General features: G+C 39.1%; 1 protein-coding gene and 1 long non-coding RNA gene across 13 annotated transcripts; one reads left to right on the top strand and one right to left on the bottom strand.

The window, feature by feature from the left end:
* Positions 1–3,150: 3,150 nt before the first annotated feature.
* On the bottom strand, positions 3,151–116,672 carry Arhgap12 (Rho GTPase activating protein 12). 11 transcript variants are annotated; one of them, NM_001107357.2, is given in 19 exon segments: positions 3,151–5,451; positions 6,351–6,453; positions 6,883–7,017; positions 7,119–7,196; positions 8,735–8,833; positions 10,875–10,991; positions 12,239–12,341; positions 14,856–14,954; positions 17,011–17,112; positions 22,446–22,527; positions 26,354–26,415; positions 31,070–31,144; positions 35,393–35,518; positions 37,750–37,830; positions 39,083–39,223; positions 42,933–43,193; positions 95,876–96,630; positions 98,878–98,914; positions 116,489–116,672. In NM_001107357.2, coding segments are annotated over 17 exon segments (2,517 nt in total). In that variant the 5' UTR covers positions 96,554–96,630; positions 98,878–98,914; positions 116,489–116,672; the 3' UTR covers positions 3,151–5,276.
* A 237-nt stretch (positions 116,673–116,909) lies between these two features.
* LOC148000202 (uncharacterized) lies at positions 116,910–120,404 on the top strand. Of its 2 annotated transcripts, XR_015641708.1 has the most exons (4): positions 116,910–116,959; positions 117,712–117,847; positions 118,396–118,467; positions 120,052–120,404. It is a non-coding gene; the product is annotated as an uncharacterized LOC148000202 (long non-coding RNA). The 2 variants fall into 2 exon arrangements; XR_015641707.1 differs by lacking the exon at positions 118,396–118,467.
* The last annotated feature ends 4,265 nt before the right edge of the window (positions 120,405–124,669 follow it).

Here is a 124,669-nt window from a genome sequence, read left to right as displayed (position 1 = left end):
TCAATGGGCAATAGTTTCTGTAAGGTGACATTGTGAACATGAAACAGTAGTGGCTGCACACCATGACTGTTCAGCCATGCTGAGTGACACGCTTAAACTAGCAAATTTTAACTGTTTTTGTTTGATCACAAAGAATTTTTACATGTGGTTAGCACCTACAGTATTTGGGAAACTATTATACAGACAAGTGAAAGTTCACCACATACTTAATAGCAAGGGCACACATTAGTCTGTTCAGAAATATCAATGAATATAAACAGAGCCCTAGAGTTCAGTTTGTAAGAGAAGAGGGGTAGGGGAAATGGAGGGAGAGGGAGAGGGAGAATGGTAGGGGGAATGGAGAGAGGAGAGGGAGAGGGAGAAGGGTAGGGGGAATGGAGGGAGGAGAGGGAGAGGGAGAAGGGTAGGGGGAATGGAGGGAGGAGAGGGAGAGGGAGAAGGGTAGGGGGAATGGAGGGAGGAGAGGGAGAGGGGTAGAGAGAGGGGTTGGGAGAAGGAAAGGGAGAGGTTGGTTTATGTTCAATGCATCCAGAATAAAGAAAGAACAGAAGCCAGGCCATTTACATAGTATTAATGAGCACAATGTATAAAAAATAGAATTTAAATGTCATGTAAAATTATCTTAGCCTGATAAGACCACAAAATGTAACAAGTTACTCACACTTAAACACATACACACATACATTGCTGGTCATACTATTGCTGCTGGTGACAAACCGTGCAGCGGGTTCAAAAATATTAAATGGAAACATCCAGAAAACAATTTATAAGTTTGTTTCCTGTTCTGAGTAGGAAGATGAACTCTCCATCTCACCTGAGACCCAAGTCATCCTTTCATCTGGAGAAACCACACTGTGCACACTACTTGAATCACCTGGTACTTATCTGGGCTATCAGATGAACTGCTGTGTACAAACCAGTGTTTGGTTTCAAGTTAACTTCGTTTACTTAATGCTGGTCCAAGAGTGCAAGTTCAGAGATGCATTTGTTTTTGGTTCATAAGAACAAAACATCAAAGGACAGATCAGTGTAGGTTGTGTGTGGCAATGTTGCAGGGAACACTGGAAAAATCACTGCTTCCATCCATCAGTACCTACGGGGATTAGGTCTACGACTGTTCCCTACCAGATACTAAAATCCACAGAAGCGTGAGTCCCTTAATGCTGCAGCATTTACTGTATTGCAGAATTGAGCCTATGCACATTCTCATATAACTTAAGTCATCTGTTAAAACAAACAGACAAAACCCCTGTGATTATGAAGGCTCCTACTAGCCTTTGATCTATCAGTTAAATGTGAACTTTCAAAATTCCCCAATGGGATAAGAGGCCTTGGATGTTAGGCAGAACCATTACTCTGCCTAGAGAGGCCCTGTTACTCAACCTCAGCATCATGTGTTATTCTGAAGCATTTATGGAGTTCAGCAATAGTGTAAGGTTCAGGATGAGTTTCAATGCCACTTGCCTTGAAACAGAAATATCAGAACTATTTGAAAGAGCTGGCTACGAACATCAATAATTATACATCTTTACCAAAGCATGCTTATCTATATTTGGTTGTGAGCCTAGCCTTTAATGGCTGAGCCATCTCTCCAGCCCGAGCATGCTTATCTAAACAGAATGTCAAGAAGTAAAAATAAGGGAAGAGTTTAGGAGAGAAAAGAAATTACTCAGCTACGTACATATTGGTGTGTCCAATCATTATCTTGTTCTGCAAGCGCTGTGTATGAACACTATGAAAGAGTTCTGCTCACATGGTCCCACGGGAGCAGGGCAGCAAAAAAGGAAATCAAAGGAATCAAGTGCCAGGCCATATAAGGAAATGTGTGAAAGCACAATCATGCTGGATATATTCACTGTTACCCTTGGTCTATAGAAGAAGTGCAAGGACGAGACTCCCTTGACCTGGCATCCTGCACCTCCCCTTTCACCAATACTCAGTTTGGCTCTACTCAGCATAAGTTTACAGCTCACAAATCTCCAAAGACACCACACACCACTGTTATTAGTCTGCTGGTTTTCAGTACACATTTGCTTTTCTGTCTTTCATTCCCCACTAAAAGTCACATTTAAGGACTCTATTATACTAGAAGATTTTCAAAAAGTTGTGCCCCATTGCCAACACTGTTTTGACACAGACCAAACAGCAGGCATATCAAATACCTTTTCTAGTCATAAACTGGAGATACATTTTCTGAATGTATTCAGATCAGAGCTGAGGGTTGGAGTTTAGACACAAGGTAAACTGCACAAAATTCTATTTCCTAAGCACTTTAGGTCTTTTGTCCATTGGACCATGTATCTTACTAGAGCAGCAAGAGCATGCTGTCCTCTATGTATTCCACAAACTTCTGCATATTCTTATACAGATGTCTGCAGAATTAATGTTTTTTTTTGTTTTGTTTTGTTTTGTTTCTTTTTCTTTTTTTCGGAGCTGGGGACCGAACCCAGGGCCTTGTGCTTGCTAGGCAAGTGCTCTACCACTGAGCTAAATCCCCAACCCCCAGAATTAATGTTAATAGGAAACTCCATGTTTACTTTAATTAGAAGCTTTTCTCATAAGCTGAAAAAAAAATCACTCCTGGCACAAGAATTAATTTTTTTGCTGCTGCAGATTAACTAAGTATCCAATATTATATTGACATTACAATAGTCATAGATCTCCTGGCATTGGCCACAACTGGTTTGGTGAGTTTTCACTTCTCTGGGCAATAGCTATGCATAATTTATGGTTCTAGTGAGTTTTCACTTCTCTGGGCAATAGCTATGTATAACTTATGTGTGGGTGTATTTGTATAATCATAGCATATACTCCACTAAGTTTGAAGTTTGGCTGAATTCATGATTTTATTTGTTATCTTCACAAAAGAAAAATATTAGATTTTCCTCTATCTAAAACATAACACTTTTCAGAGCTATTTCATAGCCTTCAGAGTAAAAGATAAAATACCTCAGTGAAACAAAATTTAAGGAAATATTTTTCTAACTAGAATTTTAACAGTGGTTTGAATACACTTTTCTATTGTCTCTTTTATGGTATTTTGAAGAACCTTCTATTAGTAAATGAAACTGTACTAATAATATTTATTTTAGTTTTTAATATACTTTCTGCTAAAAAAAAATCAACTTGTCAAGGAAGGAAAATATTACTGGTTTTGTTATTACAAAAACAATCCATAAATTTTAATTCACAAAGGATGAAAACACAAGACACTTATCTCATTGTACATACACTATTACAATACAATTATTAGTGGTAGACCAATACAACATTAAAGACTTTGCATACACACATGTACTTTGAAACAAGAAACACAGGACAATTTAAAACTTTTGACATGTTCATGATCACCAAGAGCAAGAACACCACAGATCACAAATTTGAGTCTAATTGATTTCCTGGTACACAGTCAAGATACAAGAGCTCTAGTACACTATGTTATTAATGGCATCTTCAAGTCTATACATTCTGGTTTAGAATTTCTCCCCACCCAAAGCAATCTGCATGAGCTGTCAAGCAGCTTGGTTTGTTACCTACTTAAGATTACAACAACACACACAATATCTTAGCCACAAGACTTAGGAGAAAGGTTTTGGACAGAACACACACACACACACACTACACAGATTATCCCCCCACCCCCGAAGGTAATCTGGAAAATCATCAATGATCCTAGGAAAAAGGATCATGGTCAGAAATCATTTCCTTTCAAACACTGATGATGAGGAAGTGTGTGGTGTTAGGGAAATGTTGGTACAGAAAAAAAAAAAAAAAAAAAAAAAAGAAAACATATGAAATGAGAAAAGTCAATCTACCACAAGAAATATGGATTTGGTTGATTTTCTAAAATGAGGTATAAAAGTATGCCAGTAAATAAAAACAAAACAATAACAAAATTAAGAACCAAAATGCACATTTCCAATGGGAAAAAAACTAAGCATATTGTAGTTTCCTTTATTAGATTAGACATTTCATATACAGCAGTTAATCTAGAAAAATACATTTAAAAATCTTCAACAGACCATGCCTCCCTCTAACAAAACCTTCCAAACCCTGTTTTATTATACAAATCAATCTTCATTAGTAATTTAAAAAGAAAATACTCAAATTTTGCAGTGTCATTTTCTATCCAACATCCAATGTACAGGTTTCCGCTATTTTAGCTGGGGTTAGAATTCTATAATCATTTTTCTAATGTCTTCTGTACATATTAAATAACCTAAGGAGCTGCTCCCGTAGTGTTTCACTATTTAGCAAGTCTATTCAGTATTTCTCAGTACCATTCTCATAGCAGTGGTCTGCCTATAATTGTAATTAAAACCTAAAAGTGCACAATTTAACTTTCCCAAATAATGGCCTCTGTCTGGAGGAAGCCAAATATTCATGGAAACAGTTAACAATGTCATGATTAGAAACATTGAGTTAGATGTACTCTGAGCCTATACAACACAGTTATATACATAAGGTAAATTATATTAGGTCCTTAGCCCATACTTACATCAAACAATGTCTGTTTCCACAGGATCATACCAAAAACTCAACATGGCACTAAATATAATAAAGATTGTTAGCTATAATTCAGTACAGCAAGACAGGTACCAAATACCCTGATTTGACTTAGACTAACCAGAACTCCAGTATATCACAGTGTTTTAAGTCCTGTCAGTGTGCTGCTCCAACAGACCACTAAGGTATCTAGAAAAATGCCATGAGACAGTAAAATTAGACAGCAAACCTTCACCCAGGGATTCTACCTGGGTTATGAGCTTCGGCACTTAAGACTGCCACTCATGCAAACACCCTGAAAAAAGCAGTACACAGGCTTGAAATGGATCAACTTCATTTGTCTTAAATGCCCAAGAGCATTTTTAAAATAACTGACAGTGAGTATCATTGTACCAAGTAAAGAGCTTATGGACCATGAGAAGGAATCTACATTATCCAGTTTGAAGATGGCAAGGACAATACCGCAGGGGACCTAAATGGTTGTCCTTACCAAATTATCCAGTGTATATGACTGGTCAGAATTCTGAGTTTTGATGTTTACTGATATTTGGAGGATGAAATGCAAGCATCCAGGATAAAATGAATCCAAATTTACAGCCAACAAAGCAGCAAATGAGGTCCCAGCTGGTGCCTTCACTCTCTTCTTCCTCTCTGACCCTCAAAAAAGTGCAAAATCAGAGTCACTGCTTGGTCCAAAATGAAACACACCATGTGTAAGACTTGAAATCTTGGAATCCAGCATCTATTCCATAGGCTGTCTTTCATAAGAGTCAACGTCCAAAGACAGTGCTTAATTCCAGGAGAATCAGCTCTACAATCTGGTTTTGGTACACAGTATGAACCGCTATATTACCAGTCTCTCTTTCTGGCTTTAGAAGGGTGGGGCCAAAAACAATCGCTATGCTTTGATAGGTCATTCGGTTTTTTTCTCCATTTTCTATAACCCTAAGGGAAGAAAACAAACTTATTTTAAAAACAGAGGAAAACTTTGAGTTGTATTACAAAGCTAACGGTCTGCGTTTAGAAAGACAATGCTTGATGTGCTGCATGACACAGGAAGGCTTTAGTCATGTAGATTTCCATCTTGCTGTTTTGGCAAACTTTAAATGTGTATATTTTACCTTAAATGATTTTAAGAACTTAAGTAACAATAATCTATCCTTTATATGGGGAGGGTATTTCATCAGGGACTAGAAATTAAAACTTTCAATTTAATATTACTAAAAATTTTTCTCTAACTGGTACTTTATTATTTTATTTACTTTTACATTTGACTTATTGTGTGTGTGTGTGTGTGTGTACGTGTACGTGTACGCACACTTGCCACAAAGCACATATGAGAAAGTTGGAGGACAACCTGTGAGAGTCAGTTATCTCTTCCATCATGTGGGTCCTTGGGATTGAATGGGAGACCGCACATTCACCAGCACATGCCTTTACATGCGAGCCACGAGCCAGCCCTACTTTACCATTTCAATGTTCTTTGTAGAGACTGAACAAAATCATTTATTAAAGTAGCCACGCAGTAGTAATCTTCAGCCATGAAGTTGTTTTAAAATAACGTAATGTGCCTCACTGAAGCTATCCCAGCGTCTATTGATTAACTTCAAGCTTGTCAGAACACCTTCTGTGCGATGGGCATCACACAAACACTTTACATAAAATATAGACTTTAACAAAGTCTTCACACCAAAGCATTTTACTAAAAGAAATGGACACTATCAGTCAGGTTTCTTTTCATAATTTACAAAGACAACAAAGGACACATTTGGGAACAGAATGATGCCTGCTGACCCTGTCCTCCGCTGTTCTATCCCATGCTTCCCAGCTGTGCAGTCCCTTACCTTTTGAGGTGTCTAAACAGAATCTGCATTGTGTCTTGATTTGGCTTTGGCAGTTGTCTGATTAGGTCCTTAACCGCAGTGACACGCTGTCTTGGTTCTTGTTCTAAAGAAAAGTAATAAGCAGATAGTTTGTAACAAACTCTTACAGAACGAAAAGCAATGACATAGTTTGGAAGCTGGTGTTTGGTAATGCACAGTGACATCTGGTGGTTGCATTTAAAATCTCTAGAGCTATACAGTCTATTGAAAAAACCTGTTTGAAAAAGACTGAATAATGCAATAGCTTAATTTGTAAAAATGATTTTAAATTTAAGAAAAAACTGAGAGGTTGGAGAGATGGCTCAGCAGTTAAGAGCACTGACTGCTCTTCCAGAGGTCCCAAGTTCAATTCCCAGCAACCACAACCACCTGTAATGGAATCCAATGTCCTCTTTTGGTGTGTCTAAAGACAGCCACAGTGTACTTACTCACATACATAAAATAAATATATCTTTAAAAAAAGGAAAAACACTGAGCAGAGCAGCATACTTACTAATTGCATTAACAAAATCATTGAAATGATTAAATGTAAAAAGAGGTTCTGGTAATTCTCGAAAAAACATTTTGAGTGCTCCTGTGATGACATGAATGTCTTCCCATTTACTGTCGTTCAAGTCCAACTTCTCATCTGAAAAACAGCAGGAATAAGACATTGTAAAAATTGCTGTGAACCAGTTCTTTAAGTCATGCCAATGCTTCTGGGTATAAAGGTAGGGAGTGCATTCTTACCATGATTGACTGCAAACCTCAGCTTCTGGATCACCGCCAGGTTGCCACTCACTCTGTAGATCCCATCAACATCTAAACCTAAGAGGAAGTAAAAATTCATGTTGGAAAGAAACTCATTTGTGACTTCTGAAGATGCATAAATGTCTCCATTTTGAAATCTCACCACAGTGCCCAGGCTGGCCTTAAACCCTGGGCTCAAGCAATCCTCTGCTTCAGCTGTCCAAGCAGCTGGAGCTGCAGAGACACTGCACCAGCTTCAGAATTCATGTTCTTAACAGCTCCAAAATCATATGGGCAAATACTCGGTTCCTCTAAACATCATTTTAGACACTTGGCAGGCAGATGAAATAACGATTTACTCTGAATTCTGTTCAATACTATTCTACATTTTATCAGGTACACACTGTAGCTAAGCTCATGAAAAAAAATCTCACAAAACTCAGAAAAAATTAGTAACACCTGGAGATAGTTAAAAAAAAAAGTGAAGACCAACGCATCCATCTTTTTGCACATTATTTAATAATGTAAATGCACATAATGAAGAACCTAGCACTCTCACAAGTGTCTGTCACACCAACTGCTTATGGTAGACTTATCTAGTGGTTCTATAAAGAGCATACCACATGATAATAACTTCTTTCAGATATGGGCCAGAATCATTTGAAACTCATAGTTAAACCTAAAAGTTAAATGCCCACTAAATCACAAAGCTGTACATATGGAAGAAAAGACATTTCTAATGTGCTAGTAATCATTTAGCCTTACATAAGGCAGTAAACAGTGCAGGGCCTCCACTGTCACACCGGGCAAAACATCTGAAACTGGTAACACTAGTTGCTAACTGTGCCAGACGCTTCTGACACACACGATGGTGTGACTATACTGTCGGTCATAAGTAGGTAATATAATTACATGTTAAATTTAAATAAAAATGCCATATAGTTGTGTTCTTCTCGGGGACTGTGTATTTAGATACTTTACAGTCGAGCTCTCCTTTCTGTTGTAACACACAAGCATTTCCTGTTGTGTGAACATCCTTGGAGCACTCACACTGGCTAATCAGTCCTGGAGTTTGCCTTCAGTCACCACTGTTTCCATTTAAGTACTGGCAACTCCAAATGACTTGGCAGATATCATGGTGACATATCAAACACTAACTGTCACCTGAAGGCCTTAATTCAAAACATGTTCAAGTATGTAACGTAATACTTTTGCAAACAAAATGCTCATATATTCTCTCTCTCTCTCTCTCTCTCTCTCTCTCTCTCTCTCTCTCTCACTGTAGGATCTTTTAGTTGCCTTACTAAAAAAAAAAGGTCAAGAAATCCCTTAAAGGCTTTTATTACACTTATTTACTTTCTGGTGTGTGTGTGTGTGTGTGTGTGTGTATGTGTGTGTGTGTGTGTGTGTGTGTCATAGTGCCTATGTGAAGGTCAAAGGACACCTTGTAGAAAATAGTTCTTGTTCTCTCTCTCTCTCTCTCAGGTCCTCAGGCCTGTGGCTAGCACCTTTATCAGCTGAGCCACCACTGTGCTGGCCCAGATCTAGGAATTTCAATGCTGAACCAATGAGCAGTTTTGATTAATGTGAAGAACAAAACTTGGAGGTGATCTTACCATGCTCTTCGACGTGCTCAATGCATAACTTCACAAACTTTGGCACTGTCCCATTCTCTCTCTGACACAGATTAGCAAGATTAGATCCAAATACCTGATCTGAAAGAGATTTTGTTTTTAATGAATCATCTTGCTAAAGGTCAGTTCAGGAAATTGCTGAGTCCTTCAGAGTGCAAGAGAAAATATGCTGGGATCCTAACATCATTCACATGTGCCTCCTTCAGCCTCACCCCAGTCTTCCTGAATAAACTCCAAGAACGAAATTCACTCTTGTGGGAAAGCTCTGCACACTTTATTCCTCCTGTAGAGAGCTTCTCCCTAAATATGGCTTCCTTTTCTGGTCTCAGGCAAAAATCCCCTCAGAAAAACTTCACTATCCATAACTAAGATAACTGATTGCCAGTCACTTTCTGTCACTTTTTTTGAAGGCTCTGAACAGCAAACCAACCTACATCCTTTATCCAGAAGTACTTATCTATAGCCCCTAAGATTGCTACTTTGTAGTGGGCTGGCCTGATGCTGCTTGTATTTCTAATGCTAACACTGGTTCATAGACCCAACACATAGACCAAAGTAACTTTGTGACCTTGCCCCCAAGTTATTTCTGATTGGTGAATAAAGATGCCCACAGCCAATAGCTGGGCAGAGGAGACATAGGTGGAGTTTTAGGATTCTTGAGCTTGGGGGTTCAGAGGAGAACCAAGAGGGAGAAAGAGGAAGGGGAGAAGAAAGGGAAGGGGGAGGGAGAAGCCACCATGGGTTAGATGAGTCATGAAAACATGGCAGATCAAACACAGTAAGTAAAAACTGGGGCTACCCATAGGGAAGTAGAATCTAACAGCACGGATGGAAGATACCTGCCCAGCTCTTGTGCTGTTTAAGGTTTGCTGTACATATAAAGGCTGTGTGTGTCTTTATCTGGGAACTGATGGTCAAAGGTGGGGTAGAAACCCCAGATTGGGATTAAACCAATTCTACATTATTTTGTTTGGGGAAGTGACTGTTTTTATTTTATGTCTGTGCATGGGTATATGCATGTGAGTACATGTGCCCATGGAGGCTAAAGGCATTAGATCCTCTGGAGCTGGAGTTACAAAGGAAGTTGTAAACCACCGGGAAAGGGTGCTGGGAACCCAGCAGTTGTCCTTTGCAGGGACAGTACACATTCACACATTCTTATCTGCTGGCTCATTTCTGCAGCCTATTTTTCAGTTTGTGTTTGCTTGTTTGTTTTTTTGAGACAAGGTCTCAATTAAATACATGCTGGGCTATATATACATGGAAGGAGACCTTGAACACCTGATCTTTCTGCCTTCACCTCCCAAGCACTGGGAATATAGAAGGGTACTACCAAACCCAGGTACAGTTGCTAATGTGAATCAGCTGATTCTTATATATTCTTACATATGCCCTTAATGGTACTCATCTTTGTTTTTCAACTGAAAAGATACTTTGCAAGCATGTTTAGTGATGGTCTGCTATAAACTTAAAACCAAACTCATATATCACATTGTGCATCACCACTATTTCTGAATAAATGCTACTGGTTTGAGTTACAAATTTAAAAATTTAATCTCCCAAGATAAACACAACTATAAGTAACTGTTGGTATACACAGACATATGTGCTTTTAAGGAACACCTTTCTCTTTACTGGTACACTACAGTGATCATAAATTAAGAAATATACAAAATAATCAGTGGAAAACATTTTTTATTAATTGTAAACTTATCTTAAGTTAGAGCTAAAAGCAAACAATCAGGAACAGAGCCATTCACTCATGCTCCCTTCATGCTCTTAGAGCTGTCTGTCTCATTTCTAACGTCTGATCCTTATGGTGCAGAACCAAAACTCTACTGTCATGACCGATAAGATCACCGCTGCCCACCTGCATCTCATTTGTCCTCTGACACAGGCTTCAAAAATGCGAGTTTAAGATTAATACCTGGCTCCATGTTTTAGCTACCCTTTACTGTGCATTTTTTAAAAATCAGTGCTAATTATTCAAATGCTTTTCAACCCTGTAGCTGAAAACTTAACAGATAAAAAAGGGAAATGTTGGATATGTTCAGTTTTAACTTCAAACACCTTATTTCTGAGTCAGCCAACATCCATCACTATGAGCACCACTTCTCCATACCTTTGATATAACCTTTCTCACGAACAGCTTGCAAAGTGGGGCGCCGGGTAAGAAACTTCTTTAAGTTTTTCTTAGTTTTCTTCTGCTCTGAAGAATCCATGCTGGATCCTTTCATTGCTTAAGACAAACAGATATTTTGTATTTCAGGAAAGTTCTCTGAGAGTTTTCCACAGATGACACAAAACATATCAATCCCGTGGTCAAATTATAGCAGAGATGGCTATTCTAATTTTAAGTGAGATTTTCATTGTTGTAACTAAAAGTGAACTATACCTTACTTTCTTTAGTATGAGTCAAGACATTAACAAGTGATTTTACTTTCCCATGTGTGTCAGAGGGTAAAAATGACACACGAATTTCACAACTCAACCCAAAATTCCTATCCCAGAGAACTGCTGAAGGGTCTGCAAAGTCCACATACTTGTGTTTGAGGTTCTCGTGATTATCTGTACTGATGTCAAAAGGGAGAATACAGAACCTGCTCTATAATATTTCAATTTACAGTAATATGAAATTCTCAAGTACATTTGTTAAAAATAATTATATTTGAAGAACACTAAGAGTATGAAATATATAGATCAAGAATTAAAAGTTAAATCCAGGTGTGATGACATATGCCTGTAATTTCCTATGTCATCATATGAGAATCAGAGGCAGGAGAATCTAGAGCTCGCAGCTGGCCTGGGCTTCAGAGAGAGCTTGAAGACAGTCTGGACTACACAGAACCAATGAATCTCAAAAATCACAAAACTTAGTATTAACACTGGTGGTGGTGGTGGTGGTGGTGGTGGTGGTGGTGGTGGTGGTGGTGGTGGTGGTGGTGGTAGGTATAAAAGTTGAAGTGAGTTTCTAATCACTTAATTAGAAGGCCAGAAACACCTGAGCTCAGCATGTGGATTAGTTAAACCAGAAAAGGTGTGGAGTCACAGTTAACAGCCAATAATATACTTCACAAGATTCTGCATTTCTTAAAACTGGTAGCTTAGCTCTGCCCCTTTCCGTGTGCTCTGGAGATCCAAGTGCATGGCTGTGTGTGTGAGCACATGAGAGTGAGCTGCCTGGTGCCTGGAGTAGGGGTGGAGCTGTCTAGTGATTAGCCCTTGACTTCAGACTTCCAAAGTCTAAGATTTTATACAAAACTACATACTTTTAACTCAAAAGAGCCTCGCTTCCTAGAGGCCTCAAGAGATGTGTACTATATTTTCTCTTAAAGTATCTGCCTTAAAATTATTACATCACATAATGCATGCTATGGTTAAAAGTAACAAAGAGCTAAAAGATAGTACTTAATTAACCTGTCACTTTCTAATACCGAAGACTGCATTTTATATGGACATTTATCAGCAAAGGAGCAAACGACTCACAGCGAAGTTTTTTAAGCTCCTTCTGGTCCTTTTCTTTATCCTGCTTTTCTACCCCAGGTGAATCTGGAGCCTCCTCTTCAGCTGCTTCATCAGCCTCTGCTACCTGTCAGTGTCAGAAAACATAGATTACTTCTCAAGTTGCTGTAGATGAACAGCCTATTTTTCAGACTGACTGACTCTTACCAGTGATTTTAGGAGAACAGTGTACAGTGTAATGATTTTGGTATTTGATCAATCTTTAATAGAATTCACAGAACATTAGGTATACCTGACTCACTTGACACTGCACGTGGTTGGCACAAACAACACTTAGGAAGTCGGTGATAAAAGACTATGGACTTCCTGACAAAAGGGTCAGACTTACACTCCTGGACAGGACAGCCATGATGCCTGTGACAACAGTTTAAGAGCACACTAGTACATACAGTGTGGAAACAACAGCGGGAGACAGACTTAACGCTCACAGATGTTAGGTGCTGAAGTACCTTCTACTTCTACTGAAGGAGACCTCTTCTACGGCCCCACCAAGAAAACCTGTACAGGATGTCAAACAGTGGACCAAATTTCCAAAGCTAAGGACTCTGACTCCCTTTTAACTGAGGTCTGCTGCACTGAGTTTATTTCTGTTTATGGTATAAGGGGCCTCCATTTCTTCTTGCACCAGTACTATTTACCACAAGGCACGTCCTTCCCCTCTGTTCCTCAGTGCTATTCTCACATGAAGTGTCCATGGGTAGGGAGGTCTGTCTCTAGGCACTTTCCTCTGTCCCACAGATCTACCCCACATAGACAGAAGCTCTACTGCTTAACAGAGATTTATAAAGTCCTAATATATGATAAAGCAGGTCCTTTACTTCCTTCTTCAACAAAGTCTTGGGTACTTTTAGCTCCTTTTATCTCTAAAGGAATTTTAAAATAAGGCTCTCAAATTCTACAAGAAAACTACTTGGAATTTTAATGAAACTCAAAAATCTCCCATCTCAAAATCATTTAGAAAACACATCTTTACATCACTGAGTCTAAGACTCAGTATCTCTCAGTAGCATTTTGTGATCATTTAAGATCAGCTCTATCCAAGGCTGGGCTTGCACCTGCAGCAGTCTTCCTGCCTTACTCCCAGTACTGGGATCTCAGGAAGAAGCTGCATCTGGGTCTTCAGTGCTTGACAGTAGGTACTTTCACAGCTCATAGTAATTAATATGCCCCTCTTTCTTAGCTGGCCTCATTCTCTGCATCTAGAGACCTCACATACAAAACAAAACCCTTGCAGCACTACCCTGCCGTACCTTCCCTAAGCTGGCCCTTCCTAACGTCTTTGGAGTATGTTACACTCCCTCATCACCACAGTACAACACATCTTACTGTGCGATAACCCATATTGTTTATCTTGCTTTTGACTGTAACTTCTGCAAAGCAGTTGTGGTGTAGTAATGTTGGTGCCCAGTGCACAGACTCACACAGTTATAAATGTATGTACTGTGATGACAGCTGAAAACCTACAGGGGCTAGGAAAGAAGCATCTGAACAGACAGACACAGGCTCAAGATGGATCTTAATGAAGAGCATAGGAGGGTTCTAAGAATGAACTACTGGCTACCAAAACCAATCACATTTTAGCAATGAGCTCAGCGGAAGACTGCCCAGCATGTACAATGCCCCAGGCTAATCCAAACTACCAAAAGCAAGCAAAACACACACACAGACAGACAAAAAGGTCATCATGCTACATTAGGAAACTGGTTTAGAAGGTTATTCTTATTTGGGTATGAAAATAAAGTCAGTCATGGTTTCAGAGATAAAGATATAAAAGTAAAAAAAATACATTATACTATATATAGTTTATGATCTATTTGCTAGAAAAGCTCACATCTCACTTAATAAGAGTTATCTTTCATCTCCGTCAGCTAGAAGGCCCTCAGTACAAGTGAGAAGTTAAGAATGCTAGAACACACAGCTCTTGGTGACCGGAGGAGTGAACAATGAACACCTTCAGAAGAGAAGCAGCAGAAGAAAAGTAGACATGGTGTCACTAGAAACACACTGATGAGGCTACAGATGCAATACACTTCAAAACTTGACCTCTGGCCTCTGCCCATCACAGTATCCCTTTCAATGCATTTGGACACTGAGTAAATACTATGTGCACTAAGCACTGTAGGTCCTTCTTCACGAACCACTGCCTAACAGAAACCCTGATGCAAACCACTGACATTTCATAGGTGAGAATGTTTGGTCACATCACTGGCACAAACTAAAGTGACCTTTGCCTTTCCCACCTGGGTTAGCACATACATGTATGCATGCAGTCTTTCCATCTGTAAACTGAAATTTGCATATACAATCCACGATTAGAAAATCAGGAAAACAGCTCTGCAGTTAAACAAGAGATAGAGACAGGTAGCTCTGTCTCACAAGGTGCTCTGGCTGTTCTGGAACTCACTATGTAAACCAAGGTAACCTAATATTCACAGGGGTCCACCTGCCTCTGCCTCTGCCTCTGCCTCTCTGCCTCTCTGCGCCTCTGCCTCTGCCTCTGCCTCCCAAGTGTTAGGATTGGGGCATGCATCACTACACTTGGTTCTGCAATAAAAATTTTTTGCTTAAGTCAAATACATACCTGGTTATTGATAGTACTACTAAGAACTTTAAACCAATCATTAATAACAGCATCGTTATCAGACTGTATTAGCAGTTCTGTTCCTTGGCGGGTTTTCAGCTTTAGAGAAAAGAAGCATGAAAAAAGAACACAGTCAGTGCTTTTAACAGAACAAGTGAAAACATGAACTTCTAAGCCCACAGTCTGCAGTGCGCTCAGTCTTACACATAGCAGTAGAGGTAGCAAGGCAGCTAGGGGATGCATTTCATCAGTGTCAGCACCAGTCTGGTTATTTTATAGAGCATGAGCCTCCTTTTTTTGTAGTAAATTCTAATAAAAATCTAGTAACTCTGGTCCTAAAGTAGTATACTTTATCATTTAAAAATAAATTCAAGTATAAAAGCAATGCAGACAATGAAAGCTGAAACAAAAGTCTGTAGGATTGCATACAGCTTAAACATTTTTTATAGCCTGAGAATTTTCTTAATCTGGCTACATATATTACTGTAAGTGCTAGGTTTGCAGTATTTCCTACTTACCAGACAATGATGACTAAGTATGAAGACAAGGCATAAACGATAATAATGTCACATCCCTTTAAAATGTTTATACATCTATTAACTTAATTCATTTATTTATTGCGTGTGTACCATGCCTTGAGTATGGAGGTCAGAGGACAACTAGTCAGTTCTCTCCTCCTCCATGCTGATCCCAGGAACTGAACCCAAGTACTCAGGCTTGGCAGCAAGTGCCTTTAACTGCAAGCTAACCCACCAACTTTCACACCCCTTCTGAGCAGAAATATTGCTAACTGTCTAATCATGAACTGAAGTAAGGATATCCATTATTTTACACGAAACCCAAAACCAATTTAATCTCTTTGGACTATATTGTTTTTTTACACTTCAATAAAAGAACTGTAAATTGTAACAATATCTCTTTCTTGGCTGATAACTGGGTTGGCTTTTCTAGAGGAACACTTGGCATTTTTCTCCCAATCAATTAATTCATCATAATTTTCCAAGTACTATTTAGTAAGGCTATTCCTCAAAATAAAAATAAATAAATGTAAGATATGATGAAATAGTAACCTGGAAAGTATCAGGTAAAAGAAGTCTAAGAAGACAGCTCTCCTTTGAGATTTCTCCTTTCATGCATATTTCTAGACAGCCAACCGCCAACACTAAATGTATGCTGTGTTAGACAAGGGAGGGCTTCCTGATCACAGATAAGAGTTTAAGATCAGGACAAAGCTAACCACTGTAAGTAGCGTCACTGTGGGAGCATTTGTCTTAGTCTTAGAGATAAACTGTACTTGGGAAGCAGAGCTCAAAGAGGATTGGAACATAAGGAGGGAAAATAAAGAGAAAGAATCATGTAGATTCTGCTTGGAAGACACTGGCAAAGCCAAAGTGCCCAGCCTACAAATGTGAAAGGCCCAGGACATGAGGCTATAAAGAATGGGGAAATAGAGGACAGATTACAAACATATCTCAACAATTCCTCTAGCTTTCTGACTTCACTGCTTTCTGACCCAGGTGAACTACTACTCAGGTCCCTGAATGCCAGCCAGCGAGGCCTCTGAGCTGTGTTATAACAGTACATGGCAGGTGGTCGACTTCCAAGTCCAGGCCTTTAGAATCTCTATCATCTCTCACCCTGCTAGACTCCTGACTTGCCATGTGGAGAAGCCTGTGTTAACTTTCTTGAACAAGAGAGATCTTAGGGAGAAGGAAACCTATCCGCGAGCCAGTATAGGACATGTGGGGAAAGTGAGTCAGTCCAACTACCCACTCCATCTGCACCTCATGACTGGTCCCCAGGTGAGAGAGAACACCCAGTCTCTCATTCTACACTAACTGGAACAAGCGAGGGAAGCTCTTTTGCAAAGCTACCAAGCTCTAGAGTAGTCTATTATATGTCAATAACAAACTGATTACAAACTGCTGTGGAAGCTTTGGAATGACAAAGAGGAGCGATGTCGTTGCTGTAAAATGGTTCTGGGCCACAGCGACATTAAGAAGGCATGAGATACCCTCCCTCCTCTTCTCCCCACACACTCGCACACCCTTACAACATGATGGTACAAGCGACTTAGTCACAAACTTTGCTGAAATTTGTCACAATAAAAACCTAAAACATGTACACACTAAAGCCAACAATGTGAGTTATTTACTTCAAATACGTTCTTCTTGCTTGATTTGTCCTTTGATGCCATTTCAATCGCTGCCCCCTTCAGGTCCACTGTGAATTCTGGTTTGGACTGATTACTCCCAAACTTCATTTTAGAGAAAAGAGAAAAGACATTATGTGATATACATGCATAGGTATGTCTAAAAGAAGACCAACTATGTATAATACAGAGATTGTCTTAAATCCTTCTCTTTTCAGATTAAAGAATTATAAAGTATATCTAAATCCGATGAGCCTTTAAACTAACAGGCCCTCAGTTCCTCAATAAGGAAGGCTATGATCAGGCTAATTCTATTTGCAAACAAGTGGACATGGATACACTGCCGCTTCACAGTATATTATATTTCTTATAACTTATCGTACACCGTATGTGGTTATATAAAAAATTATGTTTCGAATGTGATGCCCAACTATCACCTGTACACAAATCACAAGCAGATGTCACATACATTTTCTAAGGAACATCCTCTAATCCTATTTTGATTAGACTTATTTGCTTGTCAACTAGGTCTGTTGCCAATAACTATACCAATGACTGATAGAAACAGAAATCCTAAGGCCCATCATTTCACTTAGCCTTTGCTAGAAAATGGAAGTCAGATACTAAAGCCTTTAGCATCATAATAAAAGCCATGAAAAGAACAGGAAAGCAGGTGTCATGAGTACTTAAAAAAAGTTCTTAGCTATTTATTATGTTTTGTAAAACTATATAAGAAAGATTGGCAGAGGGCTTGGGGATTTAGCTCAGTGGTAGAGCGCTTGCCTAGAAAGCGCAAGGCCGAGTTTGGTCCCCAGCTCCCGAAAAAAAAAGAAAGAAAGGAAAAAAAAAAAGAAAGAAAGAAAAAAAAAGATTGGCAGAAAGAAAATGTACATTAAACACATATTTATTCTGTTGGTAAGCCTCTGATAATTTAAATTTTCTACTCAGCCTGCTTGGTAAGAATAAAAAAGGTTATTCCTATGGCACACAATGATTTGGTACATTAAATTTTCTAAGAACTATAATTTACATGTAATAAAGATTACAAATATTTCCTGAATTTTATATAAAAAACTTCATTTGCTGAAATGTCATGTCAATGTATACTTGCCCTTGGAATCAGGCCTGACAATATTGTGGTAGATAAGTTCCTACTGTAAGAGCAGAACTCTACTTAGCAGCTTTGTACCTAAGAAATGGCCAGACTCCAACTACTTCATTTTTCTTCAACTTTTCAGTGAGTAGTAAAGATTTACACAATGCACTTGTTATAACAAGAAATAGGGGCCGAATGGAATTTACTCCCGAAACATTTCTACCTTTGTTTTTTGTTTTTGTTTTTTTCTTTTTTTTTTTTTTTTGGAGCTGGGGAACAAACCCAGGGCCTTGCACTTGCTAGGCAAGCGCTCTACCACTGAGCTAAATCCCCAACCCCCATTTCTACCTTTGTAACCAAAACAATTAACCATAAAGCTATAACAGACATAGTAAAATTCTTGGCAGAACTGAAACATTCCAGATGTTTTATAATTTGAAATACACTTAGTAAAACAAAATCAGTTATTGAATTAGCTACTAGTAAGTTTTGTAGATGGTCAAGGTGATCTAAGAGAACGTATAACTAACCAGTTAAAGATAAACAGTGATATGAAAAATAATAAAAATGGAATCAGTAAGTTTGGCAACATTTTTCTCATTCTTTTTTCTTTAAAGATTTATTTATTTATTTATTTATTTATTATAAGCACACTGTCGCAGTCTTCAGACACACCAGAAGAAGGCATTGGACCCCATTGGTACAGATGGTTGTGAGCCACCATGTGGTTGCTGGAAATTGAACTCAGGACCTCTGGAAGGGCAGTCAGTGCTCTTAATCCCTGAGCTATCTCTCCAGCCCATTTTTTCTCATTCTTTTTGAAATCATAGTTTTCAAAAAACTATGATTTTACTGAAATCACCTCCCTGTCAGAATATTCAGAGCACCCACAACAAAACAAACAACAAAAACCTCAACCAGTAGTAAGAGGATGCAAAGAGACACAAACAGTAACAGGTGAAACAGTGCCAGACTTTATGTATGATAATGGACTGATATTTTTTTTCCCCTAAAGAGAAAGCAGAGAAAGGAAGAACTCATAGATGGAGCTCCGTTGGCAAAAGGACACGAGGAGGCAAGGAAAGAAAATGATTTCATAACAACACACAACAGTGGAATGTCAGTGAGAAAAAGCACAGTGAAACCAGGTAGCATAAGAACATACCTCGATAAGCAGACACCATACTCGCATAGTTAAACTCCCAAACGTGTCTGCCAAAGACACAATTCCTACAGTATTTTGTAATCACAAATATTCATGTTTATTCTTTAGGTGAATGGTTTACAAGACATCATAAATACGCACATCTTAACCTATATTCACAACAAAACAACTGAAGGCCAACAGAAAGGACTCACATCTGGTTCTCAGCTACCTTGTCCAGTCCCTCCGCTCAGAAACCCTAACCTCCTCCTGAGGAGTACTGGGCATTGTCTTATGACCCCTTCAGGTGAGTTCCTGCATGTGGTTTTATGTAGCTTACCTTCCACTTTCTCTGGAGTACCAGGACAGAAGTGATCTTTATCCTCTATGGGACATCTGACAATGTCCAGTTAAGTGAGAGGTGAGGGTACCAGTCATCTGCAAACACCTCAGTTCATAGACACCACTCATATCAGAAAAGCCTATCCTAAAAACAGTTCTATTTTTAGAACTTTTAGAATTTTTAAAGTATAAAAGAACGCTTCAAGGACTAGTAGGATGGCTCAGTGAATAAAGGTGTTTGCTTGAGCAGGCCTGATGACCAGAGTTCATAGCCAGAACTGACATGGTAGAAGGACACCTTCTGAAAGCTGTCCTCTGCCCGCTATGTGCACCTGCATTCAGTTTCCCTCCCCAACCTCGCTTTCTTCTTCAACCACACAGATAAAAATTTTTAAAAGAATGCTTCAGAACTACTGATGTTTGTGTATTATTTGTGTGTAGCTTTCTCAATTACAGGTGGAATATATGTGTTCTATTTACTCAATTGTAACTATTCTTTGAAAAAGGTAAAGAACATGATGATTAGAGAAGAAGAAGAAACAGAGAGAGTAGGTGAGCATGAGCCTGGATGAGTATAAGGTTAGAGAGTCTGCTATTTCTGCGAGTGATCTCTTGGGATTTTAGTGTGGATATAACTTCTAAAGAACTAAACTCTTAAAATGTGAACACTGTAGCTTAATGCCAGTCAAACTAAAGTGCTAACAGCAATCAGGAAATAGAGACAGACACTGACAGGACCCAATGTCAGCCTGTACCTTCTGAGAGTTAACTGAGAATCTGTCCTCTCATCTCAGGTAGAACTCCACTGCAGAAAGGGGATACACTTTACCAACGTTTTCTCTAGTTGCTGAGCGGAGAAGCAAAACTAGATTCTTTCAAATCATGTCCAGTAATCCTAAGAGATGCCTTACATATCCTGCCAAAACCTTGGTATTTATGAAGTAGTTGTAAAATACATTATATAGACTCATCTACTTCTTATTTAAATACAACTATTGGTTACTGAACCATTTAACTGTTTTTATTCTCTTAGTATGTGAATGGTTTTTACCTGACCATAACATTAATAAAACTTCACTTAAGATAAAAATTAAAACAATAAATCTCCCAAATGAACTGTCATTAATAATCCTTCCAATTCAAAATTGGCTAGCCCAGTGAGTTTTGAACTGTATTTCACTAAGGCCTCCCCCATGTCTGCATTTCTTAGAGCCTACACAGGGCTGAAGAGATGGCCAAGTAGGAGTGCAGCATGAGCTGGTTACCTGAGTTCAAGTTCACAAAGCTATCCTTTAGTGTTACATTCAAGCCATGGCACCCATATGCACTCGCTCGAGTTCTCGTGCGAGTTCGTTCTCTCTCTCTCTCTCTCTCTCTCTCTCTCTCTCTCTCTCTCTCTCTCTCTCTCTCTCTGAAAAAGACAAACTAATCACAAACATAGCTGTCACTGACCTCACTCAGCACGCTGCCTACTCTCTTATCTACCACAGCCTTCAATAGTTAAGGTTCATTAGTTAACAAATCAGTGAACACCTTGCAGCTTATTTCAGGCATTGGTTTATTATTTATTAATCTTAACTGCTTCTCCATTTCATTTCTTTCATGCATTCATTTTCTTCAATCCGCTTTTAATAAAAGTTGAGCCACAAGTACGAAGAAAAAAATAATTACACAATTCTTCAGAAAGACATTAACACAATACTGCCACATTATTCCAGGGAAAAGGAGGAAGACATAATGATCAATCTACTCTAAGAAAGACAGGTCATACTGACATTTTCCTCTTATGATATCAATGTATACTCTAAGTAATTTCCATATACTGGCTGAGCAGAGAACTAACCCAAGGGTTAGTGAGGCACAAAAAGAACTATTCTAGACTGCGCACACTGCTACGGATTTTTAGGCGCCATTCCACAGACACAGAGCTTGGGCATGTGTAGGTCAGCAGGCTCAGCACTGCTCTACACAACTGCAGCACAAATGTAGGAAACAAAAGGCTGTTGGGAGTTTGATAATGGTTCCCTCTGTCCTCAAACATGGTTCCTAAGCTAATTTGAAAAAAACAGTAATTGTAAGAAAATGCTGGTTAGAAAGGATATAAAACAGACCAGATACATTTAGAATAATTTAGTTTTAATTTTTTTTGAATATTGACATTTCAACTGCAATTACTAAACGTTCTAGAAATACCCAAAGAAGGATCTCAGGAGCCACTCTCGACATTCTAAACCCAGATCTGTCACTTACTACTTGTCAACTCTTAAGTTTGAATGTTTGATGTCTCAATGTCTCACCTATAACAGGACAGAAGGACAAGAGAAATAGCTGTCTTGGAATAGAAAGATAACATGTGCACAATCCTTTGCATTTAGGACATGCCAGCATTCAAAACATTAGCAACTGTGACATCCTGGTGTCATTGTAACAACTGCAACTGTAACACCCATGTAACAATAGTAAACACCAAAAATAAACAGCTTCAGCAGTTCACAAAACAAAGCCCCATTTCTTATTCGCCTAGAAATTTGCCTGACATTACAGACGTGGACATCTGACTCCCCTCCTAGTTACAAAGGATCAAACAGACAAAGGTGGGCTCAGCCACATGACTACCTATTTTCTAAGTATCTGAAATAATAATTTAAAACACAGAAAAGCTTTCACATCCTATAAGTTAATATTCTGCAATGCTCAAGTTGCGAGCAGTCGGTTCAAAGGATAAAGCCAACTGCTGATTTTAACACAGTCTCTTTAGAAAAATGGCATGTGCACGTCTTTACTTCAAGCACTGTGGACATTCAGTTGTTACAGCACTCACATGACTTAAGTACATTTCCACAGAGCAATACTTACCCAGCTTGTACTACTTCCTTGAGTTTTCGTAAAAAGTAAAGATGAACCCTGCAACACTGCCCAAGAGGACAACCAGTTTTTTCTGCAAACACACAGATGAAAAGCAACACTATCAATCAAAAGAAATCAAGACCTACTAAGTGCTATCACTGTTATCCACAATTTAATGGTTAGTACTTGAACTATTTATACTTAATATATGATTCTAATGGCATCCATAGTCATTTTAGTGCCTCGATCTGACACATAACCATCACACAAAACAAATGAGGTTAGTCAGAAATGTAAATAATCAAAATAGTTGTAACCAAAATATCCAGGTGTTTTCACATAGAACTAATCTAACACACTGTAATTAAGAACATTAATTTATTTTAGCCACACAAACAAAACATATGTGTATGTTCCATAGATACTAGATAGGTTAAATACTAAATATGTTAAAAGTATATATTAAACGACTGATTGCTCTCTAAGATTTTAAGAATTACTGAATTACAAAAGCTACACATACACGTAAAAACCCTGAATAGAAATGAAGGATAGGCTAGTGAAGTGGCTCAGCAAATAAGGGCACCAGCTGCTGAGCTCAGTAATCTGAGTTCAATCCCCTGGACCTATGAAGAGAAACTCACGCAATTCTCCAACACCAATATTCACATTGTCAAAACCTGTAAAGCCCCTCCCCCAATCCACATCTCAGAGACAATAAGTATTAAGTGTCCAGTGTATATGGGTCTTTTAAAAGTGTTATATAGTACTCTTATGTGTGCTTGTGCATGTGAGGTCAGAGGGTACCTCTAGAGTCAGTTCTCTGCTTCTATCTTTACAAAGGTCCTAGGGGCCAACTGAGGCTGCCAGGTGTGGGCAGCAAGCACTTTCACCTGCTGAGGCTTCTTGCCAGCCCTGTATTTGGGTCTTTTAAACACTGACCACTAGAAGCTGGACAGGTGGTTCAGTGGTTAAAAGCGACGTTTGTTCTTGCAGGGGACCTAGGTTCAATCTCCAGCAACCACATAGTATCCAATTGTAACCCCAGTTCCAGAGGACCCAGAGTCTTCCTCTGACATTCTTGAACCCAGCATGCACATGGTGCACATACATACACAAAGACAAAACACTCATACACATAAAATTAAAAATATTTAAAGCAACTGTCTACTGACTCACTGTTCTGTCTCCAGATACACAGGTAGGTTCACAATAAACGTGTACTACTACTGATGCTCCTACTAATAACGTTAAAGGTGACTGACTGATGGTATAGTCTGGCCAGAATCTTCCCTTCTTTGTTATCTTAAATTATCCATTAAAGATTTGTTGTTTAAATGTTTCTCCCACTGGAGTAAACCTTACATTATTTGACAATTCATTTTGTAACTATTTCAAAGTCTAGACAATTTCTTTTAGTAGCAGCAAATATAGCAAACATAGATTAATATTTGCAAATAATAAAATTATATTATAAGGGGATTCAGTTGCTGGAAGGGTAAAAGGCATGTTAACTCCACATGCTATAATGCTGTAGAGATTCAGTACTGCTTTCCATCCAGTCCCACACGGCCAGTTTGTGGGAACGTTGCAGGGACTTGGGTTTGCTTATATTGTCAGAATGTAGGATTCAATACCTGTGAGTAAGATCTACTCTTCCATTCATTTCCTGTAGTTTATGCACAACTGGTTTTGCCTGTTTCTTTGTTTGTTTTTCCCAATGAAGTGTAATTTAGTCTAAGTCTTACATGTCCCAGGGCTGAGCTTCAATGTGTAGCCGAGAATGGCCTTGAACTTCTTTCTGTCCCATGTCTACCTACAGTGTTGGAGATCATACCCAGGGCTTTGTGGATGTGAATGGGCACTGTAGCAAGTGAGCTACTATCCTTAGCCCACCAATGACAGTACTAATGACTAGTGCTTCCCCAGGAACCAATTCACAATGCTCTTATTTTACACACTTATATATACATGTGTATATTTAAGTATAGCACATGTTTATGTGTGGGTATACAAGTATGCATGGGCTAGAAGAGAACATGAAGTGTTCTCCCCTATCACTCTCCACATTTTCCTTTAGGGCAAGGTTTCTGCCTAAATCTAAAGTTCTTGCTTGGGGCTGGGCTGGCAGCCAGAAAATCCTAGTGTTTCTCTTGTCTCTGCCCCAACTGGACTGCAGTTACAGGCTGGTGGGGAGACCATGCCTGGCTTGTTACAGGAGTGCTGGGATCTAAACTCAGGTCCTCATGGCTGTGCAAGAGGCACTCAGACCCACTGATTCATCTTTGGCTCCCTGCTTTGCCCTTTCAGAGTATCCACGTTTGTAATACTTCAAGTGCATTTCTTCTTTGCTAGGTTCCTACTCCTGCTTTATTTTTTAAACTTTAACATCCCTGCTCACAGCTCTAAATCACTGTTTTTAAACACAGTGCTCTGCTTCAGTCTGAGCACTCACTGTTTTAGTAGACCTAAATCGTCTATCTGCATGTTAGAAGTAGTGAGGATTCTAATACTGTTTATTAAAATGTACTTTCTATTTCATTTTGTGTGGACCTCTTTTATGCTGTTTTGAAATGACTTTCATTTGTTTGTGAAACAAACAAATTTATACCTCTAATTTATACCTCTCTACAAAGAAAGATGCTTTTCTTCCTTTCCAACTTTAGATGTAAAGGGAAGAATTATTTTCCTTTCTTAAAAAAAAAACTGTTATGTGTATGTGTGAATATGGTACTTGGATGCAAGTGTGCAGGTGTCCATGGCAACATACACACAGACAGAAGCCAGAGCAGACACTGACTTCTTGCACCACTCCCTGCCTTACTGCCTTGAGAGAGGTTGTCTCACTAAACAGGAACTCATTTTGGCTGTGCTGGCTAGCTGACCAGTGAGCCCTTGGTATCTGCCTATTTCTTTCCCCCTAATGCTGGGGGATCCAGCCATGTCCAGCTCCACCTAGCTTTTTTACATAGGTGGTGGGGATTTGAACTCAGGCCTCCACATTTGCAAAGCAAGCATTCCTAACCACTGTATCAATGTTACACTTGCAGAATTAACTAAGCGAACACTCAGTGTGATACTGTAACAGCAAACACTGTAAGCACCCTAAATGGTACTAACAGCAGGCCTCATCACATTCTTGCAGATAAATAATGATTAACTTGCTGGTGATTAACTATTCTGCAACAGCACATGCTGTGATAGCTGTGATATAATGAACTGGAACCATCTCCAAGATAAATATAAAGTAGACCATGGTTAATAATGTCATCTACAGTTGGGCATGATGGCGCATGCCTTTAATCCCAGCACTTGGGAGGCAGGCAGATCTCTGTGAATTTGAGGCAGACCTGGTTTACTAATCGAGTCCAAGACACCTACGGGATTTGTTATATAGAGAAACCGTGTCGGGGGTGGGAGAGTGTCATCTACACATCTACAAACATCTACATGTAAATCCTCTGTAGAGGAAAGTACTTATATTCATAGGACCTGACATGGGAACACACAGCTGTTGAAGGCTTTTTCAATGGTACTCAATATATCTTTGCTTTTTATTATGTACCACAACTAACTGCTTATTCAAAGAAAAAAATATAAAAAGAAAGAAAATGTTTCTTTGGAATTTATTATTTCTGAATATCATTTTTTTTTTTTTTTGGTTCTTTTTTTCGGAGCTGGGGACCGAACCGGGGCCTTGCGCTTCCTATGTAAGTGCTCTACCACTGAGCTAAATCCCCAGCCCTCTGAATATCATTTTTTAAATATGTTAACAAAGGAAATATTTCAATGGCAAGTTTACTAGAAAATACATGATTGAAAATTATCCTAAACCATGTTATTAATTCTACTGGAATAGAAGTTTTCATTTACTCAACCAGATAAACATGTAAGAATATTAAAGATTTCATACTTACCGAACCTTTTTCCCATTTTCAGTAATTTTTGTTACATTTAACAATCCATATTTCTCCTGACCCTATGGAACAAAGTGATACTTTTAATGTTAACATTCATTCAAATAATGATGTCCAAATTATACTAACCAATGGAATCAAATGACCTTGCAGTTCAAAAACATAAGAGATTAGTTAGTATATAGCACACTCATTATCACAGCACTATAGTTATCTTGACATTGTCAGTAATTTAAAATTAAGGACTTTGGGGTTTTTTGGTTTTTGATTTTTGTTTTGTTTTGTTTTGCCTTTTTGAGAAAGAGTTCCTGCAGCCCAGGCTGGCCTGGAACTTGCTATAAACCCAAGCCTATCCTTGAACTCCTACCCCTCTTTCCTCCACCACTCACAAGTAGTAGGGGATCATAGTCATGCCCAACAACACCTGGCAAAATATCTTTTTCTCCTGAAGTCACAGCAGCCATTTTGATTCTTTGTTAGCAATTAGAGTTTTACAAGTAATCACCAGAAAAATGGTTTATATCTGCTTTGCAAATATGGAGGCCTGAGTTCAAATCCTCACCACCCATGTAAAAAAGCCAATCTCCAGCATTAGGGAAGGAAACAGGCAGATCCAAGGGATCACTGGTCAGCCTGTTCAAAGAATGTAATGTGATGTTATGATGATAAATAGTACATTTGAAAAATACTAATCTTGTCAGAACATAATAATGACTAGGCAGACAAATGACATGGCTGATAAATTATTCAAAAGTACCTAGTACACTACATAGACTTTAAAGTGATATAAAGAAATGTCAGTATGTGCTTCATTAAACAGATCACCACGTGGTGAACTGGGTCTTGAAAATACTAACTAGACTTATTAGACATGACATTACAAATGTAAAAGTGACAAAACTTTATCATTCATCATCATGCAGGCAAAAGCTAGTTGATGTTTTCTCAAAAGTCCTGCAAATAAACATGAAGTAATACTATCTCACTACATTAGTTTCCTATACAAATGAGATTCATCAAATGAGCTGGTGGCTATTATAATCATCAACACTACAAATAATATGTACATGATACAGCAGCTCAACTGAAACACAAATACAAACTCAAAGAAAATAGATTCAAAATGTATTTCTTTTTTAAAAATATCTGCTTTACTTTTACTCATGTTTGTGCATGAGTATGAGTATGTTTATGTAGGCATGTGCACACAAGTGTGGGGACCTGCAGAGGTCAGCAGGGTGGGTCAGATCCATTGGTACTGAAATCACAGGCAGTGTCAGCTGTGTGATAAGGCGTGTTGGAAATCAAACTTGGGTTCTCTGAGAGCAGCAAGCATTCCTAGCCACTGAGCAATCTCTCCAGCTCCAAAATTTATTTCTATTTGATTGGTTCCTCAACAAATTCTAAGTACTTTAATAGGAAAATATAAATTTTTTAATATGGCATATAAACATAATATCAATAATGTTTAGAAGATGTTTGAAATTTTGCTGCATCTCTAGCTGAAAATTTTTATTGTTTATTGTTTATTGTTAGCATACTTGAAAGTAACTTAGTCACATTTTACTATAATCGTTTTACAAAACAGGTGTTTGGTCTCTCAGATACGCAACTTGAAACTTTTCATAAGACTCTATTGCCTTTCAACAAAAATGTCAAATGGCACAATTTTAAGTATGTACAAGATACTATACAAATACAATTTAAGTATGTATAAGTTACTACATAAAAGCCTTCTGTCCTTTCATCAGATATAGGTAAAAATTTTCCAAAGTATGAGAATAACAACATTTACTTCTCAGGATGGGCCATTTAATGTGAATGGACAGAACTGAGACTCTGGGATGTTTAAGCTACAGCTGGAGTAGCATAGAAGCAGTGGCAGCAAGAAGGAGGTTCAGGTATCAAACAAAGAGTAGAAATGAATTTAGAAGCAGTAGTGACAGTGTTGAGTTCGAGAATGAGAAAGAACTTAAATCAGATTTTTACCAGAGTCAACAGATAAATAGAACAATAAAAAACGAAAACAAAAACCATGTGAAAGGCTGCATTTGTTAAGACACTGTTCAAAAGGAGCTAGTACTTTCCCCAAATTCTCACAGGGAGTAAGACGAGAGCGCTGGTGCTCTAAGGACTGAGCACTCTCATTTGAATATAAGAGAACAAAACTTGCTATACCCAAATGTACAGAAAGTACCACAAACCAATCATTACAGAATATGTTAAGTGCTATGAGAAATGGACTCCTATCTTAACCTGAACAGGAGAACTGAATTCAACCTAGAAGACAAAGAACAGAATCAGAGCACCTTCCTAGAGGAGCTGACCTCTAACCTACAGAGTAGCCAGATGGACACAGAAGGAGAAAGGCAGAGAGACCATCTCAGGGCCCACCAATCCTGTGGCAAGGTAGACATGTGGCAAGAAGAAAGAACTAAGAGACAGCAGCATGGCTGGCAACCAGCTGCACCCCTCTACTGATATGCCAAGGAATGCCAAAGGTCTGAATTTGACCAAGGACAGTGAAAAAGGGGCTAAATTTCAGAGAGACACAGGTCATGAGGGGACAGGAATGACATGCATACAGGGGAAAGGGAGGATACTGAGCAAAGTGCAGAGTTTAAGCAACTAGGTAGACAGCAGAATCTGTTTCAATGTTGTATTTTTAGAAAACCTTCTAAATCTGTACCTTCATTGCCAATAAATATATATATATATACCAAAATTTTAATTCACATCAGAGAGAGGGGGAAATAGCTCTGTAGTAACCCGACAGGATGGAAGAGAAACAAGTAGGACTTTTAGAAGCAAGGCACGCAGAGGAGGGACCTGTAAAGTAGATGTCAGGAAGAGAGAGGTCAAGGGGATAGCAGTCTCAGTGGGAGGCAAGAGAGCAGAAAAGGTGTGTGGGGAGGAAAGAACACCCTGTTTATGTGGAAACAGTAGTCCTGGCAGCATCAACACAGCTGTTCTGTGTTAACAGAGCATGGAAACAAGGCACACTGGGGAGGCAGTTCCCGGGGTGGCCATCAGAGGGCACCCTGCATCCAGGACAATTTAATGGATGTCAAGTGGACAGGGAGAACACTGACCAACAGTGCTTTTAAGCTCTATGCAGATTTGCAAATTCTTGCTTCTACAATTTCTTAGAAATTCCTTTTTATTAAAACATAATCTATGAAGATATTTCTGTGAAATGTATTATACCTCCTATATTTAAAAATACATCCTATCATTACCTCTTAGCTTATTGAGTGCTAATTAAAAATAAAAAGTATATACAATGTGATGGGAACCATAAAACAAGGAATGAAAACAATTAAAAAGAAATATGCACGCATTGCCACATATATGTGGAAAAAGGGAAACAAGAGTCAGAATGATCAGAAAGAAGCGAAGCCTGTGCCTACACAGAATCTCAAGTCTGACTAGTCAACAAAAGTTTGACCTAACTTCACCAGACAGTAATGGTGAAAGTTAGTCTTTTTAAAGTGTTAAAGCTACATTCACTAACTGAACAAGTATTTGCCCAGCAGCTACTGTGTGGCTGTGCAGTAGGAATGAGCATTACTGTTTCTGCTAGCACTGTTTCCTTGCTGGAGAAGACAGTGACAAGAGCGGGGGTCTGTGTATCAATAGCTGCTCTTAATTTTATGAAATAGACAGAACTCATGCTACAAGGAGGATCACAAGGAACCTCATCTAACCTAGAGGACTGGCCTAAATTCTCTAAGGAAGCAAACTCTGACATTAATCCTGGTGGACATGCACAGGCTTCCAGGCAAAGGTGTGGCAGAATCTCAGTGGCAGAGGGAAGTTGAGAGACGACCGTCGTGTTGTGCAGTTGTGCAGTAGGCAGAAGAGGACACACAAAGCGTGAGCTAGGGATACGGTCAGGAGCCAAAGCATGGATGTATGCAGTCTTGCTTAAAAGTGTTCTCCTTAAAATTGTTAACTGTCACCCAAGAAGAGACAGCAGTACAAACCAGCAGCAGATCAGTGGTGACAGGAAGATCAGGAGTGTGTGAACATGAGGATGAGGTCAAAAAGTAAAGACCTGGGTTTTAGTGTGAAGAGAAAAGCTGCTGGGAGGTTTCCAGTCAGACTAATCATCTCCAGTCCTCCCTGGCCCAGACTGACAAGCTCTTCCAAATCACAGACGCGCAAGAGCAGCCATACTGCTGGGAAGGAAGGGCATACGTACGTCTCACCTTCAAACTGCTGGCCTGGGAAGAAAGTGAGGTGTGACTTGTAATATTCTCTGGCAAAGGTCTGTTCTTTGTTTTTTGAGACAGGGTTTCTCTGTGTAGTCCCGGCTGTCCTGGAACTCACTGTGCAGACCATGCTGGCCTTGGAATGCACAGAGATTCCTCTGCCTCTGCCTCCCGAGTGCCAGGACTCAAGGCATGTGCCACCAGACCTAGCTTAGAATCTATTACTTTTAAAAACTAAGTATAAATTTGTCACTTAGAAATATGGCATATATTTAAATATAGCATATATGTAAATATAAATTACTAGCATATTTTGTACAAGTGGGGCTTTAAAATGAGTAAAATTTGATTCTTAAAACTTTTAATTATAATTTTTCTAAAAGGCCAATAAAATTTATAGAGGCACAAGAAACACTTCAACATTGTATTTAAAGAAAATTAATTTACTGAAAGTGGTAGAAAAGGCTATGCTATGTTTTCTGTATGTTTCTAACATACTAACTGGATCTTGATGCTTTGTTGAAGGAGGAGGAGATTCATTTTCAGGTAAGCAGAGTTTGGTGGAGGTTGGAGAATCCTACAAGAAATAAGTAATGAAAAATGTTACTCTATTTTAAACATGTCTTTCTCCCTGACCACAGTGGGAGAACTTAACGAGGCAAACAAAGGAAACTGTTTCCTTGTTATTTTCTATCTCAGATGCTCTGAAGTAGGATCGCACTGATCTGAAAACTACAGATATTATTAAAAGTTTACAACCTATGGCATGTTTGTATAGCAACTATGTTGACTAAAACAGCATTTTATCACTTTTAATTAACCCTATTTAAAATTACGTATACATCAGTTACCATATGATGTGCTATTAGTATGATACACAAGATTATAAAGTTCTATGCAGAAACATTCACAAGAACTAACTGATAATTGACAAAATGGAATTTTACTCTAAAGCAATATGAGAAAATAAATTTAATTGTTTATTGGCATTAAAGGAATTTATGGTTATTCTTCAATAATTAGATATAAAGATAAAAAGATATGCCAAAGAAATCTAGCATTTAAAGATTAGTGATGCGGGGTGGGGTATTTACATGTTTAAGTTTACAAGAATATAAAAACAAGCACAGGTTCTATAAACAGCTAGTTTGGTCAAAACTAAAAGATATTATTTCTTATGAAGGGTAAGAGTGAAAAGTATTTTTTTGGTACTAATACCAACTTTCCTTAAATTTTCTCCATTCTCTTAGATGCTTGAACTAATCTGAGTTAAAGAGGATGAGAAGTCATCCCAATCCCCTTACTAATTCCCAGTCCAAACAAACAGTGCTTTGAACACTCACCTCCACATCTATGCTTATAAAACTACAAGATTCTGACAACAAGCCTGAGAACATTTTAAGTAACAATGTAAAACCCTAATCTCAACATTCATTCACTTGGGAAAAAAATCTTCAGTTTGCACCCTGTAATCTGTACACACAAACTCCACAACAATCAAGATTTACAAAGAAACCTTTGAAAGGACAATCTTACAACAAAACAACCAAAGCTAACACCACTAATGGACAAAGTATTAAAATCCTATCTACAAATCCTAGAAAAACAAGCTCAGCTTATCCAGATTTGAGTTTAACCTTATTTCAGTACTTTTTCTCAGTTCAGTCACATGACTTCTATGTGTATTAAAACAGCCTGAAAAGCAAAAGATGAATGATCCAAGACTACAAAGTGAGTGAATAAAAGTGGCATGGATTCTACATTCCTAAAACCCACAAATAACAGTGATAATGAATACATAATCATTATTACAGTAAAGAAACAATCACACATTGATGTATCTATGTAAGAATATGTGCATACACATCATTCACATCCATAAATAGTTTTAGTAAAAGCCATACATAAATAGGAACAAGGAAACCCACTCAGATGCAATAAAGCCATACCCACAACTACCTTCTTCAAGATAATCTTACCTGCCTGCTGAACTAGGACTCAAGTCATTTTAACAAAACTTGCCACATAATACTGGATTTTATTCCATTAAAGTTATAGGTGCCTATTATGTATAGTGTCCTAGTGTAGTCTCTTTTTCCATAGCCTCAAAGACTGCCCTATTTTAAGAAGGCATATTTAGGTGATAAAAGAAATGGAAATATTTACTTGATGAAGCAATTAGCTGTGAATCTATTTCAAAGGGCAACCTGAAGAGACAGATTTCTACTAAAAATAAGTAAACATCTGTTCTCAGGACAGTCATATTGCTGCTGCCTAAGGGCAATTAGATGAGAAAGAATATGAAGTAATTCTCTGTAAAGGTACCTTCAAGGATCAGATTAAAGTTGAAATCTCACAGAAATGTGTGTGCATGTGTGCACATGCACCCTTGAAAATGACAGAAAGCTTGAAAAAGGAACTCTAAGTATACCTCACCGAAATGCTCATTTTTGCTATAGTTCAACAGGTAGTTCAACAGTAGGTTTTGCCTTGCCATATTATATATGGCAGTTAACAGTTTTCTATATACCTAGATTTATAATTAATTCCTGGAATTGATTGTATTTTCCATGAACACTTCTAGGAATCTCATTTGGCTAGGCTAATCTCAATATTAATAGATTTTCAAACACATCTTCAAAAACATTGATTCCAAAATGTCACTCATTTAATTTGTCTTTTAGATGGCTACATGTAGAGGTAAAATATTCTTGAAAATAAAAACTAGAACTGGTCTATTTTCATTGTTCTGTAAATTCTTATTATAAATATAGAAAGTGTGCACCCTACACTCTTCAAAAATCTACCTTGTTTTATATAGAGACTAATTTACATTCAATTGCACTAACAAAACATCTTATTTTGAACTGAATGAAATCAGTAATTTACAAAAGAATTTAAGACTGAAAGTAACCGAACACTGGGGGGAAACTAACAACAGAGCTCATTTTAGCCAGGCATAGTGGTGTTATACCTATAATCCCAGCACTCTGGAGGCTAAGGCAGGAGGGTCATTGTGGTAGTCTGAATGAGAATTGCCCTTGTGACTCATGTATTCCAATGATTGGTCCCCAGTTGGTGAAAGTGTTTGGGAAAGATTAGGAGGTGTGGCCTCACTGGAGGAGGTGTGTTATTATAGGTAGGTCTTCCTACTGCACACACTTTGTGCTTGTGGATCAATTGTAAGCTCTCAGCTATTGCTCTAGTGCTTACTGCTTATGTTCCTACTGTGATGATCATGGAGTCTAGCTCTCTTAATCCCGAGCCCTCCAAAATAAATGTTTTCTTTTATAATGTTGCCTTTATCATGGTGTCTCTTCAGTGCTAGAGCAGTAGCTGACAGCTTACGACTGATCCACAAGCACAAGGTGTATGTGTAGTAGGGATACCTACTTGTAATAGCACACCTACCTAATTTTTCCCAAACATTTTCAGTTGCCAACTTCCAAGTCAGACTAGGCTACAGATAAAGATCCTGCTTAAAAAAAAAAAAAAGAGAGAGCGAGAGATAGAAACATGGAAGACTTGTTAATTATGCTACAAAAGTGATCAGAGACCTTTTTAAAGGTAATGTGCTTAATTTTTGAATGTCATCATCCCCTTCCCCTTCTCCTTCTAATGGATATGACTGATGTTCTTACAAATGTACCACAAATGCCCACCATGCCCTCAAAGAAAACCTTATTCTAACAGTGTAACTGAGGAAGTTTAAGAAGATCCTTTCTGAAACCCGAATCAAAATCCATATCCTATTAGAAACATAGAATGTCACTTCTCAGACTGAAGAAAGAAATATTATGGGAAAGAATAGAGCAAGTAGGATCACTTCCTGGGACAGAAAAAATGAAACCTTTACTATATAAACTTTCCTGAAGATCAAAGACAGCAAAAGTGGCTTAAAATAGTGTGTGTGTATATATTATATACTACACACTCCTACAAACACACATGTGCATGCTAGCTCAAATATGTCAAGTATACACATCAGATATCAGTATGTCACAAAAAAGTTGGTCTATTGTACAGAATTTGAGAAAACACAAATCCAAAAACCAATGCACAGTAACTGATGCTAAATACAAACTCATGCCATTTAGTTAAGGCAATATTTTCACACTGTTTTGTAGACAAAAACCATTAACTTGCATGCAAGAATTAAGTAACTAGTGTGTGTTCTGCCCTCAACAGGATATCTGCATCACCCTCTAAGGTTCAGGGGCCATCAAGGGACAGAGAGGAGAAAGAACTAAGGAAGGAATGCTATGAAGCTCTTCTGGATATGCTGTGGCTCACTCAGAGCAGCAGAGCCTGCCTGCACAGCACCTCATCAAGACTAAGCATCTCAGCATTCCAGCACACAGGAAGGACCTTAGGTCTCATCCTTCCCTGAGGGACTACGGGCAGTTAATGAATAGGAGTGGGTAGGCATCAGTGGTGTAGCCACTGGTAAGTTACTCTTGCCCAAGTAAATAACCTTCCACCCAAGCTCATTCAGGAACCCCTAATTTAATGTGGGCTATAAAAGCAAACAGATAAAAGTAGGGAGATTCTGTTGAGAAGGGCTCAGTGGGAACAGTATAAGATAGGCTAATGAGAGGGTGATATAATCAAAGTACATTATATGTACATAATAGTGGAAAAATTAAAACAAAATAACATTATTTTGCACTTGATCAAAAGAAGTTAATATTTTTGCTAATAATTGTGTTTAACAACAGTAAAATTTTACATAAATATTAGTACAAATGGCTATAACTCACTGTGAACAATATAATTCCCAAAACACTTGACAAAATTCCTAACACATTTTTCTCCAAGCTCTTACCTTGTCGTTGGAGTCCAACACAATGGTGCTATGTCTCCATTTAGTTAACACTATTGGTTCTTGCAGCCGCCTGTCCAAGCTCCTACTTTTAATTATTTCTCTCTGCTGCTGAGATGAAGCATTATACTAAACAAACAAAAGAATACACTTCATAAGTAAAAGATACAAATGTGAATCTACAATAGCTCCTAATGACACATGATCACTAGGCAATGTTCAAGGGATACCACACCACGAGTGGTCTCATCTCAGTTTTCTTACTGAGCAGCCTTGTGACAGGACTGAGACCTTGACTTTAGGGTTGGACATATCCAGTTAGTGTTGTCTTTTGTAAACTATTTGTTCCTCATAAATTGTTCTTCACTGCAAAAAGGACAGAGCAGAACTGTCACCTCACTAAGTTGTTCTAAGAGTAAATGTAGTAGAAACACTCCAGTTCTTCATAAATACTACTACAATTATCATACAGTTTAAATAAGGTTTACACATACAGTTTTTACATTTAATAGTTTAAAGGTTTGCCTTTGTCCACTTAAGGCTAGACATACTGCTGTCTTTCTAAAGTGTACAAGCTCAGAACATTACTTCTGAACATAACAACTGTATAGAAAACAGAACAATCACTGTCAAAAGAAAACTGCATGTGAAGTTAATATGTTATCAGTGCAGTATTAAACATAGGTGTCTGGAATTTTAAGTAGATCATACAGAAAGATGGAAAACTATAAAGCTTTGAGAGTTGTGCTACCTTATGTAGGGAATGTAAATGCTTTGTTGTAAAAAAAATAATAATCAACTTTTAAACAGATGTGGGCTTTTTTTTCCTGAAAAGAAAAAAATCCTGTATTAATGCCCCTCAGCTCTAAAATCAGTCCAAACCTTAGCTTTCAATGACTTTGATAAAAATTCCACTAGTTATATATTAGAGTGTGCTTTTCACGCACAGTATGTTGTTTTTTTGACTCTCCCAAGTGAATGCATACAAAGTAGCTAACGAAGCTGAAACTAGAAGTGGCAGTCAGCACATACAGGTATTTGTTTTTAATTCAGTGTTTTCTAACAATAATCTTCAGATTATTATTTCTACACTAAACAATGATAATGCTTAAAGACCACCAAAGTCCTGTGCCAGACATTTAATTATAAAAAGACCTAACTGTTTACACAGGGCTTCTCGGAAAAACAATCATCTCTAGCAAACACTTGTGGCTGTGTGAGCTTATATATGAAATTTCATGGAACCTAGCCTAGCTTTTGAGCTTGTAATTACTATAATTTAGAAAACCTTTCTAGGTGGTAAGAAAAATAATGTAAAATTAATTCAAGTAATAATCATAATTTTAAATGTACTCACAATTTACTAGGCACAGAATATTCATAGGGGCAAAACAAGCACAACGAACTGTGAGACACCAATAACAAAGTGTACATAATAGAGAAAAAGACAAGAGAAACAACACAACTTAAACACCCTTAGTTTAAAAAGACAACCACATTTTAACATGTTTTTAATCCCTATAAAAACTTTTTAAAAATCTGAACTCAAATCTAATTGTGCATTATTTTAAGCATATACATAGAAATAAATTATAAGAACCTAGCACAGATTTTTCTAAAGTAACACAGTATTAAATACACATAGATGCCTTCCAAATACAACTTCCAGATCCATCTCTCCTCCCTCTCATGCTATATTATATGATGAACTGCATGTTTACCAACCACATGCATCTCATATTTTGATAAAATCTTAGCATCAATATATTGTTAACTAACTGTACTGTGCCCTATGTTTATCTATACCTAGCAGTGTCAAATGTGTGTGTGTGTGTGTGTGTGTGCTCACGCACATCTGACTCATTTAAATATACCTTCACTGATGATAATCTTGAATAAAATCACTATTCTTTCTCCTAAAAAGAACTAAAGCCCATTCCATGTAAGACTCTCAGATAACTTGACAGGCTGACACTACTGGCATTAAGTAGAACTCATATCTGGGGATAATAAGAGACCAGTTTCAGGCTATCAAAAGATTCCTGATTGAGGACAATCTAGATGAGAAAGTGGTAAATGTACATCTCTGACAATGTTAGGGAACTACAGGGCTGCAAATGAACTTAAAAAAAAAAAAGTCTTCTGCTTTTTAAAGAATAAAACAAAGCTAAGAGTAAATCTATAGTAAGTTTAAAGCTACCTGAAGGGAACTTCAGACTAGTCTGAGCTACAAATGAGACTTTGTCTCTAAAACAACAAACAAAGACAAGAATGAAAATAAAAAATAAAAAAAAATAAATTCAGTCTTATGCAACTGTCTTCAGACACTATGTACATTAGGTCAACATTAAGCTTCTTACCTTTGGCAATTCCCATTCTGACCGAGATCCGTCTGCACTATAGTAATACTGTCTACCTTGATCATCAACATGCTTGAGCCACTACAAAAACAGAACAGGTTTTTATTTAATTTAAATAAAGGCTAGTTTAAATGGCTATGGTTAAGATTATTAGACATTATTCTTAAAAATTTCATCCTACCAGCAAGAAAGTAACAAGTAAACAAATGAACTCAAGAGCTTAGCTTGGTAATATAATACTCAATATTAGCATGCACTTCCCTCTTTCCCCAAATGTCAGATAATTCAAATATCATTTGACAACACAGTAAGAAACATAAGACATAAAGATACGTGGAGACATATGTATGCTAGTATAGCAGAGGGTCTAAAACATCCTAAGAACAGGTTTTAAGACATTAAAAACATTTTTCAAGTTTTAGGTATAAAAATCTCACAATTTAAGCCTACTTTTATAAAATCCTCATTATTTCTCTCAGTCAGTGCACTGTACACAATGCATTTTAAGTAAAAAGAGAACTGCACACAATATAGAACAGAGAATAAATAAATAATCTTTATTTTTACAGAAGTGAAAACCACTAGTTTTATACATTCTGGGGCTAAATAACTGAAGCAGGAAGAGGACTATTTGCCTAACCCCTAGCCTTAAGTAGCAAACCAATCGGCAACCATTTAAAATGGCTTTTCGGGTAGTGCATAAAATTTTGATATTCATTCATAAACTAATTAATTACAAAATACTAGATTCATGGTCTTTATTTTACACAAACTCAGTCGCAATGGAGATCGAAATATAAGCTGTGTGAGAGTGTGTAATAACAGCAGGTTGGAAAAATCATTGAAAAAACCCCCAAATTTCCTCAAGAGAAATACCAACAAATATTTTTATTGAAGAACCTTAAGCAAATGACAACAGGTCTGTCCTCAAAGATTCAACTGAATGGGTTATCAGTCCACGAAACCACCATTGCTGTAGCCCATTTAAACAGTGAAGCAAGGATCAGGATATAGCTTGGTAGCAAAGTGCTTACATATCATATGTGAACCTCATGTTCTATCCCCAGCCAATAACACACCAACAAAACCATGAATCAGTAGTATTCCTATGTACTCCGTTGTAAAATTGCTATGAGGAATACTTCTCGTGAGATTTTTTGGAGAAAGAGCCTAACTTCAAAGTCACCATCTCACTCTGCCTCTCAAGTGCTAGATTATACATATGTACCTCTGTACCAGCTTATGAATTTATTACTATTCAACCTCAGGACACAATTATCTCATGGGGATTCTGTCAAAGTATACTAGACGAGAAAAAGAAAAAGAAAAGTACCTTTTCCTTAGTATAGTCACTGGTATATAAGGTATGCCCACGTTCATCCAGCTCTTCTGACCAACCCCTGGGAGGAGAACCACACTGACTATCTGACTGGCTGAAACAACTGCTGTGGTAGTTTTCTTCTGATGAAAGAGGCTATAAACAGTCAGAAACACAAGGATTTTCGTCTTTGAATATAAATATGCATTGAGTGAGAATCTAAAAAGACTGAATTTACTTAGCTATACATACTAGGATATCTTGAATATATTAATAATATTCAAATATTTACTTTTCAAAATAAATTGTCTTTAGTACATTTTAAGTTGTGATATACAATTAACATTAGTTATTTTATGAGTTATATTAATACAATCCTGGACAAGGTCCTGACAGGAAATAAAAATAATTACAGTTTAGTACAGAACAGCCTCAAAGACTTGTGTGTAGAAGGCTTGGTTCTCAGCTCTTGGTGCTAACCATGCAGATGAGATTGATCCATACCTGAGTTAAGAACGAGTAAGAGAGGACTGGCTTGAGCAAATGCATTTAAAGGGCATAACCTGTCCCTGGCTCCTTGTTGTCTCTGTCCCCTATCTCTCACCTCTTTTTCCTAGCAGCTGTGTTGAGGTGAGCAGCTTTCTTGCACTATGTCCTCCTACTATGATGTTCTCCCCCACAAACAGCCAGAGACAACAGACCCAATTGTCCACAAACTGAAAATATGAGCACAAATGAACCTTTCCTCCTTTACTTTGGTTTTCTACAGTGGATGTCACAATAGAAAGGAGATTAACAAAGGAATCTTTACCATTCACATCCTAGTGAGATTACAGATATAAATTATCTGAGCGACTAGCAAGAAAAGAGAGCGTATTCTTTATAGGATAAAATGACAGCTGAGTTTTCAGCATTAACAATGGAAGCCAGAAAACATGAGAATAAGTTAGCAAACCAAACCAAACAAAAAGAACCAAGTCAAAAGTCAACTTGGAACTACATTAAATCCTTAAGTAACTCAACACTGTGTGTGCTGAGCATGTATGGGCGCATGTATGTGCACGCACACATGCACATTTCCAGACCAAAAAAAAAAAAAAAATAAAAGATTCTTGGGCTGGAGAGATGGCTCAGTGGTTAAGAGCACCAACTGCTCTTCCAAAGGTCCTGAGTTCAAATCCCAGCAACCACATGGTGGTAATGAGATCTGATGCCCTCTTCTGGTGTGTTTGAAGACAGCCACAGTATACTCATATATAATAAATAAATGAAATATTTAAAAAAAAAAGATTCTATCGCTAAGAAAAGCTCACAAGGGAATTTAAAAGCATGTACTGAAAGCAGAAGAAATTTGAGGGAGAAAGATTAAAATTAAGGATTGAAGTTGAGTTGTAATACATAATAGAGGAGCTAAAAACAGAAACAAAATATACAATAAGTGCCAGAGGAGACTTGTTAAGGTTAAACTGTGATAAAGCAGACATGGTGAGAATCAGGGCAGCGGTGGGTAGCAAGATTGCTAGACTCAGGCCAGATAACCCTTTGCTGTGAACAGTTGTCATAAGCTGTGTTAGCAACACCTTTGGCCTCTAACACAGTACTCCCTCACTGTGATAGTTAGTCTGTAAACAGTGCTAAGATTCTGGAAAGCATATTTGTCCTGCAAAGCACTGTTACCATGTAAGAGCCATTGTCCTTAGGAAACCATTAGATAAGCTTCTAAAACAGTCTCTCAATTTGTGGGTCCTGGAACCTTTGAGGGTCAAACAACCCTTTCATGGGGGTCACATATCAGATCTCCTACATATCAGATATTTGCATTATGATCCATAACAGTAGCAAAATTATGGTTAAGAAGCAGCAACAATAGTAATTTTATGGTTGCAGGTCACCATAACATGAAGAACTGTATTAAGGAGCTGCAGCATTCGGTCAGTTGAGAACCACTGCTCTAAGGTAAGACAGAGAGACATGGCCACTTACTTCCTTTCAAATTTTACAAAATTAACTACAGTGAATTATGTCTAAAAAGATACACACCCACAAGAACTGGAAGAACAGAGTTAGCAGATAACAAACATCTCAATTAACCATGCAGAAGAAAGCTTAGTCTAAACTGGCAGGGAGGAAATGGGCTACTGGATAGCAGGATCTGGAGCTGGCTCAGAAACAACAGCACTAGAACTAAGACACGATGGTCGGGGTACGAAAGATGAGAGGACTAATGGTACCAAAATCCCTTTCTTCATGCCCATGCTCTAGGCATATTCCAAAGCAGAACTGGGGTGGTGTTAATCCCCTCAAGAGGGCAATCAGTAAGAACCTCAGTTGCAAAGCAAATCACAGTTAAGAAGGATCCAAAGACTAAGGCACCTGAGAACTGAATGCTGACACCAATGCATTAAAGGGCCCCATGCTGTAGGGAGAGGGGCTGTACAGTCAGTGTGGAAAGGCCCACAGGGTCTAACAGGGAAGACAAGCAACTAACACAGAGGCCCAATTCAAGTGAAGTTCAAAACAACTTAAAGCTGTGAAAGGAAATTATTTCTAACCTAGAATTTTACACTCAAGCATTTGCTTAAATACAAATGGTTTTCAGATTCACGAAGTCTCTCAGTTTTACCTCCCATCTACATCCTTTCTTCAGAATTGATAAAAGATGTGTCTAGAGACTTTGGAAATATCTATTCTCACACAGGATGTGCAGAAACATACATTGAGACCCTGACAGACAAATTACTTTCATTTACAGAATTAAAAAGATAAGAAATACAAATTTCCTGTGTATATCTAATTTTTTCTACTATTTTGTAATTTAATCTTTCCTTAGTAATTATAAAGATTTTTACTATTGATAGACAAAACTTTTTTTCCCAAATCTTTCTAGAGCTTTCCTAGCTTTTTTTTTTTTAGCAGTTTTACTTTTGGTATTTCTATTTTTGTTCTCAATTGTGAACATTATAAGTCACCATGAAAGAGAGCTGTGAATAACCAATTGAAAAGTAGGACAAGAAGGGGAATATTAGCTATAAAGCTCTTCGATTCTGCTAAATGCAGGATAGGTGACCTAGCTGCTTCCTGTGAGAGTTGGTAGCCCTCATGGAAACCCAGCACAAAGTGGCAGGACTTCACTGAATCCCACCAATCCAATCCACCTTTTACCTACATAGCAAAACTACAAACAAAACAAAACAAAACAAAACAACAACACAGTGCTCCCCTAAAATGTCAGGTCTCTATAACAGCCTGCAGGAGATACTGATGAGAGAGGAAAGCAGCAGTAAGAACAGTGTATAGCACAGTTCTGAGGGAATTATCCTCACACGTGACTAACCCAACTACAGCCAAGGAATAATCATGACTTCCCTTAAACAGAATTAAAGGGTGTCTTGTATCCTTACTGGCAGGAAAACATGAAGAGTTTGATGGTCACAGAACACTGACTGTTTTGATCACTTAAGTAACTTTTTCTATGTATCAGTCTAGGTTGTAGTCATGGACCTCCTTTTCTTTTTACTGATTTATATAATAAGCATCCTTTTGGGGGTGGGGGAACCACTGTGATGGGACAGCCTCAAGCTTGCTGTGAAGCCAGGACTGGCAATGACACTGCTGTGAGTTTCACCTCTGCTGTGCTGGCTCCTTCTGATGCAGTAAAGAAAAGGTTCTGCAGTGGGCAGGAGCCAATGAGTGTTCTCTAAAGACAGTATCTGTACGCTAGTTAAAGGTTTGAAGAAAGCCTGGGGAAATCTTAGAGGTTCAAATGCTCTACCACATTGATACCAAGAAACCAAGCTCTTTGTTTCATTTCTGAATAATGAAGAAAAACTGGGAGCCTTACTGGTTGGCTCTGATGTACTCATACCTCTTGCTCTCCTGGGCTCTGAAAATCTCGGCTTGTGCTCACATCCCGAGCCCACCGAGGTGGTTTCCAGGTTCGCTCCTGGGTTGTGCGGTTATAGTAGTAACAACGGCCTGAACTGTCTTTGTGAGTCTCCCACTCCCCATTAACTTGAATTGCTGGGCTCCCAGGGAGAGGAGGAAGAGCAGACTGCGATATTTTCAGTTCCTGTAGGTTAGCATAAACTGGAGAATCTGGCCTTCCTTGATTAGGGGGTGTGGTTGCCTGTGAAATAAAATTAAAATTTCATGTTTAAATGGCATAACATTTACAAATTGAAATTACATTAAAGAAATTTATAAATAACCATACTAATGTATTTTAAAACCTGGGGAAAATACCAAGAGCTGACGGTACAAAGCTAAGCTCTGTGGTACAGCCCTTGCCCAGAATGTTCAAGGTCTGATTGTTAGCACTACAAAATAAATGAGCAGATAAGTATTTCAAAACAACACATAAAAATGACCAAGAAATTTTAAAGGAAAAATAAAAATACATAAGACCATGGGAATAAATAGTATGGTTTAATATTCACAGCCAGATTGAAAATAAGTACCTTCAAACAGAATCTAAAATGAGCTTGACAAATCTCCCTGACTCCTAAAACAATATTCAATTAACTGACAGCTATAGGTTCTATTTAAGATCTGACACAAGAAGGTTGTACAACACTGGATAAGACCACTTCAACTATCCAAATGTGAAGTATTTAACCCATAAATGAAAGGACTAGACCAAGCTACTAAGGTTCCCTATGGCTCTAAAATCTAAGATTTTTGTCAATTTAAAAAAAAAAGATTTATTTATGAGTATATATGTGTCTATGTGAAAGTATGCTACATGAGGCTAGAAGGAAGTGTTGGACTCCTTGGAGCTGGCTGTGGGCTGTCCAATGTAGGTGGTAGAAAATGAACGTAAGTCCTCTGGATGACCATGTTTTTAAATACTGAGCCATATCTCCAAATAATTTAAATAATATATTTCTATGTTTCTATAGCTCTACCCTCAGTCAGATACATGATAATCTAGTCACTCTCAATTCAACAAATAATAATTTAAAAAAATGTAACTGGAAAAGGAAACACCTATTCATAGTAGGGAATCAGTTAACTAATTAAAAATAAACATTAAAACCCAATGAGAATACTTGGAATACATCCCTCCAAGGACTGGCTCAGTGGTATACTGTGTACTTAGAATCCCAAATCATACATTTACTCCTCAGCATGACATAAGCCCTGCTCCTCATTTCAAAACTTGATTACATATAATTCCCTACAAATACACAGTCTCAGCATGTAGTATGGTTAGCACTTGTCAGACAACAATGTACTGAATGAAGAAAGAATGCAAATGCAATGGCCAAACAGACACAGAACTAAGGAACTGAAATTGGTTAGAGGTGACAGAGAGCAATCATTTCTAGTTTGGGGACAGGATGGTCAGCTACGCCCCTATCTCAGAATGAAACATCTCCAAATGAACTGAGCATCATGTATAAACACAACAAAAATTCTGTCTTCTAGGATTTCGTAAAGAAAAGTGAAACTAATTGATCATCTGAATGAATAATAGACAATGTTGAGGTTACATGGGAAACAGATACTCACTGAAGCAAAGCATTCTGAGCAAGAGTGAGGAGAGCTCCAGGATGAAAAAAATAAACAAAAGAGAGTTAGTTGAGAGGCAGAAACACATGTGAAGAAAATAGCTCAGCAGGAAGCCAGGCCTAGTGACACCTACCTTGATCCCAGCACTCAGGAGGAAGAGGCATGGGCATCTCTGTGAGTGTGAGGCCAGTCTGTTCTACATAATGAGTTCCAGGACAGTCAGAGCTGCAGAGTGAGACCCTGCCTTAAAAAGGTAGAAATTAAAGAACCAACATGGCTCCTGTGAACTCACAAAGTCTGTGAAGAAGTAGAAAGAGGAAAGCCTTAGGTTTTAAATCCTCCAGAATACCTAATTAGTAAAGGAACAAGGACGACCTATGTGCTATGTTTAAAGCATTCATGTTACTAGTGGTATAACTCAAAAGTGCTTGTCTAACATGCACAAGTCTATGAGTTCAACTCTCAGCATGGTCCCCTTGGAGAGAAAGAAAACTACCACAGATGACATCCAATATAGTATTTAGAAATTAACAAGTCTTTAAGACAGAAAGAACATTTTGAACTACTATAACATTTAGAGGGATACAACTATGGGATGTACTTCACATATACAAAGCCCTGGATTTGATTCCCAGCACAGCACAAAATCAAGTATGGTGGTATATGCCTACAATCCCAGCATCTGGGAGGTAGAGGCAGGAGGATCAAGAGTTCAAGGTTATCTTCAGCTACATAGCAAGTTCAAATTCAGCCTGGACCACCCTATCAAAGGGAAGGGAGGCGGGAGAGAAACAATGCATCCAGCTCCACCCTGCTCTGGAGATCAGCTTGGTAGAGGGATGCCAATAGCACAGAAGAGGAGAAATGCAATAAATATGGTGGGAGTGCACAAGCTGGGCAAGCTAAAGCCCAGACATAACAAGGTCAAATAACCATGCAGATGTTACGTTTGTATGAAATAATTTGTTTCACAATTTTAAACTACAGATTAGTATCACAATAGAGAACCGCACATCTAGAGGAGGGAAAGGAGAAGCTCTTTGGATTCTATTGGTTGGTACTCTATAATGTTCAACTGGAAATGATCAAACTAGACTGAAAGCAGAGGAAAACCAGGGCAAAAATTATAAATGTAAAGATATTGGATCAGTAAGTTAAGAGAACATATATGAGAACCTCAGAAAACTGAAAAGACAGGAAAAGTGAGCACAGAATATTTGAGAGGTAGCACATGGTCTAAGGATAGTGGTCTCTGTTACCATCTGTGTATGTATAAACAAGACACCGGATAAAAGGATCCAGTAAGGAAGGGTAGAGTCAAGGTCTTCTACAGGCAAAGAGGAGGCTTTCCAAGGTGGAGCTCAACAGTGTCAAATCCACAGACCTTAACATAAAGAATGGGAAGTCACCTGACTCAGCATTCAACTTCTTGAAAAGATTCAGCTGCCAGCCTTGAGTATTTGGCCTGCCACTATCAGAGTGAGTGTACCTATGTATGAGTATGTAAGTTCATATCCCCAACCCCATAACAAACACATGTATAACCTCGTCACTGTGGATTAGACACAAGTGGATCTGGGGCTCACTGCCAGAAAGCGTAGTCTAATCAGCAAGCTTTCAGGCTCACTGAGAACCTGTCTCAAAATAAGGCAAAGAAGTGGTTGAAAACTATATCCCAGTGCCAACCTCTGGCCTTCACATGGACCCACACGGGCAAGTGCACATGCATATAACAAACAGGGATTAAAGTTGTATGCCACCTCATCTGACTAAAATTATTTTATATGTGTAAGTGTTTTGCCTGTGTGTCTATGCCACATGTCTTGAAGGCCAGAAGAAGGAGTCAGATCCCCCAGAACTGGAGCTGCCATACAAAGCTGGAAATTGAACTTGGGTTCTCTGGAAAAGCAGCAAGTACTCTAAATCGTTAAGCCATTTCTTTGGCTTTTTAAATTTTGTAAAAATTCCTTTAAAAATACTTCCATAAATATTTTAAAAAGCTTTTACAAAAAATAAATCTAGTTATAGAAAAAATCATTTCCTAACTTTATTGCACTGTTACTTAGCAAAGTCAAACTGAATTCCTAAGAACAAAGGCATGGTTAGTACTGTCTAATAGTATAGAAGCTTGAAAAGGCCATGTGTGATTGATTTAAAACAGCGTGCATGCACGCGTGCGCGCGCACACACACACACACACACACACACACACACACACACACACACACACACGAAAAAGAGAAAATAAAAATTGCACAGTCAATCCCATCTAAAACCTGGAAAGCATGAAGAAAAGCCAAGCATTACGAGTTTTCCCTGAGTAAGACTAGGTAGAACCTCTTCACATTTCAGCTCCTAGCTTTATTATCATGAGATTACCCAGAGTTCACTACTTAGGGGCCAGTCTAGGAATGACAGTACCAGCACCATCACGATTAACACAGTAACAAGAGTTTCCTGAGGGCAGTTGATGAGTTATCTGTCTCAGTCACCTAGGGTTGTTAAAATTCTTGGGCAGGATCACAGAATTATAAGCAGCGGTGGGAACAGTCAAGAATCTACATGTAAAATGTCCTGGCTAAATTCTCATATACATTGTTGTACAGAAGACTGATGAAAATCAGTGAAGTTAGTCCCCTTAGTCTTAAGGCAAATACTCATGCATAATTCTGCAATCTACATTCCAGCTGATTCTTCCTACGTAGGAATTTAAGCAAGAATTAACAGAGTACTTAGAACATATGAATCAAGGTAAAACTTGTTTTCTAACATTTGTAAGAAAAACCTTGTTTGTATATTGTCATCAACAAACAAAGGTGAATTTTTCATGCAAGGAAAAAAATCAACCTTTAAAAGGAGAACAAAAATCCAAAGTTAATTGTATAAGCTATATCTGTCATTAATTTAACAACTGAATTGGGACTAGTACTGCTGCACATGACCCAATTTTATATTTTAAAAAAGACTTGGCCTGTTCTACTTTATCCTCAAAGGATCTCCAGGAAGGAACTCTGGAAGCACATCTAAAGGAAGCTTTAAACTTAAACTGTGTCTGAAGTTTTATTTCAATACAAAAAGCACTGTACTTGTCTTCTTACCTTTGACGTTATCTTAAGAAATATACTACAATAAACTTCAGAGAACGGAAGAATGCAAGTTAGCTTAGAAGAAACACCTCCTTTATTAAACAACACATGTTATACAGCTTGATTCTTAAATCCCTACTTCACCAGAAATTCAGAAGTATACTATAAACCCCTATAGCCAATAATCATATTAATTTGGGGAGGGTGTTAATGACTAGGATCCCAAACTGAATTTAAATTGTTTTAACTCAATTTATGCAACCAAAAACATGAGGGTGGGGGGAAAGAGAGAGAATTGGAGCAAGCAAGAGCTCAAACATGGGGTAGGGTGTTGGAGGAGGGGGGGGGGGAATCCCAGCATAAAGGCAAGAGAAATTACTCCAAACTCCAGGCCAGCCTAGTCCTCATATAGAGTTTCATAATAGCTAGGATTACATAGTGAGACCCTATCTAAAAACAAAACAAAAAATTATGTATGTATATAATGTCTTTATAATTTAGTTGTTTAAACAAGTTCCTTTTCTATAATTGTTTATTATAACACTGGCCCGATTAATAGACAATAAAGAACAAAACAAGAAAATCTACTAAGCAGTCAATAGTAAAAATGTAGCTAAAATCTATCAACACTAACTCCAAAGCAAAGTTTTTCACTGAAGGCAACTATTAGAAAAATAGTATAGTAGATGTTTAACAATTCTGAAATAGACTTATAAATCCAAATACTATCTTAAAGCACAGCCTGAGGCTCCAAGCTATGCAAACCATACTATTATTCTTGATGTTTTGCTTTTTAACATTTAAGCACCAATAGCAAACAGGTCCCAAGGAGAAATTCTGAAGCCCAACTAATGCTCATTTCTAGAAATCCTGCAATACACTAATGAAGTCATTTACGTACTATTAACTCACAGAAACAGGTGCAAATTAATAACACTGTCCACATGCCACAAGAGAAACCAAAGTCGCAGGAAGCTGCTGTTGCAAGTCCTAGATGGTAGTGACCAAGATGCCATTGCCATGTTAGCTTTCAGTTAGGAAACTTATCCAGATAGATTAACTAAAAGGACTGAAAGAAAATACCCCTTTCAGATCAAGTGCTCTCACAAGCATCCTTTCCTCCAGCTTTGCTGCTCTGCAGCTTACTGTAAGGGTGCTTGATACACCATTCTCAGCCCACACTTCCTTTCTGCTTTTCCCTCCAGAACTTGATTATCTCTAAGGCAGTGTTTGCCTGGCTTATCCCTTCATCATCTAAGCCTAGCATCACACAGATAAACACTCAGCAAGTTCCTAGGCAAAAGATACTTTTACACAACTAAACTAGAAAGCTACAATGGAAATCAGAGTCTAATCAATTCCACCTTCCTATCTTTATAGTCTGCATAGGAAATCTTACCTGATGCCATTGCTTCAGCAAAACATCTTTCCAACATCTCTCTCTTCCTGAGCTATAGTTTCACTCTAAAGGGATATTGTGGGCTGAGACTCCACAAACTCACCCTCTCCCACTCCACTTGTCAGTTTAAATACAGAATTCTCTCTATCCAAGTCATTCTGTGACTCTTTAACAGTTTTACTGTTTTTCCATTACATTACTTCAATTCTTTCCACCTCTACCCAAAGTAACTACCTAGTCCAGGCCCCACCTCTTGATGAAACAACTACAACTACCTACAGTGAGGTCCACTGACCCATTTCTTTGTTTTGTCCAATCTTCTTAGTACCACTAGCTAATCTCTACAAATACGCTTATTACTCGTGTGCTTAACCTAAGTCCGAATCCCAGCACAGAAGTTGAGGCTCTTAAGCTCTCCCATCCCTTGCTGCCTCCACTCACTGCTATGCTGTTCTCTGCTCTATACCCCTTGCTACAGAATCCTATTAGCAAGCCCATGTTGCTTTTCTCCCACATCTTGAAATCTTTACCTCTGTCATGTCTCATTCCCAGCAAACCACACATAAAACTAGGAAACCAGAGATGTAGCTCAATGCAGAGTGCATGTCCCTCACTCCTTTCTGTTCACCTAACTGCATACGGCTGGAATGTATCCTGTCACTCAGGGCTTTTTGTATTAGTTCCAGGGGCTTTGGTTTCTATAACAGCATAAAATCCCTGGGGTTGGATACAACCAAATAGAGTTGGCTCGACTCTCTGAACTACTCTCTGACTCAAGAAGCAAAATTCACACAGATTTCTTGTGCATCTGAAACAGTACAAATAGAAATATACCAAGAGCCAGGTATGTAATCTTAAATTTTTTAGTAGCCACATTAAATAAGTAAAATAAGGTAGCTACTAATAATATGCTTAACTAACCTAAAATATCCAAAATATTATCATTTCTTTATATATTCAACCCAAAATATATTTAGTTTCTTTTAAACTTATGTTTTTAGAACCTAGTATATATTTATAGGACATTTCAAATTAGATCCAAGATTCATTATCACTTATATTTGTATTTCATAAAACTTACATCTGAAAATACAACATACTCAAATTAGTCAAAATTCTTAACTTTACAACAAATGAACTTAATATTAAGTAAAATTTAAAATTTAAGCTGGAGACCAGGAGATGGCTCACTGGGTAAACACTAGGCAGACCTGACTACCAGAGTTCAGATCCATGCTGAATAAGTTTGTCCACTGACCTGAGCATGTGTGCTGTAATGTATACACCCTCACACAACCTTACATACATAAGTAAGTAACAGACTTCTGTGAATCTTATTTTCTTCTTTACTGTTTTTAAAAATCCATAGAGTATTTCAAAAGGCGGAAAAACAAAGGAGATGGCTATAAGAAGCAAATATGTACTAATGAAATTTCATCACTGATATACTAAAAAAAAAAAAAAAAACCAGGCATGCTTGTCTTTGTTGGTCTGCAAAACACACGCAATTCTCCAACAGGACATTATGCAGCTGTAGCAAGACTTAGCTGCTATTTTATGCTGATGAAGTAGCAGACAATGATCTGGTCCCCTGCCATTCACAATTACAAATCTGCCTCCCAAGGGACTTGAATGGTAACTCTACCATCAGCATTCAGAGAATGCACAGAGATACTTTGTTCTAAAATTTCTGGAGATTAAAAGCTAATAATGGGGGCTAGAGGATGGTTCCGTGGTTTAGAGCACTCACTGCTCTTTCTAGAGGATCTGAGACTGGGCCCCAGAACCCACACCAGGTGGCTCACAACCACCTGTAACTCTGGCTCCAGGGGATCTAACACCCTCCTCTGTCCTCTCTAGGCACCTGTACACATGTTGCATTAACACACACACACACACACACACACACACACACACACACACACATATATACAAACACAAACATGAAACAAAAATAATATAAGTAAAAATTTTCAAAAGATTAACATTATTGTAAATTGGAAAACAAGGCCTCTTGTAACTAACTTGTTGAAACATACTAAATGTATAAGTCTAAGTTTAGAAGTTGGGGGTTCTGATAGACCCAGAATTATAAATTCCTAAATTAATCTAGTTTTATGTGTTTAAATGCCAGACATGCCATAATTCCACTCTTTTCTATGCACCCAGTATCTCTTGTTTTATGAGCATCTTCTGAAACAAAAACTGTTCCTTCTGAAACAAAAACTGTTCAATCGTAGAGCTTAAGAGGACAATTTTATAAAGTGTCACTTCAAGCTCAAATAAATGGCTTTCTAGAATAACACATGTACCAAATCATTAATGTTTGCTTAAGAACTCTATACCACAGCTACTGAGATAATCAATAGATTACACATGAATTAATAGTCTTAAGATTTCCTAAGGTTATATTGAAAACCTTCAATAATGGAGCCAGAAATTTGGTGTGTCATTCTAACCTGTACACACACACACACACACAAACACACACAGCAATGTAAGGGGTTCTCTCCTTTCCCCAGCTGTAGGAACACAGTGCATTAACAAGTATGCTCCACTCTGTAGTGAGTCAAGTCTGGCCAGAACTGCAACTTGTTTCCCAAGACCTTTAGTAACTTTTTAGGGTTGTTTGCAAGCTTCCTTTTTCATCAAAAACTGGCTCTCAAATCAGGTTTTTTGAGAAAGATTCCAAAAATACAAAAGACATTCATCTCATAAGTCAAATTAAAGATTTTCCCGTTCCAAGACAGGCACCATAAATGGCAAAACCTGTGCCACCGAGACTTAAATTCAGCTAAAATGTAGTTACTTCTTGTCCAGCACTGCCTTTGGGGCTGCTACTGCTTCTTGAAATGGAGAATACTGAAAAGGCATAAAACCACCTGGTTCTTTATAAAGGGTCTTCCTTTTCAAGGAAGAAAGTATCTGCTTCTCAGGTTTCTAGGTTCCTCAGTTTCACTCAATGACTGCACTAGGATGAAAATGATATGCACAGCAGAATACTGTATTTCTGAGAAAATTCTGAAACAAAAAATGTTCAATAATAGAGCTTAAGAAAAAGAATTTATAAACTGTCACTTCAAGCTCAGATAAATGGCTTTCTAGAACACCACATGTAGCAACTCATTAATAAATTTGCTTTAGGAATTCTATACTGTTCCATGTATGAGTGTCAAGTACTGGTAGACACCAACATCTACTGTTGTCAACATCTCGTTGTTGTAAAATATCAGCCCACGCCTGTTGGGATAGAGCACACCAAACCAACACAGTTCCACATAGAGAGATTTAATGGGAGTACAAGACAAAGGGAAGGGGTGAAAAAAAGAAAAGAAAGAGCGAAGAGAAGAAAGAGAGTCAGGGGGCGTGGGGGCGGCCCCAGAAGCTGTCTGCCTTTTATTTCTTTTATTTGGAATATGTGTTGCAAAATGAGCCAAAAGGTCACTTTGACTTTAATTATATCGACAAAAATTATAACAAGATCGCATTCCTTCCCATTTGACTTTTTAAAAAATTGCTAGTAATTTATCACACCTTACTAAAAAGACTTCTCATTGTCCTTTCCCAACACTCTAGCCCTATGTGAACACATCTTGAGTATTCATACTAGCCATCACATGAGCATCCAACAAGGTCCCTCAAAGTAAGCATTCAAACTAAAATCTTTTATTTGTTTGTCTATGTGTGTGCCCGTGTGCATCCTGGGGCCTGCAGAGGCCAAAAGAGGGCACTGGATCCCTCTGCAGTGGAGTTATGAGAGGTTATGAGCTGCACCCTAAGTCCTAAGTCAACAGTGCAGGTGGGTCCTGGAAATCGCACTGCAGTTTTTGCAAAAGGAGCACTCATTCTTAATCACTGAGTCACTTCCCAGCCCCATCAGCACTCAAAATAAATGAAGGAAAATCTGGCATGCTTAAAGAAGATATCTAAACAAAAACAATTAACAAAATTTAAAGACACAATTACATGACTGAAAAAAAATGATACACTAGCTGCCTAGAACATTCCCTTCTTTAAATTGTGAAATATAGATACAGAGGGCAAAATTAAGTTGGACAATACACAGAACTAAAGGGAAGTAATGCAGAAAGCAAGTGTAACTCCAGTTGAGATCTTAAATGACAAAAAAAAAAAAAAAAAAAAAAACCACAATTGATCAGATAGTCTTTTCACAGAACAGTTGACTTTCAGTTTGCCTTTCAGAATTCCACCGTGAAACCCCAAAGCTCCTTCCATAACACAATCAGGACACAGCAGCAGGTCTCCAAGGTGCCATCTACCTATGTGACAATTTGGTAGTTCTGTACTTGGGGATATTTTATTTTATGCTTTCTAAGGTGTGAAAGTTAGTTTACCCACTAAATAATCATACAGAACTTCCCTCTGTAGAATGTCCTCACAGCTCACTGTGCACCACTGAGCTGTTGTCTACTTTACTAAGGCATCATCTATTCACAACACAGTTTCTCTTAAAAAATAGCTACTCTTGGATCTGGAGGAGCCAGGTTCATTTCCCAGGTCCTATAGGCAGGCACATGTTACACACACATGCAGGTAAAACACTCATACATATAAAATACATTTCAAGAAAATATAATGTTATTTCCAAGCTTAATGTCCACAATTGTAAGCCTACTAGGAAGTAGGAACAGGAGGCTTACCATAAGGAAGAGGCCAGCTGGAGCTATAAAGTGCTAACCCTGTCTTATAAAAAATAAAAATACACAGCTTAATAAAAACCAAAAAATACACAGCTGGTGTTCAACAGATACTTATATAATGATTTTATGAATGAATTATTCAAATAATTTGAAATCAGCTTATGCTTTATTTTCCTCTTCCTTTCCAAATATAAAAATCATTAAAATATCTTAACGAATGTATAAAAAAAAAAAAACCTAACACTTCTCTTAAAGCCTTTGGTTCACATCATGTATTCAAACCTTTTGCTTCCTGCAAAACATGGTAGAACATACAGATAATCCCAGCTCTCAATAGACTGCATATTCCAAAAACAGAATACCTGTTTCACAAATGGATCCAAACTTTTCTGAAATCCAGGGAAGAAGGTGCAAATTCTATTTTCAACACTGCTTGTCATGTACATTATTAGAAAAATCCTTAAGACAATAGTCTCACAGTTCTTATCATCAAACGCCAAATCCTCAGTGTCCCCCACGAATACCATCAATCAGATACAAAACCATAATTACATTTCATATGCTCACTTTCAATGGGGAAAGAAAAAAGAAGGAGAAAGTTTATGGCAGATAAAAGAGGGAGCACAGCCAGAGGCAGGGACATCTGGGAGAGTCCAGAGTGAATATGACCCTGATAGTTTAGCTATTTTTTCTTCATTTTTAACTAAAAAAAAAAAAAAGTTAAAAAAATACCACAGAATATCTTAGTGTTGCCTCTATGGCTGAATCCCATTACAAAAAGTATATCTACATATAAAACAATATAGAAAACATTTATACAGCATATTTTGTCAACTGCACACTTTTTTAAGAGCTGCTATTGTTTAGTGCTAGTTATGTTTTGTCAAATGAATATCATTAGAGCCAGCTGGGAAGAACAGCCTCAACTGAGAAGTTGTCTCCAGCACCTTAGCCCAGCCCACTGTATGTGGTGCTACCCCTGGGCAGTGGTCTAGGGTGTATAAGAAAACAGGATGAGCAAGCCATAGGGAGCAAGCTCGTAAGCAGTACTTCCTGTCTATGGCCTTTCCTTTCCTTCAGTCCCTGCCCTGACTTCCTCCAGTGATGGACTGTTACCAGAAAGTGTACGATGAAGCAAACCGTGATTTTGGTCCTGGTGTTTATCACAGCAACAGGAAAGTTACTAGGAAACTGTACAGATACCAGTATTTACCCCCATTATACAGATGGGGAAAGTAGTTGAAAAGAGTTCAGCTACTTATTCAGGGGCAGACCACTGAAAAGTGACCTATCAGACTTGAAACTCAGGCCACCTGACTTCAGAATCTGTGTACTCCAACTTCCATATGCTATCCTGCTTGTAATGCTTCACTGAAGGATGAACAGTTTATTAAAGCTATAAACCTAATAAGAAAATCAACATTCAGTGCTTAGAAAAGGTTAATGGTTATAAGGTATAAAAACACAATTAAAAATTCTTCAGAAAATCATACAGGCTAGACTATAAAAAAGTTAAATATGTCAGCTAGGAAATCAAATAATCCTCCTGTCTAAATGTACATCGGGGGTAAAAAATAAGCAGTCTAGGTCTTTTGATACTACTAGTGGCATTTTTTTTTATGTTCACTCACTCCATTTATTCATTTACTCTCTCATTTGAAAAACATCCATCACAATCCTGCTTGAATTTAAGAATGAAGTAACAGCCTCAAGGTCTGTCCTTGAGAAACTTTGCAAGCAACCAAGAGCTCTTCCCAAACTTCACATGGCAAGTTTCCAAATGAGAGTTCATCATTCACATAAAATAAAAAGCCTAACAAAAGGTTCATCATTAAACACAATGTGACAAGTAATAGCACATTAAAAACTAACAAGCACGACCTGTGTAGAAGTATATGCCTGTAATCCCAGCCACTCAGGAAGCCGAGGCAATAGGATTATCACAAATTCCAGGCCAGCCTGGACAACTTTTAGCCAAGCTCCACTACAGAATAAAGTAAAAAGTAGAGCCAGGGGGGCAGGCTCTGGTAGTTTACTTGCCTGACATGGGTGAGGTCCTGGATTAATCTCTGGTACTATAAAAAGGAATGAACGAATGAATGAATTCTATCTTAGAAACTACACGTTTTAAAACTGCTTAGTAGTTAGGAAGCCTTTTTTAAAGATCTCAAAGAGCAATTCATAAAGCCTTTAATTTTCTGTTCAATGAATTTTTCCTTTAGCCAGATCAAAACCAAATAAACAGTTAATGTTATCAAACATGTACTCTGAGACTAATCTGCTTCCTTATCCTGTCAACTATCTCAAAATCCAGGTGTGTATTCCTCATGAGGAAGTTGCAGAAGCGTTCCAAAGTCCAGACTGTTAGTCACTACCTGCACTGCCCAGCAAAGAGAACTATCACAAGTGATTCATCACACTGTGCTGAGAACACTTGTCACCAGTGTGAAGGATGCAAAAACTCACAGACTTCTCTCTCCCTATAGTTAGAGAAATACTTCAGAGCCTTTAGAATACATTATTTCACATTAGCTCAGCTTGTCTTTTAGTAAAAGATTTGAGATTTTATTTCTTCTTTGTCAAATATGTCTGACATGGTATAGGTAATAAATATTTCAAATAATTAAGCAATAATCTCTGTGTGAGCACGAAAACCAAACAGGCCAGTTGATATCTCAAATATTCTCTCCTCTGCCCAGAAGCACATTCTCGCTTCACATATTTATCAAAACACACTTTTATCTTTGTCTGGAAAATATAGCTAACATGACTGTGTCGGTTCCAAAAGTTCTCATTTAACATGTTTCTAGTCTCTAGCTACCTTTGGCAAGCAAAATGAAAGACAATTATCACTACACAAGTGTGTTCTGCTGGCACCTTAACATGGAGCCATCCAACAAAGTGCCTGTATGAGGCACAAGTTAGTTCTTATTAAAAAGACAAATAATTTTCAAGATTAGTTTTCATGGTTCCTTAGTATCACAGAGAATACTTTTAAAAAAAATCACCGAGAAAATAAAATTAACTGCTAAGACAGACTCAACACTTTCTTTTAAAAAATGAGTTTCCAACACACTTCTGACACCATGCAAATCTGACCATCTCGCACAGTTGGGGACAGGAAGTCCTCCCACCATAAGAAGCTCCATGAGAGTTCTCCAGACTGGGAGGTGGCCGAGCTGAAGAGAATGGCCACATTGTGCAGACTGCCGCCTGGGAAGAAGACTAGACTAACCTCTGTAGGTACAGCTACACCCAAATGTCAGGCAGAGCCCACCTAACCTAATGCCAGCACTCAACCCATCAAGCAAAATGGTACTTCATAGTGTAACTTTTTCTCCAAAGTAACATTAAATATATGAACACATTACAAACAAACATACTAATATATATCTATAGGTAAGTGAGAGGAAGAGAGAGGGAGTGGAGAGAAAGGGAGGGAGATGAAAGAGAGGGAGATGAGAGGGGGGGAGACAGGAGGGAGAGGGAGAGGAGGCAGGCTTCAGTGGTTAAAAGTACTGGTGATTGCTAGTACCCACATGGTGGGTGTCTATTAACTCTAGTCCCAAGGAATCTGATGCCCTTTTCTAGCTTCTAAGGGCAATGTATTCAAACAGTATACAGGCATACATGCAGGCAAAAACACCCACATACACAAAATAATAAAGATGGTGGTGGTGGTGGTGGTGGTGGTGGTGGTGGTGGTGGTGGTGGTGGTGGTGGTGGTGGTGGTGATATTGTTTAAAACTAGCTTCCATGCACATTACTTTTGCCAATATAGGACAAAGTAGGCTAAAATTCATGAAAACTGTGTTCTTTAGGGGCAGAAACTCTAGCCAAGACAGAATTTTATCTACCATGCTCTAACCCTCCAGTTAATTTTGCTATAGAAAATAACACCAGGATGATTAACACTTTGGAAGTGTGTTCTGCTAGGAAACAGCCTAACATTGCCATCAGTAAGTGCTGAATAAAACAGATACCTAGGTAAGCCTGATGGGGCACACCTGAAATCCTAGCACTTGGAATCAGAAGACAGAGGATCAGAAGTCCACAGCTAGTCTGGGCTACATGAGACCCTGTCTCAAAAAAACAAACAAGACTTGAAAAGAAAACAGATATTGGATATCCTTGTTTTGTTAAAAGGAAATCAATTATACAAAAAGCTCTGTCTCCATCAAATTAACAGACCTGTTATGCTTGCCCATCTACAACAAGAACTACCACAAAAACTGCCCAGTGCTTGAAACCACAGAAAACAGAAAAAGACTCCCATGTACAGAGGCTGGCGGACTGAATTAGTGTGTTGGAAAGTCCAAACTGCAAAAGTGATCAGGTTCAGTCCAATTCCTCACAAATATCAGCATTCTTAACACTGAGAGAAAATAATCTTAAAATTCATAAAGAATGCACAAAATGTCTCAAAGCAGAAATCAAACATGGTGTTATCCTGAAACAGACAGACAAGAGAGGACCTGAAAGTAAATCCTGACATCACAACAAACAGGTCATTGCTAGAACATAGGATGGAAAAAGGGCAGTCTTCAAAATAACAGTACTGGCAACCATGGATTACCAGTCAACCAGTTCAGAAGGGTGGAACCACCATCTCTCATCAATTACAAAACCAATTTAAAATGTATTAGAGATATGCAGCACTTGAAACTGAGTCACTGCAGGAAGACACTGCAATTACTGGGCTCATAGTATGGGACTACACAAAACTAAAAACTGCACAGCAAAACAAGAATGAAAAGGTAATCTAGGAGTTAGAGATAAATACAATCCAGATACACTGTATGACATTCTCAAAAAATAAAAATTTATAAAAGTAGATGGGTTTACCAAAGAAGGCTAGATGACACTAATTACTAGACAAATGCAAATTAAAGCTGCAACAAGATATAAGCAAGCAGGTCCAACTGCTAGTTAGAGGACAGAGAATAAAGATGCTTACACTCTGTCGGAGGAATGCTGCTACGTGGTAACTCCTCACCCACATGACTCAGCAACATACCTATGTACTTACTAAAAAGAAATGAAATCAGAAAGTTGAAGAAACATCTTCATACTAATGTTTAATATCAGTCACAATAGCCAATATAATTAACCAGTGTCTAGTAATAGATAAAATGGATAAAGAGAATATGAAAAATGTGTGGTAAACTACAATTCAGCCTTAAAAAATACGGTGACTGCACATTTCATTCAATCATAAAGGAATCATAAAAGGAATATATAGCATTTGTACAACAATATGCAAGAGACTGCAGGACATTATGTTCATTGAAATAAGACACGCAAAAGAATAAATATTACTTGATCTCATTCAAATCTAGTTTTTTGTTGTTTGTTTTTTTAAGCTTTCTCAGGCCACTAAGATGGATTAACATGTAAATGCCCATGTTACCACTAAGATGGATCAACATGTAAATGCCCATGTTACCACTAAGATGGATCAACATGTAAATGCACATGTTACCACTAAGATGGATCAACATGTAAATGCACATGTTACCACTAAGATGGATCAACATGTAAATGCCCATGTTACCACTAAGATGGATCAACATGTAAATGCCCATGTTACCACTAAGATGGATCAACATGTAAATGCACATGTTACCACTAAGATGGATCAACATGTAAATGCACATGTTACCACTAAGATGGATCAACATGTAAATGCACATGTTACCACTAAGATGGATCAACATGTAAATGCACATGTTACCACTAAGATGGATCAACATGTAAATGCACATGTTACCACTAAGATGGATCAACATGTAAATGCACATGTTACCACTAAGATGGATCAACATGTAAATGCCCATGTTACCACTAAGATGGATCAACATGTAAATGCACATGTTACCAAGCCTCAGGAAAAAGCAGAAAGAGAAAAAAGACTCCTTCCTGTAAGTTGTCCTTTGACCTCCACACACAAACTATGGCATGCACACAAAACATACATACAAAAACTCATGCTCAAAAATAAATAAATAAATAAATAAATAAATAAATAAATAAATAAATAAATAAATAAATAAAATTTATCTGATAGAAGTTGCCAATAGAATAGTGTTTGTCAAAGGCTGGGGCCAGTAGAAACAAAAGGGAGGGAAAATTTACATAAATATTAAATCATAAAGAAAAGTTTGTGTCCCATTATGGGGTGACTGTACATAACAATACATCGTATACTTCAAGAGGATGGAAAAGAGGAAGGGAGGAGGGCTCCTGGGGGCTGGGAAGATGGCCCAGTGGGTAAAGGTACATGCTGCCAAGCCTGACAGCCTCAGTGTGGACCCACAATGGAAGAATAAAATGACTGACGTCCTAACATTGTCCTCAGACCTCCACACAAATACACACACAAAAATAAATTTGGAGGAAAAATACAACAAAGGATTGACAATGTTTTCACCACAAAGAATAAATATTTTAGCAGATATATTTACCTGATTCAAACATCATACAATTAACACTTGTATAAAACAATGACAACAACAACAACAACAACAACAACAACAACAACAACTCACAGGAGTCCCCATAGACATATAATTTTACATGTCTATTTTTTAAAAATTAAAAGAAATATTTATTTCCTTAAGACTTATATAATTAAGCCACTACCTAAATTTGCTTCAAATTTTAGTTCAATAAATAAATAAAAGGAAAGAAATGCACATGATGTGGACAAACTGAAAAACAGGTCTATCTGCTGTCTACCCTGTCCCCTGCTGCAAATGGAAGCTAGTAGAGGAGCCAATACACTAGGTAGTTTTTTTTCTTAAGCTTTCCAATTTCCAACATAGAAAATGCTGTCTTCCCTTTTTACCTTCCTCACCAAAGACACAAGTCGTCTACTTTTCCTTCCTAGTTCGTGTTTTCAAACATGAACTGAGCATTCTTATACTACACTTCCTTGTGGGAATGTAACATAGTATAGAAGTGGAGGCCAGAAAGGCCTGCAACTAACAGGAGGAACCCACCTGGAGCAAGAGTGAGGTCAAGCCCAAATTCTGGGGGGAGGAGAGAGCTGAACACCCAGAAGTATGGACCATCCTGAGACCACAGGACAGACTGCCACTTCTGCCCACCTTTGCCCACATCCCAGATATACCTCTCCTGGGCATATACCCAAAAGATGCTCCAATATACAACAGAGATTCATGCTCCACTATGTTCATAGCAGCCTTATTTATAATAGCCAGAAGCTGGAAAGAACCCAGATGCCCTTCAACAGAGGAATGGATACAGAAAATGTGGTACATCTACACGATGGAGTACTACTCAGGGATAAAAGCAATGACTTCATGAAATTCATAGACAAATGTATGGGACTAGAAAATATCCTGAGTTAGGTAACCCAATCACAGAAGAACACACATGGAATGGACTCACTGATAAGTGATTATTAGCCCAAAAGCTCGAATTATACAAGATGCAGTCCACAGACCACATGAAGCTCAAGAAGAAGGATGACCAAAATTCGGATGCTTCACTCCTTCTTAAAAGGGGGAACAAAATAATAGGAGAGGACATGGAGGCAAAGTTTAGAGCAGAGACTGAAGGAATGGCCATTCAGAGCCTGCCCCACATGTGGCCCATATACACACAGCCACTAAAACTAGATAAGATGGATGAAGCTTAGAAATGAATGCTGACAGGAACCAGATATAGATCTCTCCTGAGAGACACAACCAGAGCAAGTCAAATACAGAGGTGAACACTTGTAGCAAACCACTGAACTGAGAACGTGACCCACGTTGGATGAATTAGAGAAAGAATTGAAAGAGCTGAAGGGGCTTGCAACCCCATAAGAACAATGCCAACCAACCAGAGCTTCTAGGGACTAAACCACTACCCAAAGACTATACATGGACTGACCTATGGCCCCAACTGCATATGCAGCAGAGGATGGATGGCCTTGTTGGGCAGCAGTGGAAGGAGAGCCCTTGGTCCTGCCAAGATTGGATAAATGTCGGGTGGTGGGTAAAGATGGTGGTAAAGGAGGGTGGACTGGAGGGGGAAATCCTATGCAAGAGGGGAAAGGGATAGGGGGCTTATGGACAGGAAAACGGGAAAGGGAATAACATTTGAAATGTCAATAAAGAAATATAACCTAATTAATAAATTAATTAATTAATTAATAAGAGTGAAGTCAAGATGTGTCTAAACACCAAAACTTCATCTTGAGACCAACAGGAGTTAGGACTGCTCTTTCCCTGTTCTGGGTCTACACAACCTATGCTCATAGCCTATATGACCCATACCTTTATCACTTATGAAGTAGCCTGGTGGCCAAATTAGAGGTTTAACTTCCTTTCTCCATATGTCTCTCCTACATGTCGAGTAAGCACCTGGAATTCCTCTTTGTGCAAATGAAGCATTCTCAGCACCTCCGCACTAGACAATAATGTACACTCACCCTGAAAACCCCAACCCACTCCCCAAGGTTTATATAGTCCTTGTTACCCCCAATAAAACTGAAAACTGTCTCAGAGAGAGAAGGCTGTTTCTCCTGGCACTCCACACCAACTAAGGTCCTGCAGAACCACCTGCCCTGCTAGCCTTCATTCCTTGGAGTCCAACCTGGTACACAATGGTGCCTGGACACCCTGAGGGCAGCAGAAAACATTCATACAAGCTATACTTATAACAAGCTAGTTATAAGTAAAACAAGAAACCTCAGACTTAAATGTTATTACAGTTTGTAATACTACGTATGTATGGCTGAAAGACCATGTGTTCTACTAACCATTAAAGAATTCACATACCACTGTCTCTGTAACTCTCTAACTAGTTAAATTTTAAAGCATTTCACCAAAAATTATCAACATCTCTAAACCATTAATATTTACTCCAACCCTATTGAATAAGGAATTGAGTTCTGAGAGTAATAACTTCATAATGCTATAGTCAAATGTCAGGTCTGTCTAGTAAATATGATCTTTTTACCAAACAATTCTTTTGAACACAAACAAACGATTTTTTTGATGGTAGTTCTGGAGCTTGAACTTGGAGCCTCATGCATGTTAGATAAAGTGCTCTACCACAAAGCTACATCCCCAACAGCACCACAGAGAGCTTTTGTCTAATTATTAACTTTTCATACATTAGCGTGTTTTTAAATGATCCTCCTCTAAAAATGTAGTGACAATGGCCCTATTTACATTCACTGTTGTCTAGATTGTCACATCTGTTTCTATATTCCAACTGTTGCAGTATGTTATCTGTGCTGGAGTGTAAGAAATAATAGCCTCATATTCTCATATAAGTGAGAAAGAGAAAGGTATCTTATTTGCCATTCATAGAATTGTGAGCATTCTTGGAATCTAAAATCATAAAAATTAAGTATCTACCTAGTTGCATTAAAACCCCAGATTTGTCATTACACATCCACTAAACTACGCTTATCTTCAGAGTGCTGAAACTTCACTATCAAAAACAAAAGAACAGCCAGGCAGTGGTGGCTCCCACATTTAATCCCAGCACTAGGGAGGTAGAGCAGGTGATCTCTGTGAGTTTAAGGCCAGCCTGGTCTACAAAGTGAGTTCCAGTACAGCCAAGACTGTTACAGAGAAACCCTGTCTCAAAAGAAACAAACAGCTCTCTGCTCCCAAACCCCGTGGGAGAGAGACCTCACCGCCTGGTCAGGTGGGCACTCCCGAGTCTGCAGAGCGGAGGAGACCACCAACACTGCCCACCCCTGCCCACATCCCTGGCCCAAGAGGAAACTGTATAAGGCCTCTGGGTTCCCGTAGGGGAGGGCCCAGGAGCGGCAGGACCCCTGCGCCTGAGACACCACCGGAACCTGAAGGAAACAGACCAGATAAACAGTTCTCTGCACCCAAATCCCGTGGGAGGGAGAGCTAAACCTTCAGAGAGGCAGACACGCCTGGGAAACCAGAAGAGACTGCACTCTGCACACACATCTCGGACGCCAGAGGAAAACACCAAACGCCATCTGGAACCCTAGTGCACGGAAGCTCCCGGAAAGGGCGGCGCAGATCTTCCTGGTTGCTGCTGCCGCAGAGAGCTCGTGGGCAGCACCCCACGAGCAAACTTGAGCTTTGGGACCACAGGTAAGACCAACTTTTCTGCTGCAAGTGACCTGCCTGGTGAACTCAAGACACACGCCCACAGGAACAGCTGAAGACCTGTAGAGAGGAAAAACTACACGCCCAAAAGCAGAACACTCTGTCCCCATAACTGGCTGAAAGGTCTACAGCACAGGCTTATAGGACAGTCTAGCCACTGTCAGAAAGAGCAGAACAAAGTAACACCAGAGATAATCTGATGGCGAGAGGCAAGCGCAGGAACCCAAGCAACAGAAACCAAGACTACATGGCATCATCGGAGCCCAATTCTCCCACCAAAATAAACATGGAATATCCAAACACACCAGAAAAGCAAGATCTAGTTTCAAAATCATATTTGATCATGATGCTGGAGGACTTCAAGAAAGACGTGAAGAACTCCCTTAGAGAACAAGTAGAAGCCTACAGAGAGGAATCGCAAAAATGCCTGAAAGAATTCCAGGAAAACATAAATAAACAAGTAGAAACCCATAGAGAGGAGTCACAAAAATCCCTGAAAGAATTCCAGGAAAACACAATCAAACAGTTGAAGGAATTAAAAATGGAAATAGAAGCAATCAAGAAAGAACACATGGAAACAACCCTGGATATAGAAAATCAAAAGAAGAGACAAGGAGCTGTAGATACAAGCTTCACCAACAGAATACAAGAGATGGAAGAGAGAATCTCGGGAGCAGAAGATCCCATAGAAATCATTGACTCAACTGTCAAAGATAATGTAAAGCAGAAAAAGCTACTGGTCCAAAACATACAGGAAATCCAGGACTCAATGAGAAGATCAAACCTAAGGATAATAGGTATAGAAGAGAGTGAAGACTCCCAGCTCAAAGGACCAGTAAATATCTTCAACAAAATCATAGAAGAAAACTTCCCTAACCTAAAAAAAGAGATACCCATAGGCATACAAGAAGCCTACAGAACTCCAAATAGATTGGACCAGAAAAGAAACACCTCCCGTCACATAATAGTCCAAACACCAAATGCACAAAATAAAGAAAGAATATTAAAAGCAGCAAGGGAAAAAGGTCAAGTAACATATAAAGGCAGACCTATCAGAATCACACCAGACTTTTCGCCAGAAACTATGAAGGCCAGAAGATCCTGGACAGATGTCATACAGACCCTAAGAGAACACAAATGCCAGCCCAGGTTACTGTATCCTGCAAAACTCTCAATTAACATAGATGGAGAAACCAAGATATTCCATGACAAAACCAAATTTACACAATATCTTTCTACAAATCCAGCACTACAAAGGATAATAAAGGGTAAAGCCCAACATAAGGAGGCAAGCTATACCCTAGAAGAAGCAAGAAACTAATCGTCTTGGCAACAAAACAAAGAGAAGAAAAGCACACAAACATAACCTCACATCCAAATATGAATATAAAGGGAAACAATAATCACTATTCCTTAATATCTCTCAACATCAATGGCCTCAACTCCCCAATAAAAAGACATAGATTAACAAACTGGATACGCAACGAGGACCCTGCATTCTGCTGCCTACAGGAAACACACCTCAGAGACAAAGACAGACACTACCTCAGAGTGAAAGGCTGGAAAACAACTTTCCAAGCAAATGGTCAGAAGAAGCAAGCTGGAGTAGCCATTCTAATATCAAATAAAATCAATTTTCAATTAAAAGTCATCAAAAAAGATAAGGAAGGACACTTCATATTCATCAAAGGAAAAATCCACCAAGATGAACTCTCAATCCTAAATATCTATGCCCCAAATACAAGGGCACCTACATACGTAAAAGAAACCTTACTACAGTACAAGTACAGACACAGACTTTAAGGTCTTCCATTTTTCCTCCACTGTTCTACAGGAAGTATCTCAGATGGATACTGTGGCTATCCCAAAATATACACCTGGCTTTCAAAATTGCCATCTTCCAGTCATTGCTTAACCTAGGGCTGGAAGCTTACAGCTCTCTAAGGTTTTAACAACCAAACACTGTCTGTTTTTAAGCCAATGTCATGGGGTTCTTATTTCTATGGCTCTGTAATACAGCTTGAGATTAGAGATGGAAATATTTCCAGAAATTCTTTTTGTACAGGATTGTTTTAGCTATCCTGAATTTTTTGTTTTTCCATATGATGGTGAAAATTGTTCTTTCAAGATCTGTAAAGAACTGTGTTTGATTTTGATGGGAATAGTGTTAAATCTGTAAGATGGCCATTTTTACTGTGCTAATCCTACCAACCCATAAATGAGACTTCTTTCCAAAAAAAAAAAAAAAGTGAACTTTAAGGCACACAAACATTGAGACTATGAGAGAGGGAAGCTATGGTGGCGTCATCTCAAATGTATTGTCTTGAAATTTTCTGTCATTTGATAGTAGAAATGTCCACTGGACAGCCGGAAATAGGTTAAGAGAGAGATCCCTAATAAGATCAATATCTGGTCACACCTAAGTCTGTGCTTTATAAGGAGAAAGTGGTGCGAATGAGTGACTCTCAGAACAGCTCTGAAGACATCTCCTGGCTAATGGTCTGCTGAGGTCAAGGGTGAGACACCAAGGCCACACTAGCATTGAGACCAGTAGTGCCACCAGAAGACACTAACATTGAAGAGGCCACATGGCTGAGAGAGTATCAAGGCAGCGTAATAAATGATAGTTAAACTCTCAAACTGAAAAAAAAAAAAAAACAACAACAACAAAGAAAGCAAAACAAAAAACAAAAATCACACTTTTTTTCATCAGAAAAGCTTTACAAATATAACAGCAAATACACATTTTTAACATTCTATTTTCGGACTGGAGACAGCTCAGCAGTTAAGAGTGCTTGGGTTCTCCTTCAGAGAACCCAAGTTCCATTTGGAGTTCAAAAGTGCCTGTAACTCCAAGGGATCTGAGGTCTTTGACCATCACAGGTACATGCACAAATGACACATACACAGAATCTTTTAAAATGTTTTCTACTTTCTTCTAGGCATGGGGTTGTACACCTTTAATCCCAGCATTTGAGAGGCAGAGGAAGGCAGATCACTGTGAATTTGAGGTTAGCCTAATCAACTTCTAGTCCGTCTCAAAAAATAAAATGAAATTCTATTTTTCCACTCAAAAGCTTGAATTTTTTAATTTTAACAAAAGTGAGCAGTTTTCTATGAAGTTTGTGTTTTATTTTTGAGAAAATGTCAAATGTGCTGTTATGATAACCAGATTGTCAGTCATTCTATTAGTTAGAACTGGCATTCTTTGAATAAAGTGGCTGGCTCAGCTCATGATGAAAGCTGACAAGAGTGTCAATGTTGTAAAGGTCTCGACTTCTGAACTGGGAATAGAAAGCTGTGTTCAATGTAAAAACAAACCAAAGTATCCCTCCTTCAGAGCAGACACTCAAGATGCTCAGTGTCTGCTTTAGAACCATGCTGCCCTGCTTTGTCTGATTTCCAGCTCTTTTTAATTGGTTTGTTTATTTGTTTGATTTGGAGACTTATTGGAGGGAAGGGGGAGACAGGCCTAGTACTCAGTATGTAGCCCATGCCTCTGACAGCAATGATCCTGCTGCAATTTCTCAAGTTCTGGGATTACAAATTTGCACCACCACCACATCCAGCTTCCAACAACTTCAAGTCACTGAACTCTGCTATTATATGAGACAAGAAAAAAAGAATTGACAACTGGTATTTGGCCACAGTTGACAAGGTTTCAAAAGTCAAGTGCCCATATGGCCTTCCTGCCAGAGACCTCAATGGCTCTGACTCAGAAGTCAGTTCCTAAACAACAGGTTACACATTACTTTTCAACACTCAAACTTGAAGTGTTGGGTGCACCGTGGTGCTTAAGTGATCTAAGTGATCATTCAAGTTCCCCAGCTGTCTGGCTTGAACTGCAGATTGCAGAAGGTATTCTATGCATCCATCAGCCACCTAGATAAGAAGGCAGGTGGACAACATTGAACACTGGATATAACATTTTGGATGACTCTTATGATCAGACATTGACAGCTTCACTATCAATCCCTACTCTTTAATTCCACATGCATGTTTGCATGAGAGATTTCTCAAACTCTAGCTGACACTATGACTTTAACAACTTTTAAATAGAGTAACTTAGACTTGTAAATTTTAAGCAATGACTATTCTAATCTATCAAAATATGAAGGAAATTTATGTCATCATTTTAAAAGTTATCTAAGAATGCTAAGAGATAACATATTGACTCTATAGTCTGAATGTTAGAAGTAGCTCGTCCCATAGCAAATAACTGTGCTATTATGAACATGTATCATTTTTGCACAGCTATCGTTCCCATACTCCTTCCTCTAATTATCTGTCCTCTCCCCAAACTGACACAGTTCTGACGGCACTTTTAATCATACTACCCTGCAGACCTCATACCCACTTGAGTGTTCCTCTAGTCTACCAAAGTAACACAGCACATAATCAACCAGGATAGGAAGTGTCTGCAAAGGACTCTACATGTGAACTTTAGTCATTTCTTGAGTACCTAACTGTGGTGGTAAAAACCTAAGGGTGTGTGCAATAGCTATACTCTGTTTTTCAGGCAGTTTCTTGAGAAACATACCCATCAAGAAGGTATGTATGCATAAGTGATACATACACAACAGGGAAGGAGATTTCTTTTAGGGAATTGGTTCACCATGACCAAAAGTTTAGCAGATCCAAAATCTGCAAGACTGCTAACAGGATGAGATCCAGGGAAGATCTGTCATTTGAGTATAGGGTAATCACAGAATTCCTTCTTGCCCAGATCAGCCTTTGTCCTGCCCAAGCATTCAAAACTGGATGATATCCAAACTAAAGAGGTCAATATGGTTTACTCAAAATCTAGATTTACAGGCTATTCTCATAAAGGGACATCTTCACAGAAACATCTAGAATAATGGACCAAAATATCTAGGCAGAGTAGACCAGCAGAGTCAGCACATAAAGCTTATTCTCTGTCAACTTTACACAAACCATAATAGGGTGTTTTGTATGTATATGTATCTGCATGTTTGTGTATGTGGGTACGTGTAGGCACACATGTCTGCCAATATGTGGAGGCCAGGAAACAACTCAGTTGTTTCTCAGGTCTATCACTGTGTGTTGCTGTATTTTAGAAAAAGTCTTTCACTGGCCTGGTGCTGGCCAGCTGGCCTCTAGACTCTGCGTCCACTCCCTAGTGCTGAGGTTACAGATGGACCACACGACTCAGGTCCTTGTGCTCACTACACAACCTTTACCAATGGAGCCACTTCCTCAGCCCTAGGGGTTGGGTTTTCATTTGTTTGTTTTTTTAATTGAGTGTTGTTTTTACTGTACAATATTTTCTAGAATATTGATTATCAAAACGACAAAATCTTTGACATCAAGAAATTTATAACTTTAAGACTCAGACATGCACAAATTCATTCAAAGAGATTATTTTATTCTTCTTACTTTATATCACTTAAAACTCTTGTATCTTCGAAACCGCCAAGGAGAACTGGAGTAAGCTTGGGAACTTTGCTTCCTGCTTACACCCTCCCCTGGCCTTTACAGAAGTTGGGTGTCAATGGCCATCCTGGCACAGAGTAAGTATAATGTGGGGAGAGACCTAGAAAGTGCAGGCAATATTACTTTGTATGCCTGGAACCTCTCCCGTACTCTGCAAACATACTATCTACAACTTCTTTGGAGGAATTCTTTCTCAAATTCTAGCTATGCAGTTTGGATCAGCTTCAATCACGCCCCAGGATGTTAAGTCAAACCCCTGGCCATTAAAAACAGTACAAGCATTGTCTTAAGTCAAGCCAAGCCAGACTCCTCCAAGCTTTGCTCAATTAGAACTAAAGAAAGAAAACCAGATGGTTGAACAGAAAAACTAAGGGGATACCTGGTAATTGCCATTAAGTCATGGGGACAAAATCTATTTGGAAGATTGGCGATATCATGGATAGACAACAATGGCTCGGAGCCTGGAGACCACTCACAGTATACAGTTCCCTGCTACAATCCTCCTATTGCTAAGTGAATAAACACATTCTGTAGTTCACTTTCAGAAACCAGGAAGTTCTTATCTAAGCTACTCATGGATGAGTTTCTAGTACTGAGTAAGCATTCTTTTTTTTTTTTTTTTTTTTTTTTGGTTCTTTTTTTCAGAGCTGGGGACCGAACCCAGGGCCTTGTGCTTCCTAGGTAAGCGCTCTACCACTGAGCTAAATCCCCAGCCCCCTGAGTAAGCATTCTTAATACGCAAATATGAAAAAAGGATATGGAGGAGCAAACAAATATAAAAAAAAATAAACTATATTTAGAAATATTAAGGAAAGGGGGCAAGTAGAATTTAGAAGAAAGATAAAGTCCAGACCAGTCTGTCTCAACAAAGAGATAATGAACTGGGAATAGTGAATGCCTGCAATCCCGGCACTTGAGGCAAAGGATCACAGGCCCAAAGTCAACAAGGATTATCCTTTCTCCAAAAAAAAAAAAAAAAAAGGAAAGGGGCAGAGGAGAAATTTTGAAGACAGATAAAAACGGGACCACTGACACAATGTGAAGAGGTGGAAGAGAACATAGGACTTTCTTGTGGACTGTGAGCTAACAAAACCTTAGCGGTGAACGAACACACACACACACACACACACACACAGAGAGAGAGAGAGAGAGAGAGAGAGAGAGAGAACACGAACCCACAGCTTTGTGGTAGATTCTAAAAGAGGTTACAAGCAAGTGAGGAAGAAGCCTTAGGAGAAGAGCTAACTCCAAAAGGAAGTTTTTTGCTCCAGGGGCTGGCTGTAGTGTTTGTGTTCTAGTGCCCACAGATTCTTAGGGCAAGACTCCAGTTATCACCAAGTGTTCTTCCTGAGGCAGAGGTGTTGCCAGAAGAACAAGATCACTCCTCCAGCTGAGTCAGCTTCTCCTTCCATGTTGATTCAATTGTAATGTTCACGCCTGTCTTATTCTACTCCCAAACTTTCTTCTACCTACTCATCTAAGCCTCAATTTTCTTCAAGTTTTGCTATTTTTTTTACTCTGTAATTACTTTGTCCAGATCACTTAATCTGGGTCTCTGGATACCTTGAAACTACAATAACATAGTATAAATGTAAAAAAGGAGTACACAATTTTCATGATGTTTTGAGTATTCTGATGTTCAGGATTTTTATTTTTTCCAAATAAAAATCTAAGAATTACTCTTCTTTCCTGTTTTAATTAAGTAGGAAGACTTGACGAGAAGATGGCACAGTAGGAAGCAAAATCACAAGATGATGTCGCCAGGATACTATTCAGGATACTATTTAAATATGGTTTGCTTAATCTCACTTAAGTTGGTTTATAAACCAAAATCAGTCAAATGAACAACAAAAAAAGCATTCTTGACTTTGTTAATCTGAAATTTTACTAAAGTACTACCCAAGTAAGATTCAGTGTGAATAGAAGCAGTTCTTTCCTGCAGAGAAGTCACCAATATCCTTCTGAGTTTATTACAGGTCTTTTCTTCTATCTCACTCTCCTCCCCATTAATCTTTTCTATGAACAAAACAAGGGGTAGTAAAGACAATGAAATAGAATTAAAATGTCAATTACATTAATTCACAGGAGCAGTTAGAGAATAATGGAAAAATTAATGAGGAAAATACTAAAAACAGCTTTTTGGTTATTCCTGATCCAGACTGCACATTAATACTTTTACTTTTATACAGACAGGCAGGTAAGGATCCCCAGGACCCATACAGTGGAAGGAGAGAACCAATTTCCTCCAAGTTGTCCTCTGCCCTCCATATGTGCCACAGCACATGATTATTCATCCTAGTCCCCCCCACAACACACACAATACACAAAACACACACACAACACACACACACATTTTTTAAACAAAAAATAAATTTGAAGCCAGTTCTAGTTTCCACTTTTCCAGTTTTACTTTCTAAAGATACAAGTTACATGCTTAGCTATATCAAACTAATTATTACTACTTTTTAAAGAGCCATGTGCAGTAAACAAGATTTAATACATTCTAGGCAAGGGGTCAACACTGTAGCTGCCCTGCAAGCCACTGAAGAGTGCAACATCTGTTGGCCTGGATTCTACCATCATCTTTTTTTTTGACGGATTTTACCTCAGTTTCTCTATGAAAAGTACATAATGCAGCAGAATTTACTAACCATAATTAAGGGTATAATGTGAAGCTCACTTTTGTACTCAACTACTACCTTTTAAAACATTAGGAGAGATTCATAAATATTTTAAAATCCAGTGATCCCCTAAAATTATAGAAAAACAGTACAATGACACCTTTACACTCACTTGTGTTGTCATTACCATCTCGAACATCATAGTGTGTACACACTGCTAAGTAGTAAACAGAAATAACATTATGCCATGTGGTCCCTCCTGTGCCAGACTCACAGGTAATTTTACACACACACCAGAGCCTGTTTAGACCTAGTCTCAACTTGAGTTTCATTTCTACAAGTGAACAACTTGAAGCTTTGAGATGAAATGGTTTGTCTAAAGTCATATGTCAGAACAGTAGGACATTCAAAGCCTACATCTACTATATCCAAATTCAAACACCATTCTGTCTCAAAAGAAAGAAAATTGAATAGTAGTTACACTTGTGCTCAAGAGACAACTACACTCTACAACAGGCTGCTTCCTAAGTATGACAATTAGAACTTAAACAGCATAATTTAACAACAATAACAACAACAAAAATCACCTTATCAATAAATACCAGGTTTAGGTCTTCAAACAAATTCACCAAATAAGCAGAGATTGCTACAGGGGTGCTGCAAAGTCGTGCTGTAGTAGCCCTCTTCCTAAAGCGAAGACTCCTAACTTGGGGCCAGCTCTAAACAATAAAAGCATCACTAAGTGGGCAGTTTGTATAAGGTCAGACAGGTATCAAGCTGCATCTCACTAAGCTTTGGGAAAGCTAAGGGCCTCCACTGACCCCAGGAGCCTACTAGGGAGGACCTAAGAAAAAGATCAGCAGAGAATAAGGATTGGGATGAAAGGTAACAATCCGCTGTTGTTGCAAAAGCCTAATGTACACCCAGTTTTGGATTAACACCATCTAGAGCAGAGAAGGTCTGAATCTTCCCAATGCTGCGACCCTTTAATACAGTTCTTCAAGTTGTGGTGACCCCCAATAAAATTATTTTCACTGTTACTTTATAACTGTAACTTTGTAACTGTTCGGGATCATAATGTGAATACCTGTGTTTTCCGATAGACTTAGGCCACCCCTGTGAAAAGGCCATTCAGACACAGACACACACACACACACACACACACACACACACACACACACACACACACACACACACACACACACCTTGAAAGACGTCATGATCCAATGACCGAGAAAGGCTGATACAGGGAACGTAGATTTAAGAAAATCTCTTTAAAGCATTGAAACAAAAGGATTTTAACATTAATTTTTAAAAATGCAACTAAGCTTAAAAAATCACATTCTTCATTCATTTTAAACTAAAAATCTACCTTGTATAATAGTTTTACAGACTTCTGGAGTGAAACATTTTTTAAACAATCTCATTCTTAGATTTATATTATTTCAGTCTTCTTCCTAATGTGACTTTGTCAGTCATTATTTCTCCTGGCATTTTGTCAGCCTCCTGATGAAGTCTACTTTAATACTTAAGACTGGAAACACTGATTAAACAATTCAAGTATTAGTGAGAGTGTGGGGTGAGGGGCATGAGGACTAAAATATAAAATTTTTCCACTATTTTCAGGGTTGTATTATTTTCTTGTTTTGTTTGTTTTGAGACAAGTTCTTCTATATAGTGCTCTGGCTGAACTCGCATATGGACCAAGTAAGACCTGAACCTGAAGGGACTTCTGCTCCTGATATTCCACCAGAGCCTCTCTTCTTTTGATTTTTGAGTTTCGTATCTTCATTTCTTCCATCAGTATGAACTTTGAAAAGACCTAAACCTATGGAAGACACTGCACATGGTAGGTACATCTGTCTCTATGAGTGTTGCTGTAGGGGCTATATACTGCCTTGACTTTTGTGATTTGATGGCAGTGATGAGGGCCTTGCATATGTAAGGCACTCATTGTACTATTCCATGCAGTATGAATTCTGTGATTTTGTTTTCATTCAAATTTTAGAGTCTCGGGGCTGGAGAGATGGCTCAGTGGTTAAGAGCACTGGCTGCTCTTCCAGAGGTCCTGAGTTCACTTCCCAGCAACCACATGATGGCTTACACCCATCTGTAGTGGGATCTGAGGTCCTCTTCTGGTGTGTCTGAAGATAGCAACGGTATATAACTAAAATAAATAAATCTTTTTTAAAAAAAATTTGAAGAGCATATGTCACCAGCTTGACAGAACACCTAAAAGCTCTAGAACAAAAAGAAGCAAATACATCCAGGAGGAGTAGAAGGCAGGAAATAATCAAACTCAGAGCTGAAATCAACCAAGTAGAAACAAAAAGGACCATAGAAAGAATCAACAGAACCAAAAGTTGGTTCTTTGAGAAAAATCAACAAGATAGATAAACCCTTAGCCAGACTAACGAGAGGACCCAGAGAGTGTGTCCAAATTAACAAAATCAGAAATGAAAAGGGAGACATAACTACAGATTCAGAGGAAATTCAAAAAATCATCAAATCTTACTATAAAAGCCTATATTCAACAAAACTTGAAAATCTGCAGGAAATGGACAATTTCCTAGACAGATACCAGGTACTGAAGTTAAATCAGGAACAGATAAACCAGTTAAACAACCCCATAACTCCTAAGGAAATAGAAGCAGTCATTAAAGGTCTCCCAACCAAAAAGAGCCCAGGTCCAGACAGGTTTAGTGCAGAATTCTATCAGACCTTCATAGAAGACCTCATACCAATATTATCCAAACTATTCCACAAAATTGAAACAGATGGAGCACTACCGAATTCCTTCTATGAAGCCACAATTACTCTTATACCTAAACCACACAAAGACCCAACAAAGAAAGAGAACTTCAGACCAATTTCCCTTATGAATATCGACGCAAAAATATTCAATAAAATTCTGGCAAACCGATTCCAAGAGCACATCAATACAATCATCCACCATGATCAAGTAGGCTTCATCCCAGTCATGCAGGGATGGTTTAATATATGGAAAACCATCAACGTGATCCATTATATAAACAAACTGAAAGAACAAAACCACATGATCATTTCATTAGATGCTGAGAAAGCATTTGACAAAATTCAACACCCCTTCATGATAAAAGTCCTGGAAAGAATAGGAATTCAAGGCCCATACCTAAACATAGTAAAAGCCATATACAGCAAACCAGTTGCTAACATTAAACTAAATGGAGAGAAACTTGAAGCAATCCCACTAAAATCAGGGACTAGACAAGGTTGCCCACTCTCTCCCTACTTATTCAATATAGTTCTTGAAGTTCTAGCCAGAGCAATCAGAAAACAAAAGGAGATCAAGGGGATACAGATCGGAAAAGAAGAAGTCAAAATATCACTATTTGCAGATGATATGATAGTATTATTTAAGTGATCCCAAAAGTTCCACCAGAGAACTACTAAAGCTGATAAACAACTTCAGCAAAGTGGCTGGGTATAAAATTAACTCAAATAAATCAGTAGCCTTTCTCTACACAAAAGAAAAACAAGCCGAGAAGGAAATTAGGGAAACGACACCCTTCATAATAGACCCAAATAATATAAAGTACCTCAGTGTGACTTTAACCAAGCAAGTAAAAGATCTGTACAATAAGAACTTCAAGAATCTGAAGAAAGAAATTGAAGAAGACCTCAGAAGATGGAAAGATCTCCCATGCTCATGGATTGGCAGGATTAATATAGTAAAAATGGCCATTCTACCAAAAGCGATCTACAGATTCAATGCAATCCCCATCAAAATACCAATCCAATTCTTCAAAGAGTTAGAACAATTTGCAAATTCATCTGGAATAACAAAAAACCCAGGATAGCTAAAACTATCCTCAACAATAAAAGAACTTCAGGGGAAATCACTATCCCTGAACTCAAGCAGTATTACAGAGCAATAGTGATAAAAACTGCATGGTATTGGTACAGAGACAGACAGATAGACCAATGGAACAGAATTGAAGACCCAGAAATGAACCCACACACCTATGGGCACTTGATTTTTGAAAAAGGAGCCAAAACCATCCAATGGAAAAAAGATAGCATTTTCAGCAAATGGTGCTGGTTCAACTGGAGGTCAACATGTAGAAGAATGCAGATCGATCCATGCTTATCACCCTGTACAAAGCTTAAGTCCAAGTGGATCAAGGACCTCCACATCAAACCAGATACACTCAAACTAATAGAAGAAAAACTAGGGCAGCATCTCGAACACATGGGCACTGGAAAAATTTTCCTGAACAAAACACCAATGGCTTATGCTCTAAGATCAAGAATCGACAAATGGGATCTCATAAAACTGCAAAGCTTCTGTAAGGCAAAGGACACTGTGGTTAGGACAAAACGGCAACCAACAGATTGGGAAAAGATCTTTACCAATCCTACAACAGATAGAGGCCTTATATCCAAAATATACAAAGAAATCAAGAAGTTAGACCACAGGGAGACAAATAACCCTATTAAAAAATGGGGTTCAGAGCTAAACAAACAATTCACAGCTGAGGAATGCCGAATGGCTGAGAAACACCTAAAGAAATGCTCAACATCTTTAGTCATAAGGGAAATGCAAATCAAAACAACCCTGAGATTTCACCTCACACCAGTGAGAATGGCTAAGATCAAAAACTCAGGGGACAGCAAATGCTGGTGAGGATGTGGAGAAAGAGGAACACTCCTCCATTGTTGGTGGGATTACAGACTGGTAAAACCATTCTGGAAATCAGTCTGGAGGTTCCTCAGAAAATTAGACATTGAACTGCCTGAGGATCCAGCTATACCTCTCTTGGGCATATACCCAAAAGACGCCCCAACATATAAAAAAGACACGTGCTCCACTATGTTCATAGCAGCCTTATTTATAATAGCCAGAAGCTGGAAAGAACCCAGATGCCCTTCAACAGAGAAATGGATACAGAAAATGTGGTACATCTACACAATGGAATATTACTCAGCTATCAAAAACAATGACTTTATGAAATTCGTAGGCAAATGGTTTGAACTGGAAAATATCATCCTGAGTGAGGTAACCCAATTACAGAAAAACACACATGGTATGCACTCATTGATAAGTGGCTATTAGCCCAAATGCTTGAATTACCCTAGATGCCTAGAACACATGAAACTCAAGACAGATGATCAAAATGTGAATGCTTCACTCCTTCTTTAAAAGGGGAACAAGAATACCCTTGGCAGAGAATAGAGAGGCAAAGATTAAAACAGAGACAGAAGGAACACCCATTCAGAGCCTGCCCCACATGTGCAGCCACCCAATTAGACAAGATGGATGAAGCAAAGAAGTGCAGGCAGACAGGAGCCGGATGTAGATCTCTCCTGAGAGACACAGCCAGAATACAGCAAATACAGAGGCGAATGCCAACAGCAAACCACTGAACTGAGAATAGGACCCCTGTTGAAGGAATCAGAGAAAGAACTGGAAAGCTTGAAGGGGCTCGAGACCCCATATGAACAATAATGCCAAGCAACCAGAGCTTCCAGGGACTAAGCCACTACCTAAAGACTATACATGGACTGACCCTGGACTCTGACCTCATAGGTAGCAATGAATATCCTAGTAAGATCATCAGTGTAAGGGGAAGCCCTGGGTCCTGCTAAGACTGAACCCCCAGTGAACGTGATTGTTGGGGGAAGGGCGGCAATGGGGGGAGGATAGGGAGGGGAACACTCATAAAGAAGGGGAGGGGGAGGGGCTAGGGGGATGTTGGCCCGTAAACCGGGAAAGGGAATAACACTCGAAATGTAAATAAGAAATACTCAAGTTAATCAAAAAAAAATTTTTTTAAGAGTCTCCACAATCAATTACAACTTCCTTTTCCAAGTCCCATCTAACATTCTTCTTTCAAGGTTGTTTTTTATCAGGTAGACAAAATGGCTTAGTGATTAAAGGCATTTGCACAAGACTTAACAACCAGGGTACCATCCATCAGGATCCACATGGTGGAAAGAAAAAAAAACAGTTACTACAAGTTGTCCTGTGACCTCCACATGTATACTGTGGCACATCCACACAATAAATAACATAAGGAAATAACACTGTTCCTACAATACTGTTTTCCAAGTAGAAACAAGGAGCACGCATCTAGACCTCTAACTTTTCCTTTAAGCTTGTGTTCATGTTTAGCATGTCTGCTAAACAACAGATATACTAGATATCACACTGAGTGCCTTATGCTCTCAGATAACCAAGTATGACCTGGGGATTAGTGAAAGAGAAAGCAGTCGGGGGTTGGGGATTTAGCTCAGCGGTAGAGTGCTTGCCTAGCAAGCGCAAAGCCCTGGGTTAGGTCCCCAACTTCGGAAAAAAAAAAAAAAGAAAGAAAGAGAAAGAGAAAACAATCACAACTATGATGAGCACAGCAGAAGGAAACCACAGTAGAATGGAAGCTTGCCATGGAATAAGCTAGGTTAAGAGATCAAAAAGACTGGAGAAATTACTCGGCATTTAAGGGTTATGAGTGCTTGCTCCTTTTTGATTCCTAGTACTACTCAGGAGGCTCACAGATGACTACAGCTCCAGGGAAATACAATGCCCTCTTATGACCTCCACAGGCATGCCCACACATACACTCACACACACATAGATTTAAAAGATTTAAACATTTATATTAAAACAAGCCAACCATTTCCAATTTCAGGAAGAATAAATGTACTTTTTTCCTATTTCTCATTAGGTACAACTCTAAATTCTGAGATTAAGAGATGACACAGATCCATAAATTCTCTGACAGAAAGAACAGTGACATGGGGAAAGTGAGTTCTGTTCATTTACTTTTGGTTTCCTACATTCAAGATTGGAAAGGAAGAAGTCAGCAATACCAACAGGCATAGTAAGACCAAAAAGTCCCTCAAACAAATTCCTACTCTGTCAGGCACAGGCCAAAAAAAGAGACATTCAAGCTCAATGAAAGCTTTCATATATAAACACACTGCTCCAGACTAATGCCATAAAGGAGAGAAAAATAAAACTCTGCCTCCTTACCAGTAATGTCTAAATACACAAAGAATTCTACACTTACCAGGCTAGCTATCACAAAGTACTCTAACCACTGCCAGACTAGAGTCAGAAAGGCAGAGGAAGGAACCAGAATAATCACTGCAGGTCAGTAATAAGGCATCTAGCCCACCACACAGGTGCAGACAAGTCCTTTCCAATTTGACAATCAAGAGCAGCTCCTCCCATTCCTTGCTAGATTAATGTCAGAGAAGGCCTTGTGGAGAGCAGAACTCTTTATTAAAACCAGCAGTAATGAAAGTCTGAAGGCCAAATATCATGGCATGTCAAAATCAGACAGGTATCAGTCAGGACACAGCCATCAAAATTATGTTCTTCGCCCAGTAATAGTAAGGTAATATCTGTTGTCAGAGTAAAGCAGCTAACCCAGAAGGGCTGGGGATATTGTTCACTGACAAAAGTGTTTACCTAGCATTTGAAAGGCCCTGGGTTTTGATACCTAGTTCCGCAAAACAAAAATTTAAAAAAACCAAATACATGTGTGACCACTTGATATACCCAAGAAGAGAGACTCTTGATTGAGGAACTGACACAATTAAGATTAACCTATGGACATATCAGTGGGGTGTTCTTTTAATTTCTAATTGGTGTAGGAGAGCCCAGCCCACTATGAGCAATGTCATCTTTAGTTAGGTAGGCCTGGATTGTATAAGGGTAGCTGAGCAAGCCAGAAGAAACAAGCCAGGCAGTTCTCCTTCCCCTATGGTTTCTGCTTCAAACTCCTGCTTTGAGTTCCTGCCTTGGCTTCTCTTGATATGGGGTGGGGGTGGGGGTGGGGGTAGGGGGTAGGGGGACACACTTTCTTTCCCAAGTTACTTTTGATCATGGTGCTTTAGCAAAGGAGCAACTGGGACAATATGCACATAAAGAGAAATAGAAACAGATGTTTTAGAACTAATAATCATGGAAACACTTAAGAAAACATTACAGACATGAGAATGGAGTGACAGAAAGACGGAAGGCCCCACTTCAAGCATTTGCCTTTTGCAACAGAACTGGCTATGCAGCCCAGGCTGACCTCAAACTCTAGATCGTCCTATTAACAATCAGCCAATTCCATCAACAAAAAGAAAAAAGATTAAAAAAAATAAATAAAGAGCCCCAGGTACCCACCCATGAAACTGTAGCAAACGATCCAACATTCGTTCATATCGTCAGAATGGGGTGGGGGGATGTGTGTAGGGCTGAAAAAAATTGCAGAATGTCAAAAAACTTACCAAGCTTGGGGGTGGGGAAGACTAAAGAAGCAAATTGAGCAAACTACAAACAGGATAAACCCACAGAGATCCGCTCTAAAATCATTACAGTCAAAATGAAAAACAAGAAAAAGATGAACGCAGTAACGAGGAAAACAAGGCTCATTTGTAAGAGAAAACGGAAAAGAAAATTGACTTCTCATCAAAAACCATAGAAGCCAGAAGATACAAATGTTTTTAAAAACTGACTAAAAAAAGAAAAGCTACTCAGAATTGTGTATTTATAAAAACAAATGAAAAAAATCTTGAGGAATAAGGGAGAAATCAAAATACCCTCAGATGACAGAAAATGTAGAAACTTTTCTAAATGAATAATTAAGCATGCTGGTTCTCTAGGCAAAATGGAAATGATGAAAAGAGGAACCCGGAAAGTCAAGGAAGAAGAAAGAATTCTGAGTGTGCCTCTAGAGTTTCTATGTTGTGTTTAACAGTTGCAACAAAAACAATACAGTGGAGGGCTTCCCTTGTGCAGAGGACAGTTACAAACGGTAGAATAAACTCGTGGTTTACTGAGACTGGCCACATGACACAGCAGAATGACAAATCGTCCAGTATATACAAAGACTGGGGCAAACCCTAAAACTACACAAACATCAGGGACACAACAAAGCAACCAAGGAGAAAAATGCCATAGGAAAGAAACAGAAAAAGAAAGAAAAGAAACAGAAAATGTAAAGTGGAAGACATGAGGGTTAGCTATCAATAATAGTTAAGTATTATAACTTTCCAGTAGGTTTCAACAGTCTGAGCCCCTTAAAAGACAAAAACTGGCAAAAAAAAAAGGGGGGGGGGCTACCTATATGTTTCTGTAAGAACAGATATAATAGATCTCATAGCAAAGAAAACTGCCAGTAATAGGGATGAATATTTATAAAGACATCAAATGTGCAGGAAAGTATAACAATCTGGGAAAGTGTATGTAACAAAAAGTGATGCTGAAAATAAATGAACCCAAGTAGAAGGACTTGAGAAGACAGACCCACCTACTGACAGGACTCTTCAGCTACAAAAAGACTTAACGCCATCAAACCTAAGGATCTCAGCAAAAATATAGACCAACAACATAGTATAATACACTATTTTAGTGTCTGTAGAACACATACCAAGAAAATTCTGTTAAAAATGAAAACATAGATTGTTACCCAGGCACAAAGAAACCAAACCATAAAGCAGTAATACAAAAGTAGAAAAAAGAAATCTACAAACACTTGGGAACTAAACAAGATCCATCTCCAAAGACAGCATGAACATGTTTAAAAAGCAAGTGTTAAGAGTTCTGAATGCACTGAGTTCAACAGTTTAAAGGCAAAATACAGCCACTTGCTGTAGAAAGCTAAAACAGTGCTGGGGAAGACTTTTGCAAGTGTTCCTATTGGGAAATGGGTACAGTTGCAAAGCAATTAGCTAAGCTTCCTAGAGGAAGAACCTGGAGCAGAATAAGAACATACCAATGACTGTAGCTAGGCATGGTGAGAAGTGCCTTACTTTTCCTAGAATGGTTGGGAGTTCAAGGTCATTTTACTACACACTTTACACAGTTCAAAGCCAAACTGGGCTACAAAAAGTCCTGTTTCCCAAAAAAAAAAAAAAAAAAAAAGATGAAGAGGAGGAGGAGGAGGAAGAGGAAGAGAAGCAGCAACAATGAAATTCCTAACAGGAGGGGCTGGAGAGATGGCTCAGTGGTTAAGAGCACTGACTGCTCTTCCAGAGGTTCTGAGTTCAAATCCCAGCAACCACATGGTGGCTCACAACCATCTGTAGTGGGATCTAATGCCCTCTTCTGGTGTGTCTGAAGATAGCTACAGTGAATTCATTAAAATAAAATTAATTTTAAAAAAAAGAAATTCCTAACAGGAAAATAAAGCAAATCAATGAAACAAGGGCTACTTGAAAAGATCAGTGCAATAGATATCAATGAAGACAACAGTGGCTTGCGAAATGGCAGTAAAAGAGCACTGCTAGGACAAACTCAATAACTTCAATGAAACTAACCTGATCTCCCCAAAATGAAACTGATCATTTCTAATACCCCAATAACTATTTTAAGACTTTTTTTTCCTATGGAAAATAATTAACCAAGCAAGGGCTCATATTACTTGAATCTTCCCCTTTGAACTGACTAGCCAATCTAATTGTGAAGTCAAGCTCCCACCTGTGGGATGAGTTGTAGTCACCACATATATCAGGGATAAAAATATAGACACCATCTCTCCAAGAGTGCTTGCTAGCCCCACTCAGACCTGGTGCAGCATTTTTTACAAAAAGATATTGGCTTGCCAAGCTACATTTACTTTTTCCTGTTTCTCTTGGTCCCAAACCAAGATTATTCTTTGTTTCTAACATTATTAATGAAAACTAACATGATACCCAAGAGATTCGGAGGAAAATCTATCAAAACTACACATCCTCTCTCTCTAAGTACAAAAGAGGAAGTACTTTCCAACTCATTTTTTTGATATCCTGATTAATGAGCCACAGATCAAACACACACGTGTGCACACACACAAGCAACTTCTTTTTAGTACAATTGCAAAAAAAACTTAATAGATGACCAAAATTAGTATTATCTAGAAAGAATGGCCCATGTTCAAAAATCGACAAATATATTGTGTATTAATAAGCTAAATAGCAACAAAAATACAAAATGGCTCAGCGGATAAATTCTTGCCACAAGAGCCTGAGTACCTACTTTGATCACTAAAAAAAAGGCAGGAGAAAATTCGGGTGTTCTGGTCTCCACATACATACCCTACTTTTAAACACACTGCTTTTTTTTTTTTACTCACAATCTTATCAACTTCCAATTTTAGTTCTAACTTGCAGAAAATGTCAAAGCCATCACTCTCTCAGCATCAAGACAAAACCAAAAGTCCGGCAATTCATGATTTCCTGCACCCATCAGACAACCAAAGTCGCATGGCCAACTACTGCCCCAACATTTGAAGGGGTAAAGCCTAAGTTGCAGAGGAGATGCAGTTAAACAGAAACTACTAGCATTATAAACTGATTGGAAAACCTAATTGAATCATGATGAATTAATGCACACACTATAGGGACTAACCTCTGTAAGAATTCCCTGGATTTTGGTGGAGTGTATTTCCAAGGCCACCATGTCCTTCAGTGACTCTGACAAGAAGAGAAAAGGTGAGCAAGTGACCTAAAGTTCAAGCAGTCCCTGCTAATAAAGAACTGCTGTCGGGGCTGGGGATTTAGCTCAGTGGTAGAGCGCTTACCTAGGAAGCGCAAGGCCCTGGGTTCGGTCCCCAGCTCCGAAAAAAAGAACCAAAAAAAAAAAAAAAAAAAAAAAAAAAAAAGAACTGCTGTCTAAGAAAAATAGCAGAGTTTATTCAACCTGCAGAAAACATTCCCCATACTCCAATGCCTTCTGAAGAGCCTTCTGGTCTCCCCTAAGGGAAAGGGTAAAATGAAGAAACCAGAGAAATTCACAGCCCAACAGCAAACAGTTTAAGACTGAGATTTAACCACAGAATTGCAGAATACTTGTGACAACTCCCCACTGTGGGCTTCAGTGGACCACAGAGGAAAGAGCTCAAGAAGTTCATAAAGAGGGAGCTGTTAGAAGAGACTAGGCATAGTGCCACACACTTGTGATCCTAGTACTTGGAAGAGGCAAGCAGGAGAAAGTTAAAGGCCAGTGTGGACTACACTGAGACTGTCTTAAAAGAAAAAAGGAAGGAAGAAAGGACCCCCCCCCAAAAAAAATCCCCAAAGCAACGGGGCCAAAACCACAGATATTAAATTTCAAGGACCTGGTATGTACAACTATAATAAACATTAATCACAAACCAGTTTCTGGCCAAATCAGCTTAACACCTTATATTACAGGCCTATTTAATTCAGTTACTATTACTTGATACATGTCTGACTTTGAACCAAAAGTTGGAAAACATGATGAAAGATAACAAAACACAGTAACAAAAGCAAGTAACAATCAAACTTGGACACAGTACAGACGCTAGAATTACCAAACAGGAAACTTAAGATGTGGGAGGCAGAGGCAGGCAGATCTCTGTGAGTTTAAGGACAGACTAGTTCACAGAATAAGTTCCAGGAAAGTCAAGGCTACATAGGGAAACCTTGTCTCAAGAGGAAAAAAAAAATCCTACAAAAGAATCAAAATGCAAGTAAGAAATTTAAAAAAACTGTCACAGAAACTGACTTTTCCAAGGCCACCATCAGTCCTTCAGTGGCTCTGACAAGAAGAGAAAAGGTAACAGTAACCTAAGTACAGGGAATCCCTGCTAATAAAAGAAGCGGACTAAACATGGTTGCAGGTAGACCTGGCTTGAAGATATGTCAATACAAGTTCCCCACACTGGAAAGGGGACAAGAACCAAAAACCTACACATGAGGATCCTTCCTACTTCTGTCTGCACTGGGAGCTGAACCTGTGCCACAGCTCTCTGTAGACAGACCACGCCAGGAGAGAGATGGTGTCCCAGGAGTACTGATACACCTGAGAACACAGGTAAGACCACCACTTCTGCTCAGAGGGACCCTCCTGGAGTCCTCAGGACAGAGGAACCAAGGAGCATCTGGGACAGGATCCATCCTATTTCCATCTGTGTATGGAGCTGATCCTGTGCCATATTGGTACCCAAATTCCATCTGGAGAGAGCTGGTCTCCCAGGAGTGCTGACACACAGGCTTATAGGTGGGTCAAGCAACTGTCAGAGGCAGCAAGACCAGCTAACACCAGAGACCATCAGATGGTGAGAGGCAAGTGCAAGAACCTAAGCAACAGAAACCAAGGCCACTTGGCATCATCAGAACCCAGTTGTCTCACCACTTAAGTACTAAATACCCCAACACACTGGAAAAGCCAAATTTTGATTTAAAAATTACATTTCATAATGCTGTTAGAGGACATTAAGAAGGACATAAATAACTCCCTTTTAAAAAAATACAGGAAAACACGGGTAAACAGACTGAAGCCCTTATAAAGGAAACACAAAAATCACTTAAATAATTACAGGAAAACACAACAAACAGGTGAAGGAATTAAACAAAACCATCTAGGATCTAAAAATGGAAATAAAAACAATGAAGAAATCACAAAGGGAGACAACCCTGGAGATAGAAAACTCAGAAAAGAGATGAGGAGTCACAGACGTAAGAACTGCCAACAGAATACAAGAGACAGGGGAGAGAATGTCAGAGGCAGAACATACCATACAAATCATTGACACAGCCATCAAAGAAAATGCAAAACTCAAAAAGCTCCTAACCCCAAACATCCAGGAAATCCAGGACACATGCGAAGATCAAATCTAAGGATAATAGGTATAGAAGAGAGCAAAGATTCCCAACTCAAAGGGCCAGTAAATATCTTCAACAAAATCATAGAAGAAAACTAACCTAAAGAGATGCCCATAAACATACAAGAAGCCTACAGAACTCCAAATAAACTGGACCAGAAAAGAAATTCCTCCTGTCATATAACAGTCAAAACACCAAATACACAAACAAAGAATATTAAAAGCAGTAAGGGAAAAAGGTCAAATAACATATAAAGACAGATGTTATCAGAATTATACCAGACTTCTCACCAGACTATGAAAACCAGAAGATCCTGGGTAGAAGTCAAATAGACCAAAAGAGAACACAAATGCCAGCCCAGCTACTATATCAAGCAAAACTCTCAATTAACATGGATAGAGAAATCAAGCTATTCCAAGACAAAACCAAATTTATACAATCTTTCCACAAATTCAGCCCTATGAAGGATAATAGATAGAAAACTCCAACACAAGGAGGGAAACTACACCCTAGAAAGAGCAAGAAAGTAATCTCATTGCAACAAACCCAAAAGAAGAGAGCTACATAAACATAATTCCACCTATAACAAGAAAAATAACAGAAAACAACAATCACTATTCCTTAATATCTCTTCACATCAATGGATGCAGTTCCCCAATAAGAAGACATAGACTAACAGACTGGGTATGTAAAGAGGATCCAGCATTTTGGTGCATACAGAAAACACACCTCAGTGGCAAAGACAGATACTACCTAAGAGTAACAGGCTGGAAAACAATTTCCCAAGGAAATGGTCCCAAGGAACAAGCTGGAGTAGCCATTCTAATATCAAATAAATTCAACTGTCAACTAAAAGTTATCAAAAAAGATAAGGACAGGTCATATTCATAAACGGAAAAATACACCACAATGAACTCTCAATCTAAACATCTATGCTCCAAATGCAAGGGCAGCCACATTCATAAAAGAAACTTTGTTGGGGGATTTAGCTCAGTGGTAGAGCGCTTGCCTAGCAAGCACAAGGCCCTGGGTTCAGTCCCCAGCTCCGAAAAAAAGAAAAGAAAAAAAAAAAAAAGAAAAAAAGAAAAGAAACTTTACTAAAGCTCAAAACACACATAGCTCCTCAAACAATAATAATGGGAGACTTCAACATCACACTCTCATCAATGTACAGATCATGAACACAGAAACTAAACAGAGACACAGAGAAACTAACAGAAGTTATGAACCAAATGAATTTAACGAACATCTATGGAACATTTCTTCCTAAAACAAAAGAATATATCTTCTTCTCAGCATCTCATGGTATCTTCTCCACAACTGATCATAAAATCGGTCACAAAACAACCCTCAAGAGATGCAAGATAGAAATAATCCCATGCATCCTATCAGATCGCCACAGGCTAAGGCTGGTCTTCAATAACAACAAAAAACATCAGAAAGCCCACCTAAACACAGAAGCTGAACAATGTTCTACTCAATGATAACTTGAGCAAAGAAGAAAGAAATTAAAGACTTTTTAGAATTTAATGAAAAAGAAGGCAAAACATACCCAAACTTATATGAGATACAATGAAAGCAGTGCTGAGAGGAAAACTAATAACTCTGAGTACCTCCAAAAAGAAACTGGAAAGAGCATATATCAGCAGCTTGACAGCACACCTAAAAGCTCTAGAACAAAAAGAAGCAAATACAACCAAGAGAACTTAGGGCTGAAATCAACCAAGTAGAAACCAAAAGGACTACACAAAGAATCAACAAAACCAGGAGCTGGTTCTTTGAGAAAATTAACAAGATAGATAAAGCCTTAGCCAGACTAATCACAGGGCACAGAAACAGTATCCAAATTAACAAAATCAGAAATGAAAAGAGAGATACAACAACAGAAACTGGGGAAATTCAAACAATTAATCAGATCCTACTACAAAACTCTATACTCAACAAAACTGGAAAATCTGGATGAAATGAACAATTTTGTAGACAGATAACAAGTACCAAAGTTAAATCAGGATCAGATAAATCATCTAAGCAGTCCCAGAATTATCCCTAAAAAAATAGAAGCACTCATTAAAAGTCTCCCAATCAAAAAAAGCCCAGAACCAGATGGGTTTGGTACAAAATTCTTTAAGACCTTCATAGAAGGTCTAATACCAATACTGTCCAAAAAAGAAAAAAAGAAAACTATTCCACAAAATAGAAACAGAAAGAACACTATCCAATTCCTTCTATGAAGCCACAATTACACTTATACCTAAACCATACAAAGACCCAAAAAAGAACAAGAACTTCAGACCAATTTCCCTTATGAATACCAATGACAAAATATTCAAAATTCTCGCAAACTGAATCCAGGAAGACATCAAAATGATCATCCATCATGATGAAGTAGGCTTCATTTCAGGGATGTAGGGAAGGTTCAATATATGGAAATCCATCAATGTAATCCACTATATAAACAAACTCAAAGAAAGAAACCACAAGATCATCTCAATAGATGATGAGAAAGCATTTAACAAAATTCAACACCCCTTCATGGTGAACGTTTTCGAAAGATCAGGAAGTCAAGACCAATACCTAAACATAATAAAAGCAATACACAGCAAGCCAGTAGCCAACATGAAATTAAATAGAGAGAGACTTGAAGCAATCCCACTAAAATCAGGGACTAGACAAGGTTGCCCACTCTCTTCCTACCTATTTAATACAGTACTTGAAGTCCTAGCCAGAGCAATCAGACAACAAAAGGAGGTCAAAGGGATAAAAATTTGGAAAGGAGGGGTTGGGGATTTAGCTCAGTGGTAGAGCGCTTGCCTAGCAATCACAAGGCCCTGGGTTCGGTCCCCAGCTCCGAAAAAAAGAAAACGAAAAAAGAAAAAAAAGAAAAAAAGAAAAAAATTTGGAAAGGAAGAAGTCAAAATATCACTATTGGCAGATGATATGATAGTATACATAAGTGACCTCCAAAATTCCACCAGAGAACTCCTACAGCTGATAAACAACTTCAGCAAAGTGGCTGGATCTAAAATTAAGTCAAACAAATCAGTAGCCTTCCTCTTTTCAAAGGATAAACAGGCTGAGAAAGAAATTAGGGAAAGGACACCCTTCACAATAGTCACAAACAATATAAAATACCTTAGTACGACTCTAACCAAGCAAGTAATAGTTCTGTATGACAAGAACTCAAGTTTCTGAAGAAAGAAATGGTGATTAAAAAAAAAAAACAAAAACAACTATATGGTATTGGTAGAGAGACAGGCAGGAAGATCAATGGAATAGAACTCAAGACTTAGAAATGAACCCACACACCTATGGTCACTTGACATAGGAGCTAAAACTATCCAGTAGAAAAAAGATAGCATTTTCAACAAATGGTGCTGGTTCAATTAGAGGGCAGCATGTGGAAGAATGCAAATCAATCCATTCTTATTGCCTTGTACAAAGCTCAAGTCCAAGTGGATCAAGGACCTCCACATCAAACCAGATACATTGAAACTAATAGAAGAGAAAGTGGGGAAGAGCCCGGAACACATGGGCACTGGGGAAAATTTCCTGAACAGAACACCAATGGCTTATGCTCTAAGATCAAGAATCGACAAATGGGACCTCATAAAATTACAATGTTTCTATAAGGCAAAGGACACTATCATTAGGACAAAAGGGCAACCAATAGATTGGGAAAAGGCCTTTACCAATCCTACATCTGATAGAGGGCTAATATCCAATATTTACAAAGAACTCAAGAAGTTAGACTCCAGAGAATCAAATAACCCTATCAAAAAACGGGTACAGAACTAAACAAAGAATTCTCAGCTGAGGAATATCGAATGGCCAAGAAGCATCTAAAGAAATGTTCAACATCCTGAGTCATCAGGGAAATACAAATCAAAATGATCCTTAGATTCTACCTCACACCAGTCAGAATGGCTAAGATAAAAAACTCAGGTGACAGCAGATGCTGACGAGGATGTGAAGAAAGAGGAACACTCCTCCAACTGTTGGTGGGATTGCAAACTGGTACAACCACTCTGGAAATCAGTCTGGAGGTTCCTCAGAAAATTGGACATTCTACTATCTCAGGACCCAGCTATACCTCTCTTGGGCATATACCCAAAAGATGCTCCAATATACAACAGAGACACATGCTCCAATTATGTTCACAGCAGCCTTATTTATAACAGCCAGAAGCTGGAAAGAACCCAGATGTCCTTCAACAGAGGAATGGATACAGAAAATGTGGTACATCTACACAATGGAATACTACTCAGCTATTAAAAACAATGACTTCATGAAATTGTTAGGGAAATGGCTGGAACTAGAAAGTATCATCCTGAGTGAGATAACCCAATAAAGAAAGAACATGTGTGGTATGTACTTCCTGATAAATAGATATTAGCCCAAAGGCTCAGAATACCCAAGATACAATTCACAGAACACATGAAGTTCAAGAAGAAGGATGGCCAAAGTGTAGATACTTTGTGAAGTAAATGCTGACAGGAGCCTGATAAAGCTTTCTCCTGAGAGGCTCTGCCAGACAAATACAGAGGCAGATGCTTACAGCCAACTATTGAACTGGGAATGGGGTCCCCAATGGAGCAGTTAGAGAAAGGACTGAAGGAGCTGAAGGGGTTTGCAATCCCCATAAGAACAACAACAATATCAACCAACCAAACCTCCCAGAGCATCCCAAGGATGGTTCCCAAGGCCATCCCAAGAGAACACAGGAATGGACCTAGAGCTCCATCCGTATATGTAGCAGAGGAAGGCCTTGTTGGGCACCAATGGGAGGAGAGGCCATTGTTCCTGTCAAGGTTTGATGCCCCAGTGTAGGGGATGTCAGGGTGGGGAGGTGGAAGGCAGTAGGTGGTGGAGCACTCTCATGGAGGCAGGGGGTAGGGGGATAGGCTGGGGTCAGGGGAGGGGAAACCGAGAAAGGGGATATGAAATATAAATAAAAAATTCCAATTAAAAAACCCTACACACAAGAACATTATATTCAAGCTACAAAAACCAAAGATGAAAGGAAACTCTGAAAGACAGAGGAAAAATCTTTATAGAGGAAAAAAGACAAGAATTATACTTCTCTCCAGAAACCAGGCTAATGAAAAACATTTTAAACAAAAACAACAACAACAACAACAACAACAAAAAAAAAACAGATTTCTGTACCTAAAAAATATATATACCAACATGAAGTATAAATACTTTGTTTTTAAATTTCATCTTAATTATGTATATTTGTATCTATGCGTAGGTATGTGCATTCGAGTATAGGTGCCCGTGGAGACCAGAGCTGCCATACCTGCTTGGAGCACGAATTACAAATGGTTGTGAGCTACTTGATAACATTCTAGAAAACGAACTGGGATCCTCTGCAAGAGCAATATGCATTCTTACATGTTTACCCATTCTTAAGCCTATAACCTTTTTTCTGAATGAATCAATCTGAATTTCAGCCCTGAGTTCAATCCCCAGCACTGAGGGGAATAAGAAAAGCAGAAGTGGATATGACCCCTCAAATTCCTCTACAGCCTCAAAGACAATGTTTATCAGGATCCTAGCCAGTTTATTTGTTAAAATTGAGGAGAGATTCCTAATATTGATATAGAGGCCGAAGAAACCAGAAAAGATACAACTCTTAGAAAGAACAAATGAGCTGGGGATTTAGCTCAGTGGTAGAGCGCTTACCTAGGAAGCACAAGGCCCTGGGTTCGGTACCCAGCTCCGAAAAAAGAACCAAAAAAAAAAAAAAAAAAGAAAGAAAGAAAGAAAGAACAAATGAAGAAAGATAACACTTCACAATTTTAAAATGCTACAAAACAAGAGTGCTCAAGACTATCTTTAGGGTGTGTATAAATTAACAGGCAGACACTAAATATCCAGAAACAAGTCAATGTGTCTATGGTAAATTGATTTCCAATTTTTATTAGGGTGCTACACCTAATGTAGCAGATGTCTTTAAACAAACTGCACTAAGAAAACAAGCCAGTCACTTTTAAAAGGAAACTGGAGGTAAGGTATGGCAGTCCAGGCTTTTAATCCCAGCATTTAGGCCTATACAGAGAAACGCTCTGTCTTGAAGGCTTGAAAGAAAGAAAGAAAGAAAGAAAGAAAGAAAGAAAGAAAGAAAGAAAGAAAGAAAGAAAGAAAGAAAGAAAGAAAGGAAGGAAGGAAGGGAGAGAGAGAGAGAGAGAGAGAGAGAGAGAAAGAGAGAAAGAGAGAAAGAGAGAAAGATTGGATACTTATTTCATACTATACATAAAAAGTAATTGAGAATAATTAAAAACCTCACTATACAAGTGTCAGGAGAAGGCACAGAGTCCATCGTCATGATCTCAGATTTGGCAATGGATTCTTGGCTATGACAACAAAAGCACCAGCAACTACTATTTCCCTGGAGCATCATCACCTGCCAGAAAAATCCAGATTCTGAAATTGCATGCCAGTATGTTTGTGCAAACCAAGTGTTTAAAATATACCCAGCTTGTTTATGTCTGTATTTATGAAGATACACAAACATACACACATACCCTTGTGATTCTGTTTCTTCAAATATACCTAAAATTACTATGCCTTGAGCTCCTAGACTTGAAAACAAAGCATGACACATATAGAGAACTAATAAACTGGAGTTCATCAAAATAAAACACTGGTTCTGGGAAAGACCTAACCAAAAGGATGAAAAGCCAACACAACAGGATACAATCTTTGCAAGCCATCTGACAGACTTAGTATTCCGGACTATTAAGAACTCTCAGTCTATCTAAGTGGGGAGTGGTGAAGGGGCTGGGGAGATAACTCAGCAGATAGTGAAAGGAGTAATGAAGCAATATGGGAAAAGGAGAGGTACAGACCGTTACTAAATGGGGGAAATACCAGCAATTCTAAAGTCTGGGGAAGATGGCTCAGCAGGTAAAACTGCTGACCACACAAGCCTAATGATGACTACAGTTTGAATCCTTTCAGAGTAGTGGTAGCCTATGCCTTTCTTTAATTCCAGCACCTGGAAGGCAGAGGCAGACGATTGTGAGTTTGAGGCCAACCCGGTCTACAGAGTGAGTTCCAAGACGGCCAAGAATACCAGAAAAACCACGTCTCCAAAAACAAACAAACAAACAAACAAACAAACAAAAGCTAGATGTAGTAGCAGTATCTTATTCAGCACATTCCCAGGGAAAGATGTGAGGCAGAGACAAGAGAATCCCTCAGAAGTTCACAGGCCAGTTAGCCTAGAATGCAGAGGCCATGCCTCAAAAACAAGGTGTAAGGCAAGCAAAGCAGCTGAGGTTATCCTCTTCCTTGCATGTGGGTGCTATATACATATACACAAACACACACATAGACATACACGATATGTATGTATGAGTATATATACACACACATGTATATATGTATTTATGTATATATATTAAATTGATAGAAAAGACTTATAACAATCATGTTTTTGCAGAGGATCATGAACAAGTACAAAGAGCAAGTATGAAGAGCATACATTTTGATAGAAATGTTTAAAATAAATGTTTGTACTATACCAGGAGAAAGGCAATTGCCAACATAGATATTTCTATGGTGGGAATAAAAACAGAAATAATACTGACAGAATAATAATGACAATTACTGTGGCAAGTAGTTTACAGAGAATCTATTTACAGACAACCATCAAAATATTCCCCTCACTAATCCTCAAAACCTATTACTCACACTCATGTGTAGTCTCCCATAGAAAAGACAGATGAGCTGCATAATCAACAAAATATGACAGTGGGATTTCCAGGATCAGAAACTGAAGATCTACTATGTTTCTCATGTTTCTACTATGATTGCTCATTCTGGGGAAGTCTACTTGCTACATTCAAACAACTGTGAAGAGGCTTAACTAGCAACATTGTAAGCAAGGCATTGAAAGTAACTCCTCATCTCAACTTGGCTTGCCTAAAACTGCAACCTCAAGAGACCCCAAGTTTCCACTGATGAACTAACCCACAAAAGCAAAGAAAGCTGATAAATTTGGTAGTTAATTAAGCAGCAATAGATGCCCAATGCCCTTACTATGTGCCTCAACATCCCTGTGACTACTCCTTAACTCAGGTTAAGTAACTTTCCCCTCAGGGCCAGGGAAGTGGCTCAGCAGTTAAGAGCTCTTGAAGAGGACCAGGGTTTGGGTCCTAGAACAAACATGGTGGCTAACAACCATCCATAACTCCAGTCTGCCACACCAGGCATACATATGTACACATAAATGCATGCAGATAAAACACTCATACATGTAAAATAAATGAAATATCCTTAGATTTAGGTAGACTGTCTAGTGTACCCAAAGGCCCAAGGTTCACCCTGAGCATTACAAAATAGGTAAAATACAGCTAATCCCCCACCCCCACCCCTGCCCAGCACCCAATTATCACACAGCTGGCAAATGCTGGAATCAGATCAAAATGAAAGCCGGCATTACTGACTATTATGCAAATGTGCTCTCTATTTCTTCACCATAGCTTTTTTGTGTTTTGTTTAGGAACTTATTTTCTGCTGTTAAGTATAAAGCAATGTGATCTGATAAGACCAGAGCAAAGTACAAGTGAATCAGCAAAAAGAAGAAAATGCAAAAGATTGGAGACCATTGCCATGGAGAGCTAAGGGCCTGCCAAAGAATTCTTTATAAGACTTTCAAACGGTGCTGGCCCATGAGAGATCAGGAGCCATGAACTTTCAGTGCAGGGAACTTAAGATGATTATAACCAAAAGAACACGGGATTGCTTCTGAACATAAATATAAAATACAATTTTAGCTGTGAAACAATCATTATTATGGCTGGATGGAATAGAAAACACATCTTTCGGCTCAGCGGTTAAGAGCACCCAACTGCTCTTCCAGAGGTCATGAGTTCAATTCCCAGCAACCACATGGTGGCTCACAACCATCTGTAAAGAGATCTGATGCCCTCTTCTGGTGTGTGTGAAGACAGCTACAGTGTACTTATATATAATAAATGAATAAATCTTAAAAAAAAAAAAAACAAAAAAAAAACCCACATCTTTCCCAAGGCCTCCAGGTTCTATAAGGAACCACATTTCAGAAATATCTCTCCCCATATAACTGTCTGTATATATGTAAACATACACACATATTCTGCAGACAGGGTCTTACTATGTAGCTCTAGCTGGTATGGAACTTGCTATTTAGACCATCCTGGCTTCAACTCAGAGATCTGCCTACCTTGGCCTCCTGAGTGCTAAGATTAAAGGTGTGCTTCAGCAGACACTACAAAGTATCACACTAAAACTGAGGCTCCCACAGAAGACAATGATAGTGCTACTTCCTGCCTTGATCTCAAACACTGGAAGTTTCGCTACAGAATCTTCTCTTTTCCTATAGCCTCTCAAAAATGCTATAAACAGTTACGACTTACAGAGTTAGGCAATACTTAAGAACAGCCTAATTATTAACTGATTTGACCTGAATAATTTTATTACAAGAGTTAAGAGTTTAGCTCAGCAGTGGAGAGCTTACCTATTAAGCCCAAGACCTAGAGTTAAGTTCCCAGCACCAAAACAAACAAAAAACAAAGAAAGAGAGCGAAAAGGAGTTAGAGAAAGGTTCTCCTCACCACAAACAAAAAACAAACAAACAAACAAAAAACTCAGAGTGGAAGGGAACACAACTTCAGATCAAATAGTTGTTTTTAATTTGCTTTAAACTGAGGATAAAAAATTTACTTTAAAAATCAGAGTTGCCCAAATACATGCCCACTTTCATACACATGCTTTTTAAATGACTTCATTTGAAAAATAAATTAGCATACACAATCTGAAAAGAAAGCTAGGTAGGGGAAAAAGTAAAAATCAAACCTGTAACACCATTCTTTCCAGGCCAGTATTCACTGCCATTAAGGGGAAGTACTTCAGACACAAGCATATGACTGGAAATGCAGTTATTCACTCTTTATTGCATGGTGCTCCAGGGTAAGTTTCAATAAGCAAGTTAGCCACTAATATGCCAGTGGCATCTTTCCCACACACCCATATTTTACACCTAAACACTTGCTAGCAACAAATCAAAGTACAACCAGAAAACAAAATACATTTTTTTCTAAAGGAAGAATCACCTACTGCTAAAGGAAGCATTTCCTACTTAATGCACATCAATAGGGAGAAAAAATGTTTTCAGGCTCAAGGTAGTCCTGTCCCACATAGATGTTATGAATGACATAGAGATTCTCTATGAATGTCACAAGCTATTTCCCATTTTTTTTCTGCTCTTTAAATCAGGATAGACTCCATGTATTCTGAACATATAAAGCAAAACAACCAAATTCATAAAGCTATGGTTTTAATTAAAACATCATTTTTATTTAGGCAAGCTCGAATTTTACCAGTCTTTTCTCTTACCCTCATTTGCTCAGTGGAGCTGCTGCTAAGCTCGTCTCCAGACTCGGAATCCTGGTGTGTTCTTTCAGAGCCTTCTCCAGCTGAGTCACATGACTGTTCCTGAGAGAAGCTAGTCTTCTCTATGTCCAAGAATTCTGGCCCGGGAAAATGACCAAATAAGCGTGTCCTATTCTGGCTGGAAACTTTAGGAGAATGTGAATCACTGTTAAACTTCCCGTTATTATGGGTCAGGTCCAGGCTTAGGTTGAGAGTCTGGCCTGAATTATAATTGGATCCAAAATTCTGATTGGCATCACGAATAAGACCTGTTCCTTGAACAGATGATGATGGCTTTCCAAAACTTGAAAGCTCAGGCATTTTGTTCACATTTTCTGTCGATCGCTGGAGATGCATACTCTGTGTCGTCTTCATAGAGTTATTTGGCAGTCCTGTTGTCTGCTTCACGGGTGGCATCAGTGCTTTGCGAGTGACCTCTTTGACATACTGTGCTGGCACATAAAATGCTTTAGAGTTCTCATCAAGTCTGACTTGCCACCAGTCATCATTGGTCTTCTTCACCAGGAGGTAGCGCTCCCCTTGTCTGATCACAATCTTCCTGTCCTTTGCTTCATACTCATAATCATACTCCACCTCAATATACACTTGTCCTGAAGCAATCTTCCCACTTCTCTCAGCCATTTCTACTCAGTAATACTCACTCTCAAAACAGACAGCATGCCACATTATGCCTTGTGCCTCGCTGCATTAACATAACACTATTATTTAATCAGAGAAAGAGAATAAAGAAAAAAGAATAATGTAATCTAAATTTGATACTCATAAAACATTATACATACCATTTAAAAATCATTACCTTCAAATCTTTTTTTTTAAAAGATGTATTTGTTTTATTTATATGAGTACACTGTAGCTAGCTGTTTTCAGACACACTAGAAGAGGGCAAATCTTAAGCTCCATAAAGTAAACATGCCTAGTAACACAGGTATCAACCTACATTTAAGACGTTTTTATTCTAAATCTTCAGTTATTTACAATCCTAGAGGGCAGAGTAAGCACTGTTGTACTGTTATAAACTGCCTCACAGAAGGTACAGTCAAGTCCTCACTTCAGGACTTGTAAAGGTGTTCTTATCTGAAAATAATGGTCTTTGCAGATAGAAACTTAAGACAGAGCCATTGTGGTGTTTGAACTAACCCTCTACCCCACCCCACCCCCAGCACATATGGAGTGACATTATTTTGAAGTAGATACAGCCTTATTAAAGAAATTGTGTCACTGGAGGGTTTGAGGTTACAGAAGCTCAGGTCAGGCCCAGTGGCTCACTCTCTGCCAATTCAGATGTAGAACTCTCAGCTCCCTCTCCAGCACCATGTCTGGCTGCATGCCTATCCATGCTATCAGCCATGACGATAATGTACTAAAACTTCTGAACTGTAAACCAGCCCCAATTAAATGTTTTCCTTTATAAGTGCTGCCATGGTCATGGTGTCTCTTCACAGCAATAAAAACCCTAACTAAGAGTCATATTTGATAAGAATAACCTTATAATCCCCATGTCAGTATCTTTGTTATATGCATTAAACAGTATTATGCTCTTGTATATGTTTTTTATGTGTGTTTGAGCATGTCCATGTTTGAGTATGTTTTATGTGTGGTGCATGTCCATGGGGAGGTTCAAGGTATCTCCCTATATTACTTTCCAGGATATCTCACTAAACACAGAAGTTTGGCTAGTCTAGCTGGTCAGCTTGCTCTGTGGATTCTCTGTCTACACCTTCTGTGTGCTGGAATTATAGACAGGCTGCCGCCTCTCCAGCATCACCTAGGGGCTAAGGATCTGAACTCTAGTCCTCAGGGTTGTGTAGCAAGTACTTTACCAGATAAGCCTTCTCACCAATCCTCTAGCTGTGCCCCCTACCATGTCTTTAAAAAGGAAGAAGATTTAGAAACGAGGAAGAGGGGTAGGGATATAGGCAGTGTGCTTGTCTAGCATGCATGAAGGCCTGGATTCAATCCCCAGCACCCTATCAACAAAGCATGGTTGCATACATCTGTAATTCTAGCTAGCACTTGGAAGATGGAGGCAGAGGGCCTTTAAGCTCAAGTTCATTCTGTCAGGTCTGAAAAAAAAACAAAACAAAACAAGCGGCTCCTCCCAGCACTTCTTATCCCAACCCCTATCCTACAGCTCTCCAGATCAGGAGTTGGGCTTCCCTTCCTTCACCCAGCTTCTCATTCCTATATAGACCTGCTATTTTGGCCACAGGCTTGCCCTCTCTTCTCTTCTTTCTTCCTCTCACCTCTCTCTCTTCTCATAGCCCAGTTCAGTCTGGATCCTTCCAGATATCTCTGGCTGAGCTCTCCCTCATAGCTACAGTAAACTCCTTCTCCCCAACCATACCTAGGAGCAGTTAGCTATTTCTTCATTTTCATTCACTTTCTAGGCTACATAGCAAATTTGTTGTCAGCCTGGACTATGAGAGACTCTGTTTCCAAACAAATAAAAAGGAAGGAAGCAAAGGAGGAAGAGAAAGAGGGAAACAAAACAGAAGAGTCAAACAGAAGACAAAGGAAGAAACCAGCAGAATATTAAGGATTCACAGCAACAAGAAGCTATGATGAAGCAAGGCAGGACAAAGAATACCAAAGCTAACAATTTGATAGTTCTGCATAAAGGTTCTCATCTTGTAGCCCAGGCTGACTTCACCAAGAGCTGCCTGACTCAGCCACCCAACTGCAGAAATTAATGTTACTGTTTAAAGCCACCCATTTACAGTTCAGTCTAAGTATCACTGATTCAAAATTGAAAAATCTTGAAACTTTTTCAGCACTAACATGGCATAGGTAGAAAACTCGCAGGTTCCCACTCTGTGTAAAAAAATCATTCTTCTGAGATCTATAGTGCCTAAGATAAAGCTAGTAAGCTGAGGTGGTAAGTCAAATTAATTAATTAATAAATACAGTAACACTGTTTCTCAAAAAAAAAAAAACATTAAGCTTACCTTGGAAGACGGTAAACATCTGGTGTTTCATTTAAACCTATAAAATTAAACAAAAAAATTTATATCTCTAAACAAGATTCCTTAAAGATAAGCATATAATGTGCATACTTTTGGAAGTACACTTTTATGGCAGTGATAAAGAACACATAGAGGTGTCATGTATCTGACTCTTCAGTGCCTTCTTTTAACAAATCCACCTGGGCCACTGAGATCAACTTTGTCACTGCCTTTGCTTGCCGCCACCACTGTCTCAACATCCCTTACTTTTGTTCTGACAAACAAGGATTATATGATAAACAAATCTGATAAAATTTTAAGATGATTATTTCTTCAAGTTCATGGTACTGAGTGGGCATAGAAAATGACATATATGTTTAAAGTTGTTAGGAATTCTAACACATTATCCCCCTACATATTACTTATTCTTCATAAAAAGGGAAACAGACATTACAATGTTTCTTTTCCAAGGTAAAGTTTTAAGCCAAATGATTATCCCTACTCATCAAGAGTGATACTTAGAGGAGACACACCTATAGTGTAACTTGTACTGTGTTCTTATCAAAAGCACATTTCAGCCCAGTGTAGTAGCATACGACTTTAATCCCAGCACTTGAGAGGCAGAGGCAGGTAGAGTTTGAGGCCAGCCTGGTCTATGCAGTAAATTCCAGGACATCCAGAGCTACATTTTTTTTAGACCTTGTCTTAAAAAAAAAAAATAAGAAAAAGCATATTTCAATTCATGCAATTACTAGTAAACATACAAATCTAGAAGGCAAAACATTCCACTAGATAACAGAACTAAACTCTTCAGAGTCGATGTCATGAAAAATGAAAAGGGGAAGAGATTCCTCAAGACTAGACACTTTTATAAGCAAAACTGGTTAGTTAGAAGTACCTAAAATTTACCACTTCCAAAATCAACTTCCTGTCTATACATCACCCTTATCCTGCCCAATTTGCTCATCATAGTAAAGAGAGCTTCCAACCTTTGAACTGTTCAGTCTGCTTTCATGCATTACTAGACATCAGTCACTCTGTGCTTTAACCTTATATAAAGTGACAGAGATGGCCTAGCAATTAAGACCTGCTGCTCTTCCAGAGGACCTGCGTTCAGATTAGCATCCACATTGGGTGGATCCACAGATGTCTAGAACTCCAACTCCAGGGAATCCAATGCCTTCTTTTGGCTTCCATTGGTCATAACACACACAGTGGTCCCTAAGATGTCAGTGAAGCTGAAAAATGCTGTCATAGTATTTTAACATTCTAAGGTAACACGCTATTCTTACTTTTGGTAATACCAGATGTACCATGCTGCAGTAGGATAAAAGGTGAGATAGGAATATGCAGAGCATAGTACCTGATGATAATAAATAACTGTTAGCTGTTTTTACACTACATTTTATTGATACTTTAGAGACTATCATGTAATACATATATTTATGTATTTTTAAAAGTTCTCACAACAGTATGCCATGTAATGCTAGCAGCGCCATCTTACATCTTGTGCTTACCACATCACCTACATCAAGAAACCACATGAAATAAGCAAGCATCCAGTCTATGTAAACACACTGATAGTCCAACAATGAGGGAATCAGCCAATGACAGATCTTACAATTTGACTGGTTGGTACATGAAGCATAACTGTTCTTTATCCTTAAATGAGTTTCCTTTTTTGCAAGGAAACATAAAAAAACAAGTACCTTTGAAGACAGGGAGATGAGTAAGCAGACATGTAGCTACTTTTCACAAGATTACTGTAGCTTAGAAACATCAGGACTGGTCAGAGTTTGATTTCATGCTACTGGAGATAGACTGTGGCACTAGAATACACCAATCATTACAGGGCAATCCATGTGCCCTCTTTACTGCCAAGCTTTATGACTGCACCCGCCCTAGTGACTGCAAAGACAAGTATGCAGGAACAGTTGGGGAGAAAGAGGATTATACAAGAAAGTCAATGTCACTAATTCAACATAAGACATCCAATCTACAGTTTAAGATAATGAGGTGTGGGGGTTGGGGATTTTGCTCAGCGGTAGAGCACTTGCCTAGCAAGCGCAAGGCCCTGGGTTCGGTCCCCAGCTCCGAAAAAAAAAGAAAAAAGAAAAAAAAAAAAGATAATGAGGTGTGGGAAAGTAAGTAAATGTGGTAGTTAACTAATATCTACATGAAAAGGTGGTCACATACCAAGGTGGATGAAATGAGCAAGAAATGAGCAGAAATGAGGAACGGAAGCTACAGATAAATTATTAGTCAAAACCAAGGTGAGAGGTAGGAAATGAAACTGGAAAACACTAAATAACTGTTAAAACCATAAATAAGAACTACACATTACACAATACAAATAATTCTAAGAAAAATCAGATAAGATGAAGTCTTATTGTAAAGTCTTATTGAAAGAGATTAAGATATTCATGAGGTAACTATAAAAGACAGATCTAAGTGAAAATCCTATACAACTGTGTGAGTAATTTATTCTATTTTGTCTAAGAACAGGCTACATTAAAATGAAAACTTACTTTGATTTAGATTGTTTCTTCCTCTTCTCCTTAAATCAGGCCAGTTATTTATTCTGATAACTGCAGATAGAATTCTGCTTCCTTAACTAGAGAATACTCTCATCAGAACACTCCTAAGATGAACCTCTTCAGTACTCATCACACATGCCTCTGTCCACCATCACCACACACAAACTACCAAGCACCCAATCACCAGAACACTCAATTTTTGCATGTCTACTGCTTTGAACATCCCCCTGCTTTTCTCAGCAATTTTTTAAATGTTCACATGAGACTTTCAAACTTCTTGCAAGTCTTCTTCCTCCCCTGCTGCGACCACTTCTTCCTTATGTTTCAACAAACACACACACACATACATCTTTTGTATGTATGGAGAAGTGGAAAGGTGGGGGGGGGGGTCATGAGTACCCACGAGCTCACTCTTATAAAGGTCAAAGGACAACCTCAGATAGTCTCAGGTGCCATCTGTCTTGTTATTTTGTTTGTTTTGCCTTGAGACAGAGTCCAACTAAATAGCTCTGTCTTAGAACTCACTGTGTAGACAAGGCTGATCTCATAGACATCCTCCTTCCTCTGCCTAAAATGAAACATGTGAACCACCACACCGGGCTTTGTTTTGTTTTGTTGAGACAGGCTCTCTCACTGGTATGGAATGCACCACGTAGTCCAGGCTGGCTGACCAGCAAGTCCCAAGGATGCACCTCATCTCCATCTCCACGGGACTGGATTACGATCACAGGCCTCTGTGCCTGGCTTCTTCTGTGAGTTCTGTGGAGCAGACAGGTTTCCAGCCATCTGATAAGCCCATCACCTCTATCTAGCACTGCTCTATCCTCAGCTCAGACACAGAATGTTCCATCATGCTACTTTATCACCTCATAACCTCTTTTCCCCATCTGTTAATTTTTTAAATTCTTTCTCATGTAAATTACTAAGAAGCCTACCACAAATTATACAGCTCAGCAAATGTTACCTTCCTCCCCCAGGACATCTGCTTTAACCAACTAAATCTTACTAGATATATCAAAAACAATCCAAAACAAAAATAAACAAGAAAATAAAATCTTAAGAGAAACAAAGAGTAAATAATTCATAACTAAGAGGTTTATCATTTAAGACTATTCCAGATATGCACAACACATGCAGTAATTCTGATACTCTAGTACTTAGAATGATAAAATGCTAATATGCATCAAGCATGTCAATATTAAGCAATCTAAAAATATTGAAGCTAAATCACTAATTCTTGGCACTATGTTCTCCAAAATAATAAAATGAGGCTATAGAATACTATTATCAGTAGTAGAACACTTCTCTAACATATGTAAGAACCCCCCCAAAACAAACAATGAATAATATAACTGGAGAGGGGAGTTAGTGGCAGTAAGCTGGAGATAAGAAAATGGGGACAAGTGTAAGTAGAATATATTACATTCATGTACAAAACTGTCAAAGAGTAAATCAATTTTTAATTTCCTAAAAAAAAAAAAATGGAGGGGTTGGGGATTTAGCTTAGTGGTAGAGCGCTTGCCTAGCAAGCGCAAGGCCCTGGGTTTGGTCCCCAGCTCCAAAAAAAAAAAAGAAAAAAAACAAAAAAACAAAAAACTGGAGATGTAACTTAGTTGGTAGACTGCTTGCTTGCCTACTGATAACCAGCATCATTCAAGAATATAGATACAAAAATTGCTAATCTCATTGTAGCAAATTGGATCTCTTTAACTACCCCCATCACCTAATGTAGTCTATACTAGCCTAGTATATACCCAAACTCCACAAAAGGGGAAAAAATAAGAATAAAATAGTAATTCCCAAACAAGCACCTAATAAATAAAATAAAATTTAATGAGCAAAGCAACAAAATCCACAAAGGTACCAGCAGAAGAAATTGTTTCACCAACTTGTTTTCTAAGTTATACAATCATAATCATTAGCCAGTATTAAGCTCAAGTTTTTTTAATGAACCCCAGCTTTCTAAGAATGAACAGATACACAATATAAAATACTTCTCTGAATTAAAGTAGCACTTTAATGAAGGAAAGGCAAATAGCATAATGAGTCTGGCTGTTAAAAAGAAAGAAAAGCAAAAATAGGATACAGGAAATAAGTTGGTAGTCGTAAAGTGGTACAGAAGGAAAAGACTGAAAACCAGTGAAGGAAATGCAAAAGCAAGACTTATGCATAAAATAAAAATGAGGAAACAGCAAAAGAAGTATTTGGAGAAATAAGCATATTTTAATAAAAAGGAAATATGTAAACCAAACCTTTAATCCCAGAGAAGGCAGAAGGCTCTGAGTTGGAGGCCAGCCTGGTGTACAGTGAATCTGCGGGTCAGTCAGGGTATACTGAGACCTTGTCTCAGAAAGAGAGAAAAATTAATTAAACTTTCAAAAAAGAAAATCTGCACAGGGTATCTAGAATTCCATGGGCTATGGAAGACAGAAACAGGGTCATCACAATGACTTTCCCTTGAATGTAGTTCAAAGGCTGGAGTAATACTCATCAGTACCCAACATGTGCAAAGTTTAGTGTACACACTGGGGTAAGGAATGCATCAAATCAAAATAGAAATACAAGCTTGGATTTGGCAATGAATTTTAATATTTAACAAATTTATAACCATGAGAGAAAAAAAACTGGACCTTCCTAAAATTAAATACTTCTTCCATTCAGCATTTTGAAGAAGCAGACTCAATTTCATTTTTCTTGCAGTGCTATTTACAACAGCCAAGAAATGCAATCAACCTGTTTCCAGCAACAGATGAATGACAAAAATATGTTGTATTTGCAATAAAATAGCTGGCCTTAAAAAAAGGATGGAACCCTGTCATTTCTGACAACATGAATAGGACTCACAGGACATATGTTAAGTCAGAAATAAAAGACAAATCCTGTATGATCTCATTTACATGAAGCTGAGAGAATAGCAGTTCTCTCCTGGCCTGGGGAAGCCCATCGAGAGAAGAATGGGGAAAGCTTCTAGAACAATGGTTCTTAGCCTCGCTAATGCATGACTTCCTACAATCCACACTCTGGGTGAGGAAAACAGGTCCCAAAATATAAAGAACAGAAATCATGCAAAGTTAGTTCTCTGGTCACAATAAATTTGATCACAATGAAGTTATAAACTTATGAAACCACAAGAACTCCAAATGTGGGCTGGAATGTAATCTGACTCTTGGTTATATCCTCAATACCACTGAATAAAGTAAAATGATTGCTATTTAACATTATGTTAAAACCTAACATGATGGCACACACTTATACTCCTAGGGCAGAGAACAGAAGGATTCCTAGGACTAGTAAGTGAGCCAGTTTATCCTGATCATGTATTCCAAGCCACAGAAACTATTGTCTCAAAACAAAAAAGTGGAACTTCTGGCCTACACACACAGGCACACACATACATTGACATACATAAAGTAAATATTAAAAACTAACCACAAAAAAAAAAAAAAAAAAAAAAAAAAACTCCTGGTTAAAAAGCTTCCACTGGTGAATTTACTCAAAGTGAAGGAGGTAGGGGGTATCACATTTCTACAAAAATCTCCACAGACAGATCAATGTAAAAAGAACCCAATTCGGGGGTTGGGGATTTAGCTCAGTGGTAGAGCACTTGCCTAGGAAGCGCAAGGCCCTGGGTTCGGTCCCCAGCTCCAAAAAAAAAAAAAAAAAAAAAAAAAAAGAACCCAATTCATTCTATAAAGTTAGCATACTTACAATAACATTAAAAAAAAAAAAAAACAGGGGCTGGAGAGATGGCTCAGTGGTTAAGAGCACCCGACTGCTCTTCCAGAGGTCATGAGTTCAATTCCCAGCAACCACATGGTGGCTCACAACCATCTGTAAAGAGATCCGATGCCCTCTTCTGGTGTATCTGAAGACAGCTACAGTGTACTTACATATAATAAATGAATAAATCTTTAAAAAAAAAAAAAAAAAAAAAAAAAACACTGAAACAGAGAGAAAAAAATGACACTGCTAACCAGTATCATTCAAGAATATATAGATACAAAAATTGCTAATCTAATTGTAGCAAATTGGATCCCTTTAACCATACCCATCATCTCATATAGCCTAGACTAGCATTGAACTCTTTATGCTTACTGACCTCAAACTCAATCTTCCTTACTCTGCCTCCCAAGTTCCATGATTCAGGCATGCACCTTCCAACAATGCTTTCAAATACAATGTATCAAGTCCAAGAACAGGACTAAGTTGAACATTTAAAAATTAATCAACTCAGCTAGGCGATAATGCTGCCTGCCTTTAATCCCAGCACTAGGGAGGCAGAGGCAGGTGGATCTCTGAGTTCCAGGACAGCCAGAACTGCAGAGAAACCCTGTCTTGGAAAAACCAAAAAGAAAAAAAAAGTCAGTCAATTCAGGCTGGAGAAATGGCTCAGAAGTTAAAGGCCAGGCACTACCTTGCTCTTTCAGAGAATCCAGGTTCAATTCCCAGCACCCACATGGTGGCTCAGGACCATTTCCAGGGATCCCAAAACCTTATTCTAGCCTCCTCAAGCACTGGGCACACAACAACAACCACACAAACCTTAATAAAAAGTTAAAAATACATCTATTTAATTAAAAACTCAGTTTAAAAATAGGCCATGGATGGAAGACAGTTCAGCAGTTATTCAGTTATTCAACAGTTAAGAGCAATTATTGCTCTTGCAGAGGACCCGAGTTCAGCACCCAGCACCCCACGACTACATGTCACTTCAGCTCCAGGAGACTGAATGCATAGTGCAAGCACCTACACTTCTATGCACACACAAAAACACAGAAGGAAGAGTTAATCTTAAAAAGAAAAGAAAAAGAGCCAAAGACTTTAACAGATACCACACCAAAGTTATAGACATACTAAATAAACATATCAAGAGATCCATACCATATGCCATCTAGGAAATGCAAATTAAAATGACAATGAGATGTTAGTGCATGCTTATTACAAAGGCAATGTCCAGAATATTGACAGCACCAAGAACTAAGCAGGGCAGACTCTTAGGAACTCCTTCATTGCTGTTGGGAATGTGAAATGGCACAGTAAAGGCACTCTGGAAGTTTCTAAAGACACATCCTTTTAGCACATGCAGCAGCAGTTGTGCTCCTGGGTTTTTGGTTTTTTGTTTGAGTTTTGTTGGGTTTTTTTGTTTTGTTTGGTTTGGTTTGGTTTTTTGTTTTTTTGTGTTTTTTCTGTTTTTGTTTTTGTTTTTTTTTTTTGGCTATTGTTTTTCAAGACTGGGTTTCTCTGTGTAACCCTGGTTATCCTAGAACTCACTCTATAGACCAGGATGACCTCAAACTCAAGAGATCTACCTGAGTGCTGGGATTAAAGGGATGCCACCCACTGCCCTAGTAGTTCCTAAATTTTACCTACAGAAGTTAGAATCTAAAGCCTATATAAAAACCTACATACAGGTGACAACCACAATGCTGTCTATAATTACTACAACCAAAAGCAACTAAGAGATCTTTCAGCAGGGAAATGGAGAAACTCTGAGATATCCATAATGTAATTTGTTTTGTTTTATTGAGACAGAGTCTCAAATTCTCCATCCTCCCGCCTCACCCTCATTAGCAATTTCAGTGCAATGTAATTTTTAGCACACATACAAAAAAGAGGGTTTTTTTTTTCTTTTTTTCGGAGCTGGGGACCGAACCCAGGGCCTTGCATTTGCTAGGCAAGCGCTCTACCGCTGAGCTAAATCCCCAACCCCAAAAAAGAGTTATTAAGAGTTGGAGGAAACATACCACCAAGTAGAAGAAACCAGTCTAAAAATGAAATATTGTGCATGATTGCAACTATATAACATCCTGAAAAAGGCAAACCACAGGGACAGTGAAGATCCAAAGGCCAACCCATGGTTTCATACGCTAGGAGAGTGGAAGGAGAGCAGCTGTAGTACCTTGGAGGATTTCCAAAGTAGTGAAAATACTGTGCATTTTATTCTAACACTGGGTAAATAACAATATTTGCCCAAACCCAAACTCCATTTACATAAATTATTGCTCAGGGACAACTATGTAGGATCATTGTTTTTTAAAAAAAAAAACATACAACTGGCCTGTACCTTTCATCTCAGCACCCAGTAGGCAGAGACTGAAGCCAGCCTGGTCTACATAATGAGTTCCAGGACCTGTCTCAAAAAAAAAACAAACAAAAAAAAACCCAAAAAACAAAAAACAAAAAAGAAGAAATATACCACTGTAGTATGGGATGTTCACAATGGAGATGTTCCACCGTTTGGATCCTAGGGATCCAACTCAGCTTATCAGACTTGAAAGCAAACACCTCTACCTGCTGAGTCATAGCCAAACACTAAGCAAACAGTAAATTCAACATTCATAAGGCATTCTTTTTGTTGTTGTTGATTTTTGTTTTTCAAGACAGGGTTTCTTTGTGTAGTCTTGGTGTCCTGGAACCAGCTCTGCTGACAAAGCTGGTCTCAAATCCAGAGAGATCCTCCTGTCACTGCCTCCTAAGTGCCGGGATTAAAGGCATGCACCGCTGCAGCAGGTTTCATATAGAATTCTTGTACCATATACTTCAGAGAAAACAAAATGGATCACAGACGTTATAAAGCTTACAAGAGGGAAGATATTAGAGATTATTGGTTTGACAAAGGTTTATTTTGGATTTTGGCAGTGTCTTTGAGACAAGGTCTCATCATGTAGCCCTAGCCGGTCTCAAACGCACTATTCTCAGCTTCTCAAATACTGGAATTACAAGAATGCGCAATCACATTCTGCTTTGTCAATGGTTTCTTCTGATGAAGAGCAACAATAAAAAAGCAAAAATCAAATTGAATTTCACCAATTAAAAATCTTTTGCTAGAGGCCCTGGTGTTCCTCAGCACGTGGCAACAACTATGGCAACAAAAGCAGGAGTTGGGGAGATGCTAACTGCCCTCAAAACTAGCCTCGTCTACTTTGTTTCGTGTGAAATAATAAGCTTACTGCAACCCTTTACTTCTAGCCTGGTGTATCACCAAGACACCACTATCTGTAGTTTATCCCTTGGAGCATCTGGCTGCTAACCTACAGGATGATCCCATGCAGTATCAGGTCACCTTACCTACACTACAGGATGTTCCACAGACTGAATATTACTCCCAGAACCAGCAGGGAAAGGCGTTTGCTTTCTGTACCTCAGAAATTAAGACTCCTCTCCTTATTTTACTTTATAACTCACCTGTGTTTGGCTTCTATTCTACCAGTTTAACAGCTCACAATTCCCAGTGGCAAAATGCCTCCACCAAATAGATGGTTTCACTGTAGTGGCTGTAGAGATTTCCCATTGGGCATTTAAAAATAAAAAAGACACCACTGAAAAACTGGTTAGGAAAACTATGGGTTTTTGAAGACATATTTCAACAAAGAACTCTGCATCTAGAAAGTATAGAGTTTGCAAGTTAATGAGAAGACAACTCAACATAATCCCAGCATTTGGCAGAGGCAGGCAGATCTCTGTGCATCTACAGAGATGTGGTCTACATAGTGGAGTTCCAGGCCACCCAGAGCTGCACAGGGAGATTCTATCTCAAAAACAAGACAAAACAAACAAAAAACGAGGCAAATAGTTTTAACAGGCTTATGCAAAGTTCTACAGATACTGAATAAGCTCTTGAAAAAAATAACTAACATCTTCAGTCATCGGGAAGATGAAAATTATTAAAAAAAAAAAAAAACAATGCCACTACACACCTACTATGGTTAAGTCAAATCATTCTCATGTTTCTGGGAATATGGAGCAGCTAGAACTCACACTGCTACTAAGGATGTAAAATGGTAAAAAGAAAGAAAACCACTTGATTATATTTATCTAGTGCTTAAAAACGTAACTACAGGGGTTGGGGATTTAGCTCAGTGGTAGAACTAGGCTGGGTTTGGTCCCCAGCTCCAAAAAAAAAAAAAAAACGTAACTACACCACATGACACAGATTCTCCTTTTAGAGATTTACCAAAGAAAAATGAAAGCCCGGCTTCCATTTAACAACAGCAGGTTTATCAACACCTGGCTGCCCAACTATCAGTCAAAAGGTATATGGACAGACTGACTGTGTTATACCCATCTCAGGAATGCCATTCAATAATAAAAAGGAATGAATTAATGCTACAACAAACTGGGTAAATTTCAAATAATCTTCTACTGAGACAATCCCAAACATTGCATGAGAGTCCATCTGCACAAAATTCTAGAAAATGTAAACTTAAGTGACAGAAAGCCAGTGATGCCAGGGGACAAGGGAAATGAACGCAAGAGATTTGGAGCAAAGGGAGCAGTAGGTGTACTCAGTCTTAAAAATGGTGATGCCTTCTGTATTTGATTTATGTAAGACAATTCCTTAGGCTAGCTACTCAGGTTATGGAGTGTAAATGGTGTGGTGCTAAGCAGTGGTGAGAGCTCAAAACAAACAGCTTCAAAGTGGTGACAAAGAATGGAGGAGGGGCTGGGGATTTAGCTCAGTGGTAGAGCGCTTACCTAGGAAGCGCAAGGCCCTGGGTTCGGTCCCCAGCTCCGAAAAAAAAGAACCAAAAAAAAAAAAAAAAAAAGAATGGAGGAGAAACAACAGAGCGAGAGGCCATATCATTGACAAGGAGGAGCTAAGTCAGGCTTGTTCTCTTATCAATAACCTTTCAAAAACTAGCAAGGTTTAATGAGAACCACAACAATTCCTTCTGAAGGCAGTACACTCAACAGCTTCATAATTCCCTGATAGGTCGTACCTCTCACGGGCTTGTCTAACCTTTCAACACTGCAACACAGTGTTGTCATCTGCAAAAATCACACTCAAGAACTGTGACTGAAATTTTTAAAACCACACATCCAAAAGCATCATCTTGTTTTAAGTTAACTACAATTTTGTTGTGGGTCATCTTCATAGCTTATCTTTTGTTTTATTTGTTTGTGTGGTGGTTTGAATATACTTGGCCCAGGGAATGGCACTATTAGCAAGTGTGGCCCTGTTGGAGGAAGTGTGTCACTGTGGGGTTGGGCTTGAAGACTCTCCGCCTAGCCATGTCAGAGATGGTTTTCTCCTGTTTGCCCAGAACAAGATATAGAACTCTCAGCTCCTCCAGCACCATGCCTGCCTGGATGCTGCCATGCTTCCTGCCCTGATGATAAAACTGAATCGTAGAACCTGTAAGCCAGACCTAATTAAATGCTGTCCATTTTAAGAGTTGCCTTGGTCACAGTGTCTCTTTACAGCAATAGAAACCCAGTTTGTTTTTGAGACAAGGTTATCTATGCTTGTTTGCTTGTTTTTGTAACATGGTTATTTATCCAAACAACCATGGATGTTCTAGAACTTACTCTGTAGACCAAATAGTCCTCAAACTCAGAGATCCGCCTGCCTTTGCCTCCTGAGTACTGGGATTAAAGGCCTATACCATTACTCTCAGCTTCACAGGTTTTCTTTTTGGAGGCATCTGCAGCCCACGTTGGACATACCTGCAAGCTCCTGAAACATCACCACACTGAGGAGCAAGCTCCAACATATGGGCAAACTCAAATTATGTTTAAACTGTAGTATGTTCTCAAGTATAAACATTTTACTAAGTTCATCAAACTGTACAGTTTAAGTCAAACAACCAAATATTACTAATTACTTTAAAAAAAAGAAAAAGAAAAAAAAGGTCTTACTGTACAGCCCTGGCTAGCTTAAAAAGTGTGTAGTCCAAGCTGGCCTTAGAGTTCCACCAGCCTCTGCCTCCAGAGTGCAGGGATAAAAAGTTGTGTTTCCACTATACCTGGCAAAAATGACTTTAAAAAGTATTCTTTAGGATAAGAATGGTAGCAACTGAAACCTGTACTCATCCCTGTGAGAATGCAAAAAGATATTGCTAGCCTAAAAACAATTTGTCAGTTCCTAATAAAAGTGTATGCTTACTGTATAAGCTGGTAACTCACCCAAGAGGTACAGCAATGTCAGGCCACAGAAGGGTCTGTCAATCAGCCACCAATGCCTAAACAAACTCATGTACACACTCTATAAAGCAGTAAGCACAAAGGTTTTTGAGAGATGAGAAAGATGAAACATGTACTAACGTATCTACTAATTTAAAAAGCATGGTAGAGGGCTGGAGAGATGGCTCAGCGGTTAAGAGCACCCGACTGCTCTTTCAGAGGTCATGAGTTCAATTCCCAGCAACCACATGGTGGCTCACAACCATCTGTAAAGAGATCCGATGCCCTCTTCTGGTGTATCTGAAGACAGCTACAGTGTACTTATATATAATAAATAAATAAATCTTTAAAAAAAAAAAAAAAAAAGCATGGTAGAGAGTATCTCATAAGTCACTGCTTGCCCAAGGATGCAAAAGTTATGATAGAAAATAAAATCATAGAAGATGAGACAGCCTGCTGTGTTTCCTGTGTATCATTCTAAATAATACTTCTGAAGTACAACTGTGTTGTTATATGTATTGACTCATGTGAGTTTGTTCATTTTAAGCATTAGTTTATTTCTAATCCATGTATACTATACCTCAATGAAAAGCAAGTTTAAATTTGGGCAGAGAACAATTATCCATACAACCTGGAGCTTACTAAGTGCAGAAGAAACAAATTTAGAGAAGCAATTATCAACAAGGCAGAGGAGGCCTTCCGGAGCTCAGTATTTAGCAGTTCAACTATAGAGCAAGTCTACTGTAAACTGAAACAGCAATCAATCAGCTCACAAACGCAGCAAGGTAATGGCTCAATCACTAGACTCCAGCACGATTAGACCAGCTGACCAAAAAGTAAAATAAAAAAGATGGTGGCCTAATAGGTCCTCAACTAAAAGTGACTTAAAGTACATTGAGCTTCAGTGTTAAAATTACTCCTTTCCATTTGCAACTTGGTCTATAGAATAGGATACACGTTAGCATTACCTTAATAAAAGTGAAACTTAGACAACATAATGATATATAACAAAATTAAGTACTTTTCGTCCAATTTTCAAAGATACCACTCTAACACCTTAAGATATTCTAAATTCTGTCTGAGAAAAGAGAAAAAGCACAGACTCAAGGTCAGAGGCCTAAAGTTTAAACCTGGGCTGTGCCATTTCAGCTCCTTGGGTATCTTACTGGTTAAAAGAAGAAGGAGGGGATGGAGAGATGGCTCAGTGGTTAAGAGCATTGACTGCTCTTCCTGAGTTCAATTCCCAGCAACCACATGGTGGCTCACAACCATCTGTAATGAGATCTGATGCCCTCTTCTGGTGTGTCTGAAGACAGTTACAATGTACTCATATATAATAAATAAATCCTTACAAAGGAAGAAGAAAAGGAAAAAAAATACAAACTTCAAAAGATCCCTGTGAAGAAGGAAAAAGATCTTTGTAAATTAAAACATGATACACAGTATTCCTATTAAGAGTAGAAAAATACAATGCAGTAAAACTAGTCCCTGTCTTTGCGATCTAAGAGAAGGCAATGAAGCTCTCCAAGCCTATTTCCAGATGCACGTCAAACTGCTTAGTAACAGGAACCATGTATTGGAGAATTAAATGTACAGTAGGCTTAGGACAGTAAGCCCTTCCTAAATTTTATCTACTCTGGCAAAAACACTCAATATCAAATTCCATTCTGCCATTCAAGCTGCAGAAGGCAAGTCATCGGTGACTCAGAGCACTGATTTTCATATTAGGAGGGATGGAATCATCTGTAAAGGATCATCTAATTTTTTTTTGAATGTACTTATTTTGGAAGAGTTTAAGACTTGTAGAATTAGGGCTGGGATATAGCTTAGGTCGAGTAGGTGGCCAGCATACAAGAGGCCCTGAGTTCCAATGCCAGCACAGTATCAACTCTGTGCAGTGGCAAACATTTATGATTCCAGCACTTAGGAGATGGAGGCAAGAGTATCTTAAATTCAACGTCATCCTTAACTACTTATCAAATTCAAGGTCAGCCTGGGCTACATAAAATCTTGATTCAAAAAGACTTATAGAATTACTACAAAAATAGTGTGGAAGGGTCTCTCTGTGCCTCATTAAATGTTATACTTGGCATACTTTTCTTAGTCGATAAATCAGTATCAAAATCAACTGATGCAGAATACTTTGTTCAGACTTTTAGTTCTTCCCTACTGCCCTGATGCTGACCTTTCTGATCTAGGATCTTGTCCAGAATGCCACAGGCATTCCATAATCATATACTAGAGAGGTTTTAAGCCATCAAGTACTGAGTCCCAGTTTTAGACATTTTAATGACAGTATGAAACTGAAGCCCCAAAATCTACACTTCACAATCAACACTATGTTGTACTAATCTGCAAACATACTAAGAACAGCATTCTTAGAGTTCAGACTAACCAGTTGGGCATTCCAAAGACAGAGGCAGTGACTATATCCTGGTCTACACAATGAGTTCCAGCCAGAGTTACATAATAAGACCCTCTCTCAAAAAGAGAAAGAGAAATAAAAAGAGTTTGGACTAACCAACAATAGATAGCTTAACACAATAGACACTTTTGATATGACTACTAAAAATTTACAACATGGGTAGAATAGATTAAGTGCTAAGTATAAGCTACACAATCTATCAAAAAGTTAATCAAAATAATGAGAATTTTATGTAAATTATACACTAAAATATTATATAATTTGTTCACTTGTTTTTTGTAACATGAGTACTACACATTTAGATCACATGATAGGTGGTAGTATATTTCTATGATAGTATAGTTGTCAGTGGTCTGAGTGCTGCACACATGACCCAGGGGCTTATTAGAAGGGCAGACGATCCCCTGTGCTTGAGGATTAGAGAAGTCACAGATTATAAACAGGAGAAAGCAGCTCCCAGATAAAACACCAGCATTTGTTGGCTCAGTTCAAACATAAAACAAGTCACCTACAAACTGAAACCATCGGACTGTCTTATGAAAGCAACAAGGCAATGGCTGAATTACATGGTTCTAGTATAATTAGGCCAAATAAACAAGGAAAAGTGGAGTCACAAAGATGGTAGCCCAATATTGGGGTCCTCAACTAAAAGTGTCTTTAAGTACAATGAATTCCTGTGTTGTAGATTCACTTCCATATCTGACTTATTCTACAGAAAACAAATTACAATTATAACTAATGTCTATTAGGTTCTTGGTTTTACTAGAAAACACTCAGCTAACATGCCAAGGACCTAGGACTGATTTCCAGTAACACACACTCCCAAATAATATTAAAACCGTTAAATACAAAGTGGGATAAAGGTTTAATTTCACTTTTCTCTTTCATTGTTTATCGCAAAATTTCAATGTCCATTTTCTCGGACAAATAATATTACTACTATTTAGTGACTTTACAGACCACTATCACATTTTAGTTAATTTGGAAGTATTACTTGTAGATAGGCATGGTAGTGCACACCTTGAATCCCAGTTCTCAGGGGAGAGGGAGATCTGTCAATTAAAGGCAAGCCTGATCTATTTAGTGAGTTTCAGGCCAGCCAGAGCTACCTACATAAAGTGAGGCCATAGTAAGTAAATAGATAAAATTATTACCCTTATTCCCAGTAATGTCATTTGCACTTTTAGGACTTAAAGCTCATTTTAAAATCAGGCCATGTTTTAAAACGCATTGACTACTTTCTAATAAAAAAGCCAAATGATTACAACTGGTAAGTTGTTCTTCAGCACTCACATATTTCATCTATGCCTCACAAACGGAGTAGTGTATTAAAAATCTGGAAGTATTGACAATCGTATAAGCACAACTAACCTACACAAGTGGTGTCATATCGTGACTCAATGAGCAATCTCCAGCCCCCGTGGTTGATAAAGAACAGGAGATAGTCAATAAATACTAGGAACTAAACACACACACAGATGAGGAGAGGGAGAGAGGGCAGAGAAGGGGAGAGGGAGAATATGATCTATGCTTTGTTTCCTGAACAGAAAAACACCCCAGAAAGATAGAAAGTTATGTGTGCCTTGATGGCCTAAACTTCAATGGTGTGGCTTAAATCACACCTTCACGAACCAGTCTTAGGTATTGCTCTGGGTTCCAAACACTGCTCTGAAAGGTTTCCAAAGCAATTTTAAAATAGAAAACAGTGCACCTGCAGTCAGACACGGAGCAATGGAGAAACGGAAAGATGATCCATTCTACCATACACCTTCTTAGAGATCAGGTAAGCAAAACCGGACGTGAGCAAATAAACACCTCCAGGCCACCATTTCTCAGCTTTTAAGTGCAAAAGAGGCACTGCTACCCGCTACATACTCTGAACAATTTTTCGCTGCAATATTCAAAGTTTTCCAAGATTTCACGTAAGTCGGATAGCAAAACCTGGACCAGAACCAGGGTGACTCCTTGTTAATGCTCCTTCCTCCAATGTACCTCCCTTTAGGAATGTATGCCTAAATGGTCAATAAAATCTACTTCCGCATGTCAACATGAACCACACAGACCAACCTTGAAACCAGTGTTAAAACCCATTACCCGTGGCACTTCATTTGGCATTCCAACTTTTTTGAAAAGGTATACTAGAAAATTTGCGTTCGCCTTTGCAAAGCATTTTAAAACGCTGCTGTAGGCAAAAAAAAAAAAAAAAGGAAAACTGCACCCGCCTCGGAAACTGAAGGGCGTGCCTTTCTCCCTAATGACCACCTTGTGGCCATTCTGTCTGTGAGGGTCTGCAGTAACTTAAGACACAACGTGTCAAGGGCAGCCTTTCCGGAAAGACAAAACAAGCGCCCCAGACGGGAGGCAGGGAGGCAGGCAGGGAGGCAGCGCGCTGGCAGCAGGGTCTGTTGTCTGAGATTCAAGGGCTCGGAAAAGATATCTCGCAGCAGAACCGGGGGCAGCTCCTCAGGGCCCGGGAGAGCGCGCCGTTCGCGTCCCCGACGCGGCCCAGGTGGCAGGTGTGCCCACCGGCAGCAGCCGCGGGGGGCGGGCCGGCCTTCCCGCCCTCCCTAGGGCCCTCTGCCCGCAGGCAGGAAGCCGGGGAGCCCAGGCTGAGACCAGAGTCAAGTAAACCTGCTCGCCCCACAGGCTAGGCGGCCGCCGCCCTCCCCGGCGCAGCCTTCGGCGAGCATAGCCCGCGCCCCCGAGCGCCTTTGTGCGTTCCGCGGGAACCCGCGCCGGGCCTTTTTACCTAGGGTTGGAGACCTTGCGACGGGGAACTCCCTCCTCATCCGGCGCAGTGGCCGAGCGACTGAGAAACCGCCTGAAGAGCACTCACTCCGCGGCAACCACAACCGGGCGTCCCCGCAAGCTGGTCTCTGAGGGAGGGTAAGTTCCAGGGCACGTCGGAGCGCGCCGGCGCGGGGGCGGGGCGGGCACTAAGCAGGGGGCGGGGCACTTGGCCACGTGACGAAAGGGGGCTGGTGGTCTTCTGGGAGGGCGGGGCGGAGGGACCTAAGAGGGAGTGCGAGACGCTTCAGAGGGGCGGGGCAGAGTACCCACGTGATGAGCGGAGGCGGGGCAGGTACTGTAAATGGGCGGATAGTTGGGAGCACGTGACAGAGGGGGCGGGGCAATGGATTTGTGAGGGACGGGCGGCTCACGTGATGGCTAGAGTGGGCGGGGCGCCAAGTCCTAAGCAGCAAAGGGCGCACCGGGCAAGGTAGCCAAGAATGCCCGATGGGCGGGTTGTTGGGAGGGTATTGGGGCAGGCTGGGCTGTGTAAAGGAATTAGGGAGGGCGCGGAAGCCGGTCACGGACGAGTGGGCGTCAACACTTTGTAAACAGCTAGTGGGAAGTGTTGGGAAAACGCTAGTAGGGATACGGGGAACGGAGAACAGAGTGCTACGGCGGCAGGCTCCCTGCCGTCTGAGGCTTAATGGCGCCCTAGCTCTAGGGTCCACAGACTGGCAACTGCGCTTAGTGTCGGTAAACGTGTCGCACTTCTATTGGCATGAGATGGATCTCTGGGGATTTTGAGCGGATCTTGATCTCCGCACTAAATCTGTGCGGAACTATTGGTGGCCTGAGCCTCGCGCAGAGTGCTGGACGAGCAGTACACAGGAGCGTGACTGCGCTTTGAATCCATAGGGCCTTCTGTGTGCAATCACTGTGGGCCACTCGGGTGCCATTGTCCAAAGTCAATCCGGTTTACAGTGTGGCAGTGTAGAGCACGGAAGTGGCCCGCGGTTAAATGTGTAGTGATCGTGATCGTGTGGTGAGTAGCTAGAATGGAGAATCCGCAGAGGCCTGGCTTCTACCATTTATTGCCGCTTCACCCTTTACACCTCCACTATCACATAAAGACTGTTGACTTAAACCTTCAGGCTCTAAAATCAAAAGACTGAAAAAAAAATTAGGAAATCAGAAATCATTCATTAACTACTTGTTGATTGTGCCTTTTATGATCCCCAGATCAGATTTCAATAACACCAAAGAAGAAGGAAGCCAGCATAGGGTTCAAAAGCCAGGCTCTGGAGATGACTTCTGGGCTTCATCTATAAAGATGCAGCAATGTCTGTCAGCTTTACAACACGCTGAATTCTCAATTGTTAAGTAATAATAAATCTCACCAGAATATTGGGAAAGTTTCTAACAGCTTTAGCTTATAGTCCTCATTAAATCTAATGGGGCTGATATTCTAAGAAATTCTCTTCTTTGATGCTAGAGATGGGAATTTAAAAATCTACGAGACTATACTGTATCTTTGCACTTTCTATTGCCTTTCTTTGGCTCTCATAATGTTTCTGGTCTTCCCCTCACCCCACCCCCGTTTCTAACATGGCCCCTTTTCCATGCCCTTGTTCAGCATGTTCAGAATACGCCATTGTCCAACATACAGTAATTCATATAGTAACGTTGTGTGCTTCTGAAACTACTTTCCAGAGAGTCCCCTTTTGATTTCTTTCCAAAACCAAAACAAGAACAGTGTACCCAAAGTAAACTGTACCTTGATAAGAATGTGCTGATAGCTCTATCTTGCCTACTCCCAAACCTGAATTGGGTGCCCTTAGTTTCGGCACGAAATAGAAGGGAACAGTTTGCATCTACTTGCAAATCTGCTTGCAACTCACTTCCTATTTCACAACCTAATCTCAGATGATACCACAGTGCCTACAGTATGCTGATCACTACCAACAGCAGATGGAGTCAGATAAAAAGAGCTCTCTGGTTAGTATGTTGTTGGGAGAGGACCTGATGGAGTGATGAAATCATAGGCAACATTGCCCCTAGTTGGTTTTTAAATAACACTTCGTAGCATATGTCTGGCTCCGATGTGAAGAATCTCAACAAATCAAATTCAGGATTTTGACATTTAACTGGCTTCCCCCCCCCCCCCCCCGGAGCTGGGGACCGAACTTAACTGGCTTCTTAAGAAGCAGCAAAGAGTTTCAAAATGTAGAACTCAAATGTGAGTTCCAACATAGGCAGAAATGTGACTTTGAATTGCTGGTGTGTGTGAGTATCTCAAGTGCCTAAAAGCTCTTGACATGGGTTAGATTCAAACGAAATTGCTGTGGAATGTATTTTCCAGTGGAAACGAACTCTGCATTACTGAAGGTACTTGTGCTTTCTCGCTGGTTCTTTACGAGACACCAACATACTTGGCTCATTTCTAACTGAAAAGCTTTCATGTCTGTGTAGCATCCCTACTTTTGTGGGATTAGGAGTGAAACAGTAACTGGCAGAATGGAAATTACAACTACATGTGAACGTGGAAAGACATTTTCCTATACCTAAGAATGAACAGCTCTTTACACCAACACACATCCCAACCAGGGTGTGCTGCCTGATCACAAGTTCAAAGCAACAGGATCCACCAATCCTGCACTAGAACTCCATCGCTAGCACCAAAAACAAAGCTTTTCTCTTCATAAGTTAATTGTCTCTTATATTTTGTTATTTGAATGAAAAGCTAACATGTTACTGTTGTAGAGAATAGAAAAAATTGTCAGCCACCTAAATGTACATCGGTGGAATGCTAGATCAATTATAATAATGCTTTATATTAAGTGACTATTAACTGAAAGAAAAGGTTCTTTCTCGGTTCATATTAGGTTTTTAAGTTCGTAAGTGAAACTGCAGAAATAATCTAGTTTATGAAGTAGTTTATTTGGAGTATGCTAACTCAGTAAACAAAAACCAAACAATTCATTTCAAGAACTAGATATGTTTTTCTTAACAAGTATATGTAAGCTCGCCTTCCTTCTCATACAGTCCTGAAACGATACAGTCTAAGGGTCTTGATCAGGTTCATTTTCTCTACCAGTTAAAGAATTAAAGGCAGGAAAAATCTGAAGCACAGTAGGTAGCAGTGGAGGGACTTGAAGCACAGCAAATGAGTGAAGGGGCAGGCATCGGGGAGTGAAGAAACAGACAACAGACGTGCAGAGAGACCCTCTGCACAACACAGAGGCTTTTGTCTCGTCAGGAGTCTGTACTGACTAGTTTGATGTCAACAGCTAAAGTCATCAGAGAAGAGGGAGCCTCAATTTAGAAGATCCTTCCATAAGATTGTGCTATAGGTAAATCTGTAGGGCATTTTCTTAGTGATCAACAGGAGCCCATTGTGAGTGGTGTCATTCCTGGGCTGTGGGTTCTATAAGAAAAGCTGAGCAAACCAGTAAGCAGCACCCTCCATGGTCTCTGTGTCAACTCCTGCCTTCAGATTCCTGCCCTGTTTAAGTTCCCTGTCCTTCAGTGATAGACTACGATGTGGAAGATCATAAGCCAAATAAATCCTTTCCTCCACAGCTCGCTTTTGGTTATAGTGTTTGGTGGCTGAAGCAATAGAAGAAACAGTTAAGAAGTTGAAGAAGAAGCTGGTGGTCTTGGGAACGCACCGCTGTTTCACCTAGCCATGGTCCCTCTGCCTAACTGTCTGCCTACCAGAGTCCTGTCCAGTGAGGGTCTCTCACTTTTGGTTTCTCACCCACTACTGGGGACTGAGCTCTAGATTCCATGCAAGGAAGGCAGGTACTTTGGCACTGCACTACCATCACAGGCCCTCTAAGTTTTCAGAATGTTCTAAGTAGAACCTTGTTTAAACAAGTTTTAATTGCTTGACTCCTCTGGTGTAAACATTAAAATTAAAATTTCACAGATCATTTTTTTTTTGGTCTGCTAATTAAGGTCAAGAAAAAAATACTTGGGAAAACTCCAAGGCAGCGTGGTACCTCTCTGTGTAGCTCTTCCCTTGCCTCCTTTGTTCTCATGGGTTACACAGATGACCCGTAAGTTATGTCAGCCGAGATGTTTCATATTTGATTGTGCATACTTCTAAAAGCCTCAGAAGTGAGTACAATAGTAACTAAATTAACAGGATGCCATTTTTAAAGAAATATTTATGTTTCTTACAAATATCACTATTATGGAGCTCTGTTTCCAAAATAACATAGCCTGGGCTACCTAACAAAAGATCAGTGTAGAGCAACAACTTGCAGTCCTAGCACTCTGGGGCTGAAACAAGATGCCAGCCTTTCTCAAAATAACACACACAAAAAGAAAAAGAAAAACAGTAATTGGCCTTCAACTTTAGCCGTCCAGAAGTTTTGAGATATGTTCATTGATAAATTGCTCCGCTGTGCTCGTCTTATTAAAAGTACACTCATTGTAGTTTTACATTAAACTTTTACTTTTTAAAGCCAGGTGTAATGGAAACACCTTTAATCCCAGCACTCAGGAGGAAGAGACAGTTTGATCTCTGAGAGGCCAGCCTGATCTACAGAGTGAATTCCAGAACAGCCAGGGATACACAGAAAACCCCTGTTTCAGAAGAGGTTTAAAAAAAAAAAAAAGTGTTTAAGCCTATTCAGATGACCAATTACTGTTTGTCACAGTTGGGTCACAGGTCAGAGAAAATAACATGGCTCATTTGGCTTGCTTTCTTCATAAAGGACCGAAGCAAGGACATCTGCTTTTGCCTCTACTAAATAAACAGCAACAAGTCAATTTGGAGAGGAAATGTTAGGAAAGTTTTGTCATTTGGTCCAATAGATAAAACATCTAAACAGCACATTGTTAAAATGTCTAATCGGTGTGTTAGGATGTGTGGAGGCCAAACAAAATAACAGATCAGCACATTCTTATCAGGGTGCCGCTTCCTTTGTGTAGTCTGTCCTTGGTTTGGTTAGAGAATCTTAGAAGCAGATGCGGAAACCAGTGTCAGAAGCAAACCCGGGCAAATGGCAGGGACAGGAAATGTGAACGAATCTTTTTTTCAACTCTTCTGTTGGTAAAAGGGAAGGCTGCTAAAGATCAGACCTAGAGCTTCCTGCTAAGCTCAAAGACGAACTTGACTTTGTTATGTGCGATGGGATCAGCCACCCTAGTCGGAGTCTGGGCTACTTTGAGTTGACAATGGGAGGTTTCCGTTGTGAGTTTGTACCGCTAATTCACCCTACCATTGTGCACATGGTTGGGTTGAGAAATTAATCTCAGGCGATTTTCTTTATTATATACTTAGAAAATTTGCTTCTGAGTTGTTAGAAAAAATATTGGGATAGGAAAATGCATGCGGTCATCTTTACTGCTACAGAAAGTATAACCTTGTTTCCCAGAATAGTGGTGTATGTGCTAGGGTGCTGACTCTAATAGATTCTACCCTAGAAGCAGATGGCCCTGAGTACTCCATGAACAAAAGCTAAGAAATAAAAAGGTGTAATAATCATTCACGGTGGCTCATGACTTTAGTGTCAGCACTCTGGAGGCAGAGACAGGTGGGTCTCTGAGTTTAAGACCAGCCTGGTCTATAGAGCAAGTTTCAGGATAGCCATGGCTACACAGAGAAACCCTGTGAGGGAAAAAAACAAAAAACAAAAACAAAACCCCGCCAAGCAAGATGTAGTAATATACCCAGAAAACTATAAGCCAGGTACATGGCAATATCGACCATCCAAATAGCTAAATGACAAAATGTAAGAAAAGGGTGGGTTGCTATACACTTTAAATTATAGTGAGTTCCACAGCCTGGTTATGTAAGATCAGCTGTGTCCTGCTACCCCTACTCTCTACCCCTCTGTGTCCTGCTAGGAACTATTATCAGTGAGGTTTCCCTGCTCCACCATTCACAGGCAACAGAAGTGGGAGGACAGGAAAATCTGATTCTTATCTCCCTTTGTGCTCTGCCTTGCTCAGGTTCTAGAAGAGGCTGTCCACCTGTACAATGGCTGTTTGCACGGGACAATTATTGTTTCATGTTGTTTGTTCCTGCGGTCTCTGTAACAATGACCCTCCGCTACCACCTGGAGGCCAGCAGTGCATGGAGATGTCTTCCGACTGATCTCAGGATGCCTCAGTATCCTCTTAGGCTTTCCACTCTGCCTCCTTCACACCTGTGGGAATGGTCCGCCCTGACTACTAAGTTCTCTTGAATGGGCTGTTTCCTGACAAGCACCCTTACTTTGATTTTTTTCAAACGAGAAGCTTTTTAAAGACAAAACAGGTCTTTGATAAATGTTTATGAAACTAAAACCAGGAAGAACCACTCCCCCCTCCCCCAGGGAGCACAGAATAAGTAATAGCCAATGTCAACAAAAATTGTCAAGGAGTGTTAGAGGAGAGGAGAGAACAGTTTGCACACCGTGGTACAAAAGTAAGTGTATCCTGAAAGGTGGGGAGAGGAGGCCTACACAGAACATTCCAGACTCATGAAAGGTGCACAACCTGATTATGGATTGCAGGTCACAAGTCAGTGCTTGGTATCAAATGAGAGTGTGGTGAGACTGCGGGAGACCATGCTGAGTATCTCAGCAGCTAAAACATCAAGGCCCGTAAAGCTTTGTGTTTCTTCCTGGAATAGACAGACAGACAGACACACACACACACACACACACACACAAACACACACACACACACACACCCCAGAAAAATGGCTGCCTGCCTCCTTTATAAAATTAGGGCCGTTTCCACATGAAACTTTTTTTAGGGTCAGTCTTTTTTCTCTCCCTCTCCCCCTCCCTCTCCTCCCTCTTCCTCTCTCTCCCATTCCCTCTTCCCCTTCCCCTCCCCCTTCCTCTCCTTCTCTCCTGGATCTAGCTAGTGTACCAGGCAGGCACTGAATTCACTACATAGCAACAGATGACAATGATCTCCTGAGCCTCCTACCTCCGCCACCCGACTGCTAGGATTAGAGTTGCACACCAGCATAACTCCACGTGACTCAGCTTTTCTGAAAATTCACCCTTTCTCTTTTTTCTATTGTGTTTTTAAATGTGTGTGTGTGTGTGTGTGTGTGTGTGCGCGCGCGCGTGCTTTACATGTGTGTGCAGGTGCCTGAAGATGTCAAGAGAGGGCATCAGAATCCCTGAAACTGAAGTTGCAGGTAGTTAGAAGGTGCCCAGTGTGCTGGGCACTGAACTAGAGGCCCCGGATGAACAGCAAGCGCTCATAACTGCTGTCTCCCACGTTCCATTTGGTAGACACCTGAAGGAAGGCAGGAAGCGCTGCTGGTCAAGGCAGTTATGCCATAACAGAGTCAGAACGGCCCATCTGGTGCTGGCTCGGGATTTCGGGAGCCAAGGGCTAGTGAGATGGCTCAGCAGGTAAAGGCGCTTTTCACCAAGTTGGACGACCTGAGTTTACTCCTTGAAAACCACATGATAAAAGGAGAGAAGAGAGCCAGTTCCCACAAATTGTCCTTAGACCTATACACAAGAGCTGCATAGCACGTGGGGGCCCTCAAGTCACAAGATGAATAAACAGATGGAGCAATGATTTTAAAGCCTGGAGGCTGGAGAGATGGCTCTGTGATTAAGAGCACTAGCTGCTCTTCCAGAGGACCCTGGTTCAATTCCACTTGGCAACTAACAATTGTAGGTAACAACGGTTCCAGGCGATCTGATGCCTGGTGCCCACTTCTTGGCCTCCTCAAGCATGGAGCTTGCGAATGGTGCACAGACATACATGCAAACAAAACTGCATACAAATACAATTTTAAAAATAAAATTCAAAGAAAAGATCCCTCAGGCTGGCATCATTTGAGAAACTGAAGCCCTTTGCCAATAAAGGCACCAGGTACCTGTCTGACCTGAATCAAAGTCTCTTGGGTTAATTGGTTCTGACTTCGGGTTAGCTGAACCTGGCCAGACATTCCGGAGGATGTCTCTCATAAACAAATGTCAAAACGGCATAGAATGATCTTGAAAAGAAACCAAATGCTTAGCCCTAGTGGGGGGAGAAGGAAACAGCAGGGAAGAAACCATGGGGGAGGGGCACAGCCAGCTGAAGCTAGCTGAGAATAGGCACTTACTCAGCTGAGAGAACCATTTGAAGTTACCCCTGGTTTTGGGAAATTAGCCAATTAGGCTTTGGAAGCTTCCTGTGCAACTCAGCTAGAAATGTTTATCCAAGTATAGTGTGTGGTTCTGCCATA

The sequence above is a fragment of the Rattus norvegicus genome, chromosome 17 (assembly GCF_021556685.1).
Source record: "Rattus norvegicus strain SHRSP/BbbUtx chromosome 17, alternate assembly SHRSP_T2T, whole genome shotgun sequence".
Classification (NCBI taxonomy): domain Eukaryota; kingdom Metazoa; phylum Chordata; class Mammalia; order Rodentia; family Muridae; genus Rattus; species Rattus norvegicus.
This window is presented reverse-complemented; position numbering and strand designations above follow the sequence as displayed.

Excerpts from the sequence above, each read along its gene's own strand:
- Arhgap12 (XM_087590687.1), bottom strand. The coding sequence starts at position 96,553 with ATGGCTGAGAGAAGTGGGAAGATTGCTTCAGGACAAGTGTATATTGAG. Across the intron at positions 39,224-42,932 it reads AGAGCCCAGGAGAGCAAGAG|CCTCTTTCATCAGAAGAAAA; the intron begins GTATGAGTACAT and ends GACTGTTTATAG. Across the intron at positions 12,342-14,855 it reads GTAGTACTATCAATAACCAG|GTAGCAGAGGCTGATGAAGC; the intron begins GTATGTATTTGA and ends TGACACTGACAG.